We start from the raw sequence: 144,179 nt of genomic DNA, 5'->3' as shown, positions 1-144,179 counted from the left end.
GCACAATGTTGGAAACAGCCTCATGTTCCATCAGAGGAGATGATTATTCAAAAAATTTCAAGTTGTGCAGAAATGGACAAATTAACCTTGGCATTAAAACATAAAGACACTTCAATATATTACGACAGCTGGAACTGCTGGAACAAATGGATAGATCAAAGATAGGTTTCACACTAAAAGGCAAAAGAAGATATGATAGAATCATAGTAGTGATATACAGATATATGTAAGGATTAATTGTGTATATGGTATAAAATAAGGATAAAAAGGAGGTCTCACAAACTGTTGAAGATGAAAATGTTTTGAACTGTTTTCTATCTTTTTCTTTCTATTCTTTTTTTCCTCTTTCTCTTCTTTTTCTCTCTTGGATTTATGTTGTGTTATGTTGTCTATTTTAATTGTAAAATCAATGAAGTGTATATATATTTTAAAAAGAAGTCCTAGTAAAGTAAGACGATGTATTTTAGAAACCGTACACTGAGCAATTCATGCTTTACTATAAGTCAGTGCAGAGTATCTCTGATATATCTCTTGGATCTATCAATCCCTCCATTTATAGAAGCAGCTTATAGAAGCTTAATAGAAGCAGCTTAAAATTGTGGATTGCAACGAGCAAGATATGATGATGCAGAGTAACCTCAGAGAAACAGACCTTTAAATCCAAAAACTCAAACCAGATTCTGAACGCATCTGGATATTGTTTCTTCCTGCGCCTGGCCTTGGATTGTCTCATGGAATCTCCTTAAGAATTTCATCTGCTTTAGTGGCTTTGGGGATTTGTTGTCACATAGGACAGCTCACTGGATTCTTCTGTCTATGCCATTCACATGAATTTCACGTTCACTGCTCTCTTTGATATTTAGCATTCAATCTGGAAGATATAAAGGTGAAATATCCACCATTACTAAATATTTGCAACGTATAAAACTGAGACCCAAGTCATGCTGTTGAAATGCTAATATTCTAAATTTTCAGATTTTTTTCCACTCCTTGAATAGTTCTTCCCAGATCTCCTGTTATTGTTTCTTTAATATTATATGGAGTGACTGTTCATTTTGAAGGGAGTTCACAGCCATCTAATGTGGCTGCTGGCTCTTAATATATGACTTTGTATGAGGTTCCTGGCTTAGTTTCAACCTACTGTAGTCACTTTTACCTATTACACTGACTTGCACCTCAATTTTTTTAATAAAGTAAGTGTGATGACCTGGGGTGTAACACAAAAGTAACAAAATCCAAAATGTAAATAAATGTCCTTTAATGCCTCTAACTTGGCCCCACTGTTCAATAATTCTCAGTTGGAGATAAAACTTACTCAAAAATAGTCTTCAAAAGAAAGCAATACAGTCCGAACTTAATGAGCAGATAGAGGTGAAATAAAAAAGCAAACAAACTACAATGAAGAAATGTCCATAACAGACCAGGATAAGTAATTACCAAATTCAAGGAGATAACAAGGCACAGTCTGCTGGAAGGACGCCAACCAAGATAACTTCAGTCCAAAATAAAACACGTTTTGCTTCTGGCAACACTGTGTTGTAACCGTCTCTCTTATATACTATTCTCCCCAGCTGCAACTAATGAGGGGGATCATGGCCGCTTCCTCTCTCGTAAGCCAAGTTGTTTCCTTCTCTGTTCCTGCGTGTCCTAGGATGAAGAGGGGATGGGCCTGGTTCTTCCCCTGACTACCCAGCCAGCCTCTGCCCTTCCCCAGCCTCCCCCACAACCTCTGGAGCCACACCTCCACTCCCTGTCAGCTGTTCCTCCTCTCTCTCAGAGTCCAACTCTACCAAGGGCATGACAGTAAGTTTTCTTTCCTTACTAAGAATAGGGATTCTATTAGTGGGCATCATCTCAACTAGGCCTCCTTTCTGTTATTTCACCCTGAGATTAAATCAATGAAGACATAATCTTTGGATTCATACTCCTTTGATACTTCTGTATAAGTGTCTTGAATTGTTTTGTGCACATTTTAGCCTTGTAATATACTTTCCACATTTGTGATATTTTTGTCCGTATGGTGAACATTGTTTACAGACATGTTTCAACCACATTAGCTCCATTGTTCCATACAAGTTTTCATATTTCAGTTTTATTTTTTTCCTACTGCTGGTTTCTTTGTTAGAATCAAATACATATTTCTGATTAACATAGCTCTGTATCATAAGTAATGGCCAGTACTGGGGATTCTCTTTGATGTGCTCCATATTTTTCAACTAATGACTGTGCAACTCCTGCTGCTTGGCATTTATGAGTAGTATTTTCTAGAGAAAATTCACCTTTCTAAATACATATTCTTGCACTGTCTTGTTTTTAAGTTGCACACAATTTGGTCTTTGATCAAAGATTTGGTTAACATACCCACATCACAAACTTACTCTTTAATTTCATTTCTGTTACAAATACTTCAATTAATCTCCTTTTGTATGCGTTATTTAAAGGCAATTCTTATCAATTATATATTTGTGGCACACAGAAAGTCTTTAATTTCTTCAATAGGTCTTTAAAGTTATTTCTTTCATGAGTGACCATGAATGTAAGTATTGTCAGTACTTTAAACATTAAGAACATCTGCTCCAGCCACTGTCAGGATGGAAGATTAGTATTTTCTATTAGCCCTGGTTTTTTTCCATGTACAATAGAAATCTTTCTTCAAAGCTTCACCAATGGTTTTCTGCATTGCCTATAAACTCAAAACATTTTTTTTAAAAAAAGGGAGCTCCTCACAATTCAACTAAGATCAAATTACTGTTCTCTAATGGCTGTTCAGTAATGCTGCAAACTAGGCCTCCTAGTTTTGTGATGAATCTCTATGGTTTGAGTGTGTAGTAATACATAGATTTTCTCTTCTTAACAAGTTAGCAGAAGATTGGGGATTTTTTTATTTTTTTTTTGCTCAACTTGAGATTTTAGAACACCACAACTTTTATACAGTACAGGAATTCAACTTCACTTCTGATACCATGTATTTTTCATTTATCGGAATGTGTGTGGATATGCATATGCGTATGAACACACATGTATGCATGAATGAGTTATTAAGGGTGCAGCATATATACGTGTGTTCAAAATGGATGCAAAAGCAGCAGCTCGATTCAATAATAGAGAAACATTGAATGCTCAGAAGAAATTGTCCTGTCCAAAGGAGAGTGGCTGTTGGAAAATCTGTGTGCCACTGGGGATTATACAGCACGTTGGATAATCTGGTGGTAAATTGGAGGTGCAGGGGAAATCAGTTCAAGAGTAGGTATACATATGGACAGGATTCTCTGTATACACCCTACATAGGTGGTGAGGATGGATGTGCTTTGGCTCTATAAGGTAAGATGTACTTTTCTATCCAGCAACTCACTTACTTACATACATGCATGCATACATACATACATACATACATACATCAAATAGAATGATAATGTGGAGAAGGATGGAATTGGAGAATGGTAAGAACTTGGTCAGTCATGGCTACAGGAAATGGTTCTTTGGGGCCTCTTGTCGCTTCCCATCATTTCTTCAGAGAATACTGTCTTATGTTCTGCACCTCTAGAGGACATTTCACTGTTCTCACTGTATGGAAAAGCCAAAGGCAGGGAAATTATGAAGCTACATCCTAAGGTTACCTATAGTGATTCCATATAGAATCCGTAACTATTACTGATTGCTTTTCGTTAGTTCCTGCTATCCACTCCATACTCTAGCATTCACAGGTAGCCAAGATCAGAACACACCAGCGCAGTTTTTGTTTGCTCAGAGTAGCTGTATTGATGGATGACAACTTAATTCTTAAAACTCTCAATATGGTTGAAAACATAATCATTATCTCTGTAAGACTTGTAGCAGTCATACTTAGAGGATGCTCAAAATATTATCTTACCAGTTTGAAGATGTAAGATTCTACTGTTACACTGTTATGTCAATATTTGATGAAAGCTTTGCCTTAAATCCTCCTGCCTTTCCCAACTGGTGGCTTGCTGATTTTTTTTTTCATATCTGTCACTCCTATCATATTCTGTCAAGCCAAACATCCACAGAGGGCTTAATTTTTCCCTTCCTCCCTGGCTTTTTTTACTTCTGAATTTTCTGTTTGATATGAGACACTATTATGCATTTTCCTTCTGCCTAGGAAAGTCTAGGGATCTTCTTCCTGACTATTTTTATGTGATAGGCTGAAGGGACAACTCCAAAGTTAAATGACTAAGTCCCTCCTTTTTATTTGTTTGTTTGTCCCTTTCATATATAGTAAATGGAGTTACAAATGCAACAAATAAAAGCTTTAGACTTCATGTTCCACAGGATGAACACTCTGAATTCTTCCAGAGGGCCTCCAGGGTGATTCTGCATTGCTGTATGGGGTGATTGGAATTGATGGATCCACGGTTGGCAATCCACCAGTCCCCATTCCTTCCTCCATTATTTCTACGTTGCCCAATTTAAAGACTATCTCAGATTAAGTGTGCTTTTGACCTCTGCCTGAAACAAATGAGTTCATGATATTCAGTGGGCTGTCCTGCCAACCTAAATTGAGCCAAGAAAGAAGTTATTGGTTGTATATTGGTGCAATGGGTAGAGGATGCATCTACAAAATATTTTAGCACATAGCAGGAGAATGTTGGTGGATATGTTGATACTAGCCCTGCCAACCTAAATTGAGCCAAGAAAGAAGTTATTGGTTGTATACTGGTGCAATGGGTAGAGGATGCATCTACAAAATATTTTAGCACATAGCACATAATGTTGGTGGATATGTTGAAACTTTGCCTTGCCTGTGGAATGCCATTGCTATGTCGCTTCTGGGGGGCTCTCGGGGATATTGGTTGATATACATGTGGATCTTGGCCATCCATGAAATCAATGGATATCTGTGATTTCAAAATGATGAATAGTTTCTTTGGGGAAAGAGACATTAGGGAAAGTAAGCTAACCCCCTTCACATGCCATTTTATTAAGACACCAGATTGTGATACATGCACACTGTGGAGATACATCTGTCACAGCTGTGTTTGAAGCATGGTGAAAAGCAGCTCAAGGTTCTCCAAAGTTATCAATATGAACCCCAAGAGTCGATGGGACTATCCATTGTTGTTGTTGTTGTTGTTGTTGTTGTTCTTATTTGTAATATTATTAAAGTAGTATTTATTAAGTTATTTTCATGTAATAAATGTTTGGGACTTGAAGAATAATTTAAATCTCCATATAAGGGTTAATGAGCTGAAGCGTTTGAGAACCCTGGTGTAGCCCCATTTTCTAAATCTAAATGCATGCTTGGTTGGCAGAATTGATGCAACCCAATAGCTACCAGAACAACATCAGCTTGTTTTCTCCTCATCTGATTTGCTTTGGCCAGGATTTCTTCAATTGTTAGCCTTGTCTGATTAAGTGATCAAGCTTCAGGTTAGATTTTTAAAAAACTGGACTCTTGATTATCTGCTACCCTGATATTGGTACCTTGTATGTTTATGAAAATGACTAGTGAGGCACTGAAACTTATCCTAAGCATTCACTTGCTGATACAAAATGAGAAAAGTCCAATTTTTGAGGTCAAGATGCTATCCATACTTCAGCGGGTCATGCCTTAAATTAATGGTAACTAGAGAAAAAGCTAGGCAGCTGGAAAGGGAAGAAAAGTTAGAACTGCAGCCCATAACAAAGCAAAGGTCTGATGTATCAATTTTATAACTTTTAACCGGAGAGCAGAATGAATGTCAATGGACTCCTGGATCTATAACACCACCTCAAAACCCTAGGATGCTGCAACCATTGTAACTACATGCCAGTTGCCAACATCAAATTTTTATCATATGATCATGGGGCCTCTTGTGATGATCATTAAATGCAAGTCACTTTTTTCAGTAACCTGGTAATTTCAAATGATTGTTACATTAAATGATTGTAGGTTGAGGACTATTTGTACCCTGCTGTAGAGAATAATAATGAATTGGCATCTAAAGAATGTGCAACTAGCTATTTGTAGTGAACTTTTATACTGACATTCCAATGTCTAAACCCAAGCCAAATAAACTGAAATATTCATTTTCATACTTACTTGTAAGTGCTACTGGGAGATTGCTTTTCAACAGCAATGCTTCCAACCCACAGGGAATAATGGTATTAATTCTAAAATCCAGAAGAAAAGGAGTGAGTGAGTGAGGAAGGAAGGAAGGATTCCTTTTTTTTAAAAAAAAAACTTTATTAATTTTACAATTAAAACAGACAAACAACACATACATAAATGTGAAAGAGAAAAAAAATAAAGAAGAAAAAGTGAAAAAGAAAATTCAGGAGACAAAAAGATCGAGTAAACAACAAAGGGCAAAAAAAAAAGGTTATAATCGTAGTAGTGACTATGTATGTATGTATGTATGTATGTATGTATGTATGTATGTATGTATGTATGGCATTCAGCTTTGTTCGGGTATTTTCCCACGTCATTGTAGTTGTGCTTTTAAAGTTGTAGCAACGTTTCGGCAGAATCTCATCTGCCATCATCAGGCTTCTGTATTGTGTCCGTCTGTGAGTCAGGCCCCCACAGTCGTTTCTGTTTTAAATTTGGTGCTGGCCTATTGCTGTGCCAGAATGTTTTTTTCTTCATCCTGATTGGTTGGGAGTCTTGGTCTGTGTTTATTGGTCTTGGAGTTTGCTGTGTTCTGCTTGATTGGTGTTTCTAATATCTTCTGTCTGTTTTGTAGCTTTTTTTGTCTTGATTAGCTGGCAACATTGTGCTCCTATATTGGAGGCTTTTAGTGCAGCTTGACTCCGAGTAAATGGACGGCTATCATTTATTAGGAAGCTAGGTTTCGTCTGGGTGCCTGGTTGGGGTGTGTTTGAGCTGGAGGTATCAGGGGGAGTCTGTTTGTGCCCAGGTGTTTGTCTGGCTTGTGGTGTGGAGATTTTTTTGTTTGAGAGTGCAGGTTTCCAGATAATTGACAGTCTGGTGGAATCATCTCTTCTATTCATGCTTTCGGGTCTTTTTTCAATCTCTATGATAATTCTGTAGTTGGGGTTTTCTATAGTGGCTAGGGTTTTGGTGCCATTGAAGTCGATGCTATGACCTGTGGCTTTCATGTGTTGGACTAGTGAGGAAGTGTGTTCCAGCTTTTTTACTGCATTTTTGTGTTCATCTAGGCGGGTACTTATTCTTCTATTGGTCTGTCCAATGTATGTGGCAGGGCATGATGCACAGGGGACTTCATATATGCCTTGGTTTTCCAGGTCAATTTTATCTTTGGGGTTTCTTAGGATGGCTGCTATTTTTCTGTCTGTTTTGAAGGCAGTCTTGATGTGATGCCTGTGTAGTATCTTACTGATTTTGTTTGTAGTACCTCTTATGTAGGGCAGGACAGCTGTTCCATAGGTCTGTTCATCTTCTAGGTCTCCATTATGTCTCAGTGTGTTTTTGTGAATCAAGCCAGTGATTTTGTTTTTGTGGAAGCTGTTGGCTGTCAGTACTTTAGTCAGGGTGCATAGTTCAGTCTTTATGTGTGTCTTGTCTGCCAGGCATTTGGTTCTGGCAGTTAGTGTTTTGGCCACGGAGTTTATCTGGACTGGGTGGTGGTGGGATTGGGCGTTGAGGTAGCAGTTGGTGTGTGTTTTCTTCTGGTATATGGTGTGTCCTAGTGTGCCATCTGTTTTTTTGTAGATTAGTACATCGGGGAATGGTAGTTGCTTGTTTCCGTTTCCATGGTGAATTTGATTTTGGGATGTGTGCTGTTTAGGTGTGTTAGGAAATTGTTTAGGTTTTCTTTTCCATGGGGCCAAATCACAAATGTGTCATCGATGTATCTTAATCATAGTTTGGGTTTGTGGGTGGCATTGGCTAGGGCTCTGGATTCGAATTCTTCCATGAACAAGTTTGCAATGACGGGTGACAGTGGTGATCCCATAGGGGCTCCTTCACTAATCGCCAGAACCAAACGCCTGGCAGACAAGACAGACATACCACTTCTTGGAAATGATCAAAGATCTACATGTGGAACAAGAAGATCTGCTTGTAAGTTTTGACGTGGTTTCACTATTCACTCGTCCCGATAAAAGAAACTCTCGAAATCATCAAAAATAAATACCAACCACCCAAACACCTCATGGAACTAACAGAATACTGCTTAACCAACACATATTTCATATACAAAGAACAAAGATACGAGCAAATTGAAGGAGCCCCTATGGGATCACCACTGTCACCCGTCATTGCAAACCTGTTCATGGAAGAATTCAAATTCATGGAAGAATTCTGGCTGTAAATGGTGTACAGAAGCTGCTTATGATTCCGTTGTTATTTCCAATCTCAAAATCTGTAAAATGTCTCTGGCTAAAACATGCCTGTAACCCTGGTTTCTATTTTAGTAACCTTCTTCTTTAATAGTAATTTGTCATGTGGTACGAGGGCTTGCCTGATTCTTGGGAATGCAAACAGTTTCCAAGGAATAGAACCACATGCAAAACCAGCCTGCTTTAGTTCTTTTTATTGCTAAATATTCCTCTCTTGCACGTACATTTCTGTAGTTATTATTCCTGAAAAACGAATAATTGTAATTTTTGTAAAATCTACAGATAAAAATTCATTGATTCATGTATATGACATGCAATAGTAATTTAATACATCCTCTTTGAAATAATCTGCCTTCTTAACTTATTTGCTAGATAGACAGAGGACTTTCAAGTTAGATAGTTGCTCCTGTATTACACAGTGACATATTCAACTCATATTTTTCTCTTTCAGTATGGTATTATGGGCTTCACATAAGCTTACTTTTTAAATAAAAAATAGGCACTTTTTAAATATGTTTTCTTGTATACAAACAAAAATCAGACAAATCCAAATGAGTACTATTTGAAAAATGAGTTTATCTCTTGTCTAACTAATACATTTAAACTATTTTTTGCTCAGTTTTATAATGAGGCAAAAATGTATTCTTAGTCATAGATGGATAATTCCATTCAACAACACCCCTTAAAATGTGCGCCTAAAATGAGTTGTTCTTCTAGTCAAAGAAGCCTACATACAGCTTACAAAGTTATAGGGCACAGAAATGCCATTCTTCAAAGACAAAATTTTGAATGGTTACAGTTATGAATTCTTTCTCCATCATTTCCAATTTCTTTTGAAATAATGGTTCAATAGCGACTTATGATTTAGATCTCTGCAGTTCTACTGCTCCTCACTTTGGATTTTTTGTTTATAGTTGACAGAGTTCTCATTTTTCTTTCCATTTGTTAGGACAGGCTGAGAGTGCAATTCCCCTGGGGGAGCTTTTTTGAGATCATGTCAACTTATCATGGACAAAATGGAGGGCCAGATGTTCTGCTGTAAGATGGCAGCTTGGCTTCAATTTGTTTATGAGGATTGTGGCCTGTCCTGCTTTGTTAGCTGAAGGTCAGCTTTCCTGTTTCTCATTATATAAAGAAGGAACAAAACCAATTATCTTCTGACTGCAGTTGAACACGCTCTACTCAAACTGTTGCAATGTACTGATTTTCTGACCAATATTCTTCACTGATATCACCATTGTTAAGTTCGGCAGGTCGGACTCATAGAGACGAGAGACTCAGATTAAGCGAACAACAGCTCTTTATTTAACAGGCTAGTTCTGAGTAAAAAAGCAGCGCTCGTGGCGGCTCTTCTTATAGAGCTAGAGCTAGCCGCAGCTAGCGGCCAATGACATCGCTTTGAGTTTCCCGTGATTGGTTTCATCCAATTGCAGTAGACTCCTAGCGAACCAATCACAGCCGTCCTGACTGTCTAATCACGTAGCGGTCTTTGTGGACCAATAGGAATGCAGGGTTTCAAGCCTGCTAATATGGAACAACCATGTCCTAATCACATATCAATGCGTATAACAATATTTAATAGAACTCACACAGGTGCCATCAATGTTTTGGTCAGGCAATGGGGTGTCTAATTTATAGTAATTAAAATAATATAATTATGTACCTATGTTTACGTCATTATGGCCAAAGAATGCTGATGGGCAGAACAGAAAGAGAATGAACCAGAGGATTAGAAGAAAAGGTTGAAGTTTCCTCAAAGTTTCCCATGTTGTCTAGATTTTATGTATCTAAAATGTTGACAACACACAACACTTAAAATAGAAACATGTCTTCTTCATATGCTAAATGTACAGAAAAGCTACTGTACTCGTTGCAAAGAGAATACAACTCGTTGTAGAATACCTTATGCCACCAGACTTGAAATTCTAGAACTAGAAACCTTGAATTACGCCGTCTTCGGTCTGACTTAAGCATGGTATATAAAATCATATTGCAATGTCCTACCTGTCAATGAATACTTCAGCTTCAACCATAACAACACAAGAGCACACAATAGATACAAACTCAAAGTAAACCGCACCAAACTTGATTGCAGGAAATACGACTTCAGCAATAGAGTGGTCAATGTCTGGAATACTCTACCCGACTCTGTAGTTTCTTCCCCAAACCCCAAAAACTTTAACCTTAGACTGTCTACTATTGACCTCACCCCTTTCCTAAGAGGCCTGTAGGGGGCGTGGCATAAGCGCACTAACGTGCCTACCGTCCCTGTCCTATTGTTTCTCTTATTCTTTATTTTTCTTATATGTACCCATTTCATGTATTCACAACTATGTATACATTTATACTTATTATCTTTGTAAACAATTGGCAAATCAAATAAATAAATAAATAAATAAATAAATAAATAAATAAATAAGCAAATCAGAAATAAAGATGGGGAAGGACAGGAAAGTGTAAAAATATATAACAACCTGGCTATGCTATTTAATGTCAGCATAGGTGGAAATGCTTCTAGAATCCAGGTCAATTTTATTTTTAAGGCTCTCAGATTGTTCTTTTAAATTGTCCTGGATAAATAGCTGTTCCTTCAGATTCTCCTGGGGTTGCAATAATGGAATTGGCTGAATGCTTCTTGTTGCATGAATATCATCCATCCTCTTTTTAAAACAGGAAATATGCAGTTTGAGAAGAGTACATTGAGCGCCTGTATCTTAATTATCCTTTTTTTAGAACTCTGTTTCCTCTTCTTGCCAATCTGCTTTGGCAGCAGCACACTTCATCTACTGCAGATCAGCTAAACAACATTTTTGAAGGCTGACTTCAAAGTATTTTTATGTAATGATATATCATGTCTATCATCTGTCTATCGGTATCTATCATCTATCTTCCTACCTGTCTGTCTTTATTTAATAAAATACAGCTTTGAGAATGTAAGTTTGGCCCTGCAGCTTCCTTTCTTCTTGCTGGCATTCTGGCCATTGGAAAAGACCTTCTAGGACAAAACTGGAATGAGAGACAAGGCTGGCTTTTCTAAATTTTAAGTGCCAAAGCAGAATTCTCCCACTCAGTAGAATGCAGTAAGACTGCTGCAGATTTGGGACAGGGAGCTGCTAACCTAAGGATGCAGAAGCAACCTGCATTTCCATAGAGGAGACCCCTGCCTCTAAGAAACTAAGGGACTCTTCTTGACAGAGGGAGTATGTCCAAAAGAGAAAGAGAGTTAATGTGGGATGAAAAGCTTCATTTCTTTAATTGCTTTAGGTCAGGCTGAAGTTCAGATTCAAGGAGCAGAGGCATTCTGAAAAAAAAAATGAAAAAGGGTGCTGTCAAATGTCAGGAGGTGTTAGTGCTCCGAACACGGTTCCTTTACATAGTAGCTTCTGTCTTAGATTATCAAGTCTGAACTGTAAAATTGTGGATGATTGTTAGATGGCAGTATCAAGTATTCAGCATTCCTTTACTGCCCTCTAGTCATTACTTGGAGTTTTACAATACAGATCACACAGCCCTACGTAATAACTTTGGGGAAGCATTTTGTTCTGATACTTCTTGAAATTTTGCAGAAGGAGTATGAGAAGTCTACAAGGGAGATCTTTGAATTTTGAAAATTGTTTCCCCCCCGCCAAAAAAAGGCCAAAATATATTGGTCATCCTTTTGAGGTAAGCCAGGTTAAAAAATAAATACTAGAAGGAACCCAGGAGTGCTACTTTATTAAGCTGTCCTCCCAAAATAGAAAAATAGAGTCATAAATCTCAATCAGAAAAGTCCTAATGGAGATTCAAAAAGAAACAGATCAGAAATTAAGATGAAATGAGAACAGTAATAGGAGGGAAAACTTGAGTTAGACCCTGAACATTCAGTGCAGTGGCTTTCATTGGTCATGCCAATCATAAACTGAGAATGCTGAGAGAAGAGTATAAATCTCCTGAAGATTTATAATAATTTGGGTTCACACAAGAACAGCTGCGAAGGAAAATGGCTCTTTTGCCAGATACTCAGTAATTAACAGCCAAGAATAGTGTATTTCTGAGTTGGGATAGGGAATAAAGGAGTGCTGTAAAAAACCACCACTGCCTCCCAAGCAAAGTGCCATCTTCATTACTTTCAGTGAGATCCTCCTAGAAGATTTTAAACAATAATACAGAAAAAGCATCCAATATAAGTAAAACCAAAACAATCATAGTAAAACCTTTATAGAAAGGCATTCCCCCACACACAATTAAACTTTTACTCAACAATTGAAGAGAATATCTGTAATTCAATCTTGAACTATGGAGTCCTGCTCTCTGAGCTTGGTTTAGAATATTTAGATGCATAAAACTATCATTTTGCACCTGAACTCAGCTGTTCTCAAGATTTTAGTGCAAAATCAAATTTTAAGACACGTTATGCAAACAATTGACCTGTCTTACGATAGAAATTCTCAGCCTTTTAATTTCACGTTCTTAAGGCAGAGTTTCTCAAGCTTGGAAACTAAGTTATGTGGACTTTAACTCCCAGATTTCGCGAGACACTTTGCTTAAAGGTGCTAAAAATGAGAAATGTTGGTTTAATTTGACAATATGATACTAAGAGCAATTGGTTTTGAAAAATATTAAACATGGAGAAAGATAAGGGGGGAGGAAAGAAATCCTAAATTAATCACTATGCTGTCCTTACCGAGTTGGGGTCTGTAGTAGAACTGCAGATTGTTGTCCAGGGAGTAACCAGCTCTACTCTGCCAACTGACTATTTTCTCCCTCTGAACTGGCCTATTCTGTGAACTGGCCAATTCATTTTGGGAGTCTGATGGGTCACTCTCATCCATCTCTTCTGAACACACTGCACTCAACTTTTAGGAGCCTACCATAGTTGAGAGGGCTGTCCAGCCTTGGTTCTGTTGCCTTTACTCACTTTTCATCACAAATTTGATCTCTGAATATGTCTTCCTGCTGGAGATTAAAAGTACAGATAGTCCTTACCCACTGCAATTGGGACTGGTAATTTAGTTGGACCTCAGTAAGGCATTTGACAAAGTAGACCACAACCTACTACCTGGTAATATTAGAAAAAAGTGGGATAAACAACATCACAACCACAGAGATACTTAACAGGCTAACTAACCACCCTGAATTAATGGAAATATACAGTGGGGTACTCCAAGGTACTGCCTTAAACTCAGTAGTCTTCAACATCTTAATAAATGATTTAGAAGAGGGGATAGAAGGGGAACTCATCAAATTTGTATATGTCACCAAGCTGGCAGGAATAGCTGACATTCCAGAAAATAGATTCATGATCCAAAAAGATCTTGACAGACTTGAACACTGGGCCCTATTCAACAAAATGAAATTCACTGGGAAAAAAGTAAGGTTTTATACTTAAGCAAGAAAAACCAAATGCACAGTTATAAAATAGGTGGTACCTGATTTAATAGCAGTAAGTGTGAGAGGGATCTAGGAGATCTAATGGACAACCATTTAAATATGAGTCAGCAGTATGCTGCATCCCCCTGAAAATGCTAACACAGTCCTAGGCTACATTAACAGAGGGATAGAATTAAGCTCAAACATAGTGTTAGTCCCACTTTATAAAGCTTTGGTGAGACCATACTTGGATACTGCATCCAGTTTTGGTTATCACAGTACGAAAAAGATGTTGGGACTCTAGAAAGAATACAGAGAAGAGCAATAAAGATAATTTGGAGGCTGGGGGCTAAGAACAGTTTATTTTATTTATTTATTTATTTTATTTTTGTCAATTGCTTACAAGATAATAAGTATAAGTAAAACATAGTTATGAATACATGGATACATATAAGAAAAATAAAAAAAATAAAAGAAACAATAGGACAGGGATGGTAGGCACATTGGTGCACTTATGCATGCCCCCTACAGACCTCTTAGGAAAGGGGTGAGGTCAATAGTAGACAGTCTAAGGTTAAAGTTTTTGGGGTTTGGGGAAGAAACCACAGAGTCAGGTAGAGTATTCCAGACATTGACCACTCTGTTGCTGAAGTCATATTTCCTGCAATCAGGTTTGGTGCAATTAACCTTGAGTTTGTATCTATTGTTTGCTCTTGTGTTGTTATGGTTGAAACTGAAGTATTCATTGACAGGTAGGACATTGCAATGTATGATTTTATATACTATACTTAGACCGGACCGAAGGCGGCGTAGTTCTAGATTTTCTAGGTCTAGAATTCCAAGTCTGGTGGCATAAGGTATTCTGCAACGAGTAGAGGAGTGGAGAACTCATCTTGTGAAATATTTCTGGATTTTCTCAACTGTGTTAATATCAGATACATGATATGGGTTCCAGACTGTTGAGCTGTATTCAAGTATAGGTCTAGTTAATGTTTTGTATGCCCTAGTTAGTAGTGTGATATAACCAGAGAAGAAGCTACGTAGGATTGGATTAACAACTCTTAATGCCTTTTTGGCTATGTAGTTACAGTGGGCTCTAGCACTTAGATCATTAGAGATGAGTACTCCAAGGTCCTTGACAGAGTTTGCATCATCAACAAGGTTTTGACTATTTAGCTTGTATTTTATTTTCTGATTTTTTTTGCCAATATGTAAAACCTAGAGCATTTATTTGTTGAGATTTGAAGTTGCCATTTGATTGACCATTCTGATACATAGTCAAGGTCTTTTTGGAGGGTAGTAGTATTGTCTGTGGTGTTGAATAGCTTTACATCATCAGCAAAGAGAATGCAGTTGCTCTTAATATGATCACAGAAGTCATTCATATAGAGTATGAAGAGAGTTGGTCCTAAAACACTGCCTTGGGGAACGCTACTGTTGACAGGTACAGAATTTGATAGGATGCTCCCAATTTTAACCATTTGTTGTCTGTTTGACAGGAATGCTTCTATCCAGTTTTGCAGGTGTCCAGAGATACCGTAAGATTTTAGTTTTAGGAGTAGCTTGTCATGTACCACTGAATCAAAGGCTTTACAGAAGTCTATGTAGATTGCGTCAATTGTTTTGCCCTGATCGAGTTGTGTAGTCCATATATTTTTGCAGTGTAAGAGTTGCAGATTACATGATAGTTTTTTCCTGAAACCAAATTGTTTATTAGAGAGTAGGCTGTTTGTTTCGAAGTGGAGGATGATGGATTGGTTAATAATTGATTCCATGACTTTACAGGTGATGCAGCATAAAGAGATTGGTCTGTAATTTTCAACTAGGCTGAGGTCTCCCTTTTTGAAGATGGGGATGACCGTGGCTTGTGACCATAGGTTAGGTAAGGAGCTGGTCCTGAAAGATTTTTCAAAGATTATGCTTAGAGGTTTGGCTATGGCAGTGGATAGCTTTTTTAAGAAGTAGGCACAAACTCCATCCAGTCCAATAGATAAAGATGGTTTCAGATTGCATAGTGCTTTTTCAACATTGTCTTCTGTAAAATCGATATGTATTAGATCTTGTAGTTGTCTGTGGTTCAACTAGGAAATACTGGGCATGATCCATTGCTGTTTACAAATAGCCAAAGAATGTGTTAAAGAGGTTGGCTTTAGTCATCATTGCAGTCTTTACCATTAGGTCTTTTCAGGGGGGGATGAACCTTGAGTCTTTTAGTTTGTTGTTTAGAAAATTGTAGAAAGCACGGGTGGAATTGGTGCGTAGAAGGTTTTGTTCTTGTTGCAGGAATTGGGCATGTCTAGTCTAATGAAGAAAAGGACTTGGAGTGACATGATAGCAGTCTTTCAATATCTAAGGGGCTCTACAAAGAGGAGGGAGTCAATCTATTCTCTAAAGCACCTGAAGGCAGGAAAAGAAGCACCAGATGGAAACATATGAAGGAGAGATCCAACCTAGAACTAAGGAGAAATTTCCTGACAGTGAAAATGATTAATTAATGGAACAGCTTGCCTTCAGAAGTTGTGGGTTCTGCATCACTGGAGGTTTTTAAGAAGAGATTGGAGAGTCATCTGAAATAGTATACGTCTACTGCTTGAGCAGAGAGTTGGTCTAGAAGACCTCCAAGGTCCCTGTTACTCTGTTATTCTATTATTATACCAGTTCTGGCTATGGTGATTAGACGAACTATGGAGATTATTAAGCATTATGTCATGTCAATGTCATTGACTTTGCTTCTTGGAAGCCAGCCATGAAGATCACAAATGACAATCACCTGTCTGACTGTTGTACATGTGCACTAGTTGTCAAATGCCCAAATCACAATCATGTGACCATGGGGGACCATGGGAGTGCCTCAACTTCAAGAACCAATTATAAATCTTTTTCAGCACTGTCATAACTTTGAATGGCCACTGAATGAGTGGTCATTAATCAAGGACTACCTGTAGTCTTTTCCTGTTATGTTGCCTTGAAACTCCTTGCTTGTTTGAGCTGGAACACTTTATAGGCTAGCTCTAGCTGGATTGTTTGCCACTTAGATCAGTTGCCCTAATCTATATGTTTTACCTGGTATGTAAGTATTGTTGGTTCAAAATCCACTTCAAAGTATTTTAATCAAAATTGTGTTCCATGAGAGCTTTTTAAAATCACAATTTTGTTCTATGACAGCTTTTTTTTAACGACAGTTTTGTTCCTGGAGAGCTTTTCTTTTAGTACAAGGCTGTACCACTCCATAATTTTACCAGCCACTTTCATACTTTGAAAATACTGGTGTTCCACATATTTTTAAAGAAACTAGTATTCCCCCAAGAACAATACTAAAAAGAAGAGATGAGAAGATGTCATTATTGGGTTGTTGTTTTTTAAACTGGAATCCATAGAGAATAAGAGCTTTTAAACAAAAAAAGAATTTTGTGATTCCTACTATCTTTTCATTCAGGATATCCATGCAAAAGTAGATTTTCAGCATTTATGATAACCAAGATCATAAAATGAAAAATGATGAATACAATGTTGGTTTAAGAATTTCTTAAACAAATCTCATTCCAGAGGTGAAATGTGCCCCATATGCATGCTCATACAGTATATTCCATTAAGTTTTATGATAGATGTTCCAAATGTGGGGAAAATAAAGAGACTTATTAAATCAGGTTTATATTCTCTCTTTAACTTTCCCCATCTGTCCACTTTTTATAAAAAGAAATGATCTTATGTGTTCTCCCTTAAAAAAACCCAAATAATTTGATGGCTATTCTAAAAAGTTTAAGAAACACTGTGCTAAAATACATGGTTATGTCTTTTTAGGACTTAGATTTGACTTAGTTAGTCCTGATAGATACTACTTTTGCCATTTAAAAATGCATTTAAATGCTATTTATTCAATACAATTGTCATTTATAAAATACATAAAATCCTGCCAATCCTGATAAATAAAATAAATAAATCTTGAATTTTCATGTTCTCTTTTTTTAAATACATGAATTTTATTGGAAATCTCAAAGAAATCGGGCAAATCTCATTAGGTGAAAGACTTTTTTCACTTCAAGTGAAACATTATCCAGATATTTCCATTTATACGTAATGATTACTTTATTATTAAAAATGAGTAAACCATAGTGCTTTGTAATTTCATCAACTATATGTAATAAATCTACATTTGATAAGCATTCATTCCTGTACAGTATTTGGTTGTTCTAGTTATAGTTTTTCATTAAATACCACCTACAAAATTTTGAGACCAAACTGCATTCCCACCAAAAATGAAAGAAAGTCATTTTTGATTATAAGCCCTCTAGTACCCCATGTAATATGGGAACTACTTATAGAGTATTTCCACCCTTCTGTTCAGTTGTGTCTTATTGTCAGAGATTGTGTGGACATGTCCCTGCAATTTTCTTGGTGAGGTTTTTCAGAAATGGTTTACCATTGCGTAGCATTGAGTGACTGGCCCCAGTCACCAGGCTAGCTTTGGGACTGGTATAAACTGGGGCTGGAACTCACAGTCTCTCAGTTTCTACCTGATGCCTTAACCACTACACCAGACTGCCTCTCTGTTATAAATAATAGGGGTTATATACTAACGATGTAGAATCTTAAAACGTAATTTCTGCTCAAAATAAATTCTCCAGACCCTTATAGGGATTATCATATTGCATAATCCACTTCCTTGCCTAAATCTGACTTCTAGACATGTTTCAAGCCTATTTTAGGAAATATCAAAATAAATAGATAAATAGATAGATATGCTTGATTTCTGCAAAATAATCAGTGATTTCTTCAAACTGGACAGTTACCAAATCTTTTAAAAAGTTTATATAGACCATTTATTTTCCACAATTTCAAGGTGCTATTCTATTCTGATTATAAGTCTGTCTGTATCATCAAAGATGTTAATTGATTTAAGCACAAAATCTTGGTATAGGTGCTTAATAAGTCTTCTCTCATAATTATTATTCAATGCTGTTTTAGAAAATAGAACTTAGCAGTTTATAATTTATCCAAATGCTGAATATTTTCTATCCATTTCATTTAATCTTCTAAAATAAATGGAATGTTCTACTATAGTTATTCTTTTTTATAATGTGGTTTCAGGAATGTTGTCCCTCACCCTTCCACATTCTGAGGTATACATAAAATATTTCTATTAATTCTTAATTTTGATAAATTAAGGTGGTCTCATTTAATAGCTATTCATTTGGTGACTTTTTAAATGTATGACAATGAGAACAAGTGAAGTTACGACCAGACCTTATATTTATATTGGTTATAGCATCCCCACAATTACAATATTGTGATCTGAGTGAATGGTACTTGGCTCACCATTACACTGCAACATCTTGCAGTCATTTGATTGCCATTTGCAGCCTTCATTGCCAGCTTCCTACAAGCCAAATCAGTGGAGAAGCTGGCAGAAGTTTCCAACTGGAGACACTGTGGTGTCCTTGCTTAACGGACTGTGGTGATTTGCTTAACAATGACAACCAGAAGTGTTGAAATTTCCATAATGTAACATCACATTTTATAATCATGGGGATTGCAGTCCTAATTGTTCCATATATTACCTAAATCTTAATCTTGTCTAATCTTTTTTACCAAGTGTTTATATAATATTTTTGCTTAACTCAGTGGTAGTTAACCTGGTCCCTACCGCCCACTAGTGGGCATTCCAGCTTTCATCGTGGGCGATAGGGGTTTTGTCCCCTACTTTATAAATCACCATTACTGTGGAACCGGTGGGCGGTTAGAGAAAACTTTACTACTAACAGAGATACAAAAGTGGGCAGTAGGTATAAAAAGGTTGACTACCCCTGGCTTAACTCTTAAAATATCTCCTTTTTCTAAGAAATATCTGATCCTAAACTGGAGAATACATTGAGGCAATTGGGTGTTTACTTTCTCTTTAATAAAAATAAACTTCATTATTTGTAAACTTTAAAATGTATGTTAGATTTAAATAAAGAGAAGAAAATAAATATTTTGCCTTATTTACTCCTGCTGCAGAATATTGTTTGTCAAAATGTTCATCTTCTGTTCTGTATATTTCCTTCCACAGTACTATTGATGGAAGAAATAGCTTTATATATCTAAACATTCTAAATGTTTTGACTGTATCACCTACAATCTTGACATTAGGGGAAACTAGCTTCAAACAGTTCTTGGTCAGGGATCTACTGTAAAGACTATTATCTAATTCCAATCAGTTGGAAACTGTAGTAATTTTGTTTTCATTCCTTTACCACATTTTGTAATCTGGTATTGTGTGGATTATAATGGGCCTTTGCAAAGCTTCAGCAAGAGGCTCCATCCAGTGGTGGGATTCAACAATTTTTACTACCGGTTCTGTGGGCATGGCTTGGTGGGCATGGCAGGGGAAGGATACTGCAAAATCTCCAGTCAAAGGTGGTATTTGCCAGTTCTCTGAACTACTCAAAATTTCCGCTACCGGTTCTCCAAAACTGGTCAGAACCTGCTGAATACTACCTCTGGCTCCATCTGATTGAAACTTGGATAAAGAGTCATTTAATGTGACTCTACAAGCCATGTCCTACTTTCAAGTTTTCATATTGGAGCTGAAAACATTTTTCATGGGAGCAAATCAAAGTAGCTTACCTCAATGCCTTTGACAAATGGTACTGAGGTGAAACGATTTCGTTTACCATTTCAAAGCATCCCCTATACAAAATGAAATAGTGCTGGACCATATGTGTACATATAATATTAGATTTATAAAGCTTTGGTTATTACTTCACATGATGAGAACTTCATTATATTTAGTTATGGTTATTTTCCATCGCTAAGTAATAATAATCACTACACTAAACAATTCTTACTGAGAGCGTTTTCAGTCATCTCATGAGGTATCAATGATGTACATTTATAAGATTCCTTTCTCAAAGACACATACATCAAATCAAATGACTCTTTTCCATGACAACATGGGTACTAATGGTAGTCCTAAATGTGATATGGGACTCTTCATTGTTTGAGTAAACTTTTAAATCATTTGATACAAAATGCACTGTTGGCATCAAAGAATTTAAATTACTTGGTTTTATCAAAGCCCTGCAAGCCAACAGAGGAACTTGTTTAAAAGTGATCTATAAATGAAAGAATCCTATTTTATCTTCATAGATTTTTACACTTCTCTTCATCTGATTGTGTGAATCTGCCAGCGATGCCCTAGTATTGCTTTTATTGTTTCTATTATTGACAAGTTTGACCAACTTAACGGGATGAACTATGTGCCCTCAAGAGTAAATGGAAACAATCACTTAGCCAACAATGAATTGCCTTCATTTTGATTAATAGGCTAAAGTTCAAAGCTGACCTTTTCAAAAACGAAATTACTAAATCCCATGATAGACAGGAGGGGAAGTATATTATGTGCTAAGTGCAAGGTCACCTACAGTATAATCCAGTTTGCTAAATTAGGTTGGCATATTCCTTGAGGAATGATTCCTATTTCTGTAAAAGTCTAACATGGTTCATATCTCTTTAGTGTAAACTAAAGCTTCCCTCTGACTAACATGAGGATAGACAGCTGGCATTTTGGAGTAGCAGTGGAAGACTTATATTAGGCATCCAAGTGTCTTAACATTAAAAAAAACTGGCCTCGAGCCATATATTATATGTGCATGTGTGCTTTGATAATAAATTTATCTGTATCAATGTAGCTAACAATGTAAACTGAAACCAACCAGAAACTGTATTGATAATGGCTGTGATTGTGTGATTTAATTTCTGCCTCTTTTGTATGTCACATATGTTTATACAAAGGGCAAGACTTTGATTACAGATTTACCGTTGTCATCACAATTTTTAGATATAGAATACAATAGAATAACAGAGTTGGAAGGGACCTTGGAGGTCTTCTAGTCCAACCCCCTGCCTAGGCAGGAAACCCTACACCACTTCAGACAAATGGTTATCCAACATATTTTAAAAAACTTCCAGTGTTGAAGCATTCACAACTTCTGGAGAAAAGTTGTTCCACTGATTAATTGTTCAAATTGTCAGGAAATTTCTCCTTAGTTCTAAATTGCTTCTCTTCTTGATTAGATTCCACCCATTGCTTCTTGTCCTGCCCTCAGGTGCTTTGGAGCAGCGGTCGCCAACTGGTGGGCCGCGGTCCATTGGTGGGCCTTGAGAAAATTTTGGTGAGGCGCAGAGAAATCTCGCCCCCAGAGCACCCCCCAAAGCAATTAATCCAGGCTGAGCAGAAACACAAGGCTGCGCCGCCCACATGGCCTGCGGCAACCCTCCCCGCCCACTCACTCCTTACCCGGTAAACTTGCCTGCTAAATTTCTATTTTTCCTTTTTCTGACCACCATCTGTTCTGCTGTGCCAGGAGATTTAGATTAGCTAGGAAGCAGGAAATGGTTGGATTTCTTGCTTTCTAGCTAGTCTTTAGATCTTCAGCTCTGCTTCCCTTAGGACTGAAGGTTTGCTTGTAAGCAAATTCAGTGCAGACTCATGGCAAGCAAATTTGAGAGACTGAGCTAGCCGATGGCAGATAGATAGATCACTGGATGATTCTGTGAGCAACTCAATCTGCCTGGTTTGCCTGATTTTGCCTGATTTTGGGTAAAAGTTGCTCTTTTTAAAATAAAAAATCAATATTTACATGCATGATGTGTTGTGAGTTAATTTTGTGAGTTTGCTTGCAAGCAAATTTTATGTGACAGATTGAGCTAGCCAATGGCAGATAGATAGATTTCTGAATGAATCTGTGATTCTGTGGACAACTCAATCTGCCTGCCTGCTTTGCCTGATTTTGGGTAAAAGTTGCTTTTTTTATATAAAAAATTCAATATTTATATAAATATTTATAATATTTACATACAAGCCATGCCCAGCCAGTCACATGACCACCAAGCCACACCCACAAATTAGGGCAAGCCCGCAGAACCAGTTAGTGGTCCCTGGGATATAAAATTATGAGTTTGGTGGTCCCTGAGATCCAAAAGGTTGGTGACCCCTGCTTTGGAGAATAGCTTGACTCCCTCTTCTTTGTGGCAGCCCCTGAGATATTGGAACACTGCTATCATGTCTGCCCTAGTCCTTCTTTTCATTAGACTAGACATACCCAATATTTCCCTTCTCTTGTAAATATTTCTAGTTCCATCTGTGGTGAAGAAAGAATATTCTTAGTCAATTCAGACTTGGAATCTGAGAGAAAAGATATTGCCTTATTTATTTATGTCTTTCTTCAGCATGTCCAAAGTTTCCAAAGTTCTAAAGGAAGAGATCGAATGAAACAAGGCCTTAAAAACTGGAGCTGAAATGCAATCACAGAGTCATGGTGGAAAGGCTTCTTAAAGGTCAACTAATCTCATTCTTTGCCGAATGCAGGATCCAGCAAAATCTCTTTAGTTGATGATCAAAGCCTTCTATCTGAAGCTCTGTAACAATCATCATTTCCTTAGGTGGCAGCCTGTTCCATTGATATTCAATCTGCATGGATTCGTTCATCCTGAATCTTGATACCCTGAGCTCTCATTATCTGTTTGAGTTGTAAAGATTCATCCATCTTGAATGAAACCGAAATTTAATACTGCTATTAAATTCCTTGGTGGTTTCATTGTAGAAGAAGGAATCATAGAGGTTGGCAGTAGATTCAGGGATCATAACTGAAAGCCACTTTCTGCCAGAAAAGTGCATATTAAAATTTCATGAAGAATAGGCAACGTCTCATTAGAACCATGAAGAGGGTTAACATGATCTGAACGTATATGAACAGTAATTTATCTGTTTTGATAAAATGTCAACTTTCCAAATGAAAAAAAAGCAAGATAACTGTTTAAACCACATTGACTTATTAATAACAATTTGAATTCTGACAAAATAAGCATTGTGGAAGTAAAATGCTGTATTATAAGCTTATTATTTGCAAAACTGTCTGTCCTCTAAGATCAGTATTTCAATTCAAGGCTAATATATAGGGATTTACAATAAACCACAAGTAGCAAAGAAAATTAAAAGCCCACAACACATAATATTTTAGAATCAGTAGTGCTTTGTGTCCAGGAATTTATTGTCATTGTTGTTGCTGCTGAATCCAGATCAGGTGTTTAGTCTTGCCTCCTCTGTATCACTTTCCTCTTGGACTGCTTCACTATTGGTTGTAGTTCACAGAATGAATTAAATGGGGTTGTTCTGGAGCTTAGAATTTGTTTATTATGGATCTCTTCTGACTGGTATAGAAGAATGGTCAAGTTACAACTTTGGATTTCTCATAAGTTAAGTAATGACCTTGTTTGTTGGTGCTGTTGATGTATTGCTTAGTTAATAAGCATATACTTTTTTGCATAATGTAGTAGAGTTGAATTAGGTTTATTATCCAAATTGGCCCTTCCAGTATGTTCTTCCTGGGAGAGGTTCTTGCTTATATTCCACTTCCGTAAAGTGAGAAGAATGAAAGCCAGGAGTCTTGCTCTTCCCCAGCTGGCTCTGTAGATTAGTCTCTCCTTAGAACAAGGCTTGCTCCCATCTTTAATGCTCCCAAAATTATTTAAGATGGAATTTTCTAAAGAGCCTTTGATGCATAGTTTGATTTCCTATTCCTGTCCTAAGTGCTAAGATCATTACTTGGTTCTGATACCTGTACATTTATCTAAAATCTAAATGTATCTGTCTAAAATTTATCTAAATGTATTTTGGATTATTCTAAATCTATAGTATATTTAAATAAAAAGTTAAAGAATATTATTAAGGTGAATATTAGTTATCTCCAAGAATTCTGGAATAAACAACTGGGATATTTTGTATTAAGAAATAAATAACTAGGGGTACAAAGGATCATTTTGTACCATTTTTACATAAGACTGTTCAGCAAAAGGTTTATTTTCTTATTGGACATCCAAGAGAATCCTTTGGAAAAAATTGGTGATGAATTTTATTATGTTACAAGTATAAAATGGTATGGAGATATTTACCCATATGATATGGGGTTTCCTATTATTGCCTTGTTTTGGTTTAATATTCATTTTTGTGTATGGTATTACAGTGAAAAGATCAATATGGTTTAGAGTTATGGATGACTTCTGAATCATATACCAAAACATGAAGCTTATCACTCGCTATATGAAGGATTATGGATTTGTTGAGCATGGGTAGCAGTAAAAAAAGATTACTTTCCACTGGTTTTATCAGTCTTCTGCAGAAAAGCTCTTTGCAGCCAGCTAGCTATGTAAATGCAACATGCTCACTTGTTCTCCAGCTGCCAACACCAAGAAGTGCAAGCAGAAATATTACTGCACCTGACCCCATTCAGTATTTAGTCAGCTTGCAGACTGTCAAGTACCCCTGGCAAGAGCACTGGCTTTCCCTGCTGACCCTTAAGAGGACTCCAAAACAGTTCAAGGTGGGCTCAGAGATGGAAATGTTTCCAGCTCTTTTCCAGACTCTCCAAAAGACTCTGAACTAGGAAAGAATACCTTCTTTGTCTCAGATATGGTCTTCAATAAGTAACAGATGTATTTACTATTTCTACCTAGCTAATTGAGCATTCTCTGACAAGGTAAAATTTTACACAAAAAAACCGCACAAATAAAGAAGCTTCATATTGCAAAATTGGATCTGGTTATTGGCTAACCTTAGATCATCTCTAGGAAAATTTGTAAGTGTTAAAGAACAGCACCGCCCTGAACTTTTGAAGAGAAGGATCTTACAGCAGTCACAACTATGGTTTCTTTTAACTGTTTTCCCTACTTCCCCCCTTAGTTCCCCTTCCCCCCCCCAGGGTTTCCCCCCCCCCCCCCCTCCTCAAGGCTATCCCCCCCCCCCCCCCCCCCCCCCCTTTTCTTTTTGTTGTCAAATTTGTAGTTGTGTTGTTCTTTTAAAGGTAAAACTAATAAAGTATTTTTCCAAAAAAGAAAAGATATCAGATTTCCTGATGTTTTGCCAACAACTATTAACTGGTATCTTCAGAGGCAAGCTACTGTACACTGCTGCACAGACCAAGAAAGCTGAGGAGGAATTGACTGGGCTCCTGTCTTTACAGCCAGGTGTCCAGAGTTCTGAATAGTTTTTAACCAAGATGGTTTCCTATTGGTGTAGGTTGGTGAAGGCTGTTTTATGACTGTTTCTTTCTTTGTGCCCAGTCTTTATTGGTTGTTTTCATGGTGTTGATTCCTGACTGATCTTTTGGTGTTTGAGGTAGGGTCTTCTGCTTGGGCAGGGGGTTGGACTAGATCAGGGGTGAAATTCAATTTTTTTCCCTACTGACTCTGTGGGCGTGGCTTGGTATAATAATAATAGCAACCAGGGGTGATTGGGGCAATTTTTTACTGATTCAAATCATCCCTACCATTTCTCCCAAGGTGGGCCGGGGTGGTTGAATTTCACCCCTGGACTAGATGACCTACAAGGTCCCTTCCAAATCTGTTATTCTGTTATTATTTGGTTCATGCCAGCTTCTCACTGGTCATTTTTGGAATGCTGATTTCTGATTATTTTTTGTGCTGGATCCTGATTGTTCAGGCTGACCAGCTGAATCCTGATTGGGTTCTTGCCCAAGGCTATTTTCTGATTTGTCCATGTGGGGAGATGATTCCAGGATCTTTGGGTGGTACAAGGCTGGTAACAAGGTTTTGTTAATCTTCAGATTTTCTTCTTTCTTTCTGTAGATGTCTGTGGATATCATAGCCTCTCTGTGAAGGCATTATGTAGCAGTTTGATATTCTTGACAACATGCGTGTGTCCTTAAATTGAATTTTATGAACATATGATCACACAGATTTCACTAATAATGATGTTTTTGGCTGTCTTAATTTTCAGTGCCTCTGGTGTTTCTTGGGAGATAAAACAGGCCTGAATTTGCAAAGATGAAGTCAGGAAAGCTAAGGTTCAGAATGAAGTAACAAATGTCAAAAATAAATTAAAAAGTTTCTTTCAACATATAAAGAACAAGAAAAAGTGAAGAAAACCATTAGTCCACTAATGAGAGAAGATGGCAAGAAAGTAACAGGCAAGAGAGAGAAAACAGACCTGCTTAATTCACTCTTTGCATTTGTCTTCACACAAAAAGAGAATGCAGCCCAACCTACCAAAAACATAACCATAAAAGACAGACTAGGAATAAACATTAAAATAAGCAAGAAAATAGTAAGAGAACACCTGTTCTCTCTAGATGAGTTCAGATCACTGGGACCTGATATTCTGGAGTCCTGAAGGAACTGTCAGATGTGATCCCAGAACCAATGAACCATATGTCTATGGAGATTCTCATCATCTAGCTCATAGGTGTCTCAAAGGTGCTTTTTTTTTCCTTCCAAGAAACAACTGGACTTTCTGGTTTTTCTTTGAAGATGTTTCGCTTCTCATCCAAGAAGCTTCTTCAGCTCTGACTGGATGGTGAGAAATGGAAGGATTTATACTCCTTGCAGACAGCTGGTCATTTGCATTCTTTTAGCGGGTTGTTAAGGTCACCTGGAGGTTCATCTGTGTCACCTGGGTGGTGCAAATTGGTGTAGAGTATTCTATTGAAAGGATTGTGTTGCAGACACAGCATTGTATCGTTGAACCCTATCTTTTAAAGATCCTGGAGCACCAGGGAACTACCAGATGACTGGAAAAGCGCTGATGTGGTTCCCATCTTCAAAATAGGAAACAAAACAGATTCAGGAAAGTACAGATCAACCAGCCTGGCATCAATACCTGGGAAAATCCTGGAAAAGATAATTAAACAACAGATCTGTGAATACCTAGAAGCAAGCAAAGTTATAATCAGAAGCTAATACGGGTTTGTCAAAACAGAACATGCCAAACCAATCATTTCATTAATTTTCCTGACTGATCTTTTGGTGTTTGAGGTAGGGTCTTCTGCTTGGGCAGGGGGTTGGACTAGATCAGGGGTGAAATTCACATTTTTTCCCTACTGACTCTGTGAGCGTGGCTTGGCATAATAATAATAGCAACCAGGGGTGATTGGGGCAATTTTTTACTGATTCAAATCATCCCTCTTGTGGGGGATGTGACTAAAGTGACTAAATTAGTGGACCAGCAAAATTAGTGGACATAGTATACTTGGATTTTAGTAAGGCATTTGACAAAGTAGATCGCAACCTATTTCTTGGTAAGCTAAAAAATGTGGGATAGATAGCATCACCACCAGATAGATTTGTAACTGGCTGACAAAACCACACTCAATATATAGTCCTTAATGGAAGTACATCTATGTAGAGGGAAATAAGTGGCGGGGTACCCAAGGTTATGTCTTAGACCCAGTACTCTTCAACATCTTCATAAACAGTTTACATGAGATAATAGAAAGGGAACTCATGCAGATGACACTAAACTGGCAAGAATAGTCAACATTCAACTCTCCAGAAGATGGGCACAAGATCCAGATGGATCTCATCCAACTTGACCATTGGTCCCTATCTAACAAAATGAAGTTCAAAGTAGAGAAAAGTAAAGTTTTACATTTAGGCAAGAAAACAACAAATGTACAGGTACAGATTAGGTGAGACCTGTCTCATTAGCAGTATCTGTGAGAGGGATCTTGGAGTCCTAGTGGACATGAGGAGCAGTATGCAGCATCAGTCAAAAAAGCCAATGCAATCCTAGGTTGCATTAACAGAAGGATAGAATCAAGATAAAGTATTATCTTGAAGTATTTGTATCACTTTATAAAATCTTAATAAGACCATACTTAGAATATTGTATCTAGTTTTGAACACCATTTTATAAAAACAATGTTGAGATTCTAGAAAGAGTGCAGAGAAACAAAGATGATTAGGGGGCTGGAGACTAAAATACATGAAGAATAGACTTCTGGTTTGAGCTTCTTTGGTGACGGACTGAAATCGCGATCATCCGTGGTTTTGATCCGTGCTCGCCGCTGGAGCGCCCCGAGCCGCCCAGATTTGGGGCTGAAGCCACCCCGTAGAGGTGGTGAAGAAGGGGGAGCCGTCAGCGGGGTTGAGGAGAGTCGTATCTCTCCTCCTCAGCTGGCCATCACTCCCTTTCCCAAAGGCGGTTGCAGCGGTCAGAAATGGCCACCTCAAAGAAGAACCCGACCAGACAAGATTGTGCAGGAGGAAGTTTAAAGGAGAAAGTTTGACTGACCAGGCTGAATGGAGAACATCTATTTAAGGTACCTGGAACCTGAATTTTAAAGACTAATACTATTCCTAAAAAAGATTTTAAGCTGCGAAAGAGAAAGGGAAAGGAAACAGAACTGGCTTTTTTTTTTTTACTCTAACATCGACAGTTTTAACTGACTTGGAACATGAAGAAGAAGAGATTTGAATAAGAAATTGATACTAATCCACTTTGACATTAATAGGCTATTTCTAGCTGAAAATAAAGTGTCAAAGGGATAAAAGATTCTTGGATAATTTAAAAACTTTCTTTTAAAAAAAAAGAAAGCAGCGGAGGGAAAAAGGAAAAAAGAGAGTGGAATCTGGAAAATGGAGGAGACCACCTGGAACTTAAAAAAAAAAATGATAGTGGAATTTTAACAAGGCTTATGAAAGATACATTGTAGCTAAAACTTTGTTACAAGAGAACAAAGCCCCTGGAAAGAGAAAGTGAGAAAAGAAACAAGAAACAGCTTTGGATTATTGGATGATTCCTGGAACTTTAGATGGAAGATCCTAATGAAATAAAATAAAATCAATTGGGGGTCACTTAATTTTTTTTAAAATGGCATCACGCTTTAAACAGTTAAAAATGAGACTTAACAAAAAGAAGAAGCACAAGGTGGAAGAGGATCTTTTGGCTTCGTATTTCAATTTTTAGAAATGGAGATCTTGAACTATGAAAAACAAACAAGAAACACTGACAGAACAAGAAGGGTGGGACAACGAAGAAGCCATCTTTAATGACGAAGCAATTTTAAGCGGGGTAAAAAAGGGAAAGTGGGGAAAGGGAGTTAAAAACTTAAGCACTGAAGCAACAACCAAAAAAAAGAGTCATTTGAAAAATAATCGTAATATCAGGAAGAAGCAGAAGGGAGGATCACAGAAGGGAGAATCAGATAGAAAAGGGAATAAAAAGGCGAGGGAGAAGAAGAGAGGGAAGAGGGAAAGGAAAAGAAGTTACAAAGGACAGAAACAAGATATAGAGGTACAGGAAAAACGTACAAGAATTAAAGGTATAAACCTATTTAAAAGACACAGAGACAATGGTTAAAAGAGAGGATTCTGCAAGGGTGCATGGGATAGCATTGTTATATAATATGTTAGACGATTAAAGTGATAGAAAAAAATTTCTATTGATGTGTAGTGGAATATTTGTTTGTAAAGAGAATAAGGCTCACAATGATTTAAAAAGAACGTTTAAAAAAAACTGCAAAGAAACATGGAAGATTTTTATCAGTTGATAAGATGAACTTGAATAAGAATAATAACTTTATTGACTACTGTTAATAACTATTGTTTGGTTTTTTATTTAAAGACAGTAATAAGTAAAATATGAAATATAGATGATTAAAGTGAAAGACAACTGATATTACTAGGTAATGTTTGTTAAAAGAAATAGAAATGTAAAAGATTGTTATTAATATTAATGGCAGAGCTGTACTTGAATAGAATAATTATTCCATTTACTATTGTTATACATATATACTTTTTTCTTTTAAGAATTTAGTGTGTATTTTAAGGGAATGTACCAAGCAGAATTCGATTGAAAATAGGTATGTGTTATAAAATAGAGGTTAGAAAATGAATGTTGTAACTATAAAGATGTAACTTAAATTTTTAAATAAGATTTGAAAACAGATATAAAGGTGTTACACTCCAGTCTAGTAATTACAGGGGAAAATTTGTTTTATGAGAAAAGATTATATGAAATTGTAAACAGGAGAGACGAAAGTATAAAAACATTGATTAGAAAGATTTTAAAAATTAGAAAAAGATATGTAATTGAATTAAGAAAGGAATGAGATAATTTAAAATAAGGCTATAGGAAGTAAAGAAAGGGAAAAGCTATTGGAAATATTGTGAAAATAGTTATAAGATATGGATTAGAATGTATAAGATAAATATGTATTGAGTTTATGTCTGTATGGAGAAGTGATAACCTGGGACCACGCTGTTCTCAAAAATAGATGTTTTATTTGTATTTGTATGTTTTGTGAAAACTTAAATAAAACTTTTATTTAAAAAAAAATAAAACACACGAAGAACAGTTGCAGGAATTGGGTATGTCTAGACTAGTGAAAAGAAGGATTGGGGTGATATGATAGCAGTCTTTCAATATTTGAGGAGTTGCCACAAAGAAGAGGGGGGTCAATCTATTTTCCAAAGTACCAGAAGGCAAGACAAGGAACAATTGATGGGAACTAATCAAGGAGAGATGCAATCTAGAATGGATTGCCTTCAGAAGTTGTGGGTGCTCCTTCACTGGAGACTTTTAAGAAGAGACTGGACAGCTACTTGTCTAGAATGGTACTATAGGGTCTCTTGCTTGAGCTGGAGGTTGGAGTAGAAGACCTGTTGAGGTTGGAGTAGTAGACTCTGTTGTTCTATTATTCAGTCAGGCATGGAACCTAGTGTATACCTACCTACATCTTACAAGGATACAAGAGATCCCAATGTTAGCAGGTCTCAGCTCTTTTTAGCTGATCAAGTGTTTTCAAAATACAGTTACGCCCTGTCCCCACCTCCAGATAATACAAATCCACCACCGTAATCACACCCACAAATCTTATTTTAATATATTGTGAAATCTACTTCTGATTTCTCTTACATTCCAGATTTCTAGACATAGCTTGCAAAATCTCTTACATTCATGTATATGATTGCAAGAATGTAATAAGAATGAAATTGTTATTTAAATTGGTTTGATTAGAATAATAATATTCAATAATTTAATGATCAGCATGAAGACTACAAAGTATTTACATTATGTATATAGCTTAGCATGTGCTTAGTATTTTAGAGATAAAATGTTAATGATTTCAACATAATCAAGTTCCTTGTATTAAATTCTTTTTGATGTCTGTAGATACTCAAAAGCCAAAAGAACAAACGGTGAAAGGTGGCTGAACAAGGTGTTATTTGGGTTAAAAGAAAAGTAGCTAAGAAGAACAGAGTTTAGAAGTATGCACAAGAAGTCACCTACAGGTGAAACTCGAAAAATTAGAATATCGTGCAAAAGTTCTTTTATTTCAGTAATGCAACTTAAAAGGTGAACCTAATATATGAGATAGACTCATTACATGCAAACCAAGATAGTCCAAGCCGTAATTTGCCATAATTGTGATGATTATGGCTTACAGCTCATGAAAACCCCAAATCCCCAATCTCAGAAAATTAGAATATTGTGAAAAGGTTCTAGGCCCAAAATATTCTAGGCCCAAAATGTCCCACTTTAATCAGCTAATTAAGACATAACACCTGCAAAGGGTTCCTGAGCCTTTAAATGGTCTCTCAGTCTGGTTCAGTAGGAATCACAATCATGGGAAAGACTGCTGACCTGACAGTTGTGCAGAAAACCATCATTGACACCCTCCATAAGGAAGGAAAGCCTCAAAAGGTAATTGCAAAAGAAGTTGGGTGTTCCTAAAGTGCTGTATCAAAGCACACTAATAGAAAGTTATGTGGAAGGGAAAAGTGTGGAAGAAAAAGGTGCACAAGCAGCAGGGATGACCGCAGCCTGGAGAGGATTATCAGGAAAAGGCCATTCAAAAGTGTTGGGGATTTTCACAAGGAGTGGACTGAGGCTGGAGTCAGTGCATCAAGAGCCACCATACACAGACGGATCCTGGACATGGGCTTCAAATGTCGTATTCCTCTTGTCAAGCCACTTCTGAACAACAAACAATGTCAGAAGTGTCTTACCTGGGCTAAAGAAAAACAGAATTAGTCTGTTGCTCAGTGGTCCAAAGTCCTCTTTTCTGATGAGAGCAACTTTTGCATCTCATTTGGAAATCAAGGACCCAGAGTCTGGAGGAAGAGTGGAGAGGCACGCACTGCAAGATGCTTGAAGTCCAGTGTGAAGTTTCCACAGTCTTTGTTGATTTGGGGAGCCATGTCATCTGCTGGTGTTGGTCCACTGTGCTTCACTAAGTCCAGGGTCAACGCAGCCGTCTACCAGGAGATTTTGGAGCACTTCATGCTTCTTTCCGCAGATGAGCTTTATGGGGATGCTGACTTCATTTTCCAGCATGACTTGGCACCTGCCAAAAGCACCAAAACCTGTTTCAATGACCATGGGATTACTGTGCTTGACTAGCCAGCAAACTCGCCTGACCTGAACCCCATAGAGAATCTATGGGGCATTGCCAAGAGAAAGATGAGAGACATGAGACTGAACAATGCAGAAGAGCTGAAGGCCACTATTGAAGCATCCTGGTCTTCCATAACACCTCAGCAGTGCCACAGGCTGATAGCTTCCATGCCATGCCGCATTGAGGCAGTAACTGCTGCAAAAGGGGCCCAAACCAAGTACTGAGTACATATGCATGTTTATACTTTTTAGAGGTCCGATATTGTTTTATGTACAATCCTTGTTTTATTGATTGCATGTAATATTCTAATTTTCTGAGATTGGGGATTTGGGGTTTTCATGAGCTGTAAGCCATAATTATCTCAATTATGACAAATCATGGCTTGAACTAACTTGCTTTGCATGTAATGAGTCTATCTCATATATTAGATTCACCTTTTAAGTTGCATTACTGAAATAAATGAACTTTTGCACGATATTCTAATTTTTTGAGTTTCACCTGTATATAAATCTGAATTTGAAATATTTGAACTCATATGTTTGCATTGCATTTCCACGCTAGACAAAATTATCATATAGCAAAAGTTATTAAACAGGCCATTTGTTTTTAACTAAATAAAGTGATGCACTAAGCTAAAAAAAAGGATAATTCCAATTGTTTCTCAAATGCCGATAATAAGCTTCAGCAAGTTCTGCATCCTACCATATGAGACTCTTTTCCTGATTTTCTTTGTATATTATTTCCACTAAAGAAAACAAGTTTATAGCATGCTGTGTATTTCTATTCCACAATTTCCATCTGATCTTCAAAAATCTTACATGCCATTATGGTTTTGTTACTACACTGACTGAAATACGAGACTTTGTTCTTTATAAATCCATTCTTTATCACATGGCTGAGTCATGACTATCTGTGCTATGGTTCTGCAGTAAAGCAAATAAAGGTGCAAAGAATTAATTCAACTTCCTTATAAACCTCTGGCCAATTTAAAAATGTACTAGACTGGCTCATTGTCAATAATACATAAACAGAGAAACGGCATGATTATGGATGGGCAAAAAACGGGGTCTTCAAACTTGACAGCTTTAAGACTTGTGGACTACAACTCCCAGAGTTCCTCCTCTAGTCATGTTAGCTCAGGAATTCTGTGTTGAAGTCCAGAAGTCTTAAACTTGCCAAGTTTGTAGACCCTTGGCAAAAAACAACAACAGTGGGACTGGGAGCAACTTCCAACTTTCTGCTGGCTTCCCCATTAATTTTGCTTGTGAGAAGTTGGCAGGGAGTTCTGGAAATACTGATCACATATCTGCAGCTGACTGCAGCAGTATGGTGGCATGGCAGCACTGAAGCAGATACAACTATGCCAAATTCCAGTCCAATGGGAGTCATAGATCCTTGATTTTGCATGCATTCTTTAAGCTTACCCCTTTTGAGGTATGTTGATTGAAAACCTGTTGCCCTATGATGTGCTCAAATTAAAGATTACAAGCAGATAAATAGACCAGAGGATTTTTGTAGTGTATAGATTTAAAAAGCATAGGTAGATAGGTAGATAGATAAATAGGTAGGTAGGTAGATAGATAGATAGATAGATAGATAGATAGATAGATAGATAGATAGATAGATAGATAGATAGATACCCTGTTTCTCCAACAATACGGCCTCCCCCAATAGGAAGTCCCAGCATGTTTTATAGGCATGAAATGAAATTAAGCCCCTCCCCCCAAATTAAGGCCTATATTAAAACATGCGAAATGGGGGAATGGTGGGGGGACTTGCCGTTAGCAAGTACTTTTGTTGCACACCCGGATATGGTGCTGCCTGCATTGACCCTGATATGAAGTGCCCCACCAACGCCGAGGTCAACATCCAAGCCGTCGCCGCCCGCCCAAAGATGCAAGGGGGGGGGGAATTAAGTCACCCCCGAAAAGATGGCCTAGCCATTTTTTCGGGGCTCAAAAAAAAAGAAGACCCAGCCTTATTATTTGAGAAACACGGTAGATAGATAGATAGATAGATAGATAGATAGATAGAGATAGATAGATAGATAGATAGATAGATAGATAGATAGATAGATAGATAGATAGATAGATGATAGATAGATAGATAGATATAGATAGATAGATAGATAGATAGATAGATAGATAGATTCTGAAGGGTAGATTTCCAAACAAATCATAAAGAAACTAGTGATTCTGCACACTGTTTGCTTCCTTTGCTACATGTTTAAACTCTTATTTCCTCTGATGTGGTATTACCACTGCTAGTCTTACTATCTTTCTTTATTTTGTATGGTTTTCTTTTTGTACTGTTTTCTTGGTTGCTTTTATCTTTCTGATGTCTGAGAAAGTAGGTATCAGTAGATATATTCCTTGTATTTTTTTATCTAAGTCACTAACATTATTTTTAACTGTGACAACAGAGAAATATGTTTTAAAAAATAAATAATTATCAGAAACACCTTGAGATGCTTTGTGTGTCGTGTTTGTGTGTCTTCTATCTCTTTTATTCTCCCAGGAACTAGGGAAGTAGATTAGACTTCTTGGTCTCCCTGAACCTTTTCCTGATCATTCTTTGTAATTTCAGCCAATGACCTGCTGGCTATATTGGCTCACTACAGCACCTGTAGCTGGATTTGAACCCCACAGTGATGCCTATGAAACTTAGAAGAGCAGAAAAAAAGAGACATTTTGGTATTTGCCCCATGAAAGGAGCAAAGGGAGAAAACGTAGAAGTTCATTACTACTAAAGCATGTGAATAACATTGCAATGGGAAATGCAAATGCAGAGTTGGTGCTCCTAGTACTGATATAAATAACCTATCAACCACATCAGTATTGTCAGCATCAGTTTCTGGAATCCAATTTTCATTTTACAGTATTGAAATAGCAATTTCTATCTGTTCCTGAAATCATCCCTTTATGTCATCAAGAACTTTGAATTGCATCCAGGGTTTTTATACTGCTAGCAAGAGCGTATCTGAGTGAAATACAGTTGAAGGCATCCTTAAACCATGATTTTTATGCCTTTAATTGCTGTTTTAATAACACATTGACCACAATTATGAGTCTTTCACCACAATAAATTTATATTAGAATCATATTAATGAGTGTTCTGATGATGGCATATTGAAAAAAGAGGGACCAGTTCCATACTTACTGGAAATGTCAGGGAAAAATTACTGGCTGGTAACAGTAATTGTGTTCTGTAGAAAAAGTACACAGGGACAGATCTGGGCATTGTAGTGGCACATGCTTACAGCATTCTCTAATCTTTTTGATCATCAACTTTACTTCTAAATACAGAAAAGAATTCGTATGCAGCTTCATGTACAGAATGACTTTCCATGTTCCACTGAGAACAATTAATCAGTGGAAGCCTTTCCTTCAGAAGCTGTGGGTGGTCCATCACTGGATATTTTAAAGAAGAGATTGGAGAGCAGTTTGTCTGGAATGGTAGATGCGTGGAGAGGGCCCCCCCCCCGACCTTTTTTATTCTTTAAACCAGTGGTCCCCAACCTTTTTATGCCACCCGCGTACGGCATCAGCTGGGCGGCCCGATAGGCATCTGGCGCCCCCTTTTTTGATAGTACTCATGAGCTTTCCCGGGTAGCTTTACCGAAGCACCGAAGGACTTTTCCCCCAAACAAAAGGCCCCGGGGGGCCCCCCCCCCCCCCCTACCAAAAGATGGCCCCCCCCCCCCCCCCCCCCATCAAAACAGACTGCCCGGAGGCTGTTCCCCCGGCCCGAGTGGTCCCCCCCCCCCCGGCGGGCCCCCCCCTGCTTTAAACTACTGTTGTATGTAGACAAATTTCTGTGTGAGATTTTTTTCATTGGAGATTGAATAGAGAAGCATATTGTTTAGGTTTCTGTTTTCATCTACCAGAATCCCATCCTTATTTTGGTTCAACTTTTCTAATGTGCTTCTTGAGATAATATTTTATTATTGTCATGACAGATAAGACTTTTTTTCCTGATAAGTTAAAGCAGATATTTTTTACAGATCTATCTCCTCAGGCAGTCAAGCGATATCATCTGTTTAGTTATGTTTTCCAGCAAGTCAAAAGGGGATGCATAAAAACATTTTTATGCATCCAGAATATATTTTTGTATCTCTTTTTCCTTAGATTCTGGAGTGAAGAACATTCTCTAAAATGGAACTGCAATGAAGTTTGTGGAGTTACGATCAGAAGGAAAAATGAAATGGCAATCTATTTCCTTTGCAAATATTATGTTTTGCTTTTGCTTTTTTAAACAGGAGATAGGTCTCTTAGTTGCTGGGATTGTTTTTGTATTGTAGCTTCTAGCATACCTCTTTTACTAGTCTATATAGAGTTAGAGGTGTTTCCGCCCCCCTTCTTGTATTATTCTCCTCTATTATGTGGTGGGTTTAGTTTGTTTTTCCCCCGTTTTTATTTTTCATTGGTTTTATTTTGTTTTTGTATTCATTTATCTTATCATGCTTACTACTGATTTGACAATGACTATTATTTAAATTGTGTTTAGCAAGGGGACAGTACACTTTGGTTTCCAGATTTAAAAAAAATCAACAAGCTAATATTATTTTTATACAATTAAGGATTTTAGATGGTTAACATAAGCAGAGAATAAGTATAAGAATAGAATTAAGGATTTTAGATGGTTAACATAAGATATTGCATTATAAATATATGTAGCTTTATAATATTGATTCATAACTATCCATTTTACAGAGTACTGTAGTGTTTTCTGGATAAATAATTGTTCTCATTGTAACTCAAGATAAAGCAATCCAGTAAGTTGTTATTTTACAGCAATTATGGATACAATTAAATCAATGAAATTAGATAAGGCTCTGGGTCCTTAGAATTTTCCTATTGACTGGTATAAAGTATATATTTTTACTTTTTTTAAAATTTTTGCTTCTACAGTGTTAACGGTTCTATAAGTTTTGCAAAATATTTTTCACTTTTACACCTGAATTCAAGGCAGCCCTCATCTAGTACTAAAAGTTTTTGCTTTTTTTCATATTAAAGTTCTACAGGAAAAAAAAGGCATTTATACTTTTGACAAAAGTATTGCTGTTTGTTTTTTGAAAATACTTGATGTTTTACAAAAATGATTTGGACTATATTGGACTGCTCAATGGCAATACGTGTGTGTGTGTGTGTGTGTGTGTGTGCATGCGTGTGTGTGTTTTAAAATCTTGTTTGGGTCAGAAGGATTGCCCATGTCTGTAGTAGCACTTAACCTCTGGAACCCCATTCCTCCTGGGTTTAAATTAGCCCCAATTCTGTTGCCTTTTTGTAAAGTCCTTACAATCTGTCTCTCCTCTGAAGGTCAGGATCTCATGAGCTGAAGGTATTTGTGGTTGCCTTTGGTGACCATTTTTCTTTGGCTTTCTGTGTTTCATTTATTGTACTTGTTGTATAATTATTTTTTTCACCGTGTTAGCCATCTAAAGTACCTTATGTGAGATTGATAGCCTTATAATTCTAATCAATAAATTTCTTCACTGTTAATTAAATTAAAAAGAGTTTATAAAGCTTCTAAATATAGAATTCATTTTGTTCAGAACTGAAAAATTGGAGTCATTATAATAATAATAAATGCACAACATCCTTGACCTAACAATTGTTGATAAGAAAGACAATATTTTTTGATAGTAGATATGACAGTACCTAGTGACAGAATAGAAGAGAAAGAACTGGAGAAGATAAGAAAATATAAAGACATGCAAACAGGAGTAGAACGATGATGGCACCAAGAAAGCAAAGGTAATACAAACAGTAACAGGCACCTTGGGTGCAACCCCAAAACAACTGAAGCACCACTTGAACATCTTTGACATCCCCATCAGTTAATTACAACACACAACTTAACTTGGAACAGCTTCCATCATCTGATCATATATTTAATACCATCAATCAATACTATCTATCAATAGGTATGTTTAAATGCTAAATTTGGTCTGAACATCTGGCTGACTGTGCAACAAAGCATAATAATTGGAATTAAACAGCAATATAATACTTTTTAAAAAGAGATGCAATTGAATCTGAAAATGGACTTTAATCTGAAAATGCATTAAGCACTATCATCTTGCCAAATAAAGAATTTTGGGAAAACTCTTGAAAGCTTGCATTCCATTCAGTGATTTTATGTTAGGTGGATATTATACTGATAGGTCTTTTAATAAGAAACTACAAGATTCTCTTAGGTTATTTTCTGCCCAGGCAATCTTGAAACTACGTACACCTCAGCACACTGATGTTGTGATCTGTATGGGCTGTTTCACCAGTGCATTTATTGTTCTTAATAAATTGTCATTTATTGTTGCCATAATCAAGTGATGAACATTTCATTGGTAAACTTGGTCTCAAATCCTGTTTGAAATCCTTTCTCAGCTGTTACTAAATGACAGAGGAAACTGCCTGATTTCCCAGCCTCCATTTCCATATGTGAAAAATAAAAATAGCTAATTATCTTCCTACTAAGCTTGTTATCTGTGGAAATGAAAGGAGGAAAGTACATTTGGCATTCCGATGCAATTCATCTCACAGCACTAACATGCTATAAACAGCAGATTTTCTAGCTGCGTCATGGTGACTTAGGAAGTTGCTACTTCCTAAGCATTTGATACTACAATTTCTCATTTATAATTGCAATAATTAATCACATTAATAATTTTGGATTAAATAGAACCAGTACAATTTTCATGCTGGTTGTTTTGTGTATCTCTGCAAACACATGTTCTACCATCCTGGGTAATTCTTCACAGGGGTATATGTGTGCTTTGTGTAGCAAGTAAATCCTGGAGACCAAACTAAATACAAAGTTTGACAGATAGTTTGCATGTTGACTTGAAAGTGGTATCAGGCCACAGCAAGTCACCACAATTGAGATTGAGATCCCCAGAATAGGAAATATGGAGAGCCAGTTTGGTACAGTGGTGAAACTGCTGGCCTAAAACCATGAGACTGTGAGTTCTAGTCCTACCGTAGGCATGAAAGCTGGAGGAGTGATGTTGGGTCAGTCACACTGTCTCAGCCCACCTCACAGGACTGCTGTTGTGGGGAAAATAGGAGGAAGGAGTATTATGTTCACCACTTTGAGTTACGTATAACGAAATAAAAGTAGGGTAAAAATCTGATAAATAGAATGCTCCAATATGCAGTACTAGTTGTAAACTGAAAAAAAATGGTAAACAGTAAAACCAATGGATGTTAACTACACTACAGTTTCATTGTATTTGTTAGTCTCAAAAATTACTTTTTAAGATATTCAATCACAGTGCTAAAATAGTTTCCTGGAGGTTTCTGGATATAGTCCCTTTTCATGTTTTAATTCTTTCATAATATGATAAGCCTTTGCTATGTAAAGCATAGATCACGGCTAAAAAAGCTGACCTATTTATTTAATGTACAATGTACAGGTTGCTCAACTTCCAATAACTGAATGGCTCTAATGCATAGCTGTCATTAGAGTTTTGTAATATTACCTGTATAGGAAAAGATTTGGCAATTGAGTTTGATGCAGAATACAATGTTATGCTTTATCTATTATTGCTATTTGAGATTAAGAGGCTATTGTATGGCTACCATATCTGAATTACAAAATTTCAGACTGCTATTGAATGGAAGCAATATTTTCTATATCTTTATTGCCAACTAATCCAGATTGCAGAGTCCAGTTTTTTTCAATCAAGATACGATTGTTCTGTTTAAACCAAGATAGACTTACCTACTGCCTAAAGCTTGTAGGAACATATTGGCCAAAACATCTTTTAATGTAACCTTAATACAAAACTTGGTTCTGCTGGTTAGCTTGGGAACCCAATGGTGGCGCTCCATGCTGGAGATGGCTGGTAGAGTGATAGAGGAGATTCCCCACCATATCAATTATAACCTGGTATATAGTTTTTGATGTGTGTACTTTTATTTTAATGGTGCTATATTTATAATTTTATGGTATGCCACTCAGAGTTGCTTTGGAAAGGGAGAAGGGCGGCATATAAATTTAACAAATAAATAAATAAAGTAGGATAAATATTGTAATTTAAATGATTTCTTTCCTAAATATTTAAACCCAATAATATCAGGTTTTAGAAAGTTATGAATTTAAATACATACATTTAAACTAGAATTTGCTCGAGAATTCACTTTTTCTCAAACATCAAGTCTAACACCTGTAACATTTGGAAGTGCAATGGACAGCGGCAGGTTATTCTGAAGATAGTTCTTATCCAAAGGAAAAGCCCATATCAAAACTAGAGGAAGGGTATTGAAATTAAATATGAACACAGACATCTGGTAGATGAGAATCTCTGATATAGTCCATTTGGTTTATAAACCATTTTAAAAAGTGATTAACCTTGTCAAATTTAAATGTATTGGTAAACAGTGTGACAGGTTTTTGTCCTAGACCTGATATGATGGTAGGAGTGTGTGAGTGTACCTAATTCTGACCAACTCAGGATGCTACTGTTATAAAAAGTCCTTTATTAGCTGTCTTGAAATTCTTGAAATAGCCTATAGCAAAAAAAAAAAAAATGTTCCAAACTGAAACAGCCAAAGAATATAAGAATGGCAGAGAAAGAAAGAAAGAAAGAAAGAAAGAAAGAAAGAAAGAAAGAAAGAAAGAAAGAAAGAAAGAAAGAAAGAAAGAAAGAAAGAAAGAAAGAAAGAAAGAAAGAAAGAAAGAAAGTTGCAGTTCAAAAGAAAGAATTTTGCAGTCTAGCGTCTAATGTTGTGTATGGGGTGTGTGTGTGTATATGGATGGGTGTGTGTGTGTGTGTGTGTGTGTGTGTGTGTGTGTAACGTCCCTTTCAGGGCATTGGTGCAAAGCTGCTGAAAAGCCTTCAAAGATGGATTCCGGAGCAGACCTTTTGACGGACCAGCAGCAGGTAGCTGAGGTGGGCAGGTAGCTGAGACAGGGGGCTCTTGGCTGAGTCAGTAAGGAGCGCTCTGCCTTGAACCTGGAAGCCTCTGGGCAGCCAGTTCTCCTGGAAGACCGCCGGCCACGTACCTGGCGCTTGAAGGCAAGGAACAAGAGCATTTCAGCACAGGATCAAGGGCGGGCCCCCACCCTCAGCTCCTAGCAGTAGTCAAGCCCGAAGCTTAGGCGAGAGCGGCTGAACCTTCTTACCATTTCCTCTCATTCTCTCCCCTGGCTCCGTCGCCTAAAGCCTCTTTCCGGGGCCAAAAGGCGCGGCTGGAAGGGGACACCCGCTCGGCTAGCCCCAGGCCCCGATCCTGGCCGGGAAGCAGGAGAGAAAGGAAGAGGAAGGCGGCGGCGGCGGCGGCTGAGGTGCCTTCCCGAAGCCGAGCTCCAGCTCTCGGGCGCTGCCTCGCTCCCGCCAGAGGAAGGGAGGGCGCGAGAGACAATGGGGCCGGCTGGGTTCCGCCGCAGCCTCATCTTTCTTTCCAGTTCCCGCCTTTCTGGTCGCTTGCTTCTCGCCCGCCCGACAGCCAAAGAGGGCGGGCTACCCTCAGGTAGGCAGGGTGGGGTGGGGGGGGGGGGGTTTCCCGCGCCTCCTCTTTAAGGGAAAGGCAGGGTCAGGCGCAGCCTCCTCCTCCTCCTCCTCCTCCTTCCAGGAGCCTCGCCGGCTCGCCCGGCGCTTAAACTTCAAAGCAGCCGAGAGCTCCGCGGCAGTCCTGAAATGCCGCCGCCCACCTCGCTTCGGAGGGCTTTGCACGAGCGCGCCAGGAAAGAGCGGAGGGGGGTGAGGACGAGGGGGGGGGGACTTGGCTCTGCCGCCGCCGCTGCCGCCCGGCGCTGCCCCGGAGGATCGCGAGTGGAAGCGGGGCCGAAAGGCTGAGAAGGGGAGGGGGGAGAGGGAAGCCCGAGGGAACCCCCTCCTCTGCCCCCCCCCCACTTCACCCCGTAGCCCCGCACGCGCGCAACGCCCCCCCCCGCTCCATTGATCAATATTTGGTCATCTTGCTGCAACTTGCTGCAGTGTTTGAAGCGGGTAATAGAGGGAGAGGAAGGACGAGCCAGCGGGGCGAGCGAGTGAGCGCGAAAGTCCGAGGCAGGCAAAGCGGGGCTCGTCAGGCCACTTAGCTCCCGATGTCCCCCGTGCTTTCGAAGAAGACGGCCGGGAGCATCCGCAAGCTGGCTCGGGAGAAGGAGGAGGAGGAGGAGGAGGATGCTGCGGCAGGTGATCCACAGAGGGCTCCGGTCGTTCTGCCACCACCTGGGCTTGTTCGTCAGCCGGCACCCTGTCTTCTTCCTCACCGTGCCCGCAGTCCTGACCATCATCTTCAGCTTCAGCGTCCTCAACCGCTTCCAGCCTGAAATGGACCTGGAGCTCCTAGTGGCCCCGAGTCACAGCTTGGCCAAGATCGAGAGGAGCTTGGCCAACAGCCTTTTCCCCCTCGACCGCTCCAAAAGCCATCTCTATTCGGACTTGCACACCCCGGGGAGGTATGGCCGGGTGATCCTTCTCGCCAAGCCCGGGGGCAATATTTTGCACCAGGCTGAAGGGCTGCTGCAGATCCACCGAACCGTGCTGGAAATGAAGGTGAACCACAAAGGCTATAATTATACTTTTTCCCATCTGTGTGTGTTGAGAAATCAGGATAAGAAATGCGTGCTGGATGATATAATTTCAGTGCTAGAGGATCTGAGGCAGGCTGCCCTCTCCAATAAGACAACTGCCAGGGTGCAAGTGAGCTATCCCAACACTAAATTAAAGGTATGCTCTTAATTGCATGCTTTTGCCGATTAAAGAAACAGCACTTCATTTCTTGTCCTCAGCAGCAAAGAGAAACATTGATGTTGTTATTGGTTGTTGTCGTTGTTTAAACAAGAAGAGATAGCAAGGGCATGGTTTTAATTGGGGATGCTGTGGGAGAGGAGGCAGGTTGGAAGGGGAAAATGGAGCAGTGTCAGAAGTCATTGGTACAAGCAAGAGCGGCAGCAGGCTTAGCTTGGAGTGCAGAAGTTGTGTAGAAAAATGCAACCTCTTGCTCCCAGCACAAACTGCCTTTGGCATGAGAGCACCTTTAACATAGACCACAAGGGAGTTTTTTTAACAGGTGCCTGATAGCAAACCAACCCTATAATGAGCTAATTGCAGTGATTCTAGGAGCTCCCTTCTCAAGGCTGTGGACCAAGTCCAGAGTGAGAATTAGGAGTCTTACAATGGAGCCGAAACTTGGATTGAGCCACCAGTGCAGCCTAGGGAGGAAAGCAAAATGAAGAGGTATGGAATTAGTTTTGTCCAGTTAGCAAGTTAGTCAGTGTAATTTCTTTTAATGTTTTTTTTCAAATAATGCTTGATGGCTATTTCCTCTTGGTGAAATAGAATTTCTCTGGAGCGGATGCTTCCTGGAAGACATTTCAAAGGCCAATACTTTCCGCAGCAAACAGAATTTGGGTATAACCTAAAATGTTGATTATTGTTAGATGCCATATCAACAATATTAGTGATGTAGTTTTGTGGCCTTACCTTGAATACTAGCAAATAATGCAAACTTTTAATTATCTTCAGTATTGATGAGGTGTGTCCTAATTTACAAATAATGTAGGTAATAGCACAATCATTGATCGTATCAAAAAACTTAGAAGAATAAAATTTTCTCCCATTACAGATTTAGTTTTATCTGCAGCTCAAACTTCATTTTCTCCTGTGCTTTTATGGCAGCCTCTCTTAGACTAATACAGTTCTTAATCTACTAGTTGAAGATCAGATATGTCTCTGGCCAATTTGCTGGGCACAGTCCAATGAAAGCCAGTTCTATTTCACTGACATTAATGACACTATTTGGTCATAGGTGTTCTTATCTTATTCATATTTTTCTTGGATATAAACTTCATTAAGCTAATCGGGATTTACTTCCAAGTAACACATATAGGATTATGCAGTGTAATTCTCTTCACTATTGTCCTTGGGAATTCTCAGTATTGACCTTGTCTGGACAATGCCATTTCATTTACTATTTTTTCCAAGTAGAAGATTATCTTGTAGCAAATAAAGTTCACTCCGGAAGTGGATACATATTGTAAAGGGTAGCAAAGTGTCACACTGTAGTTATGGCAATATTTGTGCATTTTATTTCACATAAATTAGTTCCACTGAGAGGTACAATTAACATATGAAATGGCTTTTGCTTTTTATGCTAAAACTGAGGATTCTAGAATATCATATGCTTGTTTCTAACTACTAATTACTCATCTTTGCTAAGGAGAATGCTAACTTCAAAAACTAATAGATAATAACTGCAGTTGCTTTTTTATCCTTGGGGAATCTCTCTCTCTCTCCCTCTCCCCCCCCTCTCTCCCTCCCTCCCCCCCCCCTCTAGATTATAGTTATAAAATGGTCAGGGCAAAGCTGGCTACAGTTTTTATCCAAGTGCAGTTTTGAGTTTGAATGCAGGGTCATAAGATTTTGTGGAATTTAAATGGTTGAGAGTAATGGGGTATTTACATTTTTAAATTGCATAGAGATTATTGTATGGTTGGTTGTGTTTAGTTCAATTTTTTTCTTTTAGTGGTGCTTGTCCAGTTTTATTTTGTGGAAGAGCACCTCATTTCGTTGCACCCGCTTGCGAGTGTAATGACAAATAAATTCTTATGTCTTATGTCTTTTTGCATTTGAATTTGAACCAGAAAACTATTCCAGTATTTCATCAACCTATCTGTATGGCAGATCATACTTGTCATTCTTGATTGAGTGAGAAGATGAAAGTTTAACAGTGGACACTCCCCATGGTGGCTGAGGGAATATAAAAAGTTTGATTGATGTTGGTGGGACCTCAGATGAAGTCTAGGAGTTTGGATTACAGATGTTACTTGAGCAATTAATCCAAAGGAATATAAGCATCCATTATGGCTGTATAACACAGAGACACCTTGTTCTTCCAGAAAACTCTGTCACTGAAGGATGGTGACATCTGGTGAAATGTGGCCTCACAGAAATGCTTTGGTGTCTAATCTATAGTAATGATAGCAAATCAATGTTTCAGTCACCATTGGATCCTTAGAGAATCATCCATGTCAATTTGGCAAATAGGAAGAAGTTTAAGAGCTTTCAGAGGCACATTAATTTTTTGCAAAACACCTGGAGCATTAAATAATGAATCTTTGACATTAAATGGAAAGATAACTATCTTTGAAATGAAACCATTAGGACTGCAAATAAAACCCATAAGCGTGGACATGATACTTTGAGATATTTGGATTATCACACTACACCCATAATTACCCTTGCAATAGCTAGAACTATCCAGTTGGGTAGACATACCATACATTATTTGTTATGAGAGATGGGAATTCCGAGGGACTGGAAAAGGGATTGTTTAAGACCTTATTTGGGAATTGGAATAAACAATGGTAACATGCAATTATCCCTACTTGGAATTGAGTAATGGCTGAACAATGATAGGCTCTCTTTCTTTTTTTCTAGGTAGGCTGGTATTCTTTCAGAAACGTGGATTGCTGCATGAGACCTAGAAGCATTCTTGGAAATAAAAATTATACTGGATGTTATGCAGCATGCCAACTTCCCATTTTAAAATTAAATAGATTTTTAAAAATCAGGCAAGGTTTTAAGAGCCTGCTAAGCCCTAAGAATCATTGGCACTTTGGAGCATCAAGTTGTAGAGTCTTGAATCAAGATATCTTTCTCACTAGATCCCTTCAAACTCTGTTCATCCGTTAGATTCTTTAAATCAAGAAAATTAAGCATGAGGTTCTGGTGGTTGTGTTCCTACTTGATGGCCTGATTCCAGATGTTAATGTTATGTTTTGTGTTGTATTTTGATAAGTTTTGGATCTATACCCAATAAGTAACAGAATAACAGAGTAGGAAGGAATTTTGGAGGTCTTCTAGTCCAACTCCTTGCTCAAGCATGACATCCTATATCCATGATGGCGAACCTACGGCACGCGTGCTGGAAGTAGCATGCAGAGCTATTTCTGCCAGCACGCGAGAGGTCGCCCAGAAGAGCCCCACTGTGCATGCGTGCATGTGCCGCCCCGACAGCTGATTGTTGGGTATCTGGCACGCATGCGCAGGGTGCGGGGGAGACACACACGCATGCACAGAGATGCACAGCACACACAGGGGTCTTGCACGCATACTCAGAGATGTGCAGCGCATGCAGGGGGATCACACACGCATGCGCAGAGATGCATGGTGCGCGGGGGGATCATGCGTGCATGCACAGAGATGCACATCACGCTTGGGGGAGTTGCACATGCATGCTCAGGGGGCATGGGGGGGCAGCACGCATTGCCTTCTGGGTGCTCGGCATGGGAGCCGAAAAAGGTTAGCCACCACCATATCATTTTAATCAAATGGTTGTCCAATCTCTTATTAAAAGCCTCCAGTGAGAGAGCACCTACAACTTTTGAAGGCAACCATTCCACTGATTGGTTGTTCTCACTGTCAGGACATTTCTCCTGAACTCTATGTAGGATCTCCTTGATATGTTTCTATCTGTTGCTTCATGTGCCTTTATGTCCCGCCTTCGCCTAAAGATTACCTGTTCCCTGCTCTCATTAATTGATTTATTTAGCTGGTAAATTGTTTATATATGGAGGTTATAGATTCCTAAATGATTGGATTCATACTTTGGAAGTACTTCTGGAAAATGTTGTTATCAGAAGCTTAGGTGGCCTTTTTGAAATGGAGCTGATATGCAGCTGTGGTCTTTCTGGAACAGAAATGTCCTGGCCAATTGATGACATTTAAGATTACTGCTATAATAGCTATATGACATAGCAATAGTCTCTCAAAAGTATATTAAATAGAGTTACATTATTCACAAAAGTATCTGTAGTGATGTTTCATATACGTTTTCTACGTTGTATATCTTTGAAGAGTGATTGAAAGCTTGATTTCAGTTGAACACAACCACTAGGTGGAAACATTTTACTCCTATTCTGCAAGAGTTGTGTGTGCTCAGAGACTCCGTTTGTACATCATACTTAACTAGAGTCAATTGCTGAGAAGGGCGGCTATAGAAATCAATCAAATAGTTTAACCATGTTTTGATAAAACCACTGTTGGATGAGTTTACATCATATACTAAGTCATGATTTGTTTACTTCAAACTTACATATTGTGTGAATTCAGACACAGTGATGTAATTATAAAACTTAAGAGTGCTTGGGATCTAGTTTTCTTTAGAATTATAACATTGTGTCTGAATTCACACAATCTGTAAGTCAGAAAGAAATAAACCATGGCTTAGTATGTGATGTAAACTCAGCCAAAAGTTTTTATCAAAATGGTTATCAATTATAGTTAAAGTATTTTGTTTGATTTATTTATTTGTATCTCAACAAATGACTCTAGCTAAGCATGACGTATAAACCTCCTCCCACCTACCACCCACCCCAGATCTCTAGCTTGCTGTTATCATTAGTGGGAAGATCCCTTTCAGATGTTCCTCGTGTGTAACATGATATATGTGGTGAATGGAGGTGAAACTTTTTCATTAATGCTGACATTTCATATATGGGTCTTCCTCACAGAATTTTTGCTCATATTTGGGGCATTTTTTTTGTTCTCTCCAGTTTCATCACTTCTGAGATTTAAACTGAAATCTGCTACTAAAATTCTAATAATAAAATACACTACTGTGAAAACTGGATAAAGAATGATGCATGTGTGTAAAATGAGTAAATAAATGACACACATACCATTATCCCCAGTAATTGCAGGCAATTGTGTTCTTTGTGTCTCAGCTACACTCTTTATATAACAATGAAGAGAGAGTATAGTTGAGACACAAAGAATACAAATTGAGTGCAAGCTTTCAGAATGGCTGTACTTTTTTATACTAGTATATTATTTTCAGTATAAATTCTGAGGTAATATGCTCTAGAAGGTTTGGACAATATATACATTTTACAAGATACATGTTCATTTAACAGATCAAGGATCATATTATTTTAGTCAGTGAAATAATCATTTTTTTCTATTCTACCTGTACTTCTTAAGAAACAACTCTATTTTTAAAAAAGTATATCTTTATTGTGATTAAATTGCTATCGGAATGAATGAAAGAAACATAGTACATGAATAAAATGGTATCAAGAACATACAATTTATATTATAAAACCTTCTGCAATTCCCCAAGTCCCTGTAATGTCTCTGTGGGTACATGTTAAGAGTATGAAATGTTTAAATCTTCTCTAAAAGAAGAGTTTTTACACATGCTGAGGATAACTAATGCTTCCCTGGGATAAGTAGCACACTTTGTCTGATTGCTCCTTCCCAGCTGAGGGTAAGATTATTGGGGAATGGGCAGGGTAGCCTCTGTTCTAGTTTAGAAGACAGAAATTCATAAAAGGTTGGTTCACTCATCTTCACTTCCAAAACCATGTTCCTTGATACACTCCCTGATCTTCACAGTCAGCTCTGCCATTTTGTGCAATTTCTTTCAGGATAGGAAGAGATATCTGGGGGTTGCCAAAAGGATTTTCTTCCAAAGACAATGTCCTGTCTAGCTACATGGGACTTCTCTTAAAGACCAGTTGGAAGCTACAGCTTATCTGGAATGCAGTGATGTGTGCAGCAACAGGCATACAATACCACAATATGCCAGTATGGTATCTATCCAGAACGTTTTGTGAGGGAAGGGAAGGGGGGGGAAGGGAAGGGAAGGGAAGGAACAGACAAGATAGAAGATACAAAGATGGAGGAAAATTATAGAAAATGAAAAAATACAGAAAAAGGTGATGGTGGCAAGAAAATCGGTGGTATCTTGCAAAGAATTTGGGATTGATATCTATTAATAAAAAGGAAATCATCCCATAATTAAGAGCATAAACATGAAAAATGGATATAATAATTTTCCCCACCTGAGTAGGGATCATTGTGGTGATCAGATTTTGATGTTACTGCAATGAGTACAAAATAGGCCAATGCCCCTAGAAAATAATTTGACATTTCCATTTATGTTTAATTATTGTTTTAGAAAAACTAATACATTTCTCAGAAAATGCAAAATGTGTTTGTCTTTTTCCTATTACCCAGAATAAGCTCATGTACATAATGATATTAATATTAATATATTTAACTGCCCCAGTTTTTTTTTTCTGGAACCTGTATGCCTATCTATCTAAAATCTATAAAGTTTTGCAGTCTGTTGCACTTGAATGATATTTTATCTCAGGATTCTTTTTGAAATGTTGTCTACATTAAAATAAAATTTCTGAAAGTGTAGATAAGTTGTACAAATCTCATCCAATGGCATTCATGGAGAGATGTAAAAAACATCAAGAATGCAGTCTAAGCAGCTTGCAATCAAAGTCCTGCCTCTTTTGAATAATCCCTTTCAGATGCCACTGGGTCTTCTCCAGTATATCCAGTCTAATAGATATATCATGCTGCCTGCTGAAAACAGAGATGAATTTGATGTATCTTCATGCATTACAGCTCTGAAATTCTTGAATCTAGCTGACTGACTATTGTCTCTCTTTTTTTTTCTGATGCTGGTAATGCCTTCAGAATTCCAGATACATTTTCTCAGAACTTGATTTCATCATTCTGTAAGGTGGGGGGATTAAACTTTGTTTCCTATTTCTTCCATTCAGAAGAAAGATGGGCATCCCAAAATCAGAATGCCTGGATTAATTCGAGTTTAGTCAAGAGACATCTAGTTTTAAAAGGAAAAGTGAACACAAATGAAAACTATACACACTATACAAGTAACCGATCTTTTCCTTCCATCTAAACATTGAATATTTATTTATGTGCAGTACCGCTTTTTGATTTTAGCTTGCTTCTCAACTTAGAAACTTCCTTAAAAGACTTCTATTTTTATCGTATTAGCACTCTGTAAAGTGCTTTGGGCCAAACATTGGCTCTACCATTATATAAGTGGCTTAGTCCAACAATCTAATCACTGCCATATTGGAAAACAGTGAATGACTAAAGAAACATAGACTAACTAAATCTCACAGCAATTTAAAATGCTCCTTACAGAAATCTAGTCATAATTTGATGAGACTTCCTAAAGATGTCTGTCTGTCTGTCTGTCTGTCTGTCTATCTATCTATCTATCTATCTATCCACATCCATTCATCCAAATAGCAAATTAAAGCAAGCAAAAACACGAATACATATCCAAAAACATAAGGCCCAAAGTAACAAGAGAAATTACAAAAATATCGATTAGTACAAGCAGGAAACGGATCTCTTCACATATGTGAGGCCTCAGGCTTGAGCCCAGAATGGAATCTCCTAAGTCTTATTGAAGACCTACAGAATCAAGGACAATCTGATCTCTGGACCCACCAGAGTCAATGCTTTATTGATGGATAACCATAGGAGAAAGAAATTATAGCAGCATAAGCTGTAATATGGAGGCATTTTCTATTGCCTTTGATATTGGTTTCCTCAAAAGTAGTCATGAAAGGACTCTAGAAACTAAATATCCATGCCTATAAAGGCCTCTGCCATTTTTGTGCCTCATGAAAAGCCAATTTACAAGAAGACTCTAAAACAAATCAAGTTTATTGCTTCTGATGTTATCATGTGTGCAGGTAGTTCAGAATATTAATGCAACAAGCTGAAATAGGAATAGCATTTTCTTCCTCCTAAATTCTTGCAAACCACATGAAGCATGATGTGAGATTAAGAATCAGTGGGGTATCCATAGTTAATCATCTGGGCCAGAAAATCTTTAGTTATATTCTTATCTCAACCATGAAGTCATTTTCACTAAACTGTCTTAGAAGTTAGATATATAGATAAAATAGGATGACATTAGATATGGGCTAAGAGAGATTGGGTGCCTGAGGCAGGAAATCCAAAAAAAATCACAATAGTATTGAAATAAAACCAGTAACTGACCATTTAATGCCTTGCTTGGTCTCACAAATCTGGTTGCACAAAATAGGCTGTTTCTTTCTTCTCTGCCAACTCAGAGTCTGGACCTACTAACTCCTGTCTGGCAACAGGAAAGGTATTCTTTAGCACGACCACTGAGTGAGTTAAATGGTTGGGGATATTTCAGTTTTATTAACTGACAAGGATCCTATTGCAAATAGGTTCATGAGCAGTGGAAAGTCAACAATTTTGATCAGGGGCTTGGGGGCATTTATTGCAATCCAATGTTGTACTCACAGTGGTGAAAGCTGACTAAGAACAGAAGGGAGAGACATATGACAACTTAACAGGATACTCCAGTACTTTTGTGGGAAATATATTTGGAGAAGACTGATAGGAAAGAAGCTGATTAACAGCCTCCTCATCTTCAAATGAAAAATAAACCTTGTCAATTTCTATTGGTAGGGCAAAACTAGCTGTCAAACAGTCCAAAGGGAAAGCATAAATCACCCTGTTCCAATGCAAGCAATCTCTTAGTCTTTTTGCTAAATTTTCACTTTGTTATGAAAACATAACAGACCCAAACTCAATCATTCCACTATTTTCATTTGCAGTTTATTTTTCTAAAAGGATCTTGCCAAACACTTCAAGTTAAAAACAGGAATGTCTATTTCGGTTTCTCTCTGCACATCAATACTCAATGCAAATCTTGGAGCGAAGGCAGTTTCAGATAGGTTCATAACGCTAGGGGAAAGGCCTCTCCTTCCTTTTAATCACGTATAGGCCCATTATAATGCTTAGGCTGGATACAGTTGTCCAAACATTATAGCCACGTAGATATATACCTCTCTAGGTGAGAAAACGGGAGGTTTACTCTTTGCTTTCTTTTTTCCTGAATTTAGAGTTCTATCTTCTAGTCTGTTGGTCTTCCATGTACCTGGGGTACCCTACCTAAGTTCCTGCTGTGCCCTTTGCTTTTCCCATTCTCCTTTGACTTTGCCAGTAAAGGTAATTCTGTCAGGACTTATCAGACCAGATACTTCATGCAAGATGGCCAAGGGAAAGAGCCAAAAAACAAAAGCATGCAGTTTACCTTTGCTAGACTTTGATTGTGTAGATCAGTGTTTCGCAACCTTGGCAAGAAACCTGAACTCCCACAATTGGGGTCGGCTGAAGAATTCCAGGAGCCCACACACATGCCTTCAAACTGCCAAGGGTGAGAAAGACTGGTACAGATCATGCCAGGATTCAGAATATATTAAGGCTGATAAATGTGTGCCAGAACATTTGGTTATTCTTTTCAGGAATTTTACATAAATAATAAGGTAGGGTAAAAATGAGTTTGGAGGAAAAGAGGATCAGAATAGGAAAGAGTATGGGACATTGTCCCCTGGCTGATTTGTTAAATAAACAGTATATTATCAAATTGAGACAAAATCAAAACTGTGGGTCAAAATACTAGTAATCTGTTATTGGAAATAAAAGGACACATTCTTATTTAGTATATCAGCTGCTCTTGTTTTTGCTCAAGCTGTTTTTAATCTAAATTAGTTTAAGAAAGTTCGACCTGGAATGAAATGCTTTGGAAACAGATTGCAAAGGATTTTGTTCAGATTGCAGGCTACTGTGCCCTTCCGCTTTTCTAGAAAATCTCTTTCCTTCCCTTGGGTGGATCTTCTTGGACATAGATATTTTGATATGTGTGCAGATATGTGTGCTTATATTTGTATGCATTCAGACATATATATTTCAAAGTGTCAAAACACACATACAGGCAGCAGGTACAACAAGCAGCTAAAAAATCTTTTCTACTGCCCCGTTTCTTTCAGTTGTGGGGCCTGCCCTCTGGAATACTAATTCCCTCCACCCTGAGATCTGTATGATTACCACTCCAGCAACAGGTCTAGAGTAGGGGGGTTGTGAACCAGGGGTGGGATTCAAATTTTTTAACAACCGGTTCTGTGGGCGTGGCTTAGTTGGGGGGCGTGGCTTGGTGATCATGTTATTGGCTGGGCGTGGCCAACTCAATATCACTCACATCGAGGCACGCATCTCCTTGCCTGGCTTCTCATGACTGTGGGGATGCTGCAACAGTCGTAAGTGTGAAAAATGGTCATAAGTCACTTTTTTCAGTGCCATTGTAACTTTGAATGGTCACTCCATCCAAGCAAAGTACCAGCAAAGGAGGGGGAAAAAATTCCAGAGACGTTCCCGAGACAGGAAGTCTAGTCCTGCCAATAATGTAATAAGGGTTAACGGAGATGCAGTTTCTGTAAAGCAACACCAGAATGTTTCCTTCCTGCCTTCCTTACAGGATTAGGCCAGTAATTTCTTCTAACAACCGGTTCTCCGAACTGCTTAGAATGTTAACAACTGGTTCTAGCGAATAGGTGCGAACTGGTAGAATCCCACCCCTGTTGTGAACCCTGAAAGTTTCTTTTGCTTGATGTATATGGAGGGTTTCCCCCCACCCCACTTTCTGGAGGTGTAATTTTTTTCCTATTTTGTTGTTTCTAAATAAATAAATAAATAAATACATGCATACATACATACATACATACATACATACATACATACATACATACATACATACATACCAAAGGTGGTATTCAGCAGGTTCTGACCAGTTCTGGAGAACCAGTAGTGGAAATTTTGAGTAGTTCGGAAAATAACAAATACCACCTCTGACTGGAGATTTTACAGTATTCTTCCCCTGCCATGCCCACCAAGCCACGCCCACAGAACTGGTAGTAAAAATTTTTTGAATCCCACCACTGATAAATACATACATACTGCCTTTTTAGACCTAACCTATGTGGGAGTGTTTTGATAGCACAATGGCTATAGCTCTTGGCTAGAACTCTTGTAAAAATATTGTTCAAATCCTGCATGTTTTTTATTACTTTTCCTGCTTTTCTCCTGCCTGCCTGCCTGCCTGCCCACCCTCCTTCCCTCCAGTGGTGCATCATTTAATCATTTTTAATTTCAAGGACAAGATTTCTCTCCCATCTTTCAAATAGTCTGTGGTAGAGTAGTAAGAAAAAGATTTGTGTTGTACAACTTGGAGCAAGTTGGGAATTTTGCTTCTTGTTCACAGCACTCAAGCTGGCAGAAATGAAGGCAATCAGAAACCACTTTTGATTCAATATTTCCGTGGGAAAAATAATGAACTGAAAATAGCTCCAGCAAGAGTGGAGCCAACTAGAACAGAATGAAGAATCAGCAGGTGGACCAGTTCAGGATTCCTCTCTGGACAAGGAGAGGACTTGGCATCACCCACAAGTACTCCAGATTGTTGCTCCTTATGAGGAGATTACAACAGTGATTTCCAGTGGGTTGAGAGCTCTAGGAGATAAGGGAACACCATCTTTGACCAAACCATGGTCAGTGCCTTTATTGACACAAGATTCATATATTTACTTTTCTAATCACTTTGGGAAACAGTTGTTTCTAACTGTCCTTCAGCCATTAAGAATCTATGGAATAACATTTGTACAATATCAGGTGAGTTTTCTTCAATGATTTGCAAAAGAAAATTTAAATATAAATGTAAGGACAATTATTATTTTTTTGGAATATACAGCAAAAGGGTGATGAGAATACTGTTTTGAAAAGTTACAAATGGGCTAAGGGTACTGATAGATTTGAAATGAGATTGTGATATTAATTATAAGAATCCTTCCTATGGGAAAATGAAGATTGGATATTAGAGGGAATTAGAAGGCATAAAAGATCATAATGAAAAGAAGAACGGGTACTTTTGATTTACTAATACGGAATGAAATAAAATATTTTAACATTGGACATATTGAGGGGCATCTGGGAATATAGTAGACCCAGAAGTTAATTTTAAGGGGGTCTACCATTGTACTTAGGCTGTTTAAAAGATGTTATGGAAGAGGAACAAGCTTTACTAGACAAGATTGAGACTTATTTAAAAGTGGGTTTAAAAATGATAGGTACAAGAATGATATGGTAAAAGATGTTACACTGGAAATCCAAATAACATCAGCTGATATCTTAAAAATTAGATCAATAATTAAAAGGGATGTAACATTTTAAAAAATCAAGTTCTAGGACAGGGCTGTCAAACTTGCAGCCCATGGGCCAGATGTGTCACGTGCTGGCCATGCCCATGCCCGGTTTAGTGAAGGGAAAAGTTGCGATACATCACATGTTGACAACATGACGACATGAGTTTGACACCCCTAATCTAGGATATTAATTGAAGAGATTACAGATCAAGATTGCTAAAAGTATAAGGAAGGAATCTAAAGCTGGTGTATTTGTTCAAGGTTAAAATAGCTATGTTGTTCTCTGGTAACTCTTATTGGATTTCTACTGACTAGGACTACAAAATTTTAAGGATTTGTTTATAGATATGATACGAGATACAGGGAAAAGATTAATTTGTTCATCACTTAAGAAAAGGTGATCAGTTAGCAAAATTGCTTACACACTATTTGTTGTGATGAAGGAGGAAATCATTTTATATATTTATTTATATTTTTCCTTTCCTGTATTACTTGTTTCCTTACCATTTTGCTTTCTGTTTTTTGTTTTCTATACTTTCCATTTTTTTTCTTTTTAATTTTTCTGAGTTTGTATTATTGTAGTGTTTTATTTTTTCATTGTAATGTTGAATAAAGAAACTATCTTTGATTCAAAGGGTTTAGAAATTGAAAGCATTACCAGTGCCAGTTGTTTGAAAGTGATGAGCTGAAATTTGTTTGAGGATTTAGTAAGCTTGTTCATGGATTAAAACATTGACCAGAACTTCTTCATATATTATGTTGTTAACTTATCGTGCACTGCCATTGGCATCTGCAGGAAGGGGGCTGGGGAGAAGGGTAAGTGATGAAACATACCTCCATGTTTTACAGCACTTCTTTTTTTTTGAAAATCACAACACATCTATGAATGTACTTGCATTTTGATACAATGCATATCTCATCGTTTAGAAACAGAGGATTATGTTCTGTGCAAGAATGTCTGTGATACCCCAACTGTTCTTTAGGGATATATCTAGTCATTTGCAAAGCAACATTATATTTTAATTTTTATTCACTATTTTTCTCTTGCAAACAGCTGAGATGGTGCTTTCAGGGGCGGGGGGGTTAAATAAGAAAACTCATACGAAATGGAGTAACTGACTTTGAGATAATACAGAATTATGTAGTTTTTCTGCTAAGATCTGACAGGGACACCTCTCTAGACAGAAGACTCTTTGTTCTTGCTGTTACTTGGGATTATCATCTAAAGCACTTCTGTTTAGCATCAAATTCTCTGGTGTCTACACTGGGGAGACTCCATTGCTTCTCTGCCTTTCATGGAACTAGCATTGAGCAACTTCAATAAATTTGGGAGGAGGAAGGAGATCATGGAAACTTGGCTAGTTCCATCAAACCTCTGATCAACCCTATTTAAAATGGACTAGAACAGGGTCTCTGTCATGTATGCCGATAGAAGGAAGGCGCGAGAATCAGTGACTATTTTTCAGCTCTTTATTAGTCCTGAGATCGACTCGGTTCTTGGAGATCGGTGGCAGCTTATATTGAACTGGCCTCGCCGGCCGTGGCCAATGACACCGCTTCGAATCTCCCGTGATCGGTTTCCTCCAATCGCAGGGGATTCACAGCGGGCCAATCAGTGCGGCTCGCTTGGCCAATCCGATTGCCACGCGCCCTGGCCAATCAGGACGCGGTATTACAAGAATGCTAATGTGCAATACAGAACAGTCTCCAACCTTGGCAACTTTAAAACTTGTGGACTTCAATTCCCAGAATTCCTCAGCCAACTTTTTTCTCCGGTCACTACAGAAACTGTTGTAAGTTGAGGACTACTGTAATAAATTTCCATAAGTGGCATGCACCTCCCTTAAGTTCTTAACCGGACCCAAACATGGCCCATAACCTGTGAAAACCAGGGGTTTCCAACCTTGGCAACTTTAAGACTTGTGGACTTCAACTCCCAGAATTCTGACTCCTGAACTAGAACCTTTAAAAAATACATTTAGGAACATCTATTTACAGTGCTATTATTCAGCTGGTAGGAGCAATTTGGGGATGGCTGGAACCTATGTTTCTGTTGGGGGCAGCCAAATAGTCAAAGCACATGATGTCACTGAAATGGTAGGCTGAGGTTTCTATTAAGCCTTATTTTGGTTGGGCTTGATATCCAAATTCTGTGGGCCTCAAAATGTAGCCTGTAAGCTGCAGGTTTCCCACATCTGGCCAATATAGACAGAACTGCCACTGTTTGTGATGGAGATGGCATGTTCACCTTTAACTCTGATTCTCAAATGTTATTTCAAGAATCGTTTAATTCTACTTAATGGGTTCCAGAGGCTTTCTTTCCTTGATCATTGAACTGACATATTGCAACATGAATTTGTAACAAATGAACTTGTTTGATATTTTTTCTTCAGCTGCTCTGGGACAATTTTATTATATCTAACTTAGCATATATATCAGAAGCTGGAATTTTCCAAAGGAAAAGAAATTAAAAGCCAGCTTATTCCAAAAGATATTGCTTGATTTGGCCAGCCTTCAAAATTGGGACACCATAGCCATGATGAAGAGTATTTCATGGGATCCAAGGCAGATATCTGAATATTTACTAAATACTAATATCTCATGATGCAGACAATAACTTCCACAATAATTTTAAATGATTTCTCTTTCTTTCGATTGTCCTGTAAAACTTGTTAAATGGGACAATTTAAAACATACGTTGTACAATCTATGCCCACGGACACTTCCTTTGCTGCTTGGCAAACTCTGCTACACCAAGAAAAAAACCTGAACAGATTTAAAGTTAGTTAATTTTAAACATTATTAAATGGAAAGCTGTATTGTTACAAAGCAGTGAGTTCTAAATATGACATTTATTTTCGAGTATGCCATGAGCTTGACACAAGTGGCAGAAACACTTTACAAACTGACATTTGGTGATTGCCATGCAATGCTTTATTGGGAAATACTTTATTTTATTTTATTTTTTTGTCAATTGCTTACAAGATAATAGGTATAAGTAAAAACATAGTTATGAATACATGGAGACATATAAGAAAAATAAAAGAAACAATAGGACAGGGACGGTAGGCATGCTGGTGTGCTTATGCACAACCCCCTACAGACCTCTTAGGAAAGGGGTGAGGTCAATAGTAGACAGTCTAAGGTTAAAGTTTTTGGGGTTTGTGGAAGAAACCACAGAGTCAGATAGAGTATTCCAGACATTGACCACTCTGTTGCTGAAGTCGTATTTCCTGCAATCAAGTTTGGTGCGGTTTACCTTGAGTTTGTATCTATTGTTTGTTCTTGTGTTGTTATGATTGAAGCTGAAGTATTCATTGACAGGTAGGACATTGCAATGTATGATTTTATATACTATGCTTAGATTGGACCGAAGGCGGTGTAGTTCTAGGTTTTCTAGGTCTAGAATTTCAAGTCTGGTGGCATAAAGTATTCTGCAAGGAGTAGAGGCGTGGAGAACTCTTCTTGTGAAATATTTCTGGACTTTCTCAACTGTGTTAATATCAGATATGTAATGTGGGTTCCAGACTGATGAGCTGTATTCAAGTATTGGTCTAGCAAATGTTTTGTATGCTTTAGTTATTAGTGTAATATTACCAGAGAAAAAGCTACGTATGTAGTCAGAAAGATGTGGACCCTGCTTCTGGAGCAGGCATTAGAAAACATCTAGAGGGACCGTGATACTCTTTATGAGCTTATTTGCCTGATTTGTTTATTATTACTTACATGCTTTCTTGCCTGCTTTCTAAAAAACATAGATGGATGCATTTGTTATCTGGTTTGTTTTGTGGGCTATAGTGTTTTCTAGGCTACAAGGTATGGCTGCAAACCACTAGAGGGCATCCACTAGAGGGCAGCAAAAAAAATTGCTGCCCCCCTGTGACTGTCTAGATAGCCCTACATTTTTTCTGTATAGGTATTTCTTTTCTTTTAAAAAACACTTTTATTAATTGAATGCATAAAACAAAACTACAGAACTGTCTTTCATTACATTGCACATGGCTATAGGTTTTCTGCAGCAGTATGTAAGATCTGCTGGACCTTAATAGGGGTCCTTCTATAATATAGATGTATTTTATGTCATTTTAGATATGATCCAATTTTATGTAACTTTAGATATAATATCACATTTTTGTAATGTTAGATGGTATCACATTTTATGTAATTTATGTAATGTTATCACATAACTTAGACATAGATTGATCCTGGTCTTGCCAGGTTCTTTTATAGAAGTATTTTAATTTTGTATGAAATATTATTTATTGAAATCTTATATTTATGGGTGCTCACAGATCACTCGTAGACATATTTTACTAGCCTAAGACTGCAATGAACTGGCTGTCTTATTGACGAAACAAACCACATTACAATAAAAATATCAGTAAACAATAAGCAAAATTATGAAAAGGGATATACACATACATACCTACATACATACATACGTATACATACATATAAATTTTACTCATGCATTTTAAGGACAGTCATATATTTCATTATAGTCTTCTACTGCTAATTTATGTCTATAAGTAATTTGTTCAAAACATGGTAATACCATCAACTCTGCAGATCAGTAGTTATTTAGGGCCATAAATCTATTTTTGTAATGCTGAAAAATAAATCTTTTAGCTATAAGTATGCATGAAGGATCCACTTTCTTTGTTCAGGTGTCAGTTTCCATACAGTGGGGATATAATTTAAAATAAAATGAGCATCTGAAAATATTGTACCTTATTTCAAAGTTGAATTAATGCCTATAACTTTCTTTTAAATAGTACAATTATAAAGCACTATTGAAAAACATATTTCAGTTAAACATTAAACCTATTGCATCTCTAAAAATTCTGTATAATGATAGGGTCAAATATTTTCTATATAAACACAGTGGAATCCAGTAAGTAGAAAGATTATTCAAAGTTATAATAAGAATTTCTCATTGTTTATTCCATTGAACTATCAAAGATAGTCCTTGACTCCAACCATTCATTTAGTGACCATTTTATCCATTTTTTCAAAAAAATATTCTGAATTTTGGATTATCCAACAGAAAAAGAATCAAAATACCCTTTCTTGTAAGTAGTATATCACAGTCTTCAAACTGATGCAACAGCAAGTTGAACCATTGGATTGTTGATCCCATGTCAGCCAACTAAAGATGCTCTATATAAACATTAAAAACTGAAGAGGAGCCCAGCTGGGAAATTATCCAAAATTTGTTACTAATAGCAGCATGGCAAATGATGTTGTTCAGATTTGGAGAATTACTACACCTCCTGGAGTTATGGGCGTGCCATTGCTGGAAGTTTTCAAGAGGTGATTGGTCAACCGTTTGTCCAGGATAAGTCCTCCTGCAGAAGATAGGGGGTTGAACTCCTGCTATAGGTAGGGGCTTAGACTAGAAGACCTCCAGGGTTCTTTCCAGCCCTGAGATTATATTTCTATTTCTAACTGAATAGCCTGTCATTTTCCCAAACACATTTATAAATGCATCAAAGTTGGAACTGAGACATGGGCATGGAGTGTAGACATAAATAATAATGGCAACATGTAATATATTTAATGAATTATTATGATGTAGACCATGAGTATTATAAGTTATAGCAGCACAAACGATTAAAAAATCAAAGAGAAAGTGTGCATCCTAGCTTAGTGCCTTAGTGGAAAAGTGGATAAGTTACCACTACGTTTCACTCTGGATACAGGGACTACATTAAGTGTGACTGTTTCTCTGAGCATCACCTTGTGAGCTTTTCTGTGAAATAGATATTTTACTACACATTATGATTTGGCCCTTGAAACTTAGTTCCTTGGGAACGTTGCTCTTGATAAGTGGACTTTTTGCATTTGTCCACACTTAACTATGGAAGGTATTGTATGTAGAGCCACCAGATATGTGGGCAAAAGCCTTGAGTGCAGGGAAGAGCAACCAGGATGATTAGGGGACTGGAGGCTAAAACATACAACGAACGGTTGCAGGAACTGGGCTTGGCTAGTCTAGTAAAGAGAAGGACCAAGGGAGGCACGACAGCAGTCTTCCAATATTTGAGGAGCTGCCATAGGGAAGAACGGGTCAAGCTATTTTCTAAAGCTCCTGTAGGCCAGACAAGGAATAATGGATGGAAACTGAACAAGGAGAGATTTAACCTGGAAATAAGGAGAAACTTTCTGACAGTGAGAACAATCAACCAATGGAACAGCTTGCCCTGGGAAGTTGTGGGAGCTTCATCACTGGAGGCCTTCAAGAAGAGATTGGACTGCCATTTGTCAGAAATGATGTAGGGTCTCCCGCTTGGGCGGGGGGTTGGACTAGATGACCTACAAGGGCCCTTCCAACTCTGTTTATCTGTATCTGTACCATCTAGTGATTGTTCAGATTTTTGAAGCCAAGAACTGGTAGCCCTACTTTGTTTTGAGAGAGCCTACCTTCAAAATTCCCCAAAACATCTTTTCTTTTCAATATTATTTATTATTTTATCATAAAAAAATAAAATACAAAACAGTAAAACAAACAAACAAAATGAAACAAAAGCATACATTCAACTCTAACCACAACAAAAAAGAAATAAAAATAGTGCGCAAAAAAAAGAGGAAAAAAAGATCAATTAAATTTAACATTTAACATCCAGGATCCACCCTGGCTGGGTGCTGAAATACCTTTTATAGGTATTTATATACATATACATATAAATATATATAGAAAGAAAAAACATCTTTTCAACATTCTCCCCTGGCCCTCTCCCCAGAAGAAATTGGGGACCCTGCTTTAGTCCAGAGAAACACAATAGTTGTCAATCTAAGGACTCTGCTGAGGCAGGGCAAAATCTAAATTTGATAACATTTTATTTACATGCTATCAGAGGTGGTATTCAGCAGGTTCTGACCAGTTCTGGAGAATTGTTAGCAGAAATTTTGAGTAGTTCAGAGAACCGGCAAATACCACCTCTGACTGGCCCTGCCCCCATCTATTCTCTGTCTCCCGAGTCCCAGCTGATCGGCTGGGTCTTCTTTTGTTGCCCTGCACAGGAGAACAGAGCTGGAAAGAAGGTTAGTGGGGTGGGGAGGGAATGGGATTTTACAGTAACCTTCCCCCAGGAGTGGGGTGGGAATGGAGATTTTGCAGTCTCCTTCCCCTGTCACACCCACCAAGCCATGCCCACAGAACTGGTAGTAAAAAAAATTGAATCCCACCACTGCATGCTATGTTTGAATATAAACTAATTACACTTCATATGACTCTGTGCTGTTTGTATATATGTATTTTTGTAATTCATGCTGCTTTAAATTTTATAATTCAATTATGGGTGTTTTTTTTAAGGATTCCAAGAGTGACATCCAAGATTTTTCTGGTTTTCCTGTGATCCTGGGACTCAGACTACATATCACTTACTCAGCAAGCCCATTTGAATTTGGGCTGTATTTGGTTCAATGCTGCTGATTTTATCCTACCAAGTGAAACAGAGCCAAGTACTCCAAAATGCTGGAGAGAGAGTTTTTTTATCATTGTCATGCAGAAAAGATATAACCCACTATAACCCATGTATTATACAGTAATCAAGGCTGCTAAAGTGGGTAATATTGCAGCTGATGATATACTGTAGCTCCTACCTGATAATTCTGTCTCAAGGACTTATACTGTTCCAGGAAAAAAAAAACAATAAAAATACAAGGGTAAATCTAATTAAACTGTCACATTTATCACTTTCTCACAACTAAAGTCAACTGAATGCAGACACCACTATATTCTGCTTATTTTTTTAAATAATAGAACGGAATAACTAGAATAACGGGAGGGACCTTGGGGGTCTTCTATCTAGTCCAACCCTCTGGTCAGGTAGGAAACCCTACACCACTTCAGACAAATGATTATCTGACACATACAATCTTCCTTAAACGTTTAATTTTTCCTTTTATGTTTGTTCCTTTGAGTCATTCTTGAGTCCTGATGACTGCCCAGACAAGTCCTGGTAGTTTTCTTGGAAATGGTTTTCCCTTGCCTCCTTCTCAGAGCTGAAAGAAAGTAATGGCCATAAGGTCACCCAGATGCCTAAGGTGGGACTAGAACTCACAGCCTCCTGGTTTCTAGCCTAGTGCCTCAACCACTGTATCAACCACTCACCCAAACCAAATAATTTTTCCCATTTCTTGCTTAATATATCTGAGGTTTATTGTGGGACTTTCTACATGTCGTGATAGGATCTCTCTGTTCATGCTGAGTTTTTCACCCTCAGAGGCTAAGAAAAGTTTCATGTTTTAAAGCTTTAGTGCCTTCCCTTCTAAGGCAGCTCCAGATAGTGCAGCTGCTGCAAGGGACAACCCAGTGTGTAAAGGGTTCCCATTATTAAGCAGCTATGGGTAATACATGGGGAAACCCTGGTTACGGTTCTGCTCAGGTCACAACCGAAGTGAACTTGTGACTTTCTACTTGGAGACGAGAGCATTTGAAAGCTGTGGAGGACAATTCAGGCACAATGGGGGTGTGCAGGGAGGGAAAGAGAGCACTGACTACACTGCAGTTTGTTTTTTATCTGAACTGAGCACTGCAAACAATGGCCAGGAGAAAAAGAACATTTTTTTTCTTAGCAAACTCTAATTTTGGTTCCAGTTGCCTCTACCGCCGCTGGAAAGGAAGGTCCTTGGCTCACTTTTTCTGATGAGATTAAGCAAAACAAAATACAATTGAAATTCCTCCTCTTGAAATGGGCTGTGAACAACTATACCCTAGTGTGTGATACACTGGCATCATTAAATACTCAATTGAACACCTGTTTCAATTTAATCAAGAGCCTATTAATTGGCTATGGAGATCCATGAGATTTTGAATGTTCTTACGGGTAGCACCTTAATGTTTTTCTAGATGCCCTTCTTTTCTGTAGGGTGGTTGTTTGGCGCTCCTAAAGCTCATCTTTTCATGGCCCCCTTGACTCCTTGCAATATTATTAATCAGAAGTTATGATTGGCTTAGGTCCTAGGACATAGTTGGAAAGTATGAATGAGTCTTTTGAGGCTATCCAGATGTTATGAGATAGTAACTTCAATTGCCCCTCACCTTATAGTCCAGGAGTGATGTGGGTTTGAGGGAGTGCAGAAACAACTATGATTCCAGACGCAGCATTACTAGCAAACACTTTGCCTAATTAAGTTAGAAAAGGCCAGCCAGAGGCCTGCAGTCCTGGTGCAACCCAGAACAAGTAAACTCTAGTAGACTGCAGGAGAAGTCCTTCTGGAACAAACAGGCTAGCAGAGTCTGGCATATTAAATCTGACTCATCCCAGGAAAGCCTTCCTCAGGTCAACATAAGGTTGTTTCCCCCCACCCCACCCCCACTCTCATTTTTTAAAGCCTGTTTTAGAATTAAACAGGAAATTAGGTACCTATCATTTCTTTCCTACATTCTGAAACAGTATATGAAAGAAATGTATATAATTTCTTTCACTTCTTTCTCTTTTGTCTTTCCCCCTTGCTACTTGCAATATTACTTATCCTTTTTCTGTCTCTTTTTTGTTTCTTCTTGCCTGCAGGATAAAATTCAGTAGTTAACCATTAATTTTCTATTTTGTCAGCTTTCCTCTTTAAAAAAAAAACAAAAAACCACTACTCATCTTCTAAATAACTTACCAAAGGGCTCTCTCTTCTTCTGTCAAATTATTCACATCATGCTTCTTAAATGTGGAAAACATGCTAATTTCTTAGCCAGTCTTCTGAAACAACAGTATGCTCTGCCATCTAATAGCTATAGAACTGTGATGGAAAGTTCCTTTAACTCATCTGGGCCTCTCTCTCTCTCTCTCTGCATTGGTTTATTCTGTAACTCAAAGAAATACTTTTTTGATAGGAAGATATGTAGCCTAAGCAAGTCCAGGCAAGATTTTTTTCTTCCCCAAGCTGCAGGAATACATTAGAAAAGTGATTGCATTTGATGTAGTAGCTATCTATTTGCATTCAGTCTTTTTTTTTTTTCCTGTGGCCTTCTATATGTTACTGACTTGTAATTCACCCCAGAACCTTCTGTTTTGGGCAGAACAGAGAAACTATAAATAAATACATAGCATATGAGTTTCAGCTTGCATATTTTTTCTTCTTTCCAAGGTCATTTCAGGGGCTAGGATATGCCTGAAAAGTGTTTTATATATACATGTACACATGTACACAGGGAATAAATACCATAAGTAGGCATTTTTGTTGCTACTTTGGAGAGATTTAAATATGGAATAAAACTCACCCTTGATTCCAGTTTAAGAAGAGAGTAGAACTTCTCAAAAGTAAGCTAGGATATGTCATGATGTGTTTTCCAAATAAAATATTCTAAAAGTTATATTGTCTCTCTGTTGGCGGGGTGATCCCATAGGTTATTAGAGTGTTTCTGGATTCTATTTTATAATAAATCTATGCTTAGCAGTTGCTTTCTATAGAGGAAATACTGGGAATGCAGTGCCAAGTCTAAAGCTTTGGCTCAGCAAATTGGTCCATTACAAATGTTACATGTGTCTATGCAAGCATTTTGTTCAAGGGATATGATCAACAGCAAGAGCTTTGCAGCATTATTACCATAATCACAATTGCTCTGCAATTCATTATTTCTATAGCTCCAAAAATCATACATTGCAATGTCCTACCTGCAAATGAATACTTCAGCTTCAATCATAACAATACAAGAGCACACAATAAATACAAACTCAAGGTTAACCGCACCAAACTTGACTGCAGAAAATACGACTTCAGCAACAGAGTGGTCAATGTTTGGAATACTCTACCTGACTCTGTGGTTTCTTCCCCAAACCCCAAAAACTTTAACCTTGGACTGTCTACTATTGACCTCACCCTCTTCCTAAGAGGCCTGTAGGGGGCGTGCATAAGCACACCAATCGTACCTACCGTCCCTGTCCTATTGTTTTTTATTTTTCTTCTAAGTATCTATCCCATGTATTCAAAACTATATTTATTCTTATACCTGTATCTTGTAAGCGATTGACAAATCAAATAAAATGTAAAAAATTTTTAAAAAAAAAAAGTTGTACAAAATGTAATCCCACTCAGTTTTTTTAGGATTACTGATCCTTTTAAACAATGAGAGCTTTTTGAGGTTTTGTCCATGTTTGTGTGTGATTTTCAGTGGTATCTTTTAGGTATTAAATGTATGAAAGGTTTACATTTCTTCTCCTTCCAATCTCACTGATTCGAGCAATGGTGTACCTGCCCAAGCAATAATCCCAGATTTTCCTGCAACTGTGCTGTGTGATGATGTTTAATGGACATATGTATCTAAGATAGTATGTTTTTGGTGGTATCAGTGGAATCTTATGCAGACCCTAAGAAATATTATGGCATTTTTATCCAGATGCTCCAAAGCTGATAATGAGGATTACAACAGTCAGTTCCAGCCTTTGTCCACCTAAACTCCCCATGAATATTAGCATTGCATCCCAGCATAATTTGGCCACCATATCTGATAAGCATCAAACCAGGGAAGTGGTTCTACTCCAAGATTTATTTCTCAGTTTTCATTTTCATAACTGAAAAATTATCTGATTTAGAGAATATTTGACTCCCCTAAGTGATAAAAACAAAAACGGTACTGATCACACCCTGAGGAAAATAACAGGATTATCGTGCAAATTTTAGGTTCCAATACAAACCTCAGTAATCCTTGAATGCACAGCTTTTGAAGAAGAGGAAGAGGAAGAAGAGGAAGAGGAAGAAGAGGAAGAGGAAAAGGAAGAAGAAGAAGAAGAAGAAGAAGAAGAAGAAGAAGAAGAAGAAGAAGAAGAAGAAGAAGAAGAACAACAACAACAACAACAACAACAACAACAACAACTTTATTGTCATTGTACAAGTACAACGAAACTGTGGATGCACCCCAGCAACTGTTCACAATACAATAAAACCAGAGCACTTAAAGATGAAAATAAGAAAAATAGAGTACCCACGTCTCCATTTGCAATTAGAGAGTACAATATCTATGAATATACACAAAATATACATCCAACACTGACTGTGAAGTTTTGATGAGTGTCATAATTGCGATTCTCTGGATGGTAATTGCTCAGCTAGGAGGTAAGGTTATAGATTACGGCTGCTGTTTTCTGCTTTACTGGATTAATAACTGGCAGTTCTAGCACCCCACAAGCAATCATATTTACATCATTTTTGTGCTACATTTGGGATTATTATCATTCGGTAAAAATGTTTGAAATAACATTAAATCAATTTTAACAATAAACCCAAGTAAATTCAGAAGGAGAGAGCATCTAAAATTGTAGAGTTCATGGGTATATTCTCTATAGGGAACATTATGGTGCATGCCTGCTTCTCTCCCCCCATCATCAGGCCCCTATTCTGAGTTCGAACCAACTGGTGCCCTCAAGCTCCATCAAGAAGTATCACAATGTCTTCAGGAATAGAAAACATATCCTGCGGTCCAGTTTATTGAGTTTTCTGTGCCAGTGCAGGTGGCTGCCAGGAAGCAAATTAGCAATCTATAAATCAACCACAGGTCAGAGGTAAAAGCACACTCAGGCTCTATCACAGCTAGATGGAATGAAATAGCCTTTGAAAAGGTCCTTCTGCAGTGTCTTTGAAGATAGACCGCGCTCATCCATCCAACAGGCCAGCAGGGATCAAGACTAGTAAACTATCAATTAGGCAAGATATTCAAGGGAGAAAAAAGAATGAGGCCAGATGAAATCCAAAGTCCAATACACAATCATGTAGAATATTCACCAGCAGCTTTTTTCTTTTTTTAGCACTGATCGAAGAGAAATAATGCAATAAACAAGTTTATAAGTACATTGCTGAGATCCATCAAATTGGAACTGCAGAGTCTGCTGTCCCATTAGCACTTATATGCCTTTTGGGTAGCCTCTCAGATCTGGGAAGTTGACCCCTCTGGTCTTAGATCTTCATCCTAGGACTGAATAATGCAAGGGGTTTGCTCAACTGGCGATGAATACAGAAAGAAAATATCACAAAGTAGAGCTTTGAAACAGAAGTCAGAAGGACACAGGTTGGTTCCTTTCTACTTGGAAGTGAGCATGTCAGTAGCTCCATTATGACTTAAATGTGGGCCACATATATTGCAGCCTCTCTTCCAAACACTTCAAGAGATGAGGAGGCCTATGAAGTTTTTGTTCAGACTGGCTTCCAACGAGAAGGAAGTGCTAAGAGGACTTTAACAGCTTCAGCATTAAAGCATGCTCCAGTTTTTCAGAAGCAAACACAAGAGAAAGCAGGTTCAGTATAGTTGAGGCACCCTCCCATACTACCACCTCTTACAATATTAGACAACACAGTATAAACGGTAAAGACCTTCAAATTTCTAGGTTCTACCTTAACTCTAGACCTAAAATGGACACCTAACATCAAAAACACCATAAAAAAAGCACAACAAAGAATGTTCTTTCTGCTCCAACTCAGAAAGCTCAAACTGCCCAAGGAGCTGCTGATCCAGTTCTACAGAGGAATTATTGAGTCTATCATCTGCACCTCTATAACTGTCTGGTTTGGTTCTGCAACCCAACAGGATAGACACAGACTTCAGAGGATAATTAGGACTCCAGAAAAAACAATTACTACCCACCTGCCTTCAATTGAGGATACTGTGTATACTGCACGAGTCAAAAAGAGGGCTGTGAAAATACGTTCAGATCCCTCACATCCTGGACATAAACTGTTTCAACTCCTACCCTCAAAATTAGACACAAGAATGTTTTTTTTCCTGAATGCCATCACTCTGCTAAACAAATAATTCCCTCAACACTGTCCAACTATTTACCAAGTCTGCATTACTATTACTATTAATCCTCTCATTGTTCGTATCACCCATCTCCTCCCACTTGTGACTGTATGACTGTAACTTTGTTGCTTGTATCCTTATGATTTTATTGACTATTTCCTAGTATGATTTGTACCCTATGACTATCATTAAGTGTTGTAACTTATGATTCTTGACTCTTGACGAATGTATTTTTTCTTTTAAGTACACAGAGCATATGCACCAAGACAAATTCCTTGTGTGTCAAATCACATTTGGCCAATAAAGGATTCATTCATCCATCCATCCATCCATCCATTCATCCATTCATCCATTCATTTCATTATGTGATAGACAGCTCTTCCTTACCTGAAGGCTGCCCCTCCTTTCTGCCAGTCAATTGCCAAGTTCATCCTCATGCCTCTTGACTCAGTGGTACGTTTATAAATTAATTTCACACAAATATCACTCTTTAAAGTGATTAACACATACCGTATATACTCGAGTATAAGCCGAGTTTTTCAGCCCATTTTTTGTGCTGAAAAAATCCCCCTCGGCTTATACCGAGTCAGATTCCCTCTGAAAAAAATGGTGTGGAGCTCCGGAGCTGGGCAGGCGCTTCCCTGCTTCCGTGTTTCCTTTGCAACTTTTAAGCATGGGGGTAATCGGAAGCAGAAAAGTTCTTGCATGAGGATATATTGTTTTTCTTTTTTTAACTGTTTTTAGGGGGGGGGAAAGACCCACCATCATGTGAGAATGCTCAGACAAGAAATCTATCCTCCCGAAAATAAGTGTGTGTGTGTGGGGGGGATTTTAACAGAGGGAAGACGTAGGGAGAAGGCAAAAGCAACGGAAGATCCTTCTGGGGAAACTGAGGGGGAGACTCACCCTTGGTCCAGATGAGCCCCCTTCCCTGCCCCTAAGGAAGCAGAGGCAGCCAGCAAGGGCAGGCAAGCCCCACTTCGCGGACTCCATCCGTCCTCGCTCCCACCCAAAGCCACGAAGTCCCCCAATCGTGCAGCCCAGATTCGCCCTCCCTCAGGGGGCAGCAACGACACCCGGTGTTTCCCGAGACAAGAAGCTCCGCCGTGCAATGAAAGCGCCCTGGCTCTAGGCTCGCGGGCTCAGAAAACAACGCGAGCTGAGGTGGCTTCGGCTCCGCTTGGTTTTCCTCAGCCCCAGCTGCCTTCAGTCCGCTCGGGAGGAGGAGGTGGTGGTGGTGTGTGGTGGTGGCTCATCAGCCCCGTTGTTTTCTGAGCTCTAGGCTCGCAGGCTCGCTTTCTGAAAACACACGCGAGCCGCCTCCCCGCCACCCACCTCCTCCCACCTCCTCCTTCTCCCGAGTGGACTGAAAGCAGCTGGGGCTGGGGGAAGGCAGCCTGCTGGGCGGAGCCAAGGCACTCTTCCTCTGTTAAAATCCCCCCCACACACACACACTTATTTTCGGGAGGATAGATTTCTTGTCTGAGTATTCTCACATGATGGTGGGTCTTTCCCCCCCCCTAAAAACAGTTAAAAAAAGAAAAAACAATATATCCTCATGCAAGAACTTTTCTGCTTCCGATTACCCCCATGCTTACAAGTTGCAAAGGAAACACGGAAGCAGGGAAGCAGCTGCCCAGCTCCAGAGCTCCACACCATATTTTTTTTCAGAGGGGAATCTGACACGGTGGAGCTTCTCGGGAAATGCCGGGCGTCGTTGCTGCCCCCTGAGGGGAGGGCGATTCTGGGCTGTGCGATTGGGGGACTTCGTGGCTTAATGTGGGGATTTCTGATTCCCCTTACACGCGCATGGATATGCCGTGGGGCGTTTTCTTCCAAATGCCCCACTGGCAGAGAAGATTTCATAGTGAGATCGTTTTCCAAATTAATTGATTCACTTATGATCTCTCTCTCCCCGGAATAGTCAAGCCCTTTCCAGCACGCGCGATCCGCCGCCGCCCCTTTGCACCTTGCAAATGCAAAATCCCGGGGTTTTGCATTTGCAAGGTGAAAAGGGCGGCGCGGATCGCGGTGCTGGAAAGGGCTTGACTATTCCGAGGAGAGAGAGAGATCATAAGAACGGCTGTTGCTTTTTTCTTGCAAGGGAGAGAGTGACTCCTGCCTCCCACTGTCATCATCGTCTTCTTCTTTTGGGTTAGTGAATCAATTAAACCTTTCATGATAGTGAGATCGTTTCCCAAATTAATTGATTCACTAACCCAAAGAAGAAGAAGATGATGACAGTGGGAGGCAGAGTCACTCTCTCCCTTGCAAGCCCCAGTGCCGGGGCTGGCGAAAAAGCAAGAGCCATTCTTATGATCTCTCTCTCTCTCTCCCGGAATACAGTCAAGCCCTTTCCAGCAGCGCGCATGATCCGCCCCGCGCTTTGCACCTTGCAAATGCAAAAACCCCGGGATTTTGCATTTGCAAGGTGCAAAGCGATGTGGCGGATTGCGCGTGCGTGCTGGAAAGGGCTTGACTTTATTCCGGGGGAGAGAGAGAGAGAGAGAGATCATAAGAACGGCTCTTGCTTTTTTTCTTGCAAGGGAGAGAGTGACTCCTGCCTACCACTGTCATCATCTTCTTTTAGGTTAGTGAATCAATTAAACCTTTCATGATAGTGAGGTCGTTTCCCAAATTTCCCTTAAATCAGGGAAGAAATCAGAAACAAACCTTTGGACTGAGAATAAGCCTGCTCCTATGACGCCATTTTTGTTCACTGCAGTGTGAAAAGTGTGAAAAAACACACTTCTTTTTCTTCATCTTCTTGTTCCCTATTTACTGGTCTTTTTCAAAGAGGAAATTGTGAACATCAAACTTATTCTCAACTGTCCTAGTGAAAGTTTTTATTGGTATCTATTTTTATTTTTGAAATTTACCAGTAGCTGCTGCATTTCCCACCCTCGGCTTATACTCGAGTCAATAAGTTTTCCCAGTTTTTTGTGGTAAAATTAGGTGCCTCGGCTTATATTCGGGTCGACTTATACTCGAGTATATACAGTATTATCAGTGGTAACATGAATTGTTTCTTCTTGTTTCATTACTGAATGCAGTATAACTCCTGGATTATTTTAGCGCTGACATGAGATTATAAATGATACAATTGCTCTTTGTTATAAACTACGGTTTAACAGTCTGTGGAGTATTAGCTGTTATGAAAATATCCAGTCAGCAGTTGTGTGAAACAAAAACAGCCAAGCAAGTTGGCTGATTTACTAACAGACATGTGAATTACAATCTATATTTTTTGCATTCCTTGGACACTCAGCATCTCCTAGGCATGGAAGGTACCTCTCACTATTGTAGTATTAGGATTACATTAGTGTCTGGAAGGGATAAATTGGATGAGAGATCGTGAACTGAATGGTGCTTATTGCCTATCTAAAACTTCATAGTTGAAAGGATCATGTCCAATACAAGCATGAGTGATATGTTGAGCAATCCACAGGAACCAGAAGTGAATCAAAAAATGAATTTATATGTTCCTTCCTGTAAACACCATGTAATTGTGCAGGAAGAAATTGTTCACCAACTTTTCAGGCACAGGATTTCTACTTAGGGATGAGGCCAAGTTTATGTGTTTTAGAAAGCAAATGAGATCAATGGCTAATAATTGCAATACTGTATTTGGCAGTGTCTTCATGGATGTCTCTGTGTGGACAACTAAATGCATGACAGTTTTGTGAGGAGCAGTTGCCTCTTCCTTCCAACTTTTCTGTTACCTGCCTTGAAGGACTGACAGCTTGCCTAGCCAAATACATATGGCAGGAGAGTCAAATGACATAGTTTCATGTCTTGTATAGTCACATATGCTAATGGTATTTGCTTTTTGTTATAAACAGCATGGTGGAACAGATAAAGCATAATTTAACTCAGCAAAGTACTTCTCAAATAAGGTTGTTGCATTGTTTTGTATTCTTAAAAAATCCAAAAGTCAACACTGTGCATGACTTCTCTGTGAGTTGTTTATTAGAAAAACGGTTTAGTTAATTTGGTTTAAAAAAGTTATGAATTCCTTAAATTAGGAAATTTAACTATTCTGATTTAAAATCAGTGGTTTTGCCAACAGCAAGAAGTGTAGTGTTTTGTAACTGTTTGTCAGTGAAATTCCACATTACAATTGCTTTTCAAATCTGAAAATAAGATTTGTTTGGAGCTCTGATTTAACAAGATTTGAATGTCTTATTTAACTTTGACCAAGTACAATTACACAAGGAGATTTAGTGTGGCAATTTCATTTTAATAGAGAAGCCTATGCACTGGGAATGAAACCAGTATCTATTCTATATAAGTATTATGTCCCATTGAATTCCATATGGCTTCCTTCCAAATAACTGTACGCAGAACTGAAACTTTGCTTCAAGATTCATATGTAAATCATGGGATTATTAGGGTTAAAAAGAATTATTTCACTGTATTCAGGTCAAGACATAATCAATAATAACCTAATGAACTTGGCCATAGAACAGCTGGTGGTAATTATTCCAGATCAATTTATTTATTAAATTTATATGCCACCAATCTCCCTGATGAGGTGAGAAATATGTAGTTTGGGGATAATTCTTTCTGTTAGGATTTCAAGTGGTTATTGATTGATTAATAGTAATTGGTCGTGGGCTGTGTCCATAATTTTTGTTAGAGAAATAACTATTGTGAATGTTGCCCTCATGCACAAAGGTTCATCATTGATTCCAATTTTGTTTGCACTTTTCTTTAAATTTGTTTATTCTTATGGAATTAACATTAATTTTTAATGCTATTGAAAAAGCAAAACAAATGCATTCTCATTCACTGTTTGGATGTGAAATAACCCAAAATATAAAGGGAAGTAAAAACAAATTAGAACGCTTTCATTTCTGCTGTTCATTTGTTTGTCAGGCTGGTCTATTTCTCTCCTTCTCATTGATACAGTATTTTTATAAAGCAAAATCTGTGAATGTTATAGCTTTGTTGGTTCTCCCTGCTAGTTTGCAAGAATGTGCAGTGGTTAAATTAATATACACAACACATTGCTGATTGAATTGGGGTGCCTTGCCATCCTTGCTATTTCTCCCTGAGGTTTGAAACCTTCACCCTCAAAGGCCTTCTCCTTTATTGTCTTCAAAACTTAATTCAAATTGTTTATAATTTCGATCATTGCAGAAAAATAGGATAACTAGGTTTGTCTTCTAGAAAGCTCTTTGTAGGAGAAATTTAGAAGTGCTGTTATTTGTTATTTTTAAAGAAAAAAGCTTTATCCTAACATATATGTCCTTTGGTTTTTCTCCTCAGGATGGGAGAAGCAGCTTTATTGGCCATCAGCTTGGTGGAGTCATGGAGCTGCCAAACAGCAAGGACCAAAGGGTCAAGTCAGCCAGAGCTGTCCAAATCACTTACTACCTCCAGACTTACCATTCTGCAGCCCAGGACTTCATTGGTGAGAAGTGGGAGAATGAATTCTGCAAACTGATACACAAGCTGCAGCTCCATCATAAGGATCTACAGCTGTATTCTCTTGCCTCCTTTAGTTTGTGGAGGGACTTTCATAAGACCAGCTTCCTAGCCAAGGGCAAGATCTTAGTGAGCCTCATGCTTGTTCTGTTGGTGGCCATCCTCTCCAGCTCCATGAAAGATTGCCTTCGCAGCAAGCCATTTCTTGGGCTCTTGGGAGTACTCACAATCTGCATCTCCAGTGTTACTGCTGCAGGAATATTTTTCATTACTGATGGAAAATATAATTCAACTCTGTTGGGGATCCCTTTCTTCGCAATGGGTAATTATTTATCTTCTTAATAATAGGATTAGTATTGCTGAATGACAGAACTGTAAATGGTGCCTATGTTGTACAAGTACAGGTATCTCTTGATTGATTTACCTGCAACCTTTAAAACATCCTAAGCAATTGCCCCGTCTCTGTGTTAAAAGAAAAGTGGGGGAATCTGAGAGGGTAAAATGATTGGAACCAAATCTCAACCAAGAGGCAGATATTTTATTGATCTCAGTTTAAAAATGAAGAAAAAATGGTTTTTAAAAATTGGAGCATTGCTGAACTGGTTTTGAAAAAAGTCCAATCGGAACATTAAGGAAGAGGGCAGGGAGGAGATTAAAACAACTCTAGAAAGTAAGTGTCCAAAATTGGAACAAAAAGAGTATAATTTGCCAAGGAAGTAAACTTTCTGATCACATGCATGCTTATTGATATAAAGTCTCCTTGTATGAAGTGTGATTTAAGCTTTCGCAGTGTGATCATAGGTGTGTTTACTCAATAAATAAAGTACTGGCAGTCTTTGACTTACAACAGTTTATTTAGTGACCATTCAAAGTTACAACAGCACTGAAAGAAGTGATTTATGATCCCTTTTCATCCTTACAACTATTGCAGCGTTCCCATAGTCACATGATCAAAATTGAGACCTTTGGCAATTGACTCCTATTTGTGATAGTTACTGTGTCCCGGGGGTCATGTGATCACCTTTTGTGATCTTCTATAAGCCAAGTCAATGGGGGAGCCATTGACTTAACAACTGTGTTACTAATTTGACTAATTAGTAAGAATGACTAATGCAGTCATTCCCTTAACAACTGTGGCAAGAAAGGTACAATGGAGCAAAACTCACTGAAGAACTGTCTCACTTAGCAACAGAAATTTGGGACTCAATTGTGTTCGTAAGTTGAGGGCTACCTGTACAAAGCACTCCAAATAAATTACATTTAGGACTACTGTACAACTGTGGAATTGTGTTCTTTCTTTCTCTTTCTTTCTTTCTCTCTCAGAGAGAGAGAGAGAGAGAGGCAGGCTGATCCTTTGGCCATAATGAGATTTTACTTTTATTAAATATTCTCAACAATAATTAAATGTCAGATATTTTCCAGGGTTTTTTAAACTGTGACATCATACATTTTCCATAATCTCTAGCTTTCTGAAGTTAAGGTAATTACCAAGATGTTTCCAATATTGCCATTTATTTCAATTAAATAACAAATATCATGAAACTATCTTACTTTTGAAGCAAATAACATGTATTTAGGCAAATTTAAATGAATTTAAAATGGACTGACATGATCAGCAGATCAAAACTGCAGCTATGGCCAAAGGATTAATTTTCTGTCAGTCTGTCTTTAGATTGAAATAATTGATATCTATCTATAGAGATAGAATGTGTATTCGGCCTTTAGGTTTTCCTATTTTCGATAGGAATACACTTTCCATTTGATTTTCAGGTCTTTCTCATTTAATTATACATGGCACCTTTATAAATCACCATGGGCAAAGAATATTTCCCCTTTCTAGAAATGAGGTAGAATCTACTGCCAGGGTCAATGGGGAACAAATACTCTTATTTTAATTTCGAGGCAGGTATCTTTATCTTTAAAATTGTTCACAGAATTTCCATGTAACTAGAGAGAAAAAGAGAGCCAGTTTGGTGAATTGGTGAAGGTGCTGGCCTATAGCCCAGAAGACTATGAGTTCTAATTCTGCCTTAGGATGAAAGCCAGCTGGGTGACTTCCACCCTGTCATTTTTTCTTAGCCCTAGGAATTCGGCAAGAGCAAACACCTCCAAAAATCTTGCTTAGAAAACTGCAGGAACTAGTCAATTGCCACAATTCAGCACTGACACAAAGACACTCACTCACACACAAACACAGATAAATAAAGGTACAGGGCAAATATTTATTGTAAGATAAATTTGCACAGCAGTCAAAGCTACTATATTCTTGCTACAATAGTTAAGAGCCCTTCACTGTGCATATATAGACTTTTTCATTATTTAGGATATTCAGAATTATGAATACATCCAGCTTTCTATATTTAAGGAACTGTAAGATGGTTTAATTTAAGAAAAATGTCACTGCTTGTATTTGAAATATAGCAATGCATGCCACATCAAGCATCAGCTCATTAAGGTTGAAAGGACCATGCTTCATGGTAGAGATGAGCTGGTGAGATCTATATATAATCCTTAATAGGACAATGCCAAACTGAATTCTGAATACTTTCAAATGCTAGCAATACTAAGTGAATTGTGATCAGTTCTTTCATCATGGGAATAATGGCTCCCATTTCCAGAAAAAATATACAAAGTATTTTAATTTATTGTTTACTCCTTTTAAGCATTTGTTTTTTTTAAGACTGTATTTTGTTTAGCAATTTATAAAATGGTGATGCATAAATAAAAAAACACACCAAACATCTAAAACAATCGCTCAAGGTCTCTGTCAAATCTTAATTGCTATAGGCCTAATTTGTGTTGTCTTAAACAAATAGGTCTTGATGTACAGTATTTGAAGCCTTCAGTAGACATCTGGATCTAGCATTTTCCAATTCTTTCTTTGCCTTCCTTTTACTTCTCGTGGAAGTACAGTTAGGACAGAAATTCAGGTCATATCAGAAGTTGTTTGTGACCTGTAATTTATTAAGAGGAAGGCGGAAAAACCATAATCTCTGGCATTTCTGAGCCTCTTACTTCTATCCATGGTGAATGTTATACACTGTATAGCCAATTATCAATTAAAATGATTCTTCACAAACAATGCAATATTTCAATGAAGAAACCATATAACATAAAGCAAGTGTTTGTTCAGATTAGTCTTGGATGTAAATCCTACCTTTAATTAGCTGGGTGTCCCAGCTAGGATGGGTGGGAAATCTCTTCTCTTTTTCTCTATTTCACATAGACCCTGCTGCTTTATTTTGGCTCTTGACCTAAAGATTCTATCATATTTTAAAAGATCACTTAGTGAATTATAGTTCTGAACATGTCAGAAGAAAATTCTCCCCTTCTTCCATTTAATTAATTCTGTTTCGCTCTTTGTCTTGTAATGGCTCCGGTCTCTCCTTGTGCCTGAAGATCTGTCCTACTTTCTTCTCTCTCCTGATGTAGATGAGTATTTCCTTGATTTCCTAAAGTTCCATCTATGTTCTTATGATCTTCCTGGGAGTTTGTTTCCAGTTCCTCCTTACTGCTCTGGTCTTCTGGACCTACCAATCACTCATAAAATTCCTGGGCCTTTTCCATGGAGTCTATTTTAATTTTCCTTTCATTCCAAAAAACTAACATCCCCTCTGGGATTAGCCATTTAAATACGATTCTTTTTTGATTTAGGTAAGCTGCTAAGAACTTGTAGTCTCATCTTTGTTCCCTTACTCTTCTTGGTATTTGTTTGAGAATCAAGACTTCTTTACCTTTATACGTGATTGTTTCATCTCTTGACATCCTATATATGATATCCCAGACACTCCTTCTCACAAATCATATATGGACTTCTCTTGGGCATTTGTGGCATCTCACATAATTAGTGCTAATCCTGTAAACTTCATCAAACTCCCTTAAGATGTCATCTTTATCCTTTTCCAATAGTCCAGCCAGTATTCCCGCCATTAATTGTTCCAGGTCTTCTTCTTTGGATTCCATTACATTTTGGAATCTCAAGTATGTAGCAGCCTTGTCCATCTCGAAGTAGACCAGTGAGTCCTCCATTTCTTTACTCACATTCTTTAATTCTTTATCTACCCTTTCTAATTTCCTTTCGGTTTGTTCAGTCCTTTTCTCTACCTCTTTTATTGTTGCTTCATTTTTCTCCAAGGCCTGCTGTAATAATCCAACTTTGTCTTCTACTTTGGAGATATCCGCTTTCATTTCTGCTTTTAATTTCCCCATCTCCTCTTTTAGTTCATTGATATCTGCTCTCGTCTCGTTATGGTTTTTCATCATTGTTTCTTGCAGCTTCATCATCGATTCCTGTAAAGTCAGCAAAATTAATAGGATGTTGGCATTCAAGATGTTAGCTTGTTTCTCCACTGGTAATGTTTCTTCTATGGTTTTTTGTGCCATGGGTGAAGCTGTTGCCGACGTAGTTGTTAACGTCGAGGTGACCTTTCTTCCAGTTTTCAGAGCTGTAGTAGTTGTGGAAGTCATTTTTTTAAAGATTTGTTTCTGTTGTTGTACTATATTAATTATATTATCCCAAATTAACATTCAGTGATAGAATCTCTGTATTAGGATTGACCAGTATATAATTACTTAATCTATCTATCTGCTGGATAGCTGTGCTCTTAACTGGTTACTGGAGTATAAGTACTTATATATAAAAATATTATCACTGTATTATTTTAAATCCAAATTCTAAATCACATATATAATTTTGTAAGGTCTATGCTCAGCCTCTATACATAACTTCATGTAATAATGTATATATATATATATATATGGCATTCAGCTTTGTTTGGATATTTTCCCACGTCATTGTAGTTGTGCTTTTAAAGTTGTAGCAACGTTTCGGCAGAATCTCATCTGCCATCATCAGGCTTCTGTATAGTGTTCATCTGGGTTCAGACACTTGTAACAGCCTTATAAAAGTCTATGTCATTCCAATCCTCCTCTCCGCCACTAATTTTCTCTGCCACACTCTTCCCTGATGATCTCACAAACTGTCACTCACTCACTTCTTTACATCGGTGGCAGTCCGGACTTTGGAGCCGCCATTGATATGAGGCTGTTTCTTGCTCGTTGGGCTCTGGAGGGCTCCTCTTTGCTGCAGGGGGGTTGCCTTCCCCACACTGCAACCCAAGTCTCCCCCACGCTGGCATGAATCTCTCCGGGACTCGTGCACCCTCAAAGGATCATGCCAACCGCAAAAAGAGATTAACTGAAACGGGCTTCTGCACCTCTGTTCGTCCTTGCCTTGCCACCTTGCCATTTATATCAATTAATATAAATGGTTTAAACTCGATGATAAAAAGGAAAAGGATAATAGCTAAACCAATCAAACAAAATGCTGATATAATATGCCTACAAGAAACTCATATAAAAAGGTTTCCGGTTTGTCGGCTTCACGAGCGGCAGGGATTTGCAGCTGCGCGATCCCTGCCGCGCTAGCCGTTGGGGCTCCGACCCAGGCGGAGTGCGGAGCTAGGCTGCCCTGCAGGGGCAGCTGAAGGTAGGGGATCCGGAGAAGGGTTTGGGGATGTTGCAGACCCCTTCCCGGCCGGCAGAACCCCTTTTCCCAGGACGGTGCAGCGGCGGTCCGTAATGGCCGCCACAAAGAAGCTGGCAGCCGGGTAAGAATGCGCAGGAGGAAGTGGAGAAAGTGCTTGAGAGGAGAAAGTTTTCTTGGTTCCTAGGACTCTAAGACATATTTAACAAAATTCCTGAAAAGTATGACTTTCTGAATGATACCTTGAGAAGAGGAAAAAAGCGGCAGTTTAATGGTGCTGAAAGGATAGCTTACCCTCTTTTTTTACGGAATAAAAAGTGAACATTAAGAAACCTATTTTTTTTAGGTGAAAACTGGCTCTAAGCGGTGAGTGGGAAAAGAGAGGACTTAAAAAAAAAAAAATTTGTATGCTAAGACCTTGTTGGAGGAGATTCCTTAAGGATTGAAAGACTAAAATATATTGCAATAAGACTTTAAGAAACAGATTTGGACTTTCTTTTTCTCTAATTGATACTACCCCAGGAGGAGAGAGTGGGAACTCTGTCTTGGTTTGGACTGACTGAGAACTTTGGGATTGTCTTATTTTTCCTTTGGAATATTCTGGCTGTTGTAAGAGAAAAGAAAAGAAAAGATTTATAATGGCTTCTTCTATCGAGGAACTGAGAAAAGATTATGAGCAAGCAAAACAAAATGGTAAAGCTGGTGTGAAAGAAGCCTTCCTTTTTTTTAGAAATGGCGCTTATTAATTATCAACAAACATTGCAACAGATGAAGACAGCAGAAGAAGAACAAAGAGAGGAAGCCATCTTTAATAAATCTCAGAACTCGACCAAGAGGGAAGGAAGAGGAAAAAGAAGAGAAATAAAGGACTTAAGATTTAAAAAAACATTTAAGAAAGGGAAAAACAAGGTGCAAAATCAATATAAGGATGGTAAACAAAAGGGAAGAGGAATGCGACAGAGAAGGGAAGCCAGTAAGGCAGAGGCTAGAAGAAGGGGGCTAGAAAGGTTTGTTGGGGGAAGAAAGAAAGGGAAAAGGTGGAGAAAAGCTACAAAGTTTTGAAATTAAATGAGAAAAAGAAATTTTTTTAGGGATAAAGGATAAGTATAATTTCTTCAAGGAGATTTTGCAAGGTACATAAGATGATATTGTAGTATTGTATCAGAAATAGAAAATTTAAATGGCTTGAGAGTTGATAAGAGATTAAAATGTTGGAATGTTAATAATGATTGGTTTGAAAATATAATATGAGGGAGATTTAGAATATTAAACTTTAATTAAAGAGTTTATTAAGATTATGGTATTGATGTTATTATAAAACTTTCATTATAGTATTTTGTTTTTAATATTTAAATCTATTGCTTAACTATGTATTTAATTGTTTTAGATATATTATTCAGTTAGAATGTACCAAGCAAAATCGGATTGGGTATTTTAAAGATTAATTTGATTAATTTAGTGGGGAGATAGAAAGGCATCATACTCTGATTAGTGATTTCAGGAGAAATTTCTTTCTTTTTAAAAGGAATGAGACAAAGGTATAATAGAGAATGGACAAAAGATATAAATATAATGACTCAAATTAAGATGATTAATTAAGATAGAATTAAGAAGAGTGAAATATGTGGAGAAGTTAATATAGAAGACTTAGAATGGTAAATAAAATAAGTAATGATATGTAAGATGAGCCTGAATATAATTGAAGTCCATGACCTGGGTCCAGTTATCTAATTACTTAATCTATCTATCTGCTGGATAGCTGTGCTGTTAACTGGTTACTGGAGTATAAGTACTTACATATAAAAATATTACACTGTATTATTTTAAATCCAAATTCTAAATCACATATATAATTTTGTAGGTCTATGCTCAGCCTCTATAACTTCAAATATGTATATATATATATATATATATATATGGCATTCAGCTTTGTTGTAACGTCATTGTAGTTGTGCTTTTAAAGTTGTAGCAACGTTTCGGCAGAATCTCATCTGCCATCATCAGGCTTCTTATAGTGTTCATCTGTTCAGACACTTGTAACATGCCTTATAAAAATGTCATTCCAATTACTAATTTTCTCTGCCACACTCTTCCCTGATGATCTCACAAACTGTCACTCACTCACTTCTTTACATCGGTGGCAGTCCGGACTTTGGAGCCGCCATTGATATGAGGCTGTTTCTTGCTCGTTGGGCTCTGGAGGGCTCCTCTTTGCTGCAGGGGGTTGCCTTCCCACACTGCAACCAAGTCTCCCCACGCTGGCATGAATCTCTCCGGACTCGTGCACCCTCAAAGGATCATGCCAACCGCAAAAAGAGATTAACTGAAACGGGCTTCTGTACCTCTGTTCGTCCTTGCCTTGCCACCTTGCCATTTATATCAATTAATATAAATGGTTTAAACTAGATGATAAAAAGGAAAAGGATAATAGCTAAACCAATCAAACAAAATGCTGATATAATATGCCTACAAGAAACTCATATAAAGAAAACAGACGAAAAATACCTAGAATGTCCGAAATTAGTGAAGCTATTTACCGCACCAGCAGACATGGGGAAAAAGAAAGGGATTGCAGTATATGTTAAAGAGGATTTGAAAGCAGATTTAATGTGGTCAGATTCTGAGGGAAGAACTCTGGTTTTGCAGATCTGGATTAATGTCATCCCGATTCTCTTAGTGGTAATTTACGCCCCGAACAGAGAACAAAAAGAATTTCTTAAGCATCTTTATGGAAAAATAGTAGGATTGGAAAAAAGAAATATTTGTATCATAGGAGACTTTAATTCTATTGCTAATTATCAAAAAGACCACAGTAATGGGGGGAAGAACAAAGGGGGGGGAAGAGAGCTTCCCAAGATATGTATGGAAATGATGAAGGAGTTAAATTTGATTGATATATGGAGAAGATCACATCCCGAGAAAAAACAATTTACATTCTATTCAAATCCTCATCAAATATGGACACAAATTGATATGGCATGGATGAACGGGGAAATAGCAAATGAGATAAAAGGGATTGAAATTTTACCTAATGAATGGGCAGATCACAATCCAATTCAGATAATATGGAAGGGTAGGGAAAAACCCAAGAAAAGATGGACATTAAATACTCAGTTAATTATATTTCAAGTTGTGCAGAAATGGACAAATTAACTTTGGCATTAAAAAATAAAGACACTTCAGCATACTACAACAGCTGGAATGCTGGTACAAATGGATAGACCAAAGATAGACTTCACACTAAAAGGCAAAAGAGGATAGGATAAATCCATAGTAGTGATACTCAGATATATGTAAGGATTAGGTGTGTGTATATGGCATAAAATAGGGATAAAAAAGAGGTCTTACAAACTGTTGAAGATGAGAATGTTTTTAATTGTTTTCTATTTTTTCTTTCTATTTTCTTCTCCCTTTCTTCTTTTTCTCTCTTTCATTTATGTATGTGTTGTTGGTTTGTTTTAACTGTAAAATCAATAAAATTTATTTTTTTAAAAAAATCTCCCCTTCAACAAAACTATTTTGGCCAGAGATCCACATAATATCTTGTGCTACTTGGAGATAACTTTCAAGCTAGGATATAAAAGGTGAGCTTCTGATGTGGCTACTCCCCATGTGCCCCTAGCAGCAGTGATATTTGAAGAGTCTGGTTGTTTCTAGATCAGTGAAATGATAAGAATCACATAGAAGAAAGTAGATAACACCCATGTGATTTATTAAGCTAGGAAAGAGAGAAGTAGTTTCTTTTGAGATTTAGGGGCATCTGAAAAAAAATCTCTTTTGAAAGTTGAACCACTTTCTACCTTTAAATCAGTAATACAGATTGAAATGACATTAAGGAGCTTTCTGTGTGATACCTTTATTTTTCATCCCTGATCCTTACCATGTACGGAGGATGTTTTTCTAAAACTGACATTTGATGCCTTGGAATTCATATATAGAAGTGACAGCAAAAGTGAAGGATTTTATATTTCTGTTCTGCTGTTAATGAAACTAAAAAATATCCTCCATGAAACACTATCCTAGGTAATATATTCATAGTGATCATGTAATTATCTATAGCATTCAAAAATGCCATTTAAAAAAAATATCTAGAACAGCCAAAATGTCACTTACCTTGCTTTTAGGTTAGTGCACAAAACAATCAACTTGTGCATGTCTAAACTGAGGTTATGCCTGAGTCACAGCAGATCTAGAACAAGAATGCCCTCAGTAATTAAGGCTTATAAAACCCTTTTTCATTTCTTCCTCTTCTCTCTCTTTTATGCAAAGCTCTTTAGCTTATGCAACTTAGGAGAGTAGGAAAACATGCTAGAAGTGTTTTCAGATCCTCAGAAGAACATTAATTTCCATTGAGCGTAATAGGTTCCCTAGTCCAAACAAGTCTGTCTGACAGAAAGAAAATAGAATAGCTTCATGCTCCAGAAGAGATGCTAGGATCTGCAGTCTAGTTGATTGCTTCTGGAGAAAAGATGTTCTGTGGGAAAGGCAAGCAAGTGCTTTGAGCCTCTGTATTTTGCATCGATTTCCTTGCATCTTTAAACAATGGTCTTGCTGCATATCTTCATATACTAATTTGAATGCTATATTTTCTCCCACCCTCCCAAGTGCATTCCCAATAACTAATATTATTTAGACTGTATAACAGCACAGAACTCCCAAAAGTGCCTTTCCCCCATAAAAGGCAACTGGATTTTGGTTTTTTCCTTGAAGACTTCAAGGAAAATACAAAGTCCAGTTGCCTTTTGGAAACCCTCCCCCCCACTTTTGGGATAACCATGACCTGGGTGATTGAGAATCTCTATAGATGACAGCACAGAACTGCATGCATATAAGGATATAATGGTGGACATGACTTTATTTGAATTGGCAGGTTAATTTTAAATGCTTACCAAATCAATAAACAAAATATTTTTATTTTGCTTTTAAAAATACTAACATTTGTTTAGTGACTGTTTAAAGTTACAACATTGTTGAAAAAAGTGACAGGATCATTTTCACACTTATGACCATTACAGCCTCCCCATGGTCACGTGATCAAAATTCGGATGCTTGGCAACTGCTTCATATTTATGACGGTTGCAGTGTCCTGGGGTCATGTGATCATCATTTGCAAGCTTCTGACAAGCAAACTCAATGGGGAAGCCAGATTCACTTAACAACCATGTTACTAATGAAATAATTGCAATGAGTCACTTAACCACTGTGGCAAGAAAGGTCATAAAATGGGGCAAAATTCACTTAACAACTGTCTCACTTAGCAACAGAAATTTTGAACTCAATTGTGGTTGCAAGTTGAGGACTACCTGTAGTCCTGTTGTTGCAGCTAAACTTCTAGGCGTCTCTGCGTTGAAGGGCAAAAATCACTGTTTCGTGGTCCTAGATCAAACCTTGGCTTCAAAGCAAACAAGGTAGTCTCTTCCATCAACAAATAAACATTTTCCATCGATTCTTTTTATACTAATAAAGGATAATATTTGCAGTTCAGGGTTGACATGAGGGGTCCTTGGTGCTTGCTTGTTTTCTTGCAGACATTTCATTACTCAAACTAGGTAACATCATCAGTGCTAGTCAGGACTGAAGATTAGTCGAAAAAACAAGCAAGCTCTGAGAGCACCAAGGACCCCTCATTCTTTTTATAGCTAGTACAAGTTGTCAGTTATTGCGAGGACATTTTGGCTAAACACATTGAAAAATAATAGCAGGCTTCTTTCTCACGAATGAGAAAGCTTTTCTGTTTATTTGTTTGTTTGATAGGTTTACACACCACCATGATACTGGTATCTGGAAAGGTATTAATTAATCACTAGGCACTGAAAATGCATCCATTTGAAGGGGGGATGCGTTGACTATTAAAAAGCAATGTGTTTTTTTTGGGAGCAGGTCATCTAGTCAAGAAATGCATTGGGAATGAAAGGGGATACAGTAAAGCGTATAGTAATTTCATTATGATTTTCAACAAAGGCAACTATTTTTTTTCTTGTAAACTGTTCAAATAGGGTCCAGATGGCTGTTTGATGGATCAGCAATTCATCAAGCCTGATTAATAAATAGGTAATCAAATCTTAATTGAAATTTCCCTGAGCCCAGTTTGGTTTAACCTTTTTACGGCTGGACAGAGAAATGGTCAGTTTTGCAGATGGTATCAAATTGGATGGGATAACTAAGAATGAAACAGTATTCAGTGTGATACTGACTGACATAATGGAGAAATATAAATAATGAAGTGAATTCCAACATAGAAAAATGCAGTTCTGCATTTGAAAAAGTATATAAAGACAGAGTATGTCTCCCTTGAGTTTGCTAGAAAACATTTCTGGAGCTTTTCGTTAGACCATCAGCTCCAGACAGATCAGTGGTGAGATACCGTGGTTAAAGCAGCTAATACTGTACAGTGGTTCCAAGTTGTGTCAACAGACCTAGACCCCCCAAGCAGTAAAGATGCTACTCTAATATGCTGGTGTGACCTCACATGGCACAGTGTTCACTTCTGGGCATCACAATTTAAAAATTGATAAGGTGGAATACAACAGGAAGTGTAAGGACCAGCCTCTCCAAAAAAAAATACAAGTATGAACTCTTGAAAACTTTGTATTTCGAAAGGAATCTTTTTTATTGAAGAGAGGTGAAGTGGGGTCTGGGGTCCCTCAGGGCATCCAAGTAAGATAAAGGGAATTAGAACTCCTCCCCACAGTCCGATGTAGATTACACCAATCCGCAGGTGTGAACAGGGCAATGGTTATAAATTGTGTAAAAGGTTATACAAAGCCAATGTAAGAAATAGGATATTTAGGATACATGAGAGGAAAAGAATTAAATGTATCAATTTTTTTTAAAAAAGCCTTTCTTCTGTTGAAGAATGGCAGATATACGGATCTGACCGGAAGATGTGGATTCTAGCAACTACCGTAGTCTAGAAAGGTTGGATGGTAGAACTGAGATGAACTGATCCAGATCTTCCTATATATTAAGAAGAATGAAATGGCAGGAGTTTTTTGTATCATTGGCGATGGTAAATTCAACAGATTTTTTAAAAATCCACGTTACAGATAAATCCTATTGTAATTCGTAACATTTGAAAATGCGAATAATGTAGTTATTTATAGAGATTTCCTTTTTACTACAACAATCATTTCTCAAATGCAACTTTTATATATACAATATACAGTATTACAGTGCATTCAGAAAGTACTCAGAACCCCTTCACTTTTGTGGATTTTGTCATGCTGCAGCCTGATTCTATAGTTGTTGAAATTCATTTTTTTCCTTATCAATCTACACTCAGTACCCCATAATGACAAAGTGAAAACAGAATTTTAGAAATGTCTGTACATTTATTAAAAAGAAAAAAAACCTGAAATACTACATATTAGACCTTTCACTCAGTACTTCATTGAAGCACCTTTGGCAGCAATTACAGCCTTGAGACTTTTTGGGTATGACGCGACAAGCTTTGCACACCTGGATTGGGGGATTTTCTTCCTTGCAAATCCTCTCAAGCTCAGTCAGACTGGCTGTCGACTGTCAGTAGACAGCCATTGTCAGGTCCTTTCAGAAATGTTCAATGGGGTTCAAGGCTGGGCCACTCTAGGACATTCTCAGAGTTGTTCCTATGCCACTCCTGTATTCTATTGGCTGTATGCTTAGGATCTTTGTCATGTTGGAAAGTCACCCTTCAGCCCAGTCTGAGGTCCTAAGCACTGTAGAATAGGTTTTCATTGCAGATATTCCTGTACTCCATTCAGCTTTCTCTCAACTCTGACCAGTCTCCTAATCCCTGCTGCCAAAAAACAGACGCATTGTGTCAGACGCATTCTTGATCTTTTAATCCCCCTCCCAAAATGTTGAAAAGCACACTCAATGTTGAAAAGCTTAAGCAACAATGAGTCAAACACTTTATTCTGCTTGTCCCTTTTGGGCTACACATGTAAAATAGGGCAGTAATAGCAAAGAAATACTAAACTTCAAGTGTTTTTTTATTGGGAGTATGTTTTATTTATTTTGACTTCTGAGTGCACAGTATTTTAATCTTACATGAGAACAATATAATAATTTATTGTATGAATTGGTGAAACAAGCACAGGAAAATGCATTTGTAGATACTTTTGAATGATTTGGTCTTTCCAATTACCCCATTAATTTAATGGTTGGAACTCCAATCCCAGGAAAAAACAAAATGTATCAGACTGAACAAATAAAATAAAACATCAATTTACAATGCAATTCTGTAATTAAGATTTTCTGTTTGAGATGTAATATTGGTAGAAAATTAGGTACTAGAATTTGAGTTTTATTTGCGCAACTACAAATTCTTGCTGTTTCTACTCTACCCTTGTGCAAGGGTAAAAATTAGTATTATAAAAATTCACAGTGCTACCACATCTTCTAAGCATCTTCCCACAAGCCCAATACCCAATCTTCTCAGTCTCTTTCCACTACTGTTTTTTAATCTATTTATATCTCGCCTTTATTATTTTTACAAATATCTCAAAGTGGTGAACATATCCAACACACCTTCCTCCTCCTATTTTCCCCATAACAGCAACCTTATGAGGCAAGCTGGGCTGGCTTTCATGAATAAGAAAAGGGCTGAACTCATGGTCTGCTGCTTCTTACTACACCAAACTTTTGCCAATCTTCTTGGTGGTCCATAACCCCAGCTCCTTAGCTTTCCAGAATCTTTAATTTCGGGATTTATAATAACTGTAAATATTGTGTATTTCGTTGAATTTTGCATAGAATGTCAGTGTAGGAAAAAAAATGGTACCTGTAAATTACACTGCATTTATACTCTCAGTCTCACCCTGTACACACCACTGCAGATAATTAAGGAGACTATATCAAATAATAAGGCACACAGCTGGGTATTAGATATCTCAATTCCCATTTCACATACACTTGGGGAATAGAAACAAAATAAAACAAAAAACTCAAGGTAAATCACACCAAACTTGATTGCAGGAAATATGACTTCAGCAACAGAGTGGTCAATGTCTGGAATACTCTACTTGATTCTGTGGTTTCTTCCCCAAACCCCAAAAACTTTAACCTTAGACTGTCTGCTATTGACCTCACCCCTTTCCTAAGAGGGGTGTGCATAAGTGCACCAACGTGCCTACCATCCCTGTCCTATTGTTTCTTTTATTTTTTTCTTTAATTTTTCTTATATGTATCCATTTCATGTATTCATAACTATGTTTATACTTATACCTGTTATCTTATAATTGCTTGATAAATTAATTAATTAATTGATTGATTGATTAAAATAAAATTAAAAAAGTGATGCCTGCCCTTTTCATGTTGTGCTCTATACACACATTGAGCATCTGCATTTCAATATCAAGCTCTTGCTTTTACACAGGCATTTAAATACCTCAGGCCACATCTGCTCAATGTCACTTTGGATCAGCTCAGGAGCTGTCCGAATGTCACAATGTCGGTTGTTTTGGAGCTCTGGGTCAATTTATTTCTGACAGCTCTGCTGTATCTGAAACTGTAGTAAAGGTGATCTTTTCTTTTGAATTGCTGTGGCTCTACAAACCTTGTTTTTTACTACTGGGAACACTTGCCCCCTCTTCTTTCCCAGAATTCACAGTTATTGCCCTTCTTCTCCCATAGAGCTTTAGCCTCTTGTTTGTAGAGTCTGCCTATATAGGGTTTTTATGGGTAGGGAGGGGGCCGCATTTAGGCAGCCCTCTTTCTTCCTCTAGCCACCATAGCAGCATGAAACCATGGATAGAAATACTGGGAAAAATACTTGATTGCAAACTTGCTGGCGGGCTATATCACACCGGGGGCTTTTAGATGCAACACAGAACAAAAGATAGGAATGTGGAACTGAGAGGAACTGCTTAGCTGTTTTTTTTTTTTGGGGGGGGGGGCAATGCAAGTATGAGCTAGTCGTTGCTCACCCTCCAATTGATAAACATGAATACCAAAACGTGTCATCCTTCAGTTGTCTTTACTGCACATGGTTCAAGGAACAGGACACTAATTGAATAACATTTTTGTATTCTCATATTAAACAACTAGAGGGTAAGCACTGATGGGCTAATCATTTTTGTTGATGTTAGACATTTTGAGTTTGACAGAAAATTACCTTGATCTGTTTCATATTATTATGTAACAGTTTAAGAGGAAAAAATGGAGGCATAAAAGTATGCACAGATAATAGGGAATATCTCTACTTCATAATAAAATATATCAAATAAAATTTATGAAGAAAAGTATTAGTTTGCAAGACTAGTTTCTTCTTTCAATCATATGTGTGTTAGGACCTTAGATTATATTATAGCTGCTGCTGATTATTAATACAGAGAATAAAGAATACTCATTTAAAGATTAGGAGCTAAGTACAACAAATTGCAATTATTGAATGAATGACTTTGCTACATTAAATGGAAGAGATTGTTTTCTTGTTCTTTAGTTTCTGAGAAGTGTATTTAAAGAGTATTATTAAATAAAAGCCATTGAGAGAGTTGGCAAAAGTCAAGGATTTAGAAAAAAAAAAAGTAAAATGGATGGAAAATGCTAAAGAAAACCTTGGGGGGAAATGTAGGAAACAGCCAAACAGAGCAGAAGCCAGTAATTTGATAGCATACTTAATTACTAGCATACTTCCAAAATTTTTCTTCATTTGAATTTTCTTTGGATTTTGAAGTTCTGAATCCTCCTTTGGAGACAAGGTCATGTTTCATTTACTGCTATCTGGAAACAATACATTACGTCAGTTGAATTGCCCATTAGCAAAAATGCTTAATTCCTGTAATGGTATTTGGGAATGACCTTGGCAGACTGAACAAAAAGATGCTGCCTAGGGAACAGTCAGATCAGGGACAGCATGGCCCACCGCTGCCTAGAGGCTTGGGAGGGGGAGGGAGGTTCCCTCCCTAAATTATCTGGCTGTAAAGGTGAGGGTGGAGAACTGTACTTTGAAACTTGCAAGATTGATGTCAACCTTACCTTACCAGATAGAAGATACAGGATACATGCCCAGAGGAAAACCTTCTATGCACCAATTCCACCCGCGCTTTCTACAACTTTGTAAACAACAAACTAAAAGACTCAAGGTCCATCCCACCCCTAAAAGAACCAAATGGTAAAGATTGAAATGATGACACCATTAAAGCCAACCTCTTTAACACATTCTTTGGCTCAGTATTTGTAAACAGCAATGGATCATGCCCAATATTTCCTAGTCGAACCACAGACAACTACAATGATCTAATACATTATCGAATTTATGAAAGACAATGTTGAAAAAGCACTACGCAATCTGAAACCATCTTTATCTATTGGACTGGATGGAGTTTGTGCCTATTTCTTAAAAAAGCTACCCACTGCCATAGCTGAACCTCTAAGCATAATCTTTGAAATATCTTTCAGGGCCAGCTCCTTGCCAAATCTATGGTCACTAGCCACAGTCATTCCCATCTTGAAAAAGGGAGACCCCAGCTTAGTTGAAAATTACAGACCAATCTCTTTATGCTGCGTCACCTGTAAAGTCATGGAATCAATTATTAACCAATCCATTATCCTCCACTTAGAGACAAACAACCTACTCTCTAACAAACAGTTTGGTTTCAGAAGGAAACTGTCCTGTAACCTGCAACTCTTGCACTGTAAAAACATATGGACTACACAACTTGATCAGGGCAAAGCAATTGACACAATTTACATAGACTTCTGTAAAGCCTTTGATTCAGTGGTACACGACAAACTACCATAAGGTCTTATGGTATCTCTGGATACCTGCATAACTGGATAGAAGCATTTCTGTCAAACAGACAACAAATGGTCAAAATTCGGAGCGTCCTATCAAATCCTGTACCTGTCAACAGTGGTGTCCCCCAAGGCAATGTTCTAGGACCAACTCTCTTCATACTCTACATAAACGACCTTTGTGATCATATTAAGAGCAACTGCGTTCTCTTCGCTGATGATGTAAAGCTATTCAACACCACTGACAATGCTGCTACCCTTCAAAAAGACCTCGACTAAGAATGGTCAAACAAATGGCAACTTCAAATCTCAACAAATAAATGCTCTGTCTTATATATTGGCAAAAAAAATCAGAAAATAAAATACAAACTGAATAGTCAAGACCTTGTTGATTACAAAAACTTTGTTAAGGACCTTGGAGTACTCATCTCAAATGATCTAAGTGCTAGAGCCCACTGTAACTACATAGCCAAAAAGGCATTAAGAGTTGTTAACCTAATCCTGCGTAGCTTTTTCTCCAGTAATATCACTCTACTAACTACAGCATATAAAACATTTGCTAGACCAATATTTGAATACGGCTCATCAGTCTGGAACCCACATTACATATCTGATATAAATACAATTGAAAGTCCAGAGATATTTTACGAGAAGAATCCTTATGCCACCAGACTTGAAATTTTAGACCTAGACAACATAGAACGATGCCCCTTCGGTGCGATCTAAGTATAGTATATAAAATTATATATTGCAATGTCCTACCTATCAATGAATACTTCAGCTTCAACCAAAACAATACAAGAGCACAAAATAGATACAAACTAAAGATAAACAGCACCAAACTTGATTGCAGGAAATACGACTTCAGCAACAGAGTAGTCAATGGTTGGAATACTCTACCTGACTCTGTGGTTTCTTCCCCAAACCCCAAAATCTTCAACATTAGACTGTCTACTATTGACCTCACCCCTTTCCTAAGAGGTCTGTAGGGGGCATGCATAAGTGCACCAAAAAGTGCCTACCGTCCCTGTCCTATTGTTTCTTTTTTTTTCTTATTCTTATCCATTTCATGTATTTATAACCATGTTTATACTTATACCTGTTATCTAATAATTGTTTGACAAAATAAATAAATACATAAGTAATAAATAAGCCAATTCTACTTCATTTTAAAGGTACATTAACAGAATTTTGCAAGTCTGAAAGTACAATTTCCACTTACCATTACAATTCTAGCAAAGTCATTATTTTGTTTAATGGTGCTGTGAATTTTAGACCATTCCTCAAAAAAACAAAGAAACTAACAGAATCCCCCCAAATCACAAATTGCTGTTGTTTTTATATTCATAAATTACTGTTTTTGATCTTTGCATCCAGTGTATTTCTCTTTTTGGTTTGTGAAAAATTACCCATGTCTTGATCCTGGACTATGAATATACAGAATTTCCCTTACCTTTTGCAAGCGAATAGACCATTTTGGTTCAGTTGTCATTTTACAATGATAGTGGCCTGTTATTTGTGATTCAATGTCAGTAGTATATCTAAAGTCTGTTCCTGTTTACCTTCAGAATCTTCAGAATGATGCAGGCTATTCCTTAAAGGGTTCCTTTATGTGATTCTCCAGACTACTCTGTATTACAGGCCATCTGCAAATGTTGTGGCATGTCTTTCAAGGCAACCCAACTAGGACATTGTTAAGCATTCAAGCAGGGATACTTACAACAATGAACATTCTCAAGACTAGGACTCTTCCTTCTCAGCATTTGTCTTATTTTGCAAGCAGCCCTCACCATTCCCACTTCTATTGAGAGCATCAGTGCCTTCCCCAATATGAATGATATTCTAACTCTACTGTCTTCTAATGAGATAAAAACCTAGTGGTTAAAATTCATACTCATCACTGAACTATTAAATACTGCCAACTAAAATAAACTTATTTTAGTCAATGGTGTTGCAAAGTCCGATTTAGAAGTTGATGCAACTTTAAGAATATGTTGTCAATAATGGTTAAATCAGTTTTGTAACTAGTAATGATAATGAGAGTTATTGGTAATCAGTTGGAGATACCATATCAAGAAAGTGTGTAAGTATTTTGATCAGGGCAAAACAATTGACGCAATCTACATAGACTTCTGTAAAGCCTTTGATTCAGTGGTACACGACAAACTACCATAAGGTCTTATGGTATCTCTGGATACCTGCATAACTGGATAGAAGCATTTCTGTCAAACAGACAACAAATGGTCAAAATTGGGAGTGTCCTATCAAATTCTGTACCTGTCAACAGTGGTGTCCCCCAAGGCAGTGTCTAGGACCAACTGTTTCATACTCTACATAAATGACCTCTGGGATCATATTAAGAGCAACTGCGTTCTCTTCGCTGATGATGTAAAGCTGTTCAATACCACAGACAATACTGCTACCCTACAAAAAGATCTTGACTATGTATCAGAATGGTCAAACAAATGGCAACTTCAAATCTCAACAAATAAATGCTCTATCTTACATATTGGCAAAAAAAATCAGAAAATAAAATACAAGCTGAATAGTCAAGACCTTGTTGATGATCCAAGCTCTGTCAAGGACCTTGGAATACTCATCTCTAATGATCTAAGTGCTAGAGCCCACTGTAACTACATAGCCAAAAAGGCATTAAGAGTTGTTAACCTAATCCTACGTAGTTTTTTCTCTGGTAATGTCACACTACTAACTAGAGCATACAAAACATTTGCTAGACCAATACTCGAATACAGCTCATCAGTCTGGAACCCATATTACATATCTGATATTAGCACAGTTGAGAAAGTCCAGAAATATTTCACAAGAAGAGTTCTCCACTCCTCTACTCATTATAGAATACCTTATGCCACCAGACTTGAAATTCTAGACCTAGAAAACCTTGAATTATGCCATCTTCGGTCTGATCTAAGTATGGTATATAAAATCATACATTGCAATGACTTACCTGTCAATGAATACTTCAGCTTCAACCATAACAACACAAGAGCACACAATAGATACAAACTCAAGGTTAACCGCACCAAACTTGATTGCAGGAAATACGACTACAGCAACAGAGCGGTCAATGTCTGGAATACTCTACCTGACTCTGTGGTTTCTTCCCAAAACCCCAAAAACTTTAACCTTAGACTGTCTACTATTGACCTCACCCCTTTCCTAAGAGGTCTGTAGGGGGCGTGCATAAGCACATCAACGTGCCTACCATCCCTGTCCTATTGTTTCTTTTATTTTTCTTAAAAGTACCCATTTCATGTATTCATAACTATGTATATACTTGTACGTATTATCTTATAAGTGATTGACAAATAAAATAAAATAAATTTCACAGTTTTCTAAACCCGATTAAAAAGAAATTCTGTTAAAACATATATCTTCCTTGCAATTTAACCTTGACTATATTCTGGAAGAGACCTGTGAATCTAAAGTGGTGCCTCTGAGGAACGTATAGATTTATCTATAATGTGTACTTCGATGGACTTTTTGGAAGGTATAATTCATAACCTTTCAAAGTTTTAAGATAGAAATACAGCTGTTAATTCCAAACCTTGTAGTAACAAATCTATTGTGATTCCTTGCATTCTGCAGCATCATAGATATGATTAGTACTTATAAATGAGTTAGATGCTATCAGGTTGGGCTGAACAATTACTGGCTATATGGACAGATAGATACCTTCCATCCTGACCTCCATCTAGTAAGGATAGTCCATTATTTTTATTGATGCTTTCATTTACCATATCTTTTGTTTCTCAATTTTCCTACCTTTCCCAAACTTGCTGGGCATAATATTTTTTCCTGATCCATTATCTGCTCATATGATATGCCCAACTGTGTGAGTTTGTGTTTGCTGATCCTTACCTTATGAAATGGTCTTCATTTTATCCAGAGCTAAATGACTAGTTCTTGCAGTTCATGGTACTCTTAGTAACACCTCAGATGCATACTACAAAAATATTTTATTTCTTTCATTTTTGGTGTTCAGTTTTCATAGGCATATACATCACCACAGGGGAAACCATTGCTTTAATTATTTAGCTCTTTGTTATTGAAGTATTTTTATTTTTCATGATTTTATTGCTTTTCCTCCAAAGTAATCCCTTCTTTACTTGTTCAGCAAACTGTCCAACTCTATTTATTCTTGAGCTCAAGAAAAAAGCTTCCACCACTAGTTCTTGAGCATGCATATTACCAATAGTTGGTTGACATTATCTTTATCCTGTTTAATATTTAGTACTTTTCATTTTACTTTTTACATTGAGAACATCTTGCTACTTCCAATAAAGCTATTTGAACATTGCCAATTATTAATCTTGTTACTTCCTGTTTTGATTCCAATTATTATATCTTCCAAACCTGTCATTCTTATAATGTGCATAAGGCTAAAAAAAAAAGTTATAGGAGAAATATTCATCCCAGCTTCAGTCTCCTTCCCATGTAGAATCAATTTGCTTCTCCAACCTCAGTTGTAACATTAGATTTCATTCCTTGTAAAGATTCTTCTGAAGAATATTCTGATGTTGTGGTAGACCCATTAGCTTTAACAGATTCCACTTTCTAGCATAATCTATATTGGGTGTTCAAAAATATTTTGAAAGAGAAAAGAGGGGGGGGGGAAATGCAAGAAAATTATTTACACAATTATCTCATGCAGATATAGGTGTATGTAATTTGAAATTTTTACATAACAGTTTCAATAAAAACAACAACCCTTTTCCATGCCAAATTTAGAACTTTATTCAATTCATTGATAAGATACAAAAAAAACAGCTCTTCAATCCATTGAGTAGTTGGGGCCATAAATTCTCTTTGTAATGTTGAAGAATCAGTTTCCATGATCCAACTGTCAATTTCTACATGATGCGCAAGTGGTTCAAAAGAATGTGTTGCACTAGAAAATATTAAACTTTGTAACTTACTTCTTCCTAAAATGTAACAACTTTAGGGCGTTGCAAAAACACATATTTTAATGAAGAATTTAGCAGGTTGCATCTCCAACAACAGAATAAATTACTTTTTTTTTTCCTGTGCAAACTCAGTGGAGTCCAATAAATTAGTTTTGTTTTGTTTTGTTTTGGTATAAGCCATAATCTATCATGAGGCTTTCTAGTTCTTTACTTGATTCAATCTTTATCTCAACTTTATTGATTTATTGACATCAGGTCTTTATAAAGACCAGTTGTGATTTTTTATTCTGAAAAGAGTTAATGATCCGTTCTAATAAATTAGATGTCTCTGAGGCTGAAAGCATTAAAGTCCAAATTGAGATGTTAATAAATGTAATTATAAATATTGCCAGTGGGTGGCAGATGACAAAGAACATTTATTTTTAAACACAGAAAATGATAAAAATGCATAGTTTTTATCCACTAGTTGATCTAATACAAATATCTTAACATCCATCCAGATCTTCTACAAAAGTATTTTTAAAATAAATTTTGAGTTGTGAAGCATCCCACAACATCAATTGCCAGACTTTTTAGATAGTCGAGATGGGAAACTAAAACCACGAATACTAATACAACTTGTGTTGTAGGGTTCAGTGACAACATCTTGCAAGTTTGAAAGAGCCTTTTTGCCTCCCTTACCTTTATGTTCTGGAGTAGTGGTCGCCAACCAGTGGGCCGGGGACCACTGGTGGTCTGCGAGAAAATTTTGGTGGTCCGCAGAGAAATGTCACTCCAAAAGCACCCCCCCAAAGCAATTAATCCAGGCTGCGCGGTAACACAAGGCTGTGCCACCCACATGGCCCGTGGGAACGCAAAGCTTGTGTCTTGCATTGCAAACAAGATGAGGTAGTGAGGGGAGGGGGAAAGGGCGGGGGGAACTTGCCCCACGTGCCTCGCCTGGCCACCGGGCTGCTTCTTTCCGCTTCTTTTTTCTTCTGTTTTTGGCTGCAAGCAAGGAAAGCAGCAAAAGTCTTTCTTTCCCTCCCCCAAACTCTGCCAGAAATTAGTCTTTGGGACCCTGCAAGGCATCCTGTTCCAAGAGGCTGCACGACAAGTCTTACAAAGACTCATTTCTGGAGGAATTTGGGGGAGAGAAAGAAAGACTTCTGCTGCTTCTGCTGTTTTCCTTGCATGAAGCCAAAAGACTCTTTCCCTGAGAATGAAGCTGGAGACGGTACCCTGTGATTCCAAATAAAGAATGATCGATCAGTAGGAAAACAGTTTGGGGAATTTTCCTGCAGACTTTTTTGGGGATTTTCCCAGGGTCTCTGGTCCGCGGGATTTAAAATTATGAGTTCTGTGGTCCCTGAGATCCAAAAGGTTGGCGACCCCTGTTCTGGAGAACCAGGGATGGTCATTTTTGAGATACTTTCTCAAATTGCTTTTCTGGTTTGGGCTCAGATTTTGTTTTTCAAATCATTGTCTAGGCTGTGGCTCTTCATCTTGTCTCCCAAAGTTATTCTCACAACCCATCACATCTATTATATTTTTACCTTAGGAGACTGGACTAAGAGATGCTACCAAGGGAATAATTAAATAAGAGACAGCATAACCCACAGCTTCATAGGGGGTGGGACAGGAGGTCCAGAAGAGATCCTCCCTAGTTTCTTGAGTTGTAAAAGAGACAGTTGGAGAAACGTTAGGTCAGACTTGCAAAAATTTGTCACTATACCTTTACAATAAAATAGAATTAGCTCACCTAGCTTTGGGAAGGGGATTGGACTAGAAGACCTCCAAAATGCCTTCTGGCCCTATGATTCTGTGTTTCCTATTTGGTTTGACCTGCAAGGCCAACACACATATGCACAATGCATACAGAGATTCCACACAAAGTATTAAGTACATTGGGAATTACATTCATTTTAAGAATGTAATTTTTAATTAATTTTTTTTAATTTTTCTTATAAGTATCTATCTCATGTATTCAAAACGATATTTATTCTTATACCTGTATCTTGTAAGCGAATAAATACTAAATACTAAAAATGTTAAAATGACCTTGTTGGCCTTCTAGAAGAGCCTGAAGACTTGGTTTTGCTAGATGGTTAGGGGATCTGGTAGTGTTGGTAGACCCTGATAAATGAATGGTACTTCTGCAGAATTATCTTTTTAATTGTTTTGTTTTTAATGATTTAAATGATTTTGTTTATGGGTTGTATATGTTTTGGGGGATTTCTAACTCTGTAAGTTTCCCAGCAGTGAGATGGGTGGCTATATAAATTTAGTACACACACACACACACAGACAGACACACACACACGTTATCTACCCTGTCTTATGCCCCATTCTTTTTTCTGAAATGTATTGGGCTTATGTGATATGTATCTTATCAAGTTTGGATTTATTCTTCTTTGAAAGACTTGATCTTAAACTTACGGCTTATGCTAGGAATTAGAACAATTGGTTTAGTAGCATGCACTTTCTTTTTCATCTCTTTTTTTTAATACAGCTTCATTCCCTGATCTTTTCCAGTCTCAAGGCCACACAATCTTGTTCCGTATTTGTTAATAAAGAACACTTTAAGAGCTTTGTCTTTCAACCTATGAACAAGTCAGTGGTTATTTCATCTGTAGCAGCCTTGAGCCTTCCGGTGGAACACCTGGTGTATTGCCTCTTGTACCTTACTTTAGAGTCAATTCCTGACCATATTTCCTTCCTTGATATGTATCTGCCTTTGCACAGTCTATTTTTCTTATATATCATTTGCCTCTTTTGGATCCCTTTTTTTTTTATCAATTTTGAGCAGTCCCCTGTGTTTTCTCTGAACTTCTTAAAACATGTTTTCCTATTATTTCCATTCTTGCTGATATAGTTGATTGAGATATTTTTCCTCATCCTTTCTTTTTTGACCCTGAAAATCTAAATTAAGTTGCCGTACATCTTTTTCTTGCCCAAGGCTTTCATCCTCCATCCGTCTCTAGCTGTTGAGGTACCCCCTTTTCTGAAAGCAACTTGGAGCTTTCCCTCTTTGAATTTTGGGAATATTTTTTCACTTCTTCTTTTTTTCAGTATTACATAAATCTTCTCATACAGGCTCTGTTTGCCTGAATGGAATATACTGATTCTGTTCCTTGATTTTGTATTATATGTATTCCTAATTTATCTTATTTAATATTTATTCATGTACATTTTAAAATATATATAATGTTTTATTTCATTATGTAATATGTCTGATGCCAGTTATCAAGCATTTGTACAGCGGGCATCTTTAGTAAGTTCATGTACTGTTGTAGCATATTCATTATTTCTAACATGTATTATTATTTTCTTTTTAAAATTATAGCCAAGCACATCTTTAGCAATATATTTTAGACCATCATTACCATCCTATTCCTGAGTATGATTTCATGTTGAGAAACATCCAGTTTAGTGTGATTCATTGCCAGGATGAATCCCATATAGAAATTTTAATTATTCAGTTTTGAAAAACATTTCCCAACCAACAATAGCCCTGGCACCTGCAAAGGCCAGCTGCTCCCATGATTGCAGCAGATGTAAAAACACCCTTGTGAACATAGACGAAGTGGAAGGTTGCTTTAGGTTGTATTTATATACGTGCACCAATGACTCAGTATGCAGTCACTTCAGAATGCCTTTGTGAGGATTTGGAGGGGTTTCCTATGATTGACCCAAAACAGATTTTCCTATAATGGAAAAGTCATGGGCAATTCAGCTTTTATAAACATACAGTATGTCAGCTGCAGTATTTTCTCAGTGCAAACACGAGCATTCAAAATAGAAACATGCAATATATTAAAAAGCTGCAGAAAACTATGAGCATTTTTTTTCAAAATGGAAAAACAATACTTTTATTTTTTTTAAAAAACTAAACAATGGTTAATTTTTCATGAAGTTATTTCATCTTGCAAACAAGATGTCCTAGTTTAGGAATTGAATTTACACACCATCAACTAGCAAATAATGATGATCTTAATAAATGGTTTCTCTCAAAGAGCAAGTTTTTAAAGTCCCATGGATTTATCAGTGGCATTTCTCCTAAGTATATTATTTGCTTGAGTTTGCTCTGATTCTTAGTGTCTGGTTGGCTAAACTAAAACCATTTCAATGTTCTATGGCAGATTTCCAGATTTCCCCAGAGATTTCTTTCACTAAGGATGTGTACTTTTGCTGGATGTAATTTTACTGCATCTCATTTAATGTTCTTGTGCTAAAAGCTAACCTTTTAAATTAGTCATTTTGCTATGACATCAATTTGTAACTGAAAACATCAATTTTGCTTCACTGCATCTTAAAGATGAATACAGCAGGAACCAAAACACTTTTAAAGATCCCATTTCAATAAATGAGAATGCGATGTATTCTAGCACAGAGTATCATTAAGAAAGGGATGCATTTCAAAGCATCTCGTTATTTGGGCAAGATCCAGCCAACGTGGCATACTTTGAACAGCAAGGCCTTACTAATTTTTCCTGAAACGGAGTTTGTAACCTACAAATACCATTTCTGTTGGCTTCATTTGGGCCCAATAAGTAGACATGTAGTTTCCTAAGTAAAGTTCCCAGTTTAGAGGATGGACAAGGGAACATGTTCGTAACCCCCTCCCTTTCCCCCCTCACAACAGTGTGTTGTATCAGAATTTTGGAACCAAAACTGCAAGATCAGACATGTACAGTCTTTGTGTTTACTAGAATCCTGAGATCGAGCAATGGTGCATAAGACAGAGCAGCAATGAAAAAACTTTGAATCGAAGAATTTATTTGGAGAAAGAAGTGGAAGAGCTCAAGGCCCTTTAAAATTCTAAGGGTTTTAAGGTTTCTTCATTTCAGCAGTCAAAGATGAGAATTTACTTTTTCCTTTTGTTAAGCAACTGCAAACTATGAATTATCCAGTCTCCTGTCATTTGGCTTGAGGTCTGTCAAATGGTCCAGATCTTCTGGTTTGTTGTGAATCAATAAAAGTTAATAACTTAAATGCAAATCAGGGTTTGAAAACCTGCACACTTGATTGGTACTTATACAACAACTTTGGATTGGGCCAGAACTAGTCCCTGATTGGCCACTATTTGGACTATTCTTATTGGTTATTAGTTTGAACTTGTTGCTCATCTCATTGGGTAATAAGGTAGCAGCTAACCCTATAAAAGGGTTACTGCTGCCCATAGCCTTGCTCTGTTCTGTTCTATTTACTGTTATTAAAGAGTTGAAGTCACTGGTCAGATGTCTGGTCTCCATTATTCTCCATACATAACACTGGCGACGAAGGTGGGATCCGGAGACCGAAGAGCTGACTAACCTACAGAGCAACCAACAGAGCACGTGGTCGAACACGCACCATCAACGGCAACATGGCCAGCGGTGCCGTACCACCCGCTCCATTCAACCCAGAAACCGAAGACTGGGAGACATACATGGATCGGTTCCAGATGTTTCTGGAGACCAACAATTTGAAAGATGCAACAACCGGCAAAAAAGAGCTATCTTTCTAATTCACTGCGGGCCTACCGTGTTTAAAATGGCAAAGTCACTTGCCAAGCCAGCAGAGGTAAAAGAGATGGACTGGGACGTCCTCGAGCCTTTACTACGGGCTCACTACGCGCCCACCGTGCCAACCCTAGTCAGGAGACACGAATATTACCGGAGGGACCAACAGAAAGGCGAAAGCCTTGCCGATTACATCGCAGACCTCCGCAACCTTGGAGGCCTCTGCGGATTCGCAGACTTAGAAGAAGCCCTCCGGGACCGCCTGGTTCTGGGCCTATAAAACGGCACGATCCAGAGCAAAATTATGGCTAAGGGGACATCAGCCTCACCGATGCCCTTAAAAAGCCTCGGCAGCGGAGGCGACCAAGAAGTCAGCAGCCCGAATGCGCCGCACCAACGCACCGCTACGTAAACTCGCCACTGATACCTCGCCTCGCTCAGAGAGACACCGGTATCAATTCACCACGAAGACCTAGCGTCCCGTCCGACAGCGATGAGGAAGAGGTCAACCGACTTGAACGGAGCGAGACCAGTCCACATAACACTCATTTCGACCGTGTGCCGGCTGTGGAGCCAATCACCCACGATCCGGCTGCAAATTCCTCGACGCACTCTGCCGCAATTGCGGGAGACGAGGTCACATGGCAAAGGTTTGCAGAAGCAAACAGAACTCCAAACCCCGACAGGCTGAATGCCAGTCTTCAGGATTCTTCGGCACACACCGAGAAAAACTGAACCACCAATGGGGAAACCACTCCCACAGAAACAAGCCATCCACCACTTCCACCAGGCGGAAGAGACCCACCAAACAATCACCATAGGCCACGCTACATCCCTTGATGCCGGGAAAATCCGAGTAAAGGTCGCCATCGAAAACAAACCTTGCGTGATGGAGGTAGACTCGGGATCTTCCCTCTCGATGGTGTCGTGGAAAACGCTCCAACAGCTCATTCCAACAATTCGCCGCCAAGACCTTAACCCTCAAAGGGTTATACTCAAAGACTATCAGGGTAACAGAATTCCCGTTGTCGGGTCCCGCAGATTCCAGGTCTCATTCAAGGACCGCACCGTCGCGCTACCACTGACTGTCGTGGACCGTGACAGGCCTAGCCTTTTAGGCCTTCAATGGTTCAGACCGCTCGGAATCACTGTAGCCGGAGTCCATAGGGCCGAGAGCAGCGATTGGGAGGAAGCACTCGTGCAAGAATTCCAAGGCGTTTTCGCGAACGGACTAGGCAAGTACAAGGGGACCCCGATCTCGTTTAACTTGAACCTTGAGATAGCACCCATCCGCCTTAAGCCGCGTCGGGTGCCGTTCGCCTTGAAGCCTAAAATCGACGAACAACTCGATAAGCTAATAGCGCAGGGCGTACTGGAACCCACCGACCACGCCCGTTGGGAAACCCCGATAGTGACGCCTATCAAGCCGGATGGGTCCCTAAGAATTTGCGGAGACTACCGGGCCACCTTAAACCACGCACTGCAGCAAAGTGCATATCCAGTGCCGGTAGTGCAACACTTGCTCCATTCCCTGGGTGGCGGGAAAGTTTTCGCCAAACTAGATCTAGCCCAGGCGTATCAACAATTGCCTGTAGATCCAACCACAGCCGAGGCGCAAACGATCGTAATGCATAGGGGCGCATTTAAATGCAACCGGCTCCAATCGGGGTAAGCGTCGCCCCAGGAATCTTCCAGAGTTTAATGGAAAGATTGTTACAAGGGATAAGAGGCGTTGTCCCATATTTCGACGATGTACTCATCGCCGCACCTAACAAAGACATTCTAGAAAAACGACTCAGAGAGGTTTTACGAAGATTCCAAAATGCAGGCCTCAGAGTAAAAAAAGATAAATGCCAGTTATGTACCGAAAAAGTAGAATTTCTGGGATATCTCCTGGACAGCCAAGGAATCCATCCCACCGAAGACAAATTACGGGCAATTAAAAGGCCCCACTCCAAGGAACAAGGCAGACCTACAGGCGTTCCTTGGACTTATCAATTTCTATAATGTCTTTTTACCCCACCAAGCAACGGTAGCTGAACCATTGCATAGACTATTAGACAAAAAGCAACGTGGGTGTGGGGACAACGGGAACAACATGCTTTCCAACAAGTAAAGAAATTGCTAACTTCTGATTCTGTACTTATGCAGTACAACGAGACTCTGCTGCTCACTATCACGTGTGACGCATCACCTTTTGGGGTTGGGGCAATTTTGGCCCACGTATTACCAAATGGAGCGGAAGCCCCCATCGCGTTTTTCGCGAACCTTAGCTAAAGCTGAACGAAATTATAGTCAGCTGGACAAAGAAGCTTTAGCTATTGTGGCTGCAGTTAAAAGATTTCATGAATATGTTTATGGCCGTGCGTTTACAATAATCACTGATCATAAACCGCTACTGGGAATCATTGCGGGTAATAAACCAACCCGTATATACTGTCCCCCAGAATGACCCATTGGTCTGAATTCTTGGCGGCCTACAACTACACCTTGCAACATCGCCGGGAAATCAATCCTCCACGCTGATGCATTGAGCAGAACGCCGCTTCCAGACTCTGTTGTAGATCCAGCCCCACCATCTCAACACTACAGATCGAAGCTCTACATGTGCCACCATTGACGGCTAGAGACATTGCCTTTGAAACAAAATGTGACCCAGTTCTGCAACACATCCTACGCTGGGTTGAACGGGGTGGCCAACAGACCAAATAGCACTGGAATGGGCGCCTTTCAAAAGCCGCCAAACCGAGCTGTTTTCCCAGAAAGGCTGTATCTTGTGGGGCGATCGAGTCGTAATCCCCAGCAAATTGCAACAAACTGTTTTGGCGGTATTGCATGAAGGACATCCGGGTATCGTGCGGATGAAAGCACTTGCACGCAGCTACGCTTGGTGGCCGGGAATTGACAAAAGAATCGAGGCCTGGGTCGCTACTTGTCAACGTTGCCAAGACGTCAGCAACGCTCCACCTAAAGCAATCCCGACCGAATGGGAAACTCCGAGGGGACCATGGTCCCGTATTCATATTGACTTTGCGGGGCCTACCAAAGAACACACTTTCCTTATTACCGTCGACGCCTATTCGAATTGGCTCGAGATCCATCGAATGAACACAACTACAACGGACTCAGTTATCAATAAATTAAACAGACTATTTGCCACACATGGGTTCCCAGACGTGTTGGTCTCGGACAACGGCCCACAGTTTACTGCGTTACCCTTTGAACAATATCTTGCTGATCGGGGCATCCGCCATGCGCTAACCTCGCCCGCGCACCCTGCGGCCAATGGACGTGCAGAACGCATGGTACAATTTGTAAAAAGACCCTTCACAAAATGGAATTCGGCAACATCGACGAGAAAATCAATCGAATTCTCTTGTTACAGCATATCACGCCCCACAGCGTGACCAACAAAACACCCGCTGAACTTCTTATGGGCGGAAACTACGATCGCACCTTGACCGGCTCCACCCGCATTCGCACCGGAAAAGCCCTTCGGCTCCAGCAGCAAATGCCGGGAATTTAAGGTAGGCGATTTAATCTTTGCCAAAAACTTTTCCGGCGACCCGTTGTGGATACCCGCAACCGTTACCCACCTCACCGGGCCTAGATCTTACCGCCTGCTAACAGACGATGGGAGGGTGTGGAACGCCACATAGACCAACTCCGATCGAGATTACCACCCAGCGCCCATGACTCCCGGGTTCACCAACTCAAGGGGAGGAAATATCGAGGAATTGACTTTGATATGACAAATAGCAGGCCAACGGAAACCCTACGGCCCAGCGAGACACCGGAATGTGAAGCGGGGAGGGAGTTGACTTTTTCAGGGAACTGTAATACGGGGAAACCGAACTGCAAACCCGAAGAAACACGGAGTAGCGGAGACAACCAGAGTGAAAGCAGCACGGAATCACCGTGCAGCGAAACAGAATTTAATAAAGATCATCCAAACGCTCCACCGGAACCGGACCTTAGACCAAAACCGGTGGAGCCTCGAAATCATCCAGGCAGACCAAACGGCCTGTCTATCTTGAGGATTTTATTACAGCTCCCTCAAACGGAACCCAAGGGGAGGGGTGTTGTGAATCAATAAAAGTTAATAACTTAAATGCAAATCAGGGTTTGAAAACCTGCACACTTGATTGGTCCTTATACAACAACTTTGGATTGGGCCAGAACTAGTCCCTGATTGGCCACTATTTGGACTATTCTTATTGGTTATTAGTTTGAACTTGTTGCTCATCTCATTGGGTAATAAGGTAGCAGCTAACCCTATAAAAGGGTTACTGCTGCCCATAGCCTTGCTCTGTTCTGTTCTATTTACTGTTATTAAAGAGTTGAAGTCACTGGTCAGATGTCTGGTCTCCATTATTCTCCATACATAACATGGTTGTTCCTTTTCATGGTTTTAATGTCTTATCTCCAAAACCCTGGTAAACTGTTGAAACAATTGGAGGCTATTGCTGTACTTTTAATGAGAAGCAGCACTGACAAGATCAGTGAAAGAATCCAGCTCCGGCTCCATCTGTGTCATCCCTGATTTCCATTTTCCTACCTACACAGTAGCTGTTCTCTTAGACCCAATGTGCTTGCCTGTCTGAGTTATTTAGCACATCTGACACTTGCTTTTTAATTAAATCCACATGCTTTAGGTCAGAGTTGTTAAACTCACGGCCCACGGGCGCGTATGCATCACACACTGTCCATGCCCACGCCCAGGGGGAAAAAAGTCACAATACATCAGTGACTTTTGACAATGCCCTGACGATGTGAGTTTGACACCCCTGCCTTAGGTGAAGGAAGGAAGCAATTTTGGACCCAAAGCTGGGATCATAAGAGGTTATGAGTGAGCAATGGGAAGAGCTGCAATCCAAAGGAGGCACAAACACTGCTGGCAATTTTAATAGACACCTACACACACACACACAGAGAGAGAGAGAGAGAGAGAGAGAGCGCTTAGATTCAACATCTCTGCTGATCTATACAGATAATTTCCCACTTTCAGTGTTATGTTTTCTTCCCATAATATTGGAATAGCAAAATGAGTTTATATCTGATTTGCTACATGTTTGAAATAAGGTCTGTCTTTATTCTGAGAAAGAGAGAGCTTTGTTCCTCATAGTTCTGGAAAAGGAAGAAATGCTGATCTCCAAACTGTCTAAAATAAAATCTTAAGCTCTGTCCCTAGCCCCAACACTGAAAGGTTTAATTTCTGATCACCTGCAAATATATGTCTTTTCCACCCTTACTGCTCCTAGACTTTTGGAGCTGGAGGAAGGTATGCAGAATTTATTGGATCCCGATGGGGCGTGGCCTGGTGTGCTCAGGGTTCCCGCAAAGTTATAATAAGCCACTTTATTCTGACCTACCTGATTAATGATTTGCTTCCTGCTGACACAGAACCTCCTTCATGCCATCTGTATGTAGATGCAACCTCAATCCATCGTGGTGTGTGTAAGAAGTAGCCTGCCAAAGAGTATTGCTATGATTCATCCTGAATTCTTAGCCTTTGGAGATGAATAGATACCACTCCTGGTATTTTGGGCCTACTTATTTAAAATTCAAAACATTCTTAAACAGATATATGACATTTACATTCAGCTGAATCATTTACTACAGAATGATATTTTCAGTGCTTTAAAGTTTTAACCTACAGTTAGTCCTTGACTTATGAGTACAACTGGGACCACAGTTTCCACGGCTAACCAATACAGTAATTAAATCAATTGTATCTGATTTTATAACCTTTTTGCTGCAGTCATTAAGTGAATCCAGCTTCCCCCCCTTGGCTTTGCTTGTCAGAAACCCCTTGCGAAGATTGCAAATAACCATCACATAATACTGGGATGCTCCTACCATCATAAATACATGCCAGCTTCCAAGTGCCCAAATTTTGATCATGTAACCACAGAGATGCTACAATGGTCAAGAATTAACCATAAGTCATTTTCCCCCAATGCTGTCATAACTTTGGTCATTAAATGAATGGCCATAAATCCAGGCCTACCTGTAATTTCTAATGCATCATGGTTTTTATATAGCTTATATAACAATCTGAGAGGTGAGTTTAACGGATGGTACTCATTTTTGCATAGTTAAAGTAGTAATGTTTAAAAGGCTGGTGATGATGATAATTGAATATTCAATTATGCAATAATTGGAACTTAAGATCCTTAAGAGAAAGATGAAGCCTATATTGGGCAGATCCCAGTGAGGTAAATCAGGTCAGGCAAATAAATTAGGTTGAGCCATTTGGGTTGCTCTGAGTCATGTCTAATCAAGTAAATCAGGTTAAGATTAGCCTGTCCAAAATGAATAGGTCAAAATAAATTAGGTCATGACTTAATTTTGGATGGTACAAGAAGCAATATGGTTAGCTGTGCTGGAAAAATGATGATTCGGGGAGGAAAAATAGCTGCAAGCAACAGAAGGCTTAGAAAGTTTGGCAGAGCCTCATCTGAATCTGAGCCACCTCAAGGTGATACTAAGGGCTTGGCTTTGTGTCCTGCGTATTGCAAACATAAAGGCAATACGCTAAGCATTTTTGAGGGACATGTCCTCAAGACGTTGCCTTCACCTCATGATCCCTTAGATAGTCCTTAGTTGTTCCAGTTTGAAAGTGGTGTTTTTCTTCTCCTAACAAAAAGCTTCCCATGTAGACAATCTGGAGTACCCAGGACAAGCCTGGAGATGACCCAATTGGAAATGGCGAACTTCCCAGCTCCATTAGACCAATCAGTCTGTGCAAACACACCCCGCCCCACACACACACCAATGAGAGGGGCTGGTGGGGATATCAGAAAAGACAAGATAGTGGTTGCAGCAGTGCAATCACAATTCTGATTTTGATCCTGCTGCTGTGATACTCTCTTGCCTTATTTGAGCCCTCTCATTGAACCATCCTCCTCTGGATACTATTCTTCATGGGCATTTTGGCTTTCTGTGCATAAGAGAATGGGCATCTGTTCTTTGTCTCTTTTAACTGATATATTGAAAAGCCAAGAGATCAACAGACCTATCAAGCAAGAATCCTGTCATTCGATCTGTCTATAATTTACAATATGTGTTTGTGCTGAGGAGATCGTAATTTTGGAAGAGTCTCTCCCTCCCTCTCAAACACACACATAGAGTGGGGCTGACAGAAGAGAGTAGGTCATGATGGCTTCAAAATAAGAGTTTATGCAGAGTCTATCATTTCATTCAGAAAATGGTCCCAGACCAAATTAACTAAGAGCTTTATAGCAATAGCACTTAGACTTATATAACGCTTCATAGTGCTTTACAGCCCTCTCTAAGTGGTTTACACAGCATATTGCCCCCAACAATTTTGGGCCCTCATTTTACCCCCCTCAGAAGGATGGAAGGCTGTCAACCTTGAGCCTGGTGAGATTCGATCTGCCAACTTGCAGGCAGCTAGCTGCAGCAGAAGTAGCTTGCAGTACTGCATTCTAACCACTGCGCTACCGAGTCTCATCCTACACTACTTCCCTGTAATCAACTAAGAATAAAGTAAACAGCATTTTAACAATGAAGACTCAGTCAACTCTGGACCTCTGTGCTAGGCTCTTAACTTCCTATTTCTATTTATTCATTTTATATACTGCTAGTAGATTATATGAATTAATTAAATGAGGAAAAAATTAGCCTGAAATCCTAATTGTAAGATGCCCAAATAAAAATGTGTACATACAATCCGAATTGGAACGCTGCCTCTAACTATTCCAGCATGCATATAATTATCCTGTTGTATTGCAAACAATGCCCTTTCCACAGAAAGGGACTTTTAAAAATATTTCAGAATTCACTTGTTCCTGTCCCCTGCAGCCTCATCCAGAGGGCTGTGAATGCCCGTTTTTCCCCACCAAGCATCAGAGAGAGATGGGGGTGGAGCTGTGAGGGTGATTGATCTGGCACCTGGGGGGAAGGGGACCTTTGTTTTTAATTATATTTTTATGGATTGTTGTAAGCCACTGCCTAGAGCACTGAGACAGGCAGCCTTAAAAGTCCAGTAAATAAATAAATACGACATAGCTAATATGCAGTTTGGAAGTGTGGGAATGGATTAATGGTGTATTTTCCATTGACAGTTTTTCTGCAATTTCCAGGAAGAGTATAGGGATAGGTAAATTTTGTATTCCCTTTGTTTTTGATAAGACTTTCCTGAAATTCATAAATATCTTCAAAATAGAAATAACAACTGATCTTTTTAAAGTGGGAATAAGAGAAACTGACAGACCTATTCATTCAGGCTTGAGCTCTTAGATTTTAAAAAAAATCTGGTGGAGTTTTCTATGTATTCAACATGATGGTGATGATGAATTGGATTTTCCATTTCTTTTTTTATGACAGTTTCATCCTCTGTAGAAACTCATGGTAAGCAACTACACAGTTTTTCTGCTGAGGTAGCTGTTGACTTTGCTAGGGCAGAAGGTAGAGAAAATCAGTTCATTTTTCTGACGCTACTTAGAGTAATATTAGAATAAATGAGAAAAGTGTTTTTTTAATGAAACTGACAAATTCATCCTCCTTTGCAGGACTAGGAAGCAGGACATATTTGGTTGCCAAACAGGTTGAGAAGAAGTTATATTGCATTAAGAAGAAATTGTTTTCAGAAAGATTATTATAGCTTCAACTTGTTTTTTGTTAAATCTACGTTTTGTGAAGTCTTTCCATAAAATTAGTTTTTCTTGACATATTTTCCCCTTCTTGTTTCTCTTGGAGCCCTTTGTTGTGATAAAATCTCATGGCATAGTTTTGGAAGAAAGAGTTTGTTCCAGGGAAGGTCAAGATGCTAACTCACTGCCAGAATTTCATGCCATAGATTTAGTGGAATTGCTTCTCCTTTCATCTTTATCGTCTCTTAAAAGCAGGTCCTTACATGACTACCAGAGATCTGAGATTTCTCACATCAAGTTTATGTAAAGCTTTGATACTAATCAATTTCAAACTTGACTCAAATCCAAATGCTTGGTTGGCTCTCAGGAAGCACAGTAAGTCCAGTGTGAGATGATGCCTGTCCTCACATCAGAAACTTTGACCTGATTTCCAAATATAACCAGTTCCTGTGTTGGAACTGAAGTCCTTGGCTTTATATATCATCGACTCCTGCTCTCTACTTACCTCTGCTCTGTAGAAAGTGAAGACAAAGTTGACTGGAGTTTGATAGGACTATAAATGTTATAAGAATGGATTCTCTATAGAAGTATCTGTTCTGGTAGTAGGAAATCTGACTGCAGCATATCTACTTTTTACATCTTATGCAGAGGAATTCTCTCTTCCAAAAGTCATGAATATGTCATTGATTTCATAATTAAATAAAAAGGGAGACCCCCCCCCCCCCCCCTTTTTTTTTTTTTCTCTTTTTTCCCCTCCCCCCCCACCCTACCCCCTTTAAAAACAAAAAAGAAAGTAACCTATTCCAGCACAGGTAATCCTTGACTTACTAACTTACATTTAGTTATAGTTTGAAGTTGCAACAGCACTGAAAAAAAGTGTCTTACAACTGGTCCTCTCACTTATGACTGTTATCCCCAGTCACATGATTAAAATGTAGTGCTTGGTAACCAGCTGGTATTTATGATGGTGGTAGTGTTTTAGGGTCATGTGATCACCATTTGCAACCTTCCCAGCTGGCTTTCAAGCAAACTCAATAAGGGAAGCTGGATTTACCCAATGACCTCATTTCACTTAACAGCAACGGTGATTGCTTGACAACCATGGCAAAAAAATGTTCATAAACTTTGATGCAACTCACTTAACAACCACCTGGCAAAGCAAAGGAAATTCTGGCCCCAATTCTGGTTGTAAGTTGAGGACTACTTTAAAAATCTAATCAATCCTAGATAAGACATTTGCATGCAGAGATTGACCCTTCGTAATTTGATAGAGTCAGCAAAGCTGGTTACTGAAGAGAGGGAAAACCTCAGAAATTAGAGTCAAAAGTACTTCCAAAAAGCAGTGACAGGTTTATAGTAGGAATGAGATCTAGCTCTTAAATTGGGCTATTAATCTGGGTTGAAGTTTATGGTAGGGAGATCTATGGAAAGATTTAGGTGGCAAGTATGTGTCCTGTTTCATCTGGAAGATTCATTACTAGAAAAACAAAGTATTCTGTTATTTAATTGCCATACATTTGATTGCATTATTCAAATTCTCCATGAAAAACAACCAGATTGTTGATCATAGAAAACTATTCCAGAAGATCTTTAGCTTCCTTCAACCGGCTGATACTAAAGCATCTAAGAGTCTAAGAGTAGACTAGACGAGACATGATGGTCCAGGGATTCTTGGCTACAGATGGTGTAAGAGAATGTTAATGTATGGTAGCATTTTTTTTTTCTCACTAATAAATATATTAAAAGGCATTAGCTTTAGTGAACTACATTTCACTTCATTAGATGCATGGAACAGTTAAAGTGATGTAGGAGTTAAGTTAGGATGATGTGTTTGTATTGGGTGGGAGGGGTAGTTTTACAGAGTGGTATAGCTTAACTCTTTTTTGAAAAATCATACATTGTCCTCTGCAGTTTGGTTCCTCCTTGGAGCCTTTTGGGAGAGCTTTCCCAGCTATGTGCTAAACTGCTTGAATCTACAGTATGCCTACTTGTTCTCTTGACCTTCTCACTTGAAAGACTTTGTACTTTGTGTCAACTACATCCGTCCACTAAGCAGCCCATAATCATTGTACTCATTGATGGGTCCACTTTATCAGTTCTGATTTAAAAACAATGCCTCTCGTGTTCCCTACTGGCAGTTTGTTTCTGTCTTCAAGACACTTCAAGACATCATTCTGGCAGTATTTCTCTCTAACCTAACCTGCCACTGAAATCTGACTTATAATGTTAAAAGGAACACGCCTCTTCTCAGGTTGGATCAGTTATACATTTGTATAACATTGTGGGCTCCGTTTCTCCCACTGGTCTGTGAATGTTTTTGGTGTGACCAGTTAACCTGCTACCTTCTCAGTTCCAACTTATATTAAAGGGCTCTCTATTATAGCCACTGCCTGATTTACAGACCTTCCTCTTCACGACATCTCCAAAGAAGCCAGGCAGTCTACTTCATCTATGCTTATGAAACACTGTGGTCTGGATGTCAGGGCCAGGGATGTGTGGTTATTTTTGTTTTAGAGAAAGAGTGGGTATTTCTTCTTTTTATCTGTAAGTAGCCTTGCTGTTCTCCTTTCAACAATATATAGGCAATTAGGGGGGCAACATCCTTGTTTTTTTTCAACTTGATTAAAAAGTACTCTAAAATGTTGGGCTGATAGGGTAACCTGTCAGCATGATTCAAGACAATCATAGGAATAATGACGTACAAGAAACCCACTGTGATATAAATTGCAGCTGAGTTGGTTGCTGGGTATTAATGCTAACATTTTACTAAGTAAAGCCAACAAAATGTACACTTTCCTTAACATTCCTCTATATTAGTCCTATCTTACCCACTGTTAGTTATTTTTTTATGGATAGGTTAAAACATTAATCTACATTTTTTTGGTTACTACCTTGGATTTCAAAGATGAAATATTATGTCTGTTTTTATTAAGGAAGCTATTGTTGTATAGACCTGATTTAGCATCTGTAGAAATTTATTCCATGGTAACATTTACTACTTCATGTTTGATATGTGTATATGTAAATGAATTACCTATGTACAGTTGTTGTTTATATTACAACTAGTTATGAGAGAAACAATCCTGAGACACTTTCATCATGACTACAAGTAAGGCATCTGTTTTTATAGTTAGGTTTGAGAATCCTTGTAAGAAAGTTGGCTATTGTTAGTGCTTAATCTTCAGTATCTTCTATTTAATTTTTTAAGTGTTGCAATGCAGCAACAAAGTTTCAATATATTGAGTTTTTATTCTTCTTTCATCCAACTTTAATTATTTTGAGTGAGATAACCTTGCCCAAACCTTTTAACAAATTTGTGATGAATGATACTTAATTAGAATTAAGTTTTCTAAACCAAGAAATCTATTACTTTTCTGATTAAATAACCTTGCACTTATTTAGATAATTTATTTTTATTCTTATCTTGGACAACCAAAATAAGCTCATTTTACTTTACTTTTTTTTTTTGCCCCATCCAGCTGTGCCTAATAACTTGGTTACAAAATCTAAACATAATTAATCTATTTCCCAAAGAACAATTAATACACCATTTAACAAACAACAAACTAACAACTAGGAAGACAGAACTATGTTGTAGTGCTACCTATTTTGTTTAGCTTCCATTGAAATCAATGGGAAAGCAGCTGTTAATTTTAAATGAACAGTGCCCTTCCTTTCACTAGTGCATATGTTTGTGCTTCGTTGAAAATAATTGCACACAACTATTATGCTAAAAATATTAGTGAGAGTGCTTGCAGGATTGGTCATATGTAAGATACTGAAGGAGAATTAAAATCTCTCAGATTTTTTTGTATTAATTGATTCACATCTCCTCCTGTTGCTACAAGTTGACAGACAGAAAAAGGGGACAGGCCATACAAAACTCATTATCCTTTTCCCCTTGCTCCTTCCACTGTTTGCTCAGGTGGAAAGATATAGTGAAGATCTATTTTCAATAGATCCAGCCTCATGAAGAACAATTGCATCAAATCCTTTCTGGAATGACTATTATAGAGGTGCCAGAACCCTGACATGTAGATTCCTACATGTCCAAATCCTTCATCCTTCATTCCTACATTGTCCAAATCCATCAATTTCACAAACAACTTTACAAACCATAGACTTTCATATTCCAAGGGACTGGGAGCTGTTGGGAATTTGTTGAATAGTAGCTCTTGCCAGCCCCAGCCAGGCTTGCTGGCTGGCAGTGACGGCTTCTGGGAACTGAGATTTAGCACTATCAGAAAGACTACAGTCCCACACCCCTAGTTTATCAGCTCATTCACTTGCCTCAAAGGGAAGATAGAGATTTCATCTGACAGCAGGAAGCAACAGGAACTATGGACTTTGGGAGAATCCTGCTTAAAGGACTGGATATTGTCTTATGTTGGCAGCTAAAGATTTTTCGTTTCTGTTGACCAAACCTTTGACAATAAAATGAGATGCGTGTATGGGGGAGGGGATTAACAGTGGATTAAATATAACTAATTGCTATCTAGGCCGCATATTTTAATTTACTCTATGCAGTAAACAGTTATGAATTGTTAAAAGTTAACCATTTAACTTTAAAGATGAATAAAAAGTTAAAAGTCATGTTATAAATCGAACATTTACATATCTGAAGTAGTACAGGGTTTCCTGCTTGAGCAGGGGATTGGACCTGAAGACCTCCAAGGTCCCTTCTAACGCAGTTATTCTGTTAAACAGAATTAAAATAGAAAATGTAACGTTCAGTGAAAACAAATTAATGTATTTTCTCGTTGTCCTTGTTTAGGTCATGGAACCAAAGGAGTATTTGAACTTCTGTCAGGATGGCGTCGAACCAGAGAAAATTTGCCGTTTAAAGACAGGGTTGCAGATGCCTATTCGGACGTAATGGTTTCCTACACCATGACAAGCTCCTTGTACTTCATAGCCTTTGGCATGGGTGCCAGTCCTTTCACCAACATTGAGGCTGTGAAAGTCTTCTGCCAGAACATGTGCATCTCCATCCTGTTGAACTACTTCTACATCTTCTCTTTCTTTGGCTCCTGCCTGGTGTTTGCTGGGCAGCTGGAGCAGAATCGTTACCACAGTATCTTCTGCTGTAAAATCCCTTCTGCAGAGTATCTGGAAAGGAAACCCATTTGGTTCCAAACCATGATGAGTGATGGGCACCAGCAGTCTTCTCATCATGAGACTGACCCGTACCAGAACCACTTTATCCAGCATTTTGTAAGGGAGCATTACAATGAATGGATCACTAATATCTATGTTAAGCCATTTGTGGTGATACTGTATCTCATTTATGCTTCTTTCTCCTTTATGGGCTGCCTGCAAATCAGTGATGGGGTCAATATTATCAATTTGCTTTCTAGTGATTCTCCAAGTGTGTCCTATGCTGTTATTCAACAGAAGTACTTCAGCAATTATAGCCCCGTGATAGGATTTTATATCTATGAACCTCTTGAGTACTGGAATGGCACTGTCCAAGATGACCTAAAGAAACTGACTGACGGCTTTAACACACTGTCCTGGCTCCAGCAATATTACCATTATCTGAGAGCTGGGAATATCAGTGCAACCAATAAAAGTGACTTCCTTAGCATCCTCCAAAACTCCTTTTTAAGAAAGTCTGAGTTTCAACACTTTAAAAATGATATTATTTTCTCCAAGTCTGGAAATGGAAATAACATCATTGCTTCCTGTATGTATCTTGTAGCTAGGACTAGTGAAAAAACACAAAGCGATGTTATAGAATTATTGGAGAAACTCAGACCGTTGTCCTTGAAACAGAGCATCAAGTTTATTGTCTTCAACCCTACTTTTGTCTTCATGGACCAGTACGGCCTCTCAGTAATTATGCCTGTCTTGATCTCAAGTTTTGGCATCTTGCTGGTCTTGTTACTCACATTCTTCCTTGTTATTCACCCTCTGGGGAATTTCTGGTTAATTCTCACTGTCACCTCAATAGAGTTGGGGGTCCTGGGCTTGATGACTTTATGGAATGTAGACATGGATTGCATTTCTATATTGTGCCTTATTTACACTTTGAATTTTTCCATAGATCACTGTGCACCCCTGCTTTACACATTTGTACTGGCAACTGAGCATACCAGAACTCAGTGTATAAAAGGTTCACTCCAAGAACATGGAACAGCAATTTTGCAAAATGTGACATCTTTTCTTATTGGGTTGGTCCCCCTCCTTTTTGTGCCTTCAAACTTGACCTTCACACTGTTCAAATGCTTGCTGCTCACTGGGAGTTGCACACTTCTGCACTGTTTTGTTATTTTACCTGTCTTCTTAACGTTCTTCCCACCGTCCAAAAGACACCGTAAGAAAAAGAAACGAGCCAAACGAAAGGAGCGAGAAGAAATTGAATGTATTGAAATTCAAGAAAATCCTGACCACGTGACAGCAGTCTGAAAGTCAAATAAAAATATGTGGGTTTTTTAGTACTGAAAAAAATGTTACACGGAGCTGCAAGGAAAGGAAAGATCTCCACTGCTTGTGCTGGCCCCTGCGAAGCAAGACAAAGGAAGCCCAAGGAAGGAGCATATGGAGGTGAACGTGTTGTTAAAGTAATAACCATTTAAAAGAAAAGAAATGAGAGAGGGGTTAAAAAATTCCTCTAAAAAGTTTCTCCTTTTAATCCTATGACTTCACCAAGGGGGATGCTTATTAGCAGTTTTAGCACACACACAAAAGATCTCTTACAAATGAAATTATTAAGATTGTCCTAAGTTTACTGATTTTAACAGGCCACGTAGTTTCAAAACAGGAAGAAAAGAAACCGTTACACGAAAACATAGGTACTGCCACAATAGTGAACATATATTTTAAAAGTTGGCCCAAATAAAACCTATGCAATTGGGAAGTAGATATTCATTTCATCTGAAGCCAAGTACTTCCTTATTTTCATGCATCTTTATCTGTCTGCAAGTCACAGATGAAAATCGTTTTACTACTTCTGATAGCCAGTATATCCCCTCCTAAATTATAAGTTCTGTATGTACAGTATGTGAAAGAAATTATTTAAAGAAAGTTAGCTTCTACAAAGGTGGCATTTGACTATGCTTCCCTTTATGAATACAGTGCCCCTTACAACTAAAAGTAATGAGAGTCACAGCAGACTCTCCTTGAATTCTGTCAAGCATCCCAGGGCTGAAACACTGCAGTGCTACCTATAATTACTGCAGTGCTGTCCTTTTGCTTCCTACACATACTCCGTACCAACATTAGGCACAGCATACTAATCAGGCCAACGTGTCAGCTATAATGATAGATCGCATTCCATAGATACAGCATGGGAATCATTTTGTGCCTGGATCATGTTGGCTACATAGCAATGTAAGCACCATTGAGGCAGCTCAATGTGATGTGATGCAAGATTTTCCTTTGAAATATTTTCCAGATGACAAGTATTTCAAATCTCCTTTGGCAAACGGATAAGTTGACTGTGTCTTTTGCCGTAAGAAATTGAGAAAACATACATGTTTTAGTGAGAGATAGCAAGCGCAAGAGATGAGGCTGCTTTAGAAATTGTTCTTTATAAAGCATTACTATTAAATATCTGATAGAATAGCTATGATAAAAAAAAGCTTTGTGGCTGTTGAGAATTATAGATGAAAGCAGTGAATGTGTCTCTTACTGCATGACTTTAGAATTAAACCATAAAAAAATGATACTACCTGTTCTACGAGTGAAGTCTCTGCTTAGAACTACAAGTGCAAGAGAAAGAATGGAAAAAGAATGAACCAAAAAACATAGATTGGGTGAAATTTTACCCTGAATTAAGCCACGTATTTCTCTCCCAAATGCATTTTGGAAAGGGCTTGCTTCATGCATTGTTGCCTTGCATAAATGAGCAATGTCTTCCTGAAAAATATATTTTGTATATTATTATCACTGTTGACAACCAGTGTCAAGGGGAATGTGGGGAGGTATTAAAATTACTAATTCTTCTCAAAAGAAGCCGATTCATTTCACAGACTCTAATCATCTATACGGTGCCAGTTGGCTGTGCATTGAAGATTTATGGATTTATACAGAGCTACAGCTGCTATATCTGGGCTGCAAATATCTGGACAATCACTAGATGGAAACAGAGAGAGAAAACTCTCTTTGCCACTCACCTTCCTCCTCACCTCAGTTCTCCTCACCGTCCCCAAGTGGCATGTGAATGACTAGAGATGAGTAAACTGTAAGCAATACCACACAAAGGAAAGGGCGGATAAAGTGAATGTGAGAGGTGCTCATAATCCTCCCACTGAAAATGACAACCCCTCTGTAATGTCCATTCAAATGCCCATTCCTAAGTCAGGGAGGGAAGAGGCTTCCACAGAACTCAATGCTGGCCCTTCCATGTTCTGTGTTCTTTCTTGTACTTGGTGAACTGTTTCAAGGTATTAATGCTGTAAAGAGATTCTGATTTGCGAATTATTTAACCTAAAGCCATATTCTCCAAAAACATGTAATGCCATAGTGAATCAAGGCCAACCCATTTGAATTGTTTCGTATTTTTATAGCTGTGCCAATCCAAGCAGACATCTTTAAGACAAACCTAGAGATATTGAAGATTTTAATCTGATATATTCTATATAGAAAGTATATGTTGTGTTACAAAGTAATTGTTCTTCTCTCTAATGTGTTTGGGGGAACTAAACATGTAGCTGGATTTAAACCCCCATGAATACATTACCTGCCATAAGAATTTTGTTCCTATAATATTCCATTGTAAGACAATCATTATTGATGACAATTTGTATTTGGTCATATAGAAGATATAGTTGGAGTGTAAAAGAAGGTAGTATGAGCAGATTGGCATACTTCTAGAAGACATTTTTCAAAATGGCTGCCAGACAGCCTTTTATAACACCACCCTCATGAACACATGTCAAATCCAATAAAATGTGGGTCATGCTACAATATAAGTTTTTGTATACAGGTAGCCCTCAACTTACAACAGTTCATTTGTTGACCGTTCAAAGTTACAATGACACTGAAAAAAGGGACTTATGATCATTTTTCACACTTAAGACTGTTGTAGCATCCCCATGGTCACATGGTTTACATTTGGATGCTTGCTGACTGGCTCATATTTATGACCATTGCAGTGTTCCACTGATCACCTGATCCCTTTTGCAACCTTCTGACAAGCAAAGTCAATGGGGAAACCATCACTTAACAAATTTGTCACTTAAGAACAAAAAAAATGGGCTCCATTGTGGTCGTAAGTTGAGGACTAACTATATAATGAGATAAATGATAACATTCTCCAAGGTTTAAATAATACTTAAATATAAAATAAAGAAATACTAGTATTTTTCCCCAGCAAATTCACAAATGAGTTTATGATGCACTCTATAGGATTACAAATATGTGTAACTCATATACAATTACATCATTAAGCCTTTGGCTTTCCAAGATGGAATTCTTGTAAGGTATACCAGTCTTCAAATCAGGCCCATAGTTGAGTATGAGAATCAACATGACATATACTCAAGATATTTTGTTAGCCTAAAACCTGTTCTAATTGATCAGCATACATTAAACAGAGGAAGATTTGCTTTGCCTCAAAGTTAACTGTACAGAATCTGCATTGCATCCAGGGACAACAGGCTGAAATGCTGACTGTATCATCATGAATTAGATTTTGGACAGTCAATCTACATACCAGTGTTCCAATAATATATGTTGTACTGCCATCTTATGTTCCTTACATAATTTTATGCCTAATCTCTTTTGTTATGCCCTACTCTGTATTTTCTTTCTGCGGTGTGATTTTTGCCTTTTAAAAATGCTATTTTAAATCATTCAGAAAAATGAGATGGCTTAACTCTTGTGACAAATAACTTTTAAAGCAACCAAGGGTTTGCCGCACTGTATAAAAAGACATTCCTGAGACGGGGGGTGAAATTAAGAAGCTTTTGTCATATTTAACAGTGGATCTATGGGTTACAGTACCTGTTAGAATGCTAATCCTAGCTGGAGAAACCAAACAAATGACTACATTTTGGTCAGGAACAAACATGTTCTCCATACAATTAGGTATTCAATGAAGGAAAGCAGTTCTGTACAGTATTAGCCACAGTTTGATGTGATCTTTTTATAGTCTGTGAACTAAAGCATGACTTCCAAGAATGCTTGAATAACTGTGAAAAGACATGCCCATTAAAATACATTTCCTGATCTTCAACTAATACAGAAATCCTTGCTGCCAAGAAACAGCTGAAATATTTCCTTCAAACAATGCAGGACATTCTTCAATTTCTCATCAACATACAATATTGATACATTGGTGGCACATGGGGAAAATGCAGCAATTAAAAACAATAACCGAAACTGTTACTGGAAGTTTAAAGGAAGACGTTTTGATGTTGTTGCAGTATATAGTAAAGCGAAAGACTTTTCGGTGCAGTTCCTCATGATAGGAAATTGGATTAAAAGGAGTGCAGGAGATCCAACGGTATCATTAAGATTCTTAGATTTCATAAAAAGAGGCAGATTATGTTAAACTCAGAAATGGCATGCACATCAACAAAAAAAAGCATGAAAACCTCACCCATTCAAGGAATTGAAATTGCTCCTTCAAGTCTTATATTTCTTCCATCACACAATGAGCTTGATTAGAAGATTTCAGACAAGAATAATTGACATTACAATAAGAGGGGATTCTGTTGCAGATATTTTTAATATGATATATTGCCATTCAAGTAGCAATTGATTGCTGATTTATTTGTGATGACTTAAAATCCTTTCTGTAAACTATTTCCTTGCAAGTATGCCTCTATTTCCAATATACCTTGTTGATTGCCCACAACTAGGAGGCTAAAAGGCAGATACACCTTCCACATTTAAGACTTTCAAAGTGTATAGCAGAATTATACTCACATTTGAGCAGCAGACTTCAGTTTTAGAGATGCACTGAAAAATTCATCAAGAGCATGAAAGACAGAGACGATTTTATCTGATTCCTTACATTTAATAACCTTTGAATGTGACACCACGATTCCTTTCAGATATTTTGAAGAGAAATGTGGTTTGGAGACTTACTAATTTTGACAAGATGAAAGATAAACTCAAGGTAAACCGCACCAAACTTGATTGCAGGAAATACGACTTCAGCAATAGAGTGGTCAATGTCTAGAATACTCTACCTGACTCTGTGGTTTCTTTCCCAAACCCCAAAAATTTTAACCTTAGACTGTCTACTATTGACCTCACCCCTTTCCTAAGAGGCCTGTAAGGGGGCGTGCATAAGCGCACCAATTGTGCCTACCATCCCTGTCCTATTGTTTCTTTTTTATTTTTATTTCTTTTATTTTTCTTATATGTATCCATTTTATGTATCCATAACTATGTTTATACTTATACCTGTTATCTTATAATTGCTTGACAAAATAAATAAATAATAAATAAATAAATATTGATAATGATGTACCCCTAAATGGGAAGATGTCAGCTGAAATGAATAACAGTGAAAACTAAACCACAAACATTTACTTAGCATTGGGGAAGAGCACGTGCATGCAGTTGCAGTGTGAAAGAATACAAAGGAAAGAGTTGAAGAAGTTTGTGATTTGCTAAGATGAGGAATTAAAGCAAAAGTGTGCGCCAGGAACATGGATCAGGGGTATGACAGAACAATTCCCAATATGCATCAAGTCGCTTGGTGATTATCCCACCATGCTAATACCAGCGAAGGCAAAAGATACGTTGAGGTCATCTAAAGTAAAATCGAGAAAGTACCTTCAGAAACGGGAAACTCAGGTGGTCTCATCTATCTTCCACTTAGAAGAGCGCCAAAAAGAGGAAGAGCGTTATGAATGAATGTCTGGCCACATAAATGCGGTAGACAGGAGAAATATGAAAGATTTTTGAATTGGGAGCGGGGGGTTGTAAAGAAATCAGCATATTTCAAGAGCTTCAATTTTCAACAATATAGGCCCCATAGGTCTCATATATTGCTTGCTTGTGTTCTGATACTGTACAACCCTATTGGATGGAACTTTTCAGTTGGCTCAGTCAATTTGTGACAGTCTAAAAACTAGACAAATGTACATGTGGTAGAATAGATGTTAGTTGTTCAATGTTCCATGTGCATAGATTGCAAATGACTGTAAGTTATATATTTTGAGCCATTTACAGTCATATAATATCTGTAACAATGCTTTTGCATGTTTTGTGTGTTTTGTTTTTGCATTTGCTAATAAACAATTCTCATAGTATTTTTTAAAGTGATGCCTTGTATTATATTGCCAAAAAAACCAACAGACTTTTTAATATTATAAATGATTTTGTTTTACCTCCAAACTCTAGTTTAATATATGCTGTAAGGGTACAAATATCATGGTTTATAGGATACATACTACAGGGGAATGGTCAGCTATGATTTCCAAAAATGATGTTCATAGACTTATGTCAAACTGCTCATGTCTATTCATTTTTTTTCATTCCATAATGTGTCCTTTAAGTCCAAGTATAACTACTTTACATCATAAGCTTCTTATAAAACTGTATTACAAGGACAGGACTGTGTTGATACTCATCTGCAATGATACTCATATTCAAATTGAAATTTTAGTAGAGGGTTTGGTTGATTTGTATCTGAAAATTCTTTGCAGTATTTCAAGTCTTACAAATAGCTATATCTTTCAAATCAGTGTTCCATTTGACCTTATGATCATATTAGGAGAAACATTAAACCTTCAGATCTTAAGTAGAACTATTGTTGTTAATATTTTGTCATGCTAAAGTCAGGTTTTAAAAAAAAGGTTTCTATGATGTACCCAAACTTAAAACACCATATATTCATTGAAGAATTCCCTGGATTTTTTTTCTCTCAATAAAATTAGCACCTTGGAACTTGAAGACAATTTTTATTGAAGCAGTAACAGGGAAGGAAAAGGTTAATTTCCTTTCTTTGTATCTTACTGTCCTGATTTTGATTTTTTTTCTTAAACATTCATGTAATTTGCCAGTGTTTGTGATGTATATACTGCTACGCCTAGTCTGGCCTTGAGTTCAAAGATACTTGGAATGAACCACAGTTATTGATTGGGCCATCAAGCATGTCAGAGCAAATGAAATAGACCTCTGGTTACTTGAGTGCATGCAATAATAGATGTTTCTCAGTAAATTCATGTTCAGCTAAGATGTGTACATGCATGCTATTTACAAATATACATTAACTTAAGGAGGACAGAGTCTCAATAATGAGCTAGTATTTCAGAACAAATTAAGTCTTTTCTGTTGGGGGGACATAGAAAAGAAAGAGAAGAAATGTTCCATCTTTGTATGAAACTCAAGAACTCAAACTAGGCACTTCCTATATAAAGGTGGTTTCCCATTTCTCAATCTTATCATTCAGTCTGTTTAAAATTAGCTCTATTGTGAAACCAATTCCAATTGTAAATTAAGCCAATTTTAACCAACATTTAAAAATAATGACTAAATATACCAAAAACCTGGACATGCATTTTTGAGGTGACAATATGAAAATTCTACTTGAATGTGATTTAGTATTCTACTTTAGCAAATACATAAAAGAAACTTGAGTGTATTAACAAAACATGTATTTCTTTTCACCATCTTTGTGACAAAGAACCTAAAAGATAGTCGATACCTCCTACGTTTATATGGACTTTAAGAAGTTTACAGAATCTGGCTCATGGTCTACCTCTTCTTAGTTTTGTATACACTCATTGATTGGCAGTGTTCAGTAGCCCCAGTTGTATTTATCTATGAATCTTTTTCTGCAAAGTAAATATGCACTGTTGCCACAGAACATGCAATAGTTCACATGCCATAAAACTGGCATGCACATGAAAATAGCACTGTTATTGAATGTCAGTAAATTAATAAGTAACAGGCTTCTTCTAAACTTTCATTATTTTCAAAATATTGTAAATTTGTTGTAGCCATACAACAAATTATGCAGAGATAATTACATTTGCAAATATATTCCAAGTGCACGGCAAATAAAGTGGATGCTAACACCATACACTGTTTTCTATCAAGTGATTGCATTATGCTTGTGAGGCAGGGAATGGGCATATTTATTCCTTCAGAATATGTGCTTGTAGCAGACATCTTAGAAAAAAACCCAGTTAAATAGAGTGAACTTCATCTATATGTCTGCTACTGCATCATGTGATGGGATGATCAAATCGTTAGAAATGACCAGCTAGAAGAGTTCTTACAATCAATATTGTTGGTATGAATGCTTAAGGATATTATCTATGTGAACTCAATTCGGTTTTACTGAAAGAAACTAAATTTTGCAACAGAACCTCAAAATTAACCTATCATCAAATCTATAACAGAACTCAATTATATTAAAAAATTCCATCAATTACTTCTTAATAAATGTTGCCGGTTTTTGTGCAATTGTAGAAGCAGAAATATTTTATATGTTGGTGATTATAATATAGGCTATAAGTCGAGGACTTATATATTGTAATTACCAACATATAAAATATTTCTGCTTCTACAACTGTGCAAAAAACTGCAACATTTATTAAGAAGTAATTGATGACATTTTTAATATAATTGAGTTCTATTATAGATTTGATGATATGTTATTTTTATTTCTGTTTTGAAGTTCTGTTGCAAAATTTAATTGCTTTCAATAAAATTGAATTGAGTTCAGATAGATAATATTCTTAAGTTTTCATACTAGCAATATTGATTGTAAGAGCTCTTCTAGCGAGGACTTATAACCATTTGTTTAGCAATAGTTCGAAGTTCTGACAGTGCCAAAAAAGTGACTTACAACCAGCCCACACACTTACAACTGTTGCAGCATCCCCATGGTTACATGATTGCAATCCATGCACATGGCAACCAGCTTGCATTTAAAACAGATGTAGTGTCCTGGGTTCACATGATTGTGGATTTGCGCCTTTCCCAGCTGACTTCTGGCAAGCAAAGTCAATGGGGAAGCCAACAGGGAAAGTTGCAAATCACAATCATGTGTTGTCTTGCTTAATGATTGCAGCAAAAAAGATTATAAAATTGGGTGTGGTCATATGATGCCTCACTTAATGACTGTACCACTTAACAAATTTTCCAGTCCCAAGAGTGATTGTAATTCTAGGATTATCTGTATTAATTTCAGGCAGTAACTATATAATAATGATGTCTGGCACAGAGGCACTATCCACAACTGCTGCTTTCATAACCTGGTGGTCTCTAAATTTTTCTAAATATTGAGTGGTCTCCCATCATTCTCAGCCTGCATAAAACAGATTGCAGTAAAGAATTAACACAACCAAGCTATGACGACTACCATACACAGATGCATATTCAGGAATTGGAGTCTTCGCTTCAAATCCAAACAAGATAATACTTCCATATTTTATGGAAGTTGTCCTCAACTTCAATTCAAGCCAAAATATTTTTATTTTTAGTAATTCTTTATCCTGGAAAAAAATAAACCCTCAAGGATTATGAAAGCAACGTGGAAATAGTGGTTAGCTCATGGCAGGGCAGATTTTACCTACTTAACAAGTTTAGAAACACTTAGTGCCCAAAATTGTCCTTTTGTCTAATAAGTAATGTAAAATAAAATATAACAAGTAAAAAAGAGAGTTTGATCTAGTGGTTAAGGCACCAGGCTAGAAAGCAGGATATTGTGAGTTCTAGTCCCATCTTAGCCATGAAAGCCAACTAGGTGACTTTGGGCCAATCACCCCTCTCAGCCCACCTCACAGGGTTATTGTTGTGGGGAAAACAAGAAGAAGAAGAAGACACATTAAATATGCTTACCGCCTTGGGTTGTTTGTGAAAATAATAAAGGTGGGATTCAAATAAATCAAAATAAAATCAGACTGTCCTCAGAATTTAGAAAGAAGGGTAATCAGCTGCAAACAAGAATCATTCTAGAACTGAGGTATACTGTAGTTTCTACCATGCACCACAGAGACAATGTCATTTTAGCATGGGAGAAACTGTGGGAAAGCATCAAAATGGTCCAAGGATAAGGGTCTTTTAACTTTTAGAACAGTGATCCTGTTTGGAAACTGGTTAATTTAAAATTTGGGAACTTGGTAATACATAAATACAACCCATAATCCAACTGGCGTTCTACGTCTAGAATCCTTTCTTTCAAATTTACGCTGTCCTGTTCTCACTCCAATGATAGAAGAGTAGCCCCGGAACAGCCATAACAATGTAATTTCCTAGAAATGGCTTTTTTTCCCCAAGAGGAATCAAAATTATCCTCTACAGGGGCCAATCCATCTGTGTTATGTAATAATGTCAGCCAGAAATAATCCAGATGCCTTGTTTGACCTTTGTGATCCTTGCTTGTCAGTGAAGCACCATAGCCAGGACTTAATGAGACAGCAGGAAAATATTTTTCAGGAATTTAGATTGGATTTTCTCTAATATTGCCATCTCAGGATATGAATATCCTACTTTCCATCCTGTACAATAACTGAGCATGAGTCTTAGTTGCAAATAATATAATTTCACAGCAGATGGAATTACTTTTATATAGTTGAAGCTGATCTCCATGCCCTTTGGAGCACATATTCCCAATGGGCATTTTGGATTCCAGAACCTTTCCTGCCAGTTCTCTAGCTTGCGAAGTTTGGAAAATATAAGAATCTTAGAATGACTATGTCCTTGTTACTGCGGTGAAATAAAACAGCATGCAAAGCTCTTTTTAAGGCCAATAGAAGTCAAGGACAAAGGAACTACACTGTCAGCTATAAGAATGAATTGATATGCTGTTGGATTAGTTTAGGGGGTGGAAATTTAAGCTGTTTATGCTGGCCTAGTGAATATAAATTTATATATAAATTAAATAGTTCTGAAGCAAACATGTAGACCGTAACATTGATATTTCCTTGGTTAGATGTCCTTGAGCATTATATCTACTTTTACTCATATTTTCATGTATTTAAATATTAGTAGAATAAGCAGAAGCCTATCAATTGTGCAATCATTAGGTCGCACGCTGTAAGTTTGTGCTAGAAATGTAATTAATGCAAATTTAAAGTAAGTGAAAACTGCCAATAGGAATAAACGTGTCTAAAGGAATATTTTTGAACGGATGTTGCAGCGCTATAGAACAATGTAATGTAATTGTGCATGCTTCAACTTCTTTCTGTTTGTTTCTCAAGATATACTCAGATTCAAGGCAATCTTGCAACTTCCAGATTTTTAATATACATTTTATTGACTTGGCTCAATGGACTGAGAAGGCAGAAATTGGCAGTGTTTTGCTTCTTTTATGGATTGGACTGATGAGAGCCAAGACCCAATCCTTGGGTACTTTGGTGGAATTATCAATGGCCATAAATGAGGATGCTGGTACAAGTGACCACCAGCTCAATTTACTGTTACAGTTTCATAAATCATATATTTTGGTTCAGGAGCCTTCCTTAGTCTGGACTGTTAAGCTATGTCTTTGATTTCAGAACAGAAAAATGACGGCCATGTGGCTGAAGAGATTATGCCCAAATCCAGAGCTAGAAAAGGTTCCTCAGTCTGGGCATGTAGGGCAGCAAAATGCTCTTCTGAATGACAGCTGATATAGGAGCAGAGGATTATGAAACATTATTCAAAAGGAGCAAAGTCTCCAGAAGGGTTCTTTAAATAAGTAGTTACTACCAGCCTCTGCCTTGATTCCCTCCCTCCCTCCCTCTCTCCCTCCCTCCCTCTCCCTTTCTCCCCCCCTCCCTCTCCCTTTCTCCAACTGCTTATCACCAACTGCTTGATAAGTGAAATATTGCAGAATGAGAAATTGGATTTTCTTTATACAATCTGAAAAATTGGTTCAGACTTCTCCTGGTCTCTTGACAATCATGATCAAACCCAATATGAGGACTACAGGTGTATGCCCTAATAATATATGCAGGTGTATGATAGTTGTTTGAGCTGTAGAAATTGAGTTTATCCTAGTTATTTGAGTGAATGTGGGGACAGCTCAAAGGTAGACGTCAGTCTAATGATAGCATTAGAAAGCAGAGTGAGAAAGCAGAGTGCAGCTTAAGAACCAATTGTACTACAATCCACCCTCATGAGGTGGGATAAGTAGGATAAGTGGGATAAGTAGTCAGTACTAATTTAAGTCCTATTGATTTCAGTGAGTGTAAAATGTGTTTAACTTTGTCTGGATCGAAGCAACTAAAAACCCCATATATTTTTGGTTAACCCACACTTACATATCCATGACATAACCTGGAATACTATTGTTTTCAAACTATGTTCTCCAACATGTTTTTTAAACCCTGGTTATGTTCTTGGTGCCTGATTTTAGTTGCAAAAACCATAACTCAGAACAATGCAATCCACCATAATTTTTGACAGTCTGGATTCCTGAAGAGCAACAAGTTTGAATCTATTGAACCTCTGTGGGTCATTCTATCATCATCATCAGCATTGCCACTAGAGGAACAATTCGGGAAGGGAATTCCTTGAACAAGATCCTATTTTGCCTCCAACTATAGCAGCTGGCAAATACCACCATTACATATGCATTATCACAGAGTGCAGGCTAGGGCAACAATGCTGAATATTATTAATAATAGATTTCAGCACATAGACCATGTCCTATAATAGCAGATGCGGCATAAACCTTAGGATTCAAATATTGCAGTAAAAAAAAATTAGTAAAAGAAAAACCTGGAGTACAATGTAAAGTATAAAATTAAATACTGCCATTGTCGAAGCTTTGTAGATAAGGCTGTATGAGTTCTATGTTTGCTACATGCATCCCTTCCCAAGAAAAGAAAGGAGAATGAAAATAAGAAACTTCCTTATCTCCATCAAGTTATTTTACACAGTTATTTCTCTACTCTCTGGACCTGCAGAATTCTGGTCAAGTGACCATAATAAAGAACAGTCAGGATGTTCAAGATTGGGAGGCAATTGCAGAGAGTTAGCTGAGCAAGCCCAGGAAAAAAATATTCAAAGTTGCTTTAAGGTTTTCTTGACAGGGCTTCCATGCATCCTAGTTATGCTCTAAATCACATTTGCCCTTCAATTCTAGACCTCTGCACAACCTTATAATATAATTTATATGACATCATTATGGCAGTAGACAGGATGTGATAAAATAATTTTAACACCCACGTTTAACTTCTCTTTTTATAGATTTAGGACTTAATAGCAGTTTTCTATATTTCACCATAAATGTCTTTCTTCCTTAGTGTAGTGAGTTGAAATATTAGAGTCCTCTGAAAATAAAAATGAGGAGGAAACAATTACGTATGCATGAATATGGGACAGATAGTTCTTTGTTATGACATATTTTCAATTAGCAATAAATTCCTGGGATATTAGTGTACTGTAATCACAGGGTTCTATGTCTTTTCAGGTGGAAAAATCCCACTTAATTCAATAGGGCTTAAACTGGTATATATTTTCATCATTTTTAATGTAATTTATTTCAACTATGTTTCAGCCATGTTTATGAATAAAATGACTGTAAGGCAAAGTAAAATCTGATACAAGAATAACAGCAAGAAATAACGTAAGCAAATCTTAGCTCAAGGAAATGCTAAAAATGCAGATAGAAATCATCTAGTAAAACACAAAACAAAATGAAGAAAAAGATCTTCAGTTTCTTCCTAAAGGCCTGCAGAAAGATGCAGTGATGCTTTGCAAAAAAAAAAACCCACCACACCTTCCTCTTTCATCCCTAATTATTCCTTAAAAACAAACAAGTGAGAAGGACCTCATTGGTATGGGTAAAAGCAATTTGCTCACAATCAGGTTAAGATCTACAATTTTGGACTCTGAAAAACCTTAAACAGTTTGACTTGAATGGGCTTGTTTTGCTTGCTACAGTTTTGATAGCTGTCATGATTGGTACAGCCTGAGGCTCCTGAAAGAATTGCTTTGCTGCATAAACATTTACGAGGGAATAATCTCTATCAGTGCTAATAGAACAGCCACGAGCAATTAAATGTACTGAGTTTTCTATCGTTTCCCCCCTTTTTACTAGGAACTATAGTAAGGTAAGTAGCAAAAACAATGTTTTCCTAGCCTCACTTGGCAAGCTTAATTAACTGCACCCCATTAATTTGTGGGTTCCTCCAAGCCCTTAGGTTTTTTAAATTGCCAGATCCTTTTCCTATCCTTAAAACTTCAGCTGAGCCAGCTCTGAGTATCTGTAAATCTACATCATATGTATATATCCATATGTAGATTGGAATCTGAGCTTAATATACCGTATGTGCCCTATTTTATCCATTTCCTAATTTAAACTATTTCCTGGTTTGCAGTTAAGAGTTTAACTATATTGGTATCATTCTCTCTCCCACTCACACCATCCCACCCAATCTTTTTTTTCTTGGTAGTAAAACTCTTCTTCTGTCTTCTTCAGCTTCATAGCGGCCCAATGTCCTAGCTCAGGGTTACCAAATGCATGTTGATACTTGAGTGGAGACTTGAACTGTTCAATACCACAGGCTTTTAGCTACCCTTCAAAAAGACATTGACTTTGTATCAGAATGGTCAAACAAATGGCAACTTCAAATCTCAACAAATAAATGCTCTGTCCCACATATTGGCCAAAAAAAATTAGAAAATAAAATACAGGCTGAATAGTCAAGACCTTGTTGATGATCCAAGCTCTGTAAAGGACCTTGGAATACTCATCTCTAATGATCTAAGTGCTATAGCCCACTGTAACTACATAGCCAAAAAGGCATTAAGAGTTGTTAACCTAATCCTACATAGCTTTTTCTCTGGTAATATCACACTACTAACTAGAGCATACAAAACATTTGCTAGACCTATACTCGAATATAGCTTATCAGTCTGGAACCCACATTACGTATCTGATATTAGCACAGTTGAGAAAGTCCAGAAATATTTCACAAGAAGAGTTCTCCCGTCCTCTACTCGTTGTGGAATACCTTATGTCACCAGACTTGAAATTTCAGGCCTAGAAAACCTTGAATTACGCCGTCTTCCATCTGATCTAAGTATGATATATAAAATCATACATTGCAATGACTTACTGTCAATGAATACTTCAGCTTAAACCATAACAACACAAGAGCAAACAATAGATACAAACTGTAGGTTAATCACACCAAACTTGATTGCAGGAAATATGACTTCAGCAACAGAGTCGTCAATGTCTGGAATACTCTACCTGACTCTGTGGTTTCTTCCCAAAACCCCAAAAACTTTAACCTTAGACTGTCTACTATTGACCTCACCCCTTTCCTAAGAGGTCTGTAGGGGGCGTGCATAAGTGCACCAATGTGCCTACTGTCCCTGTCCTATTGTTTCTTTTATTTTTCTTATATGTACCCATTTCATGTATTCATAACTATGTATATACTTATACGTATTATCTTGTAAGCGATTGACAAATCAAAATAAATAAAATAAAAATAAAAATCTTAGTTCAAGACTTCTAGTTTCAGGCCAGCACGGCAACATTGCACCAACTGGAAAAGGTTCAGAAACTGAATTCTGACTTCCTGTTTACTAGCTAAAATTCCAACATGGTTGTAGTTTAAATGGTTGAGATATTCTGGATTCAGTTCAAGTGGCAGGAGTTGTGCTATGTATGTTTGGTTGAGTTAATCTAAAACATTTGTGGTCATGGGTTATACTCAACAGCTAAGGTCTTTAGCCCCTTACTTTGAGATATGAAGCTCCTGGGTAGAAATCCTAGCATTTCAGCTGGCCTGGTTCTGAAAAAGCCCTTGAGGAAGAATAATCCTTGGCTTTGTTTTTCGTTGTACATTTTCCTTCAAAGAGTAGAAAGCTGGACCCTGCTTGGATGCTAATATATAATGTTGCATATTATGCCATTCTCTCACTTGTATTCTGTTTTGTTTTTTTTATAAACTGCCTCGGCAGCTCCTATATTTTAAAAAAATACAAGGATCAAATACTGTTCTTCATCACAATTTCTAGGCCAGTGCCAAAAAGCTATATAAACCAGAAGGTATATTTAGAATAATATTAAACAACATTAAGAGGGAAACACATCAGAAAACACAAATACTTTATATGGGAAGCAAGTCACATCATCTTTAAATGTATTACTAACTAATTCCCTGGAGGTAGCAATCATTATTTTCAGCTAAGCTCAGTTAAATTCAGGATGAAAGGCCGTCTGTTAGTAGTAGCTGTGATAGAAGGGAACTGTAAGAATCAAGCAAGCAGAAGCAAAAGTCTAACTATATGTTTTGAATACCTGATAATATGAAAGCTACTGCCTGGTGGCACTGCAACCTAGTTTGGTAGGGAGAAATCCATACCTTTTCACACGCTGTCACTTTTGCTTATATTCACTCATCCATTTCCTGCACTAATTTCTTCTTCTTCTTTTAAAATGTGTACTAATATGATATTTAAATGCATGTTTTCTCAAAATATGTTATTTGGACCCTTTTAAAAAAAAATTGGAAGTGAGTTCAAAACCCAACAAATAACTAAGTTCCAATCTTTAAATGAGTCTGCTTCTTCAGAGCAATCAGTTCTTATTGAAATTCTTTAGGCATCTTTGTGCAGCTCCTGAATACATCTTCCATTTGCCAGATGTCTGCAATTAAGTCTGACACAATGCATTAAAAACATATTTATTAAATCTTCACTCAGTTGTTCTTTTCAAAATTCTCAAAAGTGCTGTGCAAAACAAGATTAACATTTCATCATTTGGCTGAATAAATTAGATGCTATTGCTCATATGAATGAATTAAAAATTAGGTGGGGAGGTTGTACAATGAGGGACAAACAGACGGATTCTTGGTTGAGATATAGAAACTATAATCAGCACAGTTGTTAGGCTATACTTGAGGAAGCACTGCATAATATACAATTAACAAATTCTTCTGTCTTCTATAATCTACCGTTGTCCCCAATTTTTCACTTGTAATTTTGGGGATCTAAACCATAGAGATTATTCAAGAATTCTAGCATGATGGGGGACATTAAGGTTAATATCTAATATCTAAGTTAATATAATATTTAAAGGCATTCCTAAAATAAATTTGTTTTTTCAAATTACTCGTGTGATCCTTCAGAGACATCATTTCCATGTGATTTATAGGGTAACTCTATCAATTTCATCAGAAAATGGGGCTCCTGAACTAGTAGTCACTATTTTTTCAGGGTAATTTTGTGAATTAGATTTTATTTTATCTTTCATAACATAGTGTTCTCCTCAATCACAGCCCAGCCCAGGAACCAGGAGACACTTTCAATGCAAGATCTCCATTTGAAAAATATTGACTTTCACTGATTTTAATCCTATTCGACACACATGTCTTTACATTATTTTACATGGGTCACATGGGTTTTTGTAATCATTACTTGTCTGGTTCATTGAAAATGATTAGTAAGTGTAAAATATGATCACTTTTGAAATATTAATATAAGCATGACATAAGCTATTATTAGCAGTAGGTGTGGTGACCAATATGTATTTTATATTAGAAATGGTAGGTTGGGAACGAATGATAACCTGATGAATATTGTTCATTAGTTTAATTTTTTATTATATTTGTAAAATAAAAATTATTCTCTATATCTTGCCAGGATTTATTAGTTTGTGTAATTTTGTATGAAAACAATAAACTGTTTTTTTAAAAAAAACAAAATATGTTTGTATTATTTTTTCTAGCATTCTGAAGTATTAAGCCAATGTTTCATATTGTTTTATGTTGGGAAATTCTAGCTCTCTCATCTTGGATTAGTAACCTCCTCAGTTTCTTCCTAAAAAAATAGTTTTGGTTTCCAAATCTTGAAAAATGGGAGGGGGAGGATCCTGAACAATAAATACCACATTGGTCTTCTTCATCCACTATTGCTATCATGGCCAGGTGAAAATGTTTCATCTAGTCCAATGTTATATATGTGTTGACCCATATCATGGGCTTCCAAATGTAATAGGAGAAAAACAAAAACAAATAGACTATATCAAGAGTTTATATTTTACAGATGGAATGCTTATTCTATGCTTTGAGTACTTCTGGTTTTGCTTAATTTCTTTTTGCTGTCTCCTCTGTCTCAATGCTGAGAACATTCTGAGTGGATGTTAATTATTTAGCTACATGGGAGCTGACTACTCAAGCACCAACCACATAATGAAGTTAGAAAGTTATGGGAAGAGGGAGAAAAGTCCCTTAAGTATTTCAATTATTATATCACCTTCAAATTACATGTCACTTATCTGTCTCTATTCAGGAGACCTTTGAACACTTCCTTGTTCCTTGAACTTTGTATTAATCATTTATAGATCACATTCTATAGAAGATTTAATTATATTATTACCACCATATATGGAGAAAGAAACATTTTTATGCAGTACTAGGGTAAAAAATGCTTATGAGTTTTCAATAAGCTTGAAGTTGTGATGAACTCTTAAGAATGCAATCTTTTATGATTTATCTTTGGCAAGTACTACATCTTCATTGTTTGGAAAACCAAGGAAGTGAATGAGCGAGCCATTCACATTAGTTTAAGTTAACAAGAGCTCTACATCTGAACCTTTGCAAAGAACAAAAAATACTTTCTGACATAGGGCCTTTCTTTAAAGAAGCAGAGAGAGATGAGTAGGAATATAACACGTTCTTGTGCAATTTAATTTTTAGTATATGAATTATCCTATGGGTTTTTAAGACAATTAAAAACAAGGGTGTAATTTGCAGAAACTGCATTTCTTAGTGCCATCTTTCAATAACCAAATATGGGCACTTACATAAGAGGATGCTTGGGTAAGAATCTCTTCTGATTCTACCTGCTATGCTCACAATAGGGTTATAGTAGTCAACTACTGGTTTTCACAATATGTCATCTGCAGATGTAATATTTGCACATGCAGCAGGGACAAGGTGTTCAGATCTTTAATTGGCAATATCAGGGAGAAATGGCATCCCAGGAGGGCATTACATTTATATAAGAAGAAAAATCACTCTCAGCAGATCAAGGCTGAACTAGTGCGCAGCTTTGGTACAGAATAGCAATAGCAACTTGAGAAAATGTCTAAAGAAACACATATGCAAATGTTACTTTAGTAGGTATATATCACAAATTTCACTAAGGATCAAAGTGTAAACCACAATAAGCGAATAACCATGAGCTACGCCTGAGCTGCTCCAGCAGATCATCAATATTATTATGATGTCCTTCTTACACTATCCCAGGGGAACAATGACAATGATTCAGAACTTCACTGTGTTCATAGTAGAATTTAATCAACAGTTCTATGCTTTAAAGTGCTTGAATGAAACTTAACGGTTTGTAAAATAGTATTTTATAATATATTCCCTATAATCATGGACAATGAAATGAGGGGCTATAAATAGGTGATGTTATCATCCCAAGCTTTTGCTTTTAAATAAATAAATGGAAATTCAATCCATCAATTTTTATTATGGTCCCGGGCCAGCAAGTTAAACCATTAAAAGCAATAATTATCGTAAAGAATAAAACTGAAAGAGAGTAATATATTGCAATTGGTGGTGGATTAATAGCAGGCAGTTAAAGTTTGCCTAATGTTACACATAGCATAGCAAAATTTGGCCACACTCAGCTACTCCATACTGATCTGATAACAGTAGTTGCGTGTAAAAAAGGTCAGTATTTCTGTTCTGACCCAGCTGTCCAAACATGACAAACCTTCTAGAGTTAACTCAAAGATTCCTTTAGGAATGCCAGGCAGCCCCAGAAATTTTTTTCTCTCTCAACGCAGGCTAACAAGTCTGTCTGGCCGTAAGATGAATAGTTGTCTGCCACATCTATTCTTCTCTGCCCCCTGACTTTTATCCCCAAAGCTTGGGTGGGGCTTTGTTAGCAGTGGTGGTTCTTCGTTCCCAAGGATCGGCCCATGGATTTCCACTGCCCTCCTCTCCTCTGCCTTCTGCGCATCCGCACGTCAGGCACTGGACCAAGCTGTTCCTCCTCTTCCTCATCAGTCACCTCCAGACCTGGAGGTTGTTGACTCTTCATCTGAGGGCTGAGGGACAGCCCAGGCTCTGCCTCTGACCCTCTCTCTGCCAGCTCCATTTCCTCTTCCCTCTCGGAGCTCTCAGATTGCCTCCTTCAACTCCTCCTCCTCCTCCTCCTCCTCTGATTTGGCTGCTGGAGGGGCCGGTGGTCAACAGGCCACAACAATTTCCTGGACATTTTATTAGGTGAGGTGTTATAAATTGAGTCTGTGAGATCTGAAAGAAGAAGTAATATGGAGGATGTGAGCTGTAGTTTCAATGGCCGCTTGTCCACAGGAGCACGGTCTCAGATCATATGGTATCTTTTTGTATTGGCCCTCCAAAACTACTGTGGGAAGTGCATTGCAATAACATTAATGCCCTTCAGATTTGGTGGACAGTTATTTAATATAAATATATTGCTGCTATAAAAGAGGGGGGGTTGACTGCTCAGATAATACATAATGGAAATAGACATCATCATCATCATCATCATCATCATCATCATCATTTTAGCCATTGTCTATCCACTGCAGAATGAGGCCTTTTCCACATATTATATTTATATATGCATGAACACATACATAGAGGTACATGGTCCACCTCCTGTCTTCTGGGGAGTGTCGTCTGGTAGCTCCCCACAGGACAGCCTTTGCTATTGTAATATTCGCCTCTGGACCAACATTCTTCAGAAATTTGGCTCATCCCACATCATCCTGGTTTTCTGGAAGGCCTTAAAACCTGACTTTGTTGCTGAACCTGGGACCTCGGGTTGTGCAGTTTAGTCTGTATCTTGCTTAGGTTGATGGTGTTCTTTTTTCCTAGGCTCTTATATTTGTTATGCATTTCTTTATTTTTTTTTATACTTGTTTTTAGTTTTTGTTAGCCACCCAGAGTCATGTGTTTGAGATGGGCAGCTGTATAAGTTAAATAAATAAATAAAATAAACAGAAAACATACATATACATACAGTGTGATTGCATTATAGATAAAAACACTTAAACTGGCTTCATATTCAATATTTTTCAATATTTATGTAAGTTCTAACGCCTTCAGCTGGCAATGCAAGCCTATGCAATCTTTGAAGACATCATGATAATTACATTTATTAACTTACTTAAATGATTATATATCACTTTATTTTACCAAAGAGTTGAACATGTTTTATATTATGAAACAATGTCCTGAGTTTAACAAATTAGAAAGTATAGATTTAGCTTTACAAGGGACTATAAGAAAAATATTCAAACCAGAAAGCCCAAAGAGAAAATGCCTTTATTGGACCACCTACTGTATATAATAATTACATGCTGTCTGGTATATTAGAAAATATCATTAGGAATTATGGTAAAAACCCAGAAAAAAGGGGGATATATTTTTTCCTAATGATAGATCGTATCAGTTATATTCCTTGAGTATTATATAACATTTTGTAATAAATCAAATGTTATCTAGTGGACCTCAAAGAGAATTTTCTCTGGTGGGATCAGATGACAAAAACAATTGCATTTAATTTTCCCTTTTCTTGTAAATACAAATATATAACACATTATATAAATATAAAACAGTTTACAAATATTTCATAATGACCTTTTTGGGAATTAAAAATTCCTACATCTCAAGGCATGTCATCTAGGGCTGAACCTTCATTTTCAACTGAGAATTTTCTGAAATGGGCATCTACAGTATAACAAATTAAAAATAATATTCATAATAGGAAAAGCATCTTGCAGGATGCCACTCTTATTATTTGTCATTGCCATGATCCCACTTTCAGTGATTTTGAAGTAAACAAATCTTGATTATCAAACAGCAAAAAAAGCTAAGAAAATCTCACATTTGCTTTATATGGATAGTTGGAAGCTGAGGATGTTGGAAATTGAGAAATCGAAATTCATTCATTGACAAACACTGTAAGAATTTTTAGCCCAGATATAGCAATATAATTAGACTTAGATAAATGTGCTAAGATAGCAATAAAGCTGCATAAAATCACAAACAGTAAGTATCTGGCATTTTACATCAAGCATAGACATATTAAAAATGTGATTCGCAAAGAATATATCCAATGAGTGGAAAAATTGCTAAAGGCAAAACTGAATTGTGGAAATATGTCAAAGCCATCAATACATGGACCATAGCTGTGGTAAGATACACTGCTGGATTTATTAACCGGACACAAGTTGAACTGGACAAGTTGAGTCAACTGCAAAAGGTAGCTTTACTTGGAATAACTTCCATCCTACAACTGTACCTTTGGCGCCATCAAACAACAACATCTGCCTATGCCAAATCCTTGATAAGGACTGGATAGGTGAATAAAAATGCCAACTCCAGTCTAAACATCTGGCTGACTGTGTAATGAATCGTAATATTAAAAACTTGCCACATGAATAAATTGACTAAATAGAAAATATCACAAAGGAATGTTTCATGCAGGAGTAAAATAGTAAGATTGCTCTGTTCTAGATCCCCTCATGGGTGGTTACCTTGTGTATAATATACTGAAGCTGTGACCTGCACCATTGGGAATCAAAATAATCACTCTTGACAGGGACATTATAGTTGACTAAATATAATCTGCAGGAGAAGGCAGTGATAATCCAATCCAGGATTGCCAAGAAAACAAAATGAACTTTCTTAACCAGGATAGCATCAGTGTGACCCTGTAGATTAATCCTACCCTTCACTACATTAGGAAAAATCACTAATAATTGGAGAAGATAAAGAGCAAGTAGGAGTAGCATTGCTGCTTATGATATGGTGGGTTTAAAGCTGAAAGAATGTCCAGCTGCCAATATGGCCAGAGGCAAAAGGAAAGTTTGAGGCAGGAAGCATATGTACACCATTGATTCACAGAATGTGAACATGAACCAAGGCAAAGATGGTGACAGAGCAAAAATGTCAAGACTGAATGCTGACATTCTGGAAATCCGTGAACTAGGTTACTTCACAGTATGAGATCGACTACAGCCAATAAAATGGTGGAAGAAATGGGGTAACTATCCTTATTAACAAAAAAGGTGTCAAAATCAATGCTCAATTGTTTCACTTCAAATCCAAGGCAAGTCAATCAATATTTTGGAGATCCAATTCTACGCTCTGACCAGGGATCCTAGGGAAATTGAATAGTTCTGTAACAACCTGCAATATCGTTTAGACCAACACTTTAAAATAATGTCATGCTGAAACTGGAACACTAAAGTTGGAAGTAAAATAGTACCAGCAATAATGGGGGGAAATGATCACAATGTATAAAATGAAAGAGTAGACAGGCCTAATTGTTTTCTGAGAAAGATGGGGGTTTTATATCAAAAACTCTTTTCCAACAATAATGCTCTGCACACAGGGGCATTACAATTTGACAGTACTGAAATCAAAAGGACCGTAAATTTTGTAAGTAAAGGTGAAGAAGCTTTATTTCAGCAAAACCAGGACTCTGATGCTGACTGCAAGTCAGATTTGTTTCATCCAATATTTATTTATTTATTCATTCATTCATTTACCAAATTTATATGGCCACCTCTCTCACAATAAGTCACTCTGGGCAGCATATAACAATAGAGTAGAGCAATAAATATATTAAAATATTTTATATTAATTTAATATTTTGTATGAAAATATAAAAACAATTATTAAAAGAAAATAAAAGAAAGAAAATAAACCACAGGTGAGGGTGAATATTAACTGCAATAGTGGAGCCATCTTACATGTCACCACCTCCCTGGGGGCCCCAGACCTGATGACAAAGTCAGTTCTTGAGAGACTTCCAGAACAGAAACGGGTAGAGCGAGCCTCACTTCAGGGGTGGGGAAACGAGAAAATTCCATATAGCGGGAGCTACAGCAGGGAAGGCCCACCTCCTGGGACTGCCAAATGTATGTTGCTAGCAGACAGGAACCACAGTTGCTCTCTCTGCCAGATCTAATGGGATCAATCAATCAAAATATTGATCAATCAATCAAAATAGAACTGGAAGGGACCTTGGAGGTCTTCTAGGAGATCCTATACAGTTTCAGACAAGTGGCTGTCCAGTCTCTTCTTAAAACCCTCCAGTGATGAAGCACTCACAACTTCTGAAGGCAAGCTGTTCCACTGGTTTAATTGTCCTCACTTCCTTTGTTTCTTGTCTTGCCTTCCAGTGCTTGGAAAATAAATTGACCCCCTTTTCTTTGTGGCAGCCCCTCAAATACTGGAATACTGCACCCCTAGCCCTTCTTTTCTCTAGACTGGCTATACTCAATTCCTGCAACGGTTCTTCATATGTTTTTGTCTCCAGGCCTTTAATCATATTCGTTGCTTTTCTCTGCACTTTTTCCAAAGTCTCCACATCTTTTTTGTAAAGGAGTGACCCAAACTGGATGCAGTATTCCAGATGTGATCTTAGTAAATATTGATAAAGCAGTACTCATCCTGGATAGTCCTTCACTTAGTGACCATTTGAAACTACGGTGGCACTAAAAATAGTGACTGTTTATCACATTTATGACCATGGCAGCATCCTTGTGGTCACATGATCAACATTCAGATGCTTGGCAATTGGCATGTATTTATAATTGCAATGTCACCTGGGAAGCAAACTCGATGGGGAAGCCAGATCCACTCAACAAGCATGCTACCAACCCAACAACTGCGGTGATTCACTGAACAACTGTGGCAAGAAAGGTGGTAAAATGAGGCAAAACTCATCCAACTGTCTTGCTTGGCAAAAGAAATGTTGGGCTCACTTGTGGTCACAAGTCAAGGACTACCTGTAATGAAATGTCTGCAGGAAAACAAGCAAACTCGGAGAGCACCAAGGACTCCAAAGTCCTCCTCTTCCTCCACCACTTCCCCTCCTCCTCTCTGCAAGCCCTCCCCCCTTCTAACAATGATGATGTCATCTATTTGGGTAATGAAACATCTACAAGAACACCACCAAGTTCAGAGAGCACCAAGAACCCCTCAATTCTCCTCCCCTCCACAAACCCCTTCTAGCCAGGGGTGGGATTTAAATTTTTTAACAACTGGTTCTGTGGGCGTGGCTTAATTGGTGGGCACGGCTTGGTGGTCATGTGACTGGCTGGGCGTGGCCAAGTCAACCTCACTCACATCGAGGCACGCATCTCCTCGCCTGGCCTCTCGTGACTGTGGGGATGCTGCAACGGTCGTAAGTGTGAAAAACAGTCAGAAGTCACTTTTTTCAGTGCCACTGTAACTTTAAATGGTCACTCCACACAAGCAAAGTACCAGCAAAGGAGAGGAAAAAAACTCCAGAGACGTTCCTGAGACAGGAAATCTAGTCCTGCCAAGAATGTAATAAGGGTTAACGGAGAGGCAGTTTCTGTAAGCAACACCAGAATGTTTCCTTCCTGCCTTCCTTACAGGATTAGGCCAGTAATTTCTTCTAACAACCGGTTCTCCAAACTGCTTAGAATGTTAACAACTGGTTCTAGAGAATAGGTGTGAACTGGTAGAATCCCACACCTACTTCTAGCACTGATGATGTTTCCTAGTTGGGTCATGAAATGCCTGCAAGAAAAAAACCAACCTCAGAGGGCACCAAGTACCCCACATTCCTCCACCTCTCCCCCCCCCCGATGATGTTACTTTGTTTGGTAATGAAACATCCACAAGAAACCATGTTCACAGAGCACCAAGGACCTCACAGTCCTCCCCCTCTTCCTCCTCCACCCCATCTGCTTTCTAGCACCGATGGTGTTACCTAGTTGGATCATGAAATGTCTGTAAGAAAACAACCAAACTCAGAGAGCACCAGCGACCCCACATTCAACCCTGAGTTTCTCTTCTACTGTTCTTGTGACCCCATCCACGGGCAGCCTCAAGGATCTCAAATCTATTTGGATTCCCTCCCCGCTCTGTTCCTGGAGGGGCGCTGAAGAAAGAGTTCAGCCAGACTACAGATCAGCCATGGGGCAGCACATTTTATAAGGTGTGTAGACGAGGCCCAAAAGGCTTTGATCCAGGAAGGATCATGGAGAGCATGAGAAACGGTTCATTGTGGTCAATGCCTCAGCATTTCCCCATTGCTCCTAAAATAACAATTTTCTTTGACATTTGGTTGTGGGTATACGTAGGAGCTATTCAGTCAGCACCTCTCCGTGTTGTAGAAAGATAGCAACCAACCACCCCTCCTAGAAGAATGAAGTATTTTGAGAAATATTTAAAAAGGCAGAATATTATATTTCCCTAAAGGAGAAACATGTTTCTAAAGACAGAAGCTCAGAAGGTCAACTCCTTACCCCCAAGCAGATACTAACTGAAGCCAGCCTTTAGAAATGCAGATTTGGTAATCCATTACTCCCAGCACCAAAGTCTGAACAAAGGCAGGATTAGCCCTTAGACCAGGCTTGTCCAACCCGCGGCCCGCGGGCCGCATGCGGCCCAGGTCACCTCGTAATGCGGCCCAGTGCCCACCCCAACCTTCTGGCAAGAGCCAGCGAGGAGGAGGAGGAGAGGCAGGCGCGAGGCGGGGCGAGGCGAGCGCCACGCCAAGCAGCAACAGAAAAGGCGGGCGCCGCCTTTGCTGCTTCTGCCCCCGCCGCCGCTTCTGCCCCCGCCGCCGCCCCCCCACCTTGCCGCCACCGCCCCCCCCCCCGCAAAATTTGGCCGGAAAATTAATAAAAATAAATAATTTTTAATAAATAATTAATAATAAATAATAAAAATAATTTATAATTTATTATATAATTTTATAATATAATTATTTTATAATAATTTATTATATGTGCGGCCCAAACCAAATTTTCATCTTCTAATGTGGCCCAGGGAAGGTGAAAGGTTGGACACCCCTGCCTTAGACAAACATGAACCCACATGGCCCCATGGGAGTCTGGACTACAGCCAATAGAATACATTTCTCGCACAGGAACAGGAAGCTCAAGGGCAGGGCCCAAGAGAGGGTATAAATAACCCTCACTCTCCACTCCATGTGTTCTGCTGCCCAGGACCTAAAACCCATGTGGACCTGTTTACCAATAAACCATCTTTCCAATCAGCCTCCATGTTTTCAGTGTCTTTCTCCCCACTTGGAACTGAACCAGATGGACATTTCTTCGAACAATGTGTACACAGCAAAATAGTTTCACGATGAAAAAAGGCAGGTCCCTGCCTGTGAGTGAATTGCAGTCCAAGGAAAGACAAGAAGAGGAGGAAGAAAGAGGAAGAACTAGGAATGATTCAGCAAACTATCTTAGACTTTAATGTAGCTGCCATTCACACTGATGAATAAGATGCTAAATATTTGTGTGGGATTTTTTCCCTCGAGGGCCCAAAGCATTTCACTTGCAAATCCCTCTTGAAAAGCATCC

The 144,179-nt window shown here is 38.1% G+C and overlaps 1 protein-coding gene across 2 annotated transcripts; it reads left to right on the top strand.

Annotated features, from left to right (window-relative positions):
- The first annotated feature begins 42,371 nt into the window (after positions 1-42,371).
- Positions 42,372-125,282, top strand: PTCHD4 (patched domain containing 4). Of its 2 annotated transcripts, none has more exons than XM_026678992.2 (3): positions 42,372-43,290; positions 74,590-75,070; positions 115,752-125,282. In XM_026678992.2, exons 1-3 carry the CDS (start codon positions 42,916-42,918, stop codon positions 117,383-117,385), a joined length of 2,490 nt encoding a protein of 829 aa, XP_026534777.2. In that variant the 5' UTR covers positions 42,372-42,915; the 3' UTR covers positions 117,386-125,282. The 2 variants fall into 2 exon arrangements, with proteins under 2 accessions (XP_026534777.2, XP_026534776.2); XM_026678991.2 differs by having other exon boundaries at positions 42,792-43,464.
- Positions 125,283-144,179: the final 18,897 nt, after the last annotated feature.

The sequence above is a fragment of the Notechis scutatus genome, chromosome 1 (assembly GCF_049901735.1).
Source record: "Notechis scutatus isolate UNSWTSFEM ecotype Mainland chromosome 1, rNotScu1.2, whole genome shotgun sequence".
Taxonomy (NCBI): Eukaryota; Metazoa; Chordata; class Lepidosauria; order Squamata; family Elapidae; genus Notechis; species Notechis scutatus.
This window is presented reverse-complemented; position numbering and strand designations above follow the sequence as displayed.

What these genes read in the sequence shown, in the direction of transcription:
- PTCHD4 (XM_026678991.2), top strand. Translation starts at nt 42,916, where the DNA reads ATGCTGCGGCAGGTGATCCACAGAGGGCTCCGGTCGTTCTGCCACCAC. An exon ending in ATCCCAACACTAAATTAAAG is followed by an intron (nt 43,465 to 74,589) that starts GTATGCTCTTAA and finishes TTTTCTCCTCAG; the next exon opens with GATGGGAGAAGCAGCTTTAT. An exon ending in GATCCCTTTCTTCGCAATGG is followed by an intron (nt 75,071 to 115,751) that starts GTAATTATTTAT and finishes GTCCTTGTTTAG; the next exon opens with GTCATGGAACCAAAGGAGTA.